Below are 121,896 nucleotides of genomic sequence, written 5' to 3'. Positions count from 1 at the left end.
GCTACGCTTTTCTGCACCAAAGGCTACGCTTTTCAAGTGATGCTGTCCAGGACCAAAGGCTACGCTTTTCAGCTTTCATTTTTCCAGAATAGGCTACGCTTTTCAACGCTACTGCATCACTTGTAAAGCGTAGCCACATTGTATACCATAGCTACTTTTTATAAGCGTAGCCTTAGGTCCCTCTTTTTTTTTGTATACCATGGCTACTGTATATAAGTGTAGCCTTAGTCCCTTATTGTTTTTTTTTTTTATTTTCTGTATATATATAATATTCTAATAATTATTAATACAACATAATTATACTAAATAATTTCTTTAAATAATAAAAATTATCCGTAACCAAAATATATTTATAATAATGATCCAAAAATACTAGATTGAAGTTAATTTTGAATATTCATACATCTCATACAAGTAAGCATAGTCATACCAAAATAATCATGATACACTTAGAATTTACTACTAATACTCTACGAAAAACTTAAATATTATATCCTACATAAGTATCTTCTAATAAAAGTCATTAGTCAACCATACATGTATCCATTCCTAACACTACTCTATCTTGGCCAATAAACCACAATAATAATCAGCTTAATCTTCATTATCATCCTCAATATTGTCCTGCATAATTATATAAAAAAATAATTAGAAAAATATTTATAATGACATTCGCAATTATAAAAATTAAAAAATCAAACTCAAAACTATAATGACTGATATCATTAATTCTTTCTGTACTGTGTGCAAGTTTCACCAATGCATAGTAGTGTTTCACAAATCCAAATTTAGAATTCAAAGATTAAAAAAAAAGCATAAGCTAGATAAAATGCTATAAATGATTGGGGGAACAAGCAGATTCACAAGAAATATTCAAGTTGCAGTTTATATCCAATCAATTATTAAGGAGATTAAATTGTGTAATATACAATGATTTGCCTGTTGGTGCTGTCCAATGTGACATTTGGTAATTGGTAATGGTAGTGTGATTACTCATTAGTCATTAACCACTTCTGGGGGATCGCTTGGGGGAACTCTAACTAAGCAAAAGGGGGGTGTGTGAGGAAGGTGTGGAAAAAAAAGAAACAGGGCAAGTAATATCTAAATTACAAATTGGTGCAAGTTATTGCTAAATTATGTGCCGCAATAAATAACTAACCTGAAATGAAGTTATACTTCTCTCTAACTTTGATATGTATTGCAGCTTCCTATGTGCAGAATGTCTATTTGCCAAGATTCTAATACAAAACAAATAAGAATTTTCAGTCAAAATCACAAAAGTGTAATGTAAAGCAATTTCATATAATAATTGTCAATAAAATTCATTGGTCAGCATTCATAATGAACTCAAATGCAAATTACAGAAAATGCATATAATAATTCTCAATAAAATGCTAAGCCAATATCCCTAAATAACTGCACAGAGCATGCACCAAAGTAAAATTATACTGAAGCACTTAGCCAAGCATAATTACAGAAAATAAGAGATCAAGTTTCAATTCCTATGTGACAATCATTGAATGTCTCCACTAATACGTTTAGCCAAGCATCCAGACTGATCATTTTCAAAATTTTAATGAGTCAGTGGTCCATTTCTTTGTTTCAAGTTTCAACATCCTTATAAAATCCCTGTTCTTCAATCATATGTAATTCAAATGCAAATACAGCATACTTCTAAATTAACCACACAGAAAAAGAAATACCAAAATTACATGCCTAGCAGCCTCGTGGCTGAAATTTTGGGGAAAAGTGGAGTTTGTCCCTGAAAGGCCAAAGCATAAAAAGAAATGACAAAATGCAGAACTTAATTCCAAATTCTTCAACAATAATTTGTATCTTTCACCTATTAATAAACACAATTGTATAAGTTCACTCAACTAACGAACTCCGTCGACTAGTAACATGGTACCAAAATCAACATTTTGTAGACACAGTCATGAATGCAACATAAACATTGTTGCTACTATAACCACTGAAACTGCATCAATGCAGGAATTGCAGCCATGTGAACCAATTTTTCCATGAAATTAATTTTTAATTTGATTCACATGCTAATGAGATAGAAATTACAACTTACAATATGAAACATGGTAGAGGAAAAGCATTAATTAAACATGTATTGAACATTCAGGATATGCAAATTATTTCAACAATAATAGCTATGCACATAGACAAATTGTGCGGTGTTTCTATTGAATATTGAAACCAAAAATTCAAGGAAACCCAATTGAATAATTCGAGCGAATCGTAAATACAGTAGAAGTTAGTATACTATTCAATGATCAAATTTTATGGATTGGAGAAAAAGAAATTAACAAAAACACAAAAAATGCTTGACAGTTAGTACTATGGTAGTAGTAGTGGGCAGGGAATCAAATTTCTGGAAGCTTTGGTGAAAGTTATGCATGTCTTCCATAAAGGACTAATTAACTAATTAATTATATATCAACTTAAAAAAATAAAAACAGAATCAATATGGAGACAAAACTAAAGTGATGCAGCAGAGAGCAGACACCACTTACCACTCTTGGAGGAAAACAAAAATCAGTTCGAATGCATCCTTTGGAAGTGTCACACCTAACTCTTCGAGCTCCCTTCTGAAAAAGAACTCAACACACTATTATCGCTGAAATTACCACAACAATGGCGTATCTGGCTCATGCATCAACTTGGTTTACTCTCAAATTTCAACATTGTAATTGAAATACAAGAAATAAATAAGAGCATAGTAGCTGTGTTTGTGATTACCGACCGGAAACCCCTTTAAAAATCGGAACCCCTCAAATTTCAGAACCAAATGGAAATTAATACATACCTAATCGACGACTGAGCACAGAGATAACGATGAGAAGCGCAGAGATCGACCCCAGGAGCACGGCAAGCCCTAGCTGCGGCGGCGGCTTCAATCGACCTCAGGAGCGACGACAGTGCACGGCGGAACAGCCTCCTCTCTTGCGTCGCATCTTCGTCCTCTCTCTCCATCTCGTCTGCAAATCGTCTCTCTCTCCCCTCCGGGCTCCCTGCTCCGCGACGGCAATGGCGGCGGCTGCAGCGACGTTGCGGCGGTGACCCCCTCTCACTCTCTATTCTCTCGATCGCGCTCTCTCATCTCCGTCTCCTCCTCTCCTCCCTCTGGTTCACTCTTTCTCTCGGATCTGGGTGTGTGTGTGTGAAAGGGGGCGTGGTGGGGGTGGTGAGTGATGGTGAGAATGAGTGTGAGTGTGTGGGTGTGTTAGGGTTAGGGTTTTGAACAATTAATTCGAAGGTGATTTGCGAAGGTGAGGGGCGAAACTTTTTTCTGATCAGATGGCGAAAGTGAGGGTATTCAAAGGCGAGTGTGATTTGGTGATAAGGAAAAGAAAAATTACTAAGTGTTTGGGTGCATTTGGCCTAGATACATTAGGCTACGCTTTTAAAGTGCACTCAAAATATAATAAATATGTTATTCTTTAAAAGCGTTTCTTTTGGTATGAAAAGTGTACCCATAGATATTAACATAAGGCTACGCTTTATAAGTGATTTTTATTGTATCTAAGGCTACACTTTTTAAATGATGCTACAATTGTGTTTCCTATTCTCTTATAAAAGGGGAACACGGAGAAAAGCGTAGCCTATTCATAGAATAGGCTACGCTTTTCAAATGTAGCTTAAAAAAAGTGTGGTTGAATGGGTGTTTTTCTTGTAGTGAATTGGACACCAAATTTTAGTAATTTTTTGTATTTTTTTATTAAGAAGTGCTCTGTTATATGTAATTTTTTTAAGTTAAATAATAAGTATCAGAAATTTATAAATGGTGTATATTAATTTAATTAATTTTGTTACAGAAGACCAACCAATTATGTTACTACTAGGGGTGGCAAACGGGCCTAAACCCGCCGGGCCGCCCCGCGTAACCCGCCAAAAAAGGCGGGCCGGGCTGGAAAATTGGGACCGCCAAATAGCAAAAACCCGCCTAATCCGCACCGCTTAAACCGCAGGCTTTGGTGGGGCGGGGCGGGCTTCCCCACCGGGCTTAGTGTTTTTTTAGTGAGGGGGTATTTTTACAATTTTTTGGCCAAAACCTAACTTCTCCCAAACTAACTTACAAGAGTATGAAGATAAAAATTGAGTGGTTTGGATTATGTTTATGTTACTTTGGAGACAATATTTATAATTATGTTTTAAATTATGTTTATTTTGCTTTGGAGAGAATATTTATACTTATGTTTTGGATGAAAACTTGGTTTATAATTATGTTTATTAGATATTTATAATTACAAAGATTTTATTGTTTATGAATATAAAAAATATAATTTTTTATGCCTTTAGAAATTATAATAGTTAAAAGTAAAAAATAGAAGAGATTTTTTATATTTTTATATATATTATTTAATAGTTAAAAAAAAAAGGGTATTTGGCGGGCTTAGCCCGCCGGCCCGCCAACCCGCCGTTAGGCGGGGCGGGCTGGGATTTTGGGACCGCCTCACTAGGCGGGGCGGGGCGAGCCAGCCCGCCAAAGGGCGGGCTTCTGGCGGGGCGGGGCGGGGCGGGGCGGGCTTCCCCGCTTGCCACCCCTAGTTACTACGACGTCTGTTATTTGAACTAATTTCATTATCATGCGCTTTCAATCTAGATTTTTCAAAGAGTAGAATACCAAATATTAAGCAAAAATTAAATTTATAGCCCAAAAAAATTAAATTATCATAATACATGTTAAGTTTTATGTTACCTGAAATAAAATGATGACGATGATGATGGTAGCTCTGGCCATTTGTATAATTGTAGTTAATCCTGTACCTTGCAATGGATTTGGAATAGGAATTATATTAGTTGATATAATGTGATTGCTGATTCGTTAAATTTTCCAATTATATTTGTCAGAACATAAGGTAGCAAGACGCAAAGAAGAAAAACCATTGCAAGAGCACGATTGAAAGTGAAACAGATATTTAACTCTCTTGGGTAAAGTACGATTAAAGGCGCAGAAGTTTTTTTTATTGAAAGTGAATCGGTATTTAAATTGAGTAGCGGATTCGATGGTCGCAAAACGTGTGGACCATAGAAATTTTAATTTATTTAAATACAAGTGCTTTTATAAAATGTTTTTAAAATTTTAGTTTTAACAATTGAAATTTTTTTACAATATTTTATTAAAAAAATTATATGAGATATTGATATTGATTTAGTAAAGAATATAATAATATTTCTTAATACAAACTTTTTAATATTTAACTTCTTAATAAATATTTTAAGAATACTTGATAAAGTACTTGTTAACTAACATAAATTCATTATTCTCATCTGTTTTAAAAACTTCTGATTTTTCATATAATTGACTTCTCATTAAATTAATAAGATCAATTTATACTATTGATTATAATAATTCATTTTATTTATAACTATGGTTTTGCTATTGCCCTTGCTGTGTATGAGAGAGGCAATAGTGGAGGTAGAGGATGACTGGGACTTGACCGCAAAAGAACTCGATTCTCTTGAACTCGATGCTTTCCAAAACATTGCTCAACTTGGCGACTCTTCTACCCCTCCTTCTTCTCAACAATTCAATCTACAACAACACCAACACCACCATTTTCCAAAACCACCTTCTGCCAACCATTCTCAACCCTTCCCACCAAACCCCATTTCGGATTTCCGTCTTCAAAGGGTAAAGTTATAATCTTTTCTTCATTTCATGTTGTTTCCAATTTCTTGTTGGGTTAAATTTGTCTTTTGGTGTGTGGGTAATTTTGTTAAAGTGCTGTTCAACAATGCAGAAGAATCAAAACATGTTTGCTACCATAGTCTTTAGTATGCTTCCCTGTACTCCGTGGTTCAGTTTTTGGAAGGAGAACTGCTCATAGTGTGTTTGTATTGCAATCCAGGTGGACGCTTTGCCTCAAGGAGCTAGAGCATTACCCCCCTCATTGAAACCAGGGACAAAAAAGGTATGCTTCTTTCCTTCAAAACCTTAACATTTGTTTCGGTGTCATTGTTTATGGCTGTATTACTTGTCTCTAATTCTATTTATCTTCCATCACAAAAAAAAAGTTATAAACTTAGATGTAATTTCTTCTGGTTTTTGAAATATCACTAGTTGATCTATTAACACTTGCTTTGATTTTGGCTTTATATGTAACCAGACGAGCCTTCTAAAGAACTGCCGAAGTTTTCTGTCAAACTTTTTCTTCATTCCAGCGGGCATGTTGCAGCGAAATTCCAATATGACCAGGATTCACATGCTAACTTCATCAAGAGTATTATATTTCTATTGAAAAATTTGAATTTTCCACAATTAGGGGCTATGTCTTTGGACTTGAACAAGTTCCTGCATACTCATGCTTTATAGGCTATGTTTCATGGCAGGTAATAATTTCTGCTTTTCGGAGAATCCCTAGATCTTCTTGGAATGCAAAAGAAAGGTATCTCTGTCTCTCCTCCAGCAATAAGTGTGCGTGTTCATCCTAGCACGCTTGTCTGGATTGGCTGTTTTGAGGGCTTAGTTATTTGAAAATTTTTGAGTCTGTAGGTTATGGATGTTCCTGCTTTCTTCCTTGTCAGAAGCAGAGAAGGTTCTAGGAAAAATATCTAATTATAAAGTTTAGGTAATAATTCTTGTATTTTCATTTTCTTTTTAATTGGGAAACTGATGTTATTATTTTATATCTTAATGAGAATTGAGCTTGGCTTATATAATTTCTTTGGGGGGAAGCTGGTCAAGAGTTTGGGATTCCATCCATATAGTAGCTGTTATAGCAAAGTAAATTTTTGTTTCGCAGTACATATTTTTCCATGTTGATGGTCCTTGTGCTTTGTCACTTTGGCATTATTCCATCCATATTTTTGTTTTGTATCTATATCTCGAGACTAGTATAGCATCATGCAATTCTGGTTATTTATGTTTGAGCTAGTTATGGAACAGAATTCTTGTATGTCTTGACAACATGCTTATTTTGGGCATATAAAATTATTTTCTATTTACATTTTAACGGCTATTGATATTCAAGAAAGTGAATTGTGGATTTCATTTATTTGAACTATGTGATTGTTGTTTAGATTATGAGTATTTTACGAAAACTTTCACTTTGAAAATGGTTCGAAAATTTGCTCACCAATTTTTATTGGTAAGATTGTGGTAAGTTTTCCTTCTAAAATTAGGTTATTTGACTTGGAAATGGTAATATGTGCTCTCCATCTTTGGTTGCGTTGAGGTGATAAAATCTAATCAATATTGGTTTCTTTTTTTTATACTGCAGTTGGAAGTGGTAAAAGCCAAAAGTAAGTCTTCCAAATCAAAAGATGAGTCTGAATCTCTTAAATTTACTCAAAAGAATCTGATTAGCAAGGTTTGCATGGAAGAAGCCCTGAACATAATCTTGACTTGTACAATTTGTTTGGAAGATTTTCTTATTACCTAGAACTATGATAGGTCTATAGTTTTTACTGCAACATTTTCTCAGGCCTTGGCCAATATTGGGGTAGTTTAAATCATTTTGACTGGTATATGATCAAAACTAAATCATGATATATTCGATTCTAGATATATACTAATTCCGCAGATGACAAGATTCCTGCTGTTCTTGAATATCTCAGAACTGTCATTGAGGTATTGCTCCCCTCCACTGCTTCAAAGCAATAAAATGTCAATAGAGAATTAGTGACTGCAGCTGTATGTACTATAAGAAAGTCAAGTTAGGGTCTCAACTTCTCTAGTTTCTCACCCATCTCCTTTGATTGGTGTGCTTGCATGATGCATGGTTTTCTGTCATCCAATAGTTTAAAATATGTTCAATGTTGGTTAAATTGGTCTTTTCTTATTGCTTTTATTGCAATCGGTGCCCCTTAATGTAGGGCCATAAGTTGAATGAATTAAATTGGCCGAATAGTGTAGTGAAAATGTCAGCATATGACATTTAATACGTATGCCACAATTATTATTGTTGTCAATGTTGGCTGGTCTGAGTGGTGACCAAAACAAACACGAACTGTAAACTAGACTATATGTTAATTCTTATATTTCATCCATCTTCCTGTCGCCCCAAATCATTGTGTATGCTTAATTTGAAAGTTTGATTGCTTTTTTTTTTTTTTCTCTTGCTTCCATCTTTCTATTTCATATGGGCTAGTGGTGGTTATCACGTGTAATATGTTGTGATCACTGCAGACAGGTTGCAAGTTTCTTATATTTGCGCACCATCAGCCAATGATAGATGCGATACATGAGTGCCTTCTTGTAAGACCATTTCAATTTTACTCATTTTTTTTATATTGGAAATTATAGACACTTAAAAAACTGTTGTAATTTTCCAGAAGAAAAAAGTGGGTTGCATCCGGATTGATGGAGGTACACCCGGTGCATGAAGGCAACAATTGGTTAGATTTTTAGGAAAAGGATTATATCAAAGCGGCTGTGGTATGGTGGTATTTTTCGTTGTGCATTTCTTCCATGTGTTTCCGTTATAAGCATCTTTTCTATTGTATGGGTTAGTATTTGTGCTTGAGATAATGATTTCATGTGACACGTTATCATGCAGCTATCCATTAAAGCTGGGGGAGTTGGATTAACTTTAACTGCTGCAAGCTTTGCAGAACAATCCTGGACTCCAGGTGACCTGATTCAGGTCAAAGATCGTGCTCATAGAATTGGCCTGGTATTCTCACACTCATTAAGTAGAAAGGAGAGAGTTGTTACTAGTTGCATGACAACATTAAAAAAACAGATAATCTCAAATGAAAAGAACTCTCACATCTAAATTTTTGAGTAGCAAAGACAACATGTGCTCTTCTGTTTTTTTACTAGTTAGTTCTTGTTTGCAGGTCTCATCAGTAAATATATACTAGTTGTTGGCAAATGATACGGTTCACGACATCATATGGTAGGTTTTGGTATAGCATTGACTTAACATTTATTATGCATTGATGATATAAATTTTTACATCATAGGGATGTGGTGCAATTCAAACTGGATAATTTGGGGCAGGTACATTTCTACATCTTCTTGAACTATCACATGTAATGCAAAATGTACATAATGCTTAGCTTCAAGGTTTCCATTCTGGTTTATATTCATATTTTGTCAAAGATTTATACTCAAGTAGTATTCGAGAGTTACTTTTCGATGTTTTTGAGAAACCATTCTGAATTTTAGTTACTGAAAAATCAGATGTTGGATGGCCATGAGAACACCTTAGTTGTGCCAAATAATCAGCCATTGAGTAGCCCTGCAAAGCATACTACTATTGAGCATAGCCCTTGAAGGCAGAGAACTCTTGACCAGTTTGCCAGAAGATGTGATAACGTGGATAGGTCAGAAGTCGGAACATCAGCCTGAACCGAAACGGCCCTGTCAGTCATGACTTGCAAGATATGCAAAATGGATTTCCATTTCGCAGATACGTGGCCAGGGGCAAGTGAATCGGAACTTAAATGTTTGTCTACATGCAGAACCAGATGTGCTTACATGGGGAATTCACCTTTGACGACTCAAATGCCTTTTGAAGCTGAAGTCCATTGTACAACAAATAATAGATTTTGAATAGAACTGACTACACTAAACTATGTTGCTTGTGCTGGAGATAATGGTTTGGTTATGTGAAATATGTATTGGAAGAAAATGTTGATAAAGTCACCCATCAGATTTTAGGTTTCCACTTATTGTTCTTAACTTTTTGCTTCCCTATCTTTTGTTTTAGTTTGGGGCTCTGTACAGAGTAGTACATTATCATATATGAATGAGACTTGTAAATTTCTTTACTCCATATGTATGTATCATTATATTTTGTAGCAATGATCATCTTTGAAAGAATAGACTCATAGAACCCCTCTATAGCACTTTGTTTAAAACTGACCACTACATTTCTCGCCCTCGCACATTCTTGCAGTCGCTCTCTGCTGCTCACAGTCTCACTCTTGCAGAGTCGCAATCCCACCAGCCGCCAGCACGGAAGCCTTCTTCCCAGTTCCCAGCGAGCATCGACCCAGCAGGCAGCAGCGTTCTTCTAGCAGCGCCCAGCGTCGCCAGCGAGCACCGACCCAGGAACGTTCTTCCCAGCAGTGCCAAGCCACCGACCCCAGTTCCCACCGAGCCTCCATCGTCTTCTGTAATGGAGGCTAAGCCTCATGTTTGTTTTTTCTGTTCTGATTCTATTTTTATTTTTAAATTCTGGTTTAGTCTTCTTATTGATTCTAATTTATAATTAATACTTGGCTAAGCCTCCATCGTCTTCTGATTTTGTTTTTTAATTTTAAACTTTTTGTTCTGTTTTGATTTAGGGGTTTAGGGTTAATTCTGATTCATGATTTTCAATTCTATTTGTATATTTTGGTTCACAGATTTAGGGTTGTTGGTTCTGATTTTTTGGTTGAGGGTTGTTAGATTTTTATTCTCTGTTCTGATTTTATTTGTTGTTGATTTACTAAAATTGCTTCTGATTGTTGTTCATTGTTCATTGTTCATTGTTCATTGTTCAATGTATTAGTTACGGCATAGCCTGAATAGCTGTTTTTTCAGTTCCCATTGTATGGAATGGATGTTAGCAAGCAAAGTTGTATTTACTGATCATGATATCTGGAAAGCTGTTTTTGGTTTGAAGACCATATATTTAGAACTCTCCATGGATGAATCATAGGCCACAGTATGAAAATCAATTATTTTCAATGGTCTTTTTCATCCTTCCTTCTAGTCTATTTTAGAGTATACTAGGTGTTTTGTTTTGTTTGCATGCTTTAGAACTCTATGAGCTAGTGACCCTTTTTCTCTATTGATTTTAAGACTTTAAAACATGAAACCAAACATGTTATTACACATTTTTCAGTACCACGTTATTGATTCATTGATTTCATTGTTGCTGGTTGTTTTATTGCTGGGTTCAGTGTTCATTGTTTTATTTGTTGTTCATTCTTTAGGAAAATTGCTTTTGATTGCTGGTTCACTAGTTCAGTGGGTTTCTCTCCATGCATCAATCCTAGACCACATGTTTTTTGTGTGATGGCATGCACATTAAGAAGACCTTCAACCAAAAAATTGACCTAAAGCTCTTTATATAAGGAAGATAGCTTTTGTTCATTTAATCATGCAGAAAGCACTATGGGAACGTCCTGTATATTGAGGCTGCAGAAAATGGCTGCCATCTTTACCAACTATTCCTGAAGTGTAGAACTATTGAATAGTTGTAAAATTTTTGCAGTTAATATTATTTACAACTCTTACAACATTTTCTGAGAGGTTCTGGGTTGTGTGTATCTACTAAATAATATCAAGGATGTTTACTTGCTTAAATTTTTAAAAGTAATAGCAGGGAGAACCAATAGTTGTTAACTTTCATTACTTGGAGATATTACTGGTAGAATCTGCATGTGTTCAATTGTTTTCAAATAAAATATTGTAATAATCCTTATGGCTATGCAGTTTAGAATTTATATAGAATGAGTCTTGAGTCTTGAGATCACTCAAGGAACAATTTTCTTCACAACCATCATAAAACAGAAATGTAACTGAAATTATTTTCTGCATATTAATGATGCTCATATTCTATTTCTTCTGTTTCTACTAAATAATCTGAAAATTAGTATCAAATAACATAAATTGCAATAAGCAATTAACTTAATCAAGAGTATGTTTATTCACTCATATTGTAGTGATTGTTGTGACGAGTGGCATTTTTTTGTAATTTTGGTCAAGGATTAAGTTTTGAAAATTTGAATGATTCATTGACACATGTATCAAGTAAAACATGTTGAAACCCCTTTTGCAAAAGCTTCTTTGCTTTAATTTTTTTTTTTCTGGTATCTATTCGCACTCATGATAATAGTGCAAAGCTTATATCTCATACATGTAAATTGACCTTGGTCAAATTAGACCAAACCATTTACAACACAAAACAGAGTTTCTATTACATAACAAGGTAAGCCTACCCTCCGCATTAGTGTTGTTAACCTACAAAAGAAACCCAACATCAAATTCTTAGTAATTGATCTCAAATGGTAATATTATAATAAACAAATAATAAAAATTACTACACATGTTTAATTATATTGATCCTAGAGGACAAAATCTCTAATCATTGATTTCCAATTTTACACAAATATTTATTTGTACCAGATATTTCTACAATAGATTTGTCCTACGATAATTCAAGTGATCAATACATTGCATCCAAATATTAAAATTAAACATCCAAGAAGCACAAAAATTGTTCTCAATATAAGAAATATATGATTTCCTGAGGGAAAAGATGAGAAGACTGCAATGTAATGATTGAAACAGGATCAAAATGTAACAAATGCTATGTTCCAATAACGTGTACAGTAAGTTGTGATTATAACCAAATAAACTCTCACCTCTATAGTCTTTCTATTTGAAGTTGTGACAATGTCTCCAGGCCTCATACCTTTTCCACTAATCATATTCTTACAAGCTGCAACTACAAAATGAACCTGCATATGCAGGACTTTAAACTTGGGCATAGCATGAATTATTAATTATAATTAGCAATTGTACCACAAAATGCAGTAACTCACAATATTCACCAGCAACTCCAAACTAAACATTCCAAAAGAAACTAGAACGAAATTTCATATGCAATATGGAATGCAATAGAAAACTCGATAGTGTTAAATAAGAAAAGAAATGAGATAAAAAAATTTCCTTTAGTTTTGTACAAATGAAACTATGTTCAAATCAATCAATTGAATTTTATTTTTTACAAAGGGGAAAAATTCATGAACAATGACATAAATTACTGACCTCAACTCCAAGAGGTTTGATTTGACCAAGAGCTTTTGCTGCACCCAAAACGGCAGCGACCGGCGACCCAGTTCTGGCAGCGATCGGCGACACGACGGCGAGAGCAGATACGACGGCATGCAGTGACTCGATGGCAAGCTGCTCCAAGCCACGGACAGAGAAGCCAGTGAAGATGGGGACTACGTGCCGAGCTACCTGGGTTCCGGACAGAGGGAAGAGGAAGAAGCGGAAGCGCTCTGAGACAGGGGACGGCGGCGGCAAAGAACCTAGGGCTAGGGTTTTGTTGTTTTGGTTTGGGACTTTCACTGTTTTGTTTCAGAATGGAGGGAGGGGGACGAATGATATTAAGGAAATTGGAGAAGATGAAGAACGATTGATTTTTAGTTTTATAGTTTTATTGATATGTTTTGCTTTGCTTTAGAGGGAGACATGAATGATTAGGGAAATTGGAGAAGATGAAGAACGATTGATTTTTGGTTTTTTTTTATATGTTTTTGTTTTGTTGTTTAAATTATTTGAAATTATAAAATTATGATTAATTGAATTCTAAAATTTGATTAATTTAAAAGGATATTTTTGTCTAATCAAATAAAGTAAGGATGTTTAAGACTTTTTATAAAATTAAATAAAAAATATTTTTTATTTTTATTTAATTAAAAAGGGTGTATTAGTAAAAGTGGTGATATAATATATATTTAAAAAAGAAAAAATTAAATGCTGACGTGGAAAATTCCACATGGCTTATTACTACTTGTTCATATTTTTAACGTATCGGTACGTATGAATTTATCATTGTACCGTAGCAAACACCTTTTTCTTTTATTGATGACAATTTCTTCATATTCGCAATCATCTTATTTATTTCAATTTATTCCTCAAATTTATGACTTTCCCTTATTTAACTAGTTTCCTCCTTATTTTGGAAATCGGAAGGAAGGAACGTCTGTGCATGCATGCATGTTCGTTGTATATAACATTTTTATCCTAAACTGCAAAATAATAACGTAAAAAAAAGATGTAATATTCAATATATAAAGATCAGATACTAATGTTCCACTAACTTGCTGCATTGAAGTCATGATGAGTTAAGCATGCGTGTGTGGTTAGATTGTGTTTATGAAATCCAAGCTTCACGACAGATCAGATCAGAGACATACGATCATTAGCTTCCAACCTAACGGGACAAACCCTACAACTTCCTATGATCCTTCACTGAGCTGTGACAATCAAATCCCATCGATCAAGCTCTCTACAGATTGCATGATTCAACATCAAATAGCATTGACCATGTCCGTGTAGTTCCCTTAAGTTTCACGGAGAATAATGTTCTTGCTGGGGATCATGGAATCCCGCACTTCTAGAAGCCAGAAGCTCAACCACTTCTATTGACCACGAACAAAAGTTAACATGCAATGCATCATATCATATATTTAATTCATTCGAGAAGTTGTAAGATAATAACCAAATAAATCATGGTCAATCACATTAATGGCAGGTCAAACCTACCTTCTTCTTCATCATCTTCGTTTTGACTTGTAAAGAATGGGGTGAGGTAGTTCTTATCTAATGCTTTAAAAGATGCAGCACTACAACAGATAAGAAAAGCAGAGAGCAGTAGTCAGAAGTAGAAAAGTCATGAAAAAGAGCAGTTACTTGAACGCATTTTTTGTCATTAAGATTCAGAACTCATATAATACCTGTTTAATTCTCGAAGCTTCAACTTGATTTTGCTCCCTGGTGATAATTCTTCCTTCTGAGGAGAAACATAGCTGCCATTGCTTTCCTCAAACTTGTGGAAGAAACGGAAAATATTAGTTAAGATAATCGCTATTGTCCTTTACTAGGAAAACAAATTAAATCCAAAACAACCATGTATAAACGAACACATACAATTTGTAAGGATTCAACACCACATTAAAAGCTTCCTTTCCACATGCATATCAAACACTTGGGCTATATTACGCAAGGAACAACACTGATGATTAAAGACAGCAAAAGAGCCTCATCTTGAAAAACTTACCTTTGTGATCTCACCTGAAGGCAAAGGGCTCTCCTTGCTATTAATTTCACCACCTACAACTTCTAAAGCTTCCAGCATGGTACCTGTTGAACCACCAATCAGCAATACCTAAAAGAAAGTAAACAAGTTTATGTCAAGCAAGCATCTTACTCAACCTCTTTTTTAGTTTATTTATTATTTTTGTGCAATGTTTAGCTTATTGGATGACAACCATAAATATGCATACCGTCAACATGACAATTGCTGTAGTTGCAGTGAATATGGTCTGCCCATGTCCTTCAGGAAGATCATGAACTGATTGTAGAGCAAGGGCAAAGGCCATTGCTCCTCGAAGTCCTGTTTGTTTTCATGAAGTGAAAAACCTAAGTGATCTGGCAAAGAATTAAAGATCACACCAAAAGCAGCGGCCAACCAAACTTCCCCAATATAGTCAATGGTTTACACTCTTACCACTATACCATAGTGCTTTCTGGTGCTTTGGTGGTATCTTTTGCTGTTGAGGTCTGACTAAGTTGATCAGATATGCGCAACAAAAGACATTGGCCGCCCTGTATAAAGCCAAAAAAAAAAAAAAGAATAGTAAACAGTTTTAGGGAGAAATGTGAAACCAAAGCATCAAAGTGTCTGAATTCATGCAATTCATTGTGTTGTAACCAAACTAAAAAAGCAGAAATGTACAAATGTCTCTGTTATTTTATGAATTCATGCAAATCATTGTGTTGTAACCAAACTAGCTCAAAAAGCAGAAATGTACTAATGTCTCTGTTATTAGTAGCTTATGATGATAGCAACTGGAGCTCAAATACCTTGCAATTCCAATGGATATCTGAAATACCCAACAAGAAAGTTAAGGAAGAAGACCGAAAGGAACTTAAAATAAATAGGCTAATAGAAATCAATGGCAATTCAAATTAAAAGATAACATCCAAGGATCAAGTAAAAGGATACAACTGAGAAGCAAATAAATCCAACATGTGACCAGCTATGTTTCTCCATGGCAATATCAATCCCCATGTATATAAATCTGTAGATCATATGAAAAAATGGTTTATCAGTTGGAGGAAATATCAAACTCCAAGAAGTATAATTCTACTAACAAATCCTACTTACACAAATGTCTCTGCTAATGATGATATTAACTCGAAGAAAGAAGAGACAAATCTCTGAGAACTTCTAGACAAGTTTGAATACGTGTAGTGCTTCATGACCTAAAAAAAGCAGAGACATTGACAGAAATGCAATAAAACACAGATATAAACTTCAATCAAAGCATAATAAGCACTTACCATTCCCGTGAACAATATTGATACAATACCAGACAAGCCAAGACCTTCTGCAAGCATGTACCTAAGAAATGAAATAGCTTGTAAAAGAACTTTTTCTAGGCTTCTATGACAATTTAATAAAGAAATAAGCCCGGGAGATTACTTACGAGAAATATGGGAAAAGTACAAAAAGACAGCTCTCCAAGTTCTGAAGGCTAGATAAAACCGAAAACTTCCCTAATCAGTATTTTCCATAGATATGATGCGAACTATCCAATCTTGAGCCGAAGAAAAATGAGTTCATAAAATACTTACCTGTCAATACTCAATCCTGCATACTTAAATAGGTTCTGAGAGTTAAGGTTCCTCAATCTATTTTGACTTCTAAGTATCTAAAGAATCATGCTGCACATATATTGGACAAGTATAGAATTTATTTAAAAGGATATTAAAGCAGATATGAATCCAACTACACCACCTGCAAAGCGAACAAACAACTTAGGAAAGGTGAAAAGATATTAGATATCAGCTAACAATAAGTTCACCCTCTTTCTCAATCATCATCTTTCAAGAAAATTTGGCATACAATAAAAGTGATATGAAACAACACCAAACCATAATACAAGGTAATAGAACAACCTTAACTATTGCATGAAGGCTACGTTAGGTGAAATTTGTAAAACTTACCAGCAGACATCGACCCAACAAAAGTCTCCAAGAATCTAACAACCACCATGAATAAGTTCTGTCCAGATGGATGAGTTTTAACCAGTGACATTGTTCTGAAAAGTAAGTGTTCTAGTTGGAGGGAAGTCTAATGATACTTGGGTTTACTTTGAAAAGAGCATAATATACCTTAGAGGTCAAGATACTTAGATACATACCTGTACAATGAAATAGCCATCTGCCAATTGCCGAAAGGAGATGACGAAAGAAAAGAAGAAAAAGATCAGTTAGTAAGTAGCAAGACCCAAACTTAAATCCCAGATAATCAATTACTTTCTTAAAATAAAAATTATGATAATAATAAGAAAAGTTTATGAAAGGATCATACAGCATCATTCAGAACAGACTCTCCAAAAACCAGGGCATACAAATTGACATCAGTGCCAAGCTCCTACAAACAAGGCAGCATGAAAAAGCAAACTGAAATGGATGCTACATATTTAGTGTGGATAAATACAATAATAATGTTGAGTCACTGATGTGGAAGAGTGGAGAATAACCTGAAATATGGAGAGAACGGTAACTGGATCAGTTGCAGAGATAAGAGCACCAAACATTAGGCACTCAACGAAAGGTAGTCCGTACACGAGGTGTATAAATCCACCAAGGAAACTGCATGCATTGCATATTATGATCAGAAAATTAAAGCATTATTGAAGTATTGAATATTGATCATCATAACTCGTAATAATGTACCGTGTCAAAGAAAGAAAAACTTACACAAGGACACCAGTTACAACAGAAGCTAGAAAGGTACCGAATATAGCAAAGGTGATAATGGCTCCAAAATTAGAGAAGAAAGGTTGCTGTGGAGTCCATTACAATACAATGCTCGGAATTAATAGGTTAACAAAAAAAAAAAGAAGAAGAGAGAGAAATAGAATAACATAAAAAAGAACAGAAGGTGTAAGAAAGGAGGAGCTTACCGGTGCGAGGCTGAAACCAGACTGAGTAAATTGAAGGAGGGTGAAGGAAACCACACAAAAAAATTGAGAGAATGAATGAAATTAAGATAAATAAAAAAGAAAATAAAAAAAAGGATATAATATTATGGGAGGGAGCAAGAAGAGGAAGAAGAACTCCTCGTGGAAATTGAACCAGGCTCTGATGCTGGTCTGAGTGTGGGAGATGTTGGCGAGGACGCCGACAAGCAGGCCGATGAGGAGGGAGGCGCTGGCCTCCGGAACCACGTAAATCTTCTTGCGGCGGAGGACATGGCCAAGCACGAAGGCCAGCACCAGCATCATGATCTGCAGCAGAATTCCCAGCCCTGCCGCCTGCTCCGCTTTGCTCGCAACCGTCTCCGTGACCACATCCGCCGCTCTTGCCGGTGATATATCGACATCCTCAATCACCATTCGCATATCCGCTCACGCTCGCTATTCTATACCTTCAGTTAGAGTGAGAATCAGAATACGGTCATTATTTGTTCAGGAAGCCAGGAATATGGTTGGGCAGTGGGGCCCATTTGTGTTTCGGTTACTGACGTGGCACTTGAAGCAGCACCATTCTGTCCTCTTAGTTTTCTCTTTTTCAGTTTCATCCACTTTCTCAATCATCATAAAGCTGCCTAGCTCTAGCTACCTAGCTACCTTATTGTCACAAAAGTGCACTCTTGACTTTATCTATTTTTTCATCTTTATAAAAAATTTAATAAAAATAGTGTCTTGTAGTTAATAGGCTAATTTATGCAGTAATTGAGACCTAGCATGTATTATGCACAGTTATGACATTATAGCGTATTATTTATAAAAAATCTAGGATTCAATTTGTGGCGTAACAAACAAATCAAAAATTTATATTTGTTTGAGATACAGAATCTAAGATCTAATTTATATATTTAAATTTAAATCTAACTCTCAAATATTTATTTTCTTTAAAGAAAAAACACATCAAATTTTCACATGGTTTAAAAACACATTTGAAGTCTAATACCAAAATTGAAAAACATAGTTAAACTAGACCAAATATTTTTTAATGATTTTTAAATAAAGAAAAGTCTAGGGGCAGCAACTTTTGTGTTTTCTGGCCAGCACTTAACCATCAAAATAAAAGTGAGTGATCTCCCACCATTAGATGTAATCTCACACTATTAAAAACACTATTAATGACCAATTGATTATTACAAAACACCAAACTTACTAGCCCCCTAACATTCCTCTTTTAAATTTACTTATGGAACTAGTATGAAAACTGATATAAAAATTAATATTTCATCCTTCAATAATGCTGTGTTTTAAATTTATGTATGGAATTAGTATGAAAACAGATATAAATTTAAAGTTTTTAAAAATACTACTAAATAAATCAGAATTAAATCAAATCTTCTAATAAATTCTAACAATAAAACAAACTAAACATAGATTAAAAAGTCTTGAAACACGTATCATTAATACGGAACACAACTAGGATAAAATGAAAAATAAAAAAAAAATTGATGAAAAATCAAAGAAAATTAGGAACTCATCTACCTCAATTTAATTTTTTTATGCAACCATTAAGAGAATCACTCTACTTATCCTGTTCTCATCCAAGTTATAAAAAAAACTCAAAAAAATTTTCATTCGTCAAAATTTAATTCAAAAAGAGTAACAAAGAGTCTTTAAATAGGTTCCTAACAGATCAACCTAAGAATTAGTGAAATCTTTCTATATATCTAATTTGAATTTAAATATCAAAGAATAATTTAATTTAAATCAGATTTGATTTAAATTTACGGGCCTGCTACACAACTATGTAACCATGTAACTAAGTTGGCCCAAACTCAAAACAACTAAACGCGCTTCCCAATCTCATTAAATAAACATGACTTTCACGCGCCCCATTCAAACGAAAATAACTACTTCATTCACACTTCATTATGAAAAAATGTTTCTTTTTCTTCAACACACACGAAAACGCTCTGTCTCTTCGAATCTCTCTCAAAATCACTCAAACTTCAATCACATTCTCTGTGGAAACTACTACTGTAAAGGAATCGGAAGAAGATTTCGCAAGTAACAACCATAAACAAACAAAAACAGCAACAAAGACTACCAAAGGTATGAGAAAACTACTGTTCATCTGAAATCTTGCAATGTAGCGTTTCGCTTAGTTGCATTTTAGTTTTACTGGTTTGATTTAGTTTGTTTGGTACATTGAACTATTGTGAATGATTTTTACAGTATAACTAGGCCTTGGAATGAAATTTGTTGTTATTTTCATTCAATTCAGTGCAACTAGGGCTTTAAGATATACGTGCTTGTTCTTATTGGTGTGGATATTTAACTAGAGCTTTGTTACTATCTTCAGTACTTCTTTTGCATGGAAGAATACTATTCTTATTGATTGAAAGTTGATCATCATTTATTAACCACATGAACGGTTTTCGGTTCGGTATCCTTTGTGAATTTGGTTCTGTGCATGAGCGATTTTCGGTTCGGTGGGTTGTGAAATTTTAATTGACTTGATTAAGATATACATGCTTGTGCTTGTTGATGTATTCAATGAAGTATTGACTAAAATTTTCATTACAGCAAAACACAACAAGAAAATGGCAACAATGAAGGAGAAGGCACATTATAACGTAAGGAGATTAAATATATTTATTCGCTTTTATTCGAATAATATCTATTTTGTATTATAAATATATCCTCACATTCTGTTTCAAAACTTGCAGAAAACTCACTATTGCAGATGTCAAACAAAGGTATATCAACAGTGTATAGGAAAATGAGTCAAGGGGAAATGAGTCAAGAAAAGAAAGATATTGTGGAAGAAATGGAATTTGGTGCCCTGGCAAATGTCCCAGAAATGAATGTCTCTAATACACTGATGAAAGAATTGCTTGATCGATTTGATGAAGAGAAAAGATGTCTGAAAACTCTCCAGGGAAAAATATACATAACTCTTCAGAAAGTAGCAGCTGCTATCAGCATAACCAACGCAGGTAATACATTTTCCACTTACTGCTTATTTTCAGTTTATTGGTGTCTAGAAAATTAAACTGACCGTTTTTGACTGATTTTTGCTATTAAAATATTGTAGGGAATCGTTTTCCTGAAAAGGTTGATTACAACAACCTGAATCCAGCAGACAAGGAATGTGCTGGATATGAGTGTAGAAGGAGAGGAGAACTGGAAAAAATTCAAGATGACTTTTGTTGTCTTCATACAAAAGTGCTTCTTGCTCCCCACAACGGTAAGTGTGGCTTCCCCAATCCATAAGTTACCGATCTTTCATGTGGACAACATTCAGGAATGGAATTGGGCAAAGCATGTGCTCAACTTCTTGATGAAAGGAGTTGAAAACAAAAGAAAGGAAAAGAAATAGTCTGTTGATATAGCTGTATTTTTGTATTAATGTTGATATATTTCCATGAAACCAAGTTTCTCCGTCCGTTTGCACCTGATGCTCCCCCTACACCGTGAGTGGCCCATTGGACAAGGCAAATGATGCTTGAACGGATTTCATCCGAAGTAACAGAACCATTGAAAAATACTCTACTAAAATTCTCCCAAAAATTTGCTTTCAAATGCTTTTAAAATACTCTACTAACTAAATAAACTTCTGTTTTAGGTTATAATTAATTTATTTGTCCTACTTGCAATTGTTAGTTTGTTCATTTGAATGTTTCTGCATTAAGAAACATTTTTTTTTATGATTAAATAGTTGTCATGTACTATTTACCATATGAACATTTTTCGGTTCGGTGGAAATGTTTTATTTGGTTCACCGGATTGTTAATGTGTTTTCTTGGTGATTAAATAATTGAGTCCTTGTTTCTGTTTTAGGGAATTCTGTATAAAAAGAAAAAAAAGAAAGAAAAAACAAAAACAATTAACTTAGACAAGAAAGAAAAAGAAAAGAAAATAAAAAAAAATTGTCGAGACGAATTCTTCTTCAGAAGAAGAAAGACTTTCCGAATCTGAATCCGAAAGCCAGTAAATTTAATTTTCATATTGATTTTATTTAACTTGTATTTGTTTAAATATGTTCTTATACGCTTGTTCTTATGTATTGCAGAGAAGAAGAAATAAAAAAAACCGGAACAAAAAAAAAAGAATTGGTGGTTAAAAAATAAACCAAAAAAACAAAACATATGCCGATAGATTCAGAGAGCACAAGTGAATCTGAAAGCAAGTATTAGTACTTTAATTTAGTTCGGTTCGGTGGTGTCTGTCAGTTTGGTTGACTTTATTGTTAGTGTCTTATCTCCGGTATAAATTCGATGTGTTTATCTGTTTTCTAGAGAAAATGAAATCGAGAAAACACCCGTAATAAAAAGAAAACAACCGGAAATGGTGGCAAAAACACCAACCCAACCTGACAAGGAGTAAGTTTCTTGAATCATAAATTTTTTTATTGATACTTACGTTCTAGATTCCTTGATACTTATTTTGTGAACTTTCAGAACTGAACAAGCAAAAGACAATGCTGCAGAAAGAAGAAAACGAGCATTGGAAATGATAAGAGAAAAAAGATCAAAGAAAAGAAATGATGGAGCTCAGACAACAAACATTGCTCTAGATCAGTTTGACTCTCCAAAGGCACAAAATGAATTCTCTCAGACGTAAGATTCAGTTTATTATTCCGGAATTCTTTTTCTTTCTTTGCTTACTTTTGCTACAACCTTTTCTAATTCCTCTAGACTTAATTACTAATATTTATTTATCTTCCTTAGAGTGCCAACTGTAAATCTGGATAGTGAGCAAATATTACAGACTCAAGGAAGCTCTACACCTCTTGTAAATATCGCGAGCAAAATCAGGTAACTTGGTTCACTGCATATTGTACTTTTGGTTCAGTGGTTGGCAAAAATGATTTTATTGTGTTTCTAGACCTTTGCTTTTAATCTTGGTTTCTAATTTTAATTTGTTATCTTTTTTTTTAGGAAAACAACCCCGGAAAGCACGGTAAAATATTTTAGAAAAAAGAAAATCTTCCTAAGAAAGACTCTTAAAACTCCACCAGTGTAAGTTAAAAATATTTATGTTACTCTTATAGATTTAGGTAATAATTTTTGTTTAATTAATCACAAGAAAAATATGTTTAAATGTCACTAGAGCTACACCTGATTCTGAGCTACAAATTATTGAGTTTCGACAAGAAACTCCTTCTCAACCTTTGGAAGTGTGAGTTTTTGAATATGCAAATTTCTATTTTTCAAAAAAAATTCTAATTATTCAACATTAATTTTATCCTTATTTACATTCCCTAGACCTCCTCTTGCATTGTCTCTTCTAAGTTCAGTTCAGGAAGAGTTGATCAAGGATGACTTCATCTATGTCCCTCCACAAAAAGAAACACAACAAACTTCTAATAATGAGTAAGTTAATAAATATTTATTCACCACATGAATCTTGTTCAAAGTGTACTGCTTATACATGGTTTAATTATGGTTCAGTTGAAACCAGAAATGAATTCAATGTGTTCTTGTCTTTGGACTCTCTTCTATTTATTACAGCTGCCCTCCAAAACCCAAAAAGCAGGGTGTTACAGTGCCTCTTACGAGTTCTGTAATTGAAGACTTATTCAAAGATGACTATGTGTATAAAGTTTCTAATGAAGAGTAAGTTTCACATAAAAATTCTTTTTATTAATTTTAATAGTATAGGATAATAATTTTGGGTTGTTATTGAACTGTTTTCTATTTAATGCAACAGCCCTGCCAAAGAACAATAGCAACAATCCAAAGAACCAACAGCACAGCAATCCAAACAAGAAGTACCTGTTGATGTGTAAGTTTTACTGGTTATATAAATACTGATAATGTTTACTGTTTATACATGGTTTAATTATGGTTCAGTTGAAACCAGAAATTAATTCAATGTGTTGTTGTCTTTGAACTCTCTTCTGTTTCTTATAGCTGTCCTCCAGAACCCAAAAAACAGGATGTTACGGTGTCACTTACGAGTTCTATTATTGAAGAGTTCTTCAAAGATGACAATGTGTATGAAATTTCTGATGACGAAGAACAACAGCAATCCCAAGAATCTCCGGTGGCATGGAAATAAGAACAACAAACTCTAATCTTGTCATCATTTGATAGGTATGTTACTTTCTTTTCTTTAATATCATTTTTCTTTAATATCATTTCTGTTCACTATAAGTTTTGATTTAAGTTCACTATTTGTTTAAATTTCAGTTCACTGCAATGATTAAATATCATTTTTGTTTAATATCTTTGTTAAATATCTATCATCTTGCAGTGCTGCTCAACCTAGGAAAAGGGAAGATGAAAGGCCTTCCTTTAACCTTGGGATAAGTCCACTAGCATCTCAACCAAGTCAATCCTCTCAACTGAGTGCTTTACAACTTAAAATCCTGGAAGAGGCGGTGGTAGATGCTGGAGTGACAACAGCATTAAACTTTGCTGAAGCAACAACTTCAGAACCAACCTTACCAGCTTCTGAAGTTTACAAAACTCCGGAGAAAAAGAAAAAAAAATCACAAATGAGTTGATTGAAAAGTGTTATCATTGGATGACACATGTGAAACATACAAAAGATGGTAGCAATGAATATGATCCAATATTTGTCTTGAAACACGAGGTACTTTACGAGGGATTAAGAGAATATTTCATGTCTCTAATGCCCAAAGAACAAGTGCATACCACGGTAAATTCTTTGCCAATTGCATTAATGTTAATGATTTTTCTAAATAATCTTATATAGTATATCTTATAAATTTTCATCCTGTAGGTGGTTTGTATATACATCATGATTCTCAACAAAATAAAAGTTCGGCGGTATCAAGAACTAATATACATTGTGCCACTGGATATTATGGTAAGCTAAATTTCTTATTCACTGCTGATTGCTGTTCGGTAGAGTGGAAATGTTAATATTGATTCACCTGATTGTTATGTGTTTTGTTGAGTTATTTTGCATAAAGAAAACTTTTCTCATGATAATTGAATGTTTTTCAAGTATTATTCAGCACATGAATTGTTTTCAGTTCGGTGCATGAATTGTGTTGGGTTCAGTGCAAATGTGATTTAACTGATATTCTTTTTGCAGAATTTTATGTTGGAAACACATGACGAGTCCTACATTGATAAAAGTACAAACAAGGCCTACCGGTTCGATATTGAACAGTATGCCCACCACCATCAGTTTCTTGACAAAAGAAAACTTGCATCACATCCATTTGTAAGTTGTAATTTCTAAAAATTCTTCGATAATTCTCTTGTTTGGTATTGTTTTGACTGAAATACTTTATTATTTTCCCAAACTTCAGCTATTTGTGCCAATTTGCAATGGAGCGCATTGGTGGTTGTGGATTGCCGATGTGAACAAAAAGAAATTCTATATGCTTGACCCTATCAATAAGCTGCAAGAAAATATACCAGATTTGAGGAAAAAACTGAATAAATTTGTTGTAAGTTATTTTCTTGTAAATTATTCAAATTATTCAGTAAATGAAATGAGTTCAGTTGAGTGTTGTTGATTTATTTTTTTCAATTTTTGCATACCTTTCAAGGATTAATAATTTCTCAGATGAGGGTTTATGATGGGGGAGAACCATTAATGGAGGATGGATTGGGAGTAGAAGCAGAGTATATCCTACTAAATGGTCAACGTACAAAGTAAGAATTATTCTCTTCTATAGTACTATTTTTAATATGTTTTATTTTGTACACTATTAATAGTATTATACTCAATTCTTGCTTAGCTATGATTGTAGGATATATGTGATGAAATGGCTTGAAAAAATTAATCCACAAAAGATCAGAAGCAGAAAGAGATATAAATCTAGAGCTTGGACACAAGTTAGTACTTTCTAAATTTATAAACTTCTTTCTTTTCTGATTTTAGTTGGGTTCATTTCTTATGTAACTAATTCCTTTCAATTGAAATGTAGGGAGAGATTTGATAGCTTCAGGTACCAATATGGTCCGCACATTCTGTTGCATGAAATGAATAAAATTAGAAACCAAGTGATTTGGGAATCTGAAGGAATAAGACTAGCAATATACTAGGATAGTAAATATGGCATATACTAGGATTAGCTGTTTGTAATTAACAATATGGCCCTCTCCAATATGGCCCTCTCCAGCCCTTATTGTAAATTCACATTTGGGAATTTAGATAGTAAATAGCATATACTAGGATTAGTTGTTTGTAATTAACAATATTTTGTTTAACTTGTTTAAAAAGTAAAAAAATGCTTACTTCAAATGTATATATGTGAATATTAATCTAAATGTTAATGTTAATATTTATATTTAATTCAACATGGATTACCCATCTGAGATGTTAATTTATATATCTATTGGAACTGTCTGACTACTGTTTTAATCCAGGTTCTCAGTGATTGCAATCATTGTATTTACCAATACATTATGAACTCGAAAAGAACACAGTGAACCGAAATTAATACACTGGGAGAACCGAAATATTGAAACACACTGAACCCCTAAACCTTGAACCCTAAACCCTAAATACTAAAACCAGAACCCTGAACACTGAACCTTGAACCAATAAACCCTAAACCCCTAAAACCCTAAATCCTAAACTCTAAACCCTAAACCCTCAACCCTAAACACGGTGAACCGAAATTGATACACTTGGCGAACTGAAAGTTTGAAACACACTGAACCCCTAAACCCTAAACTTTAAATCCTGAACCCCGAACCACTAAACCCTAAACACTAAACACTAAACCCCAAACCACTAAACACTAAACCCAGAACCCTAAACCCTAAACCCTAAACATTATTCCCAGAACCCTGAACACTGAACCCTAAAACCATAAACCTTAAACCCCTACAATCCTAAACGCTAAACCCTAAACCCTGAACAGCTAAACCCTAAACCCTGAACCCTAAACCATGAACCTTAAACTCTAAACACTATATTCATCTAATTTTTTTTAGACTCCTTTCTGCATACCGAATCGAACACATGCACATGGTGAATCAATTTTTTCGTAATTATCGAACCGAAAAGTTACTCACATTTACTCACAGTTACTCAAACTCACAGTTACTCACAGTTACATATTATCAATTCAATTCAATTAAATTCAGATATAGATCACCTCAATCCATTCAATTCACTTCAAATAAAATTAGCAATTTCATTCCATTGAATTCAATTCAAAATTCAATGATCCAAACCTCATCAAATTGATGTGTTTCAGAAGAATTATCCAAATTGCACTCATTCAACTGATTTGAAGTTGATTTATTCATTGTTTCAATTCAGAAGTACAGATCGAAGAAAAAAACGAAGAAGAAGATGAACGACGAAGCTAATTACGTTGAAGTCGATCCAGATCCATAATGCAGAGAAAAAAAAAACGAGAATAGAGGAGAACAACGAATTTAATTAGGTTGAAGAAGAAGAAGGAGAACAGGAAGAAAAAGAAGAAGAACAAGAAGGCGAAAAAGGTTTACGTTGAGAAAGGTTGATTACGCAAAATAAGGATTATGTTATATACGTTATATGAGGCGCGTGTAAAACAAACGAGTGTGTGAGGCGTGAAGTGGAAAGTACTTGGATACTATCCATGTAATTTTTACATGGATGTAGAGCTTTTCCGTTAAATTTAAACTTTTTAAAAATACTACTAAACAAATAAGAACTAAATCAAATTTTTTACTAAATCCTTACAACAAAACAAATTAAAATTAAATATAGACTAAAAAGTCCTCTTTCTCCACATTGTTTAAAAACATATTGAAAACCCAATACCAAAATAAAAAAGAGTGGTTAATCTGGACCAAATATTTTTTAATGATTTTTTAAATTTACGTATGGAATTAGTATGAAAACTTGTATAAAAATTAATATTTCATCCTTCAATAACGCTGCGTTTTGAATGCTGTAGCCACGCTTTGCTTCTCATCTCAATGCAGGAAATCGTTTTCTCAAGTTTGGGGATCGTGCAGGTTCATCATCGTAGACATTGTGGTATCAAATTTAAATGCAAAACAAAAGCGGTGAAAGATTTCTCTGTGCATTCATTTTTTTTAGCTCATAAACCCTAAATGCAGAAAAAAAAAAAAATTTCAGGCTTAGAATTAAATTTTATTTATTATATAAGCTTGCTTATTTCATTGTTTTTTTAGTTATAATTATAAATGTTCATGCAGAGGATCCCATGCTGATGAATTTCTGAAATTCCATTCTTCAATCTTTGTACGTAATTCTGCATCTGCATGCAGTTACAAGGCATGCACAACATCTTCGTTCGGTGCACTCTTGTTTCTGTTGTAATGTAATGTGGATCTCATCTGCCAGCAACAATAAGACTACACAATTCCCGGTATTTTGTGATTCTCCTTTCAGAACGTTAAAAATGTAAACTAGACATGCAATTTGAATTTCGAAGCATAGAATTATTAGACTCTGCAATTTGCTGATGTTCTGCTTTTGTTTCCCTGTATAGCATTCTGGAATCACAATGATCACCGAAGAATCGTCAAAGATGTTGGAAAATATTGATAGCGAGTATGATAAATTGGTCTTACCTGATATACCAAGGGCTGAAGAAGCCGAGATGTTGCACCCTCAAGCAAAATCAAAAGTTAAATCTTTGTGTTGGTGGATGAAAACATTGTTATGGTGCTGCCTCGCTGTTATACTTGCTACTGTTCTTGTGAAATGGGGAGTACCATTTGCTTTTGGAAAGGTACTTCCTCTTCTTACAATGATTCTGTTCTGGTACTACAGTCGCTTGCAGTGAGTTATTGCCAACTTTGCTGTTTCAACATTTCATATTATGACTATTTCTCGGGTTTTAGAATGATATAATACCATTAGCATTTGATTTCATATGCTAATTAATATGTTGTGGCATGGATGAAATTCGAAGGAGCAGTGTAATAAGGAACTCTTTTCAACATGTCACTAGGAAACTTTTTCTGGTAATTATCTTGAAGGGCGTGAGAAAAATACTCATAACACCGTTATCTTTACTACTATTCTATCATTTGTATATGAGCAAGCAGCTTAGTATGGACCTGTGGATATTCTTGGCCCTGTGCATCATCATGCATTCAAGATGGATGATTGGAAAACTATGATAAAATTCATACTTTGAAGCGTTGAGGTTTCTCATTGCAGGTTCTTTACCCAATCATGGAGTGGGAAGCTACTTCCTTTGGCCATCCTGTTCTTGCCCTTATACTTGTTGCTTCTCTAGCTTTGCTGCCAGTATTCTTGCTTCCTTCGGGCCCCTCTATGTGGCTGGCAGGGATGATTTTTGGTTATGGCCTTGGCTTTGCTATAATAATGGGTGGAACAACCATTGGGATGGTCCTGCCTTACCAAATTGGACTACGGTTCCGTGACCGCATTCATGTAAGTCTCTCTGTTTCTTATATGATAACAAATCCTCTAAAATTTTGGGTTGTGTTTTCTCAAAGTAGGTTTTACATTTTGTTTGTGATCTTTGGTTCTGTATTGTGCAGCAATGGTTAAAAAGATGGCCTCGTAATGCAGCAATGATTAGGCTTGCTGGGGAGGGAAACTGGCTCTATCAATTTCAAGTGGTTGCTTTGTTTAGGCTCTCACCTTTTCCCTATACTATATTCAATTATGCTGTTGTGGTGACTAATGTGAAGTTTTGGCCCTATTTATGCGGATCAGTTGCTGGAATGGTGCCAGAAGCTTTCCTCTACATATACAGGTTGACCTTTGGCCCTTTAATGGCTTAGTGTGTACTGTAGTAAACTTCTACCAGTTTCACCATTTTATTGAATATAAAATGCTCTGAAGAAAAATAAAAGGAGCTATCGTGGTAAAGAACTCGTGTTATTTCTTTAGATCAAACCTGGAGTTTTTTTTTTTATTTCCATTTGTATGAAAATATGAGAACTTTGTGAGTTTTCATGGATCCCAATGTGACAGCTTCGAGCTGGTTTGTTTAATTTATTTTTTGAAATAGACTTACATATGTATGTGTGTTTGTTTCCTGCAGTGGTCGATTAATGAAGACATTGGCTGAAGTAGGGTTAGGGAAGCGTCACCTAAACACTCTGGAAATTATATACAGCCTTATTTCTTTCATCATTTCAATTGTTGCAATTGTTGCCTTCACCGTTTATGCAAAGAGGACCTTACGTGAACTCAAAATGATAGAGTTGAATGATGAAGTTTCCTTGAATGGTGAAGTTCCCTTAGTATCTGAGGGAGGTAGTTGTGAAATGAGGTCACGTCCTCTTGTGAAGTCCAATAGCTCGCCTCAATTTTCATGATTGTATATATAACAAGTTGCTATAGGATACATTCTTTTTGAACTCCAGGCTTTCTTTTTACGTCCATGATTGATCAGCTGATCACTGTAAATAGTTTGAGGAATAGAAAAGCAAATCAGCTAATGCGTTCCGCTGATTTTGATTTGTTGTAAGAGTAAGTTACTGACTCATTGCAGAAGACACGCTTGCCACTGGCCATCTTGTCGAACGTATGCTATGCAAAAATAACTAGTTATCTCTTGCCTCCTATGAGGGAAAGGGTTCCTAAAATCTGTTCTAATCTATTTGGTCATGTATAGACTCTGCATGTTTTTTGTTGGTTATTTCAGGCTAAAATCGATTCTGATTCCTTTCTATATATGACGAGGGTTTCTTGTTTCCAATACTGCTCAAAGTGAAATTATAAAAGGCCAAATTGGTTTCTAGCTGCTGGGACTGTCCCCGTGCAGAAGAGAACCACAGGCAAGAAATTTAAAACAAATAAATTACGCAAACCATGAGTTACTTATAATATAAAAAAGGTAAACAGAGTCTGAGATAGGTAACTGTAAGATTGTAAATTGTAAGTGTCAGACTTCCATGTTGTTCATTCTGCAAGTTTAAAGAATACAAGATTTGATACATATGTACTAAGTATATAACAATAATGCTTAAATGAAGAAACACTCACAAGTACCTCTATAAATTCTTAAGGCTAATCTCAAGTCAAAGATGTTCTCAAAGGCCTTATCCCACAACTTCCAATTTGTCCATGCCAACCAATGAACTGATGTCGCTACGGTACTTGGTGGAAAGTGATAATGAACGGCATAGCACCTTATGGTTTCCATGGTGCTGGAGGTGGTGGTGCTGTAGGAAACATTGGGGGTACCGCAGAGAAAATTGTATTTTTGTCAATCCCTATGTTTTTATCACCTGACAATGCTACAAGTGCAGCAACTAAACCTGCATTTCCTGCAAGAGTTGGCTCCGTGTAGTTGTAGTTTTTACGGACATCATGGAAACCATCAAACTTGTCAGGACCAGCAGCCATAGCTCCAACAATTGTATTTGGGTTTGCCTTGGATGTATCCCTCCATTTCCAGCCTCCTGTACAGCTATACTTAATGTGGTTCTTTGGTATAGAAGCACCTCTGTGATGGACATGTTTTGGATAGTGGTTACCAAAACCAACAACATAGCTCATTTTGCGAGGGTTCTTCCCAAGGATGTAATTTATCTACAAAATCACCCCAGGAAATTGGCAAAGGAAGTTAGCAGAGTTAATGTTGACAAAATTTGAAAGCAGAATATCACGTACATACCTGGGTCCTTGCAAAGTCTCGAAGAGTATCAGCCGAAAAGAAATTGGGCCCGCAATACCATCCAGGTGCATCAGCAGCTTCAAGATAATCACTGAATAGGGTAGCCAAAAAGGCTGCATTTACAACATATTGGAGAGGCTGAGGCCTACCATGGTTTAATTGAATCAAGCCCCCTGAGTGCCAAGAAAAAAATACCCAATATTCACATTAGAGTAATAATTGGAGGAACTTACAGAGAAGGAGCCCAGATACAAGTGTTGAAGTAGAATTTTATTTTTCTTTTCTTTTTACCTCTTGTTCTGTTAAAGCTTGAGAAAACTGGTAGGAAGGAGCACATAAAAATCTTGGTCTGATTGTGAAATGTACTTAAAATTTCTTCATATGGATAACCAGGACTCAAGAACAACCTCAACCGGCTCAGAAGAACCTATATGCAGGATGACAAGATTAAATTACTAACTCCTGTTCATATGACTAGAACTCATAGCTTCAGAAAGTCGAGCAAAGCAATCAAAAGTATTTGGTCAAAAATGCTTATGAACTACAGCATGATTAAAAACAAGGGAACATCCTACATATTTTGCAGCAATTCAGTCCAAAAGTAAAACGAAAACAGATTTCATTTCTGCCTAAGGTGTAATTATGGAAGCCAAATAGATAAGCCAGTGAGAACATGAATATGTCTTATGCCAAAATGAAGTTAAGATCAGAAAAACAGATGCCAGAGTAAAATCCATCACATTATTCAGCTCAGAACTTAGCTTGAAATGCAAATTTAATAAACTTCCTGCAGTAGAGATTTCTCCATTGATTTACAAACAACTTGAGTAAGCTTCGGACACCTTACAGGTTATAACTGAAGGAGCACTAAAAATTACCTGAGCACCAGGAAGCTTGTTATCCCAGCTCATTACACCATAATCAGGGCCTCCCCAGAAAGCACCAGCATGCTTGGCAATGCCAGGTTTGGTGGCCAGATTAAGGTAGGAAGAATTACCAGTGGCAAAATACATCCAAGCTCCTCCCCAGACAAACTCATCCCAGTAGCTGGTTGAATTGTAGAATGTTGAAGCCTCGGTACCACGTGGACTGTATCTTCCTCTGCGGTCCCTCGAGAACTTATAGAGTGTTGTGGCACCATGAACAAGTTTCTGCGAATAGACTTTATTGTCCTTAAACACAATGGAGGCAGAAGCTAACGCAGCAGCCATCTCTGCTGCAAGATCCGAGCAACTCGAGCATTCGGTGACAGGTCGTGTATAATCAATGTCCTCCGGACGAGTCCAGCAATAATGATCATTTGGAGTGGTGCTCCCTCCAGAAGTATCCCCAGATCCAACCTGCCAAGATTGAAAATAATCACATATGAGATGCATAGTTCAAAGTCAGTTGGTTAGTTCAAGGCGAATAAATCTACCTGTGCAGCAAGAGTGTCAATGGTGTCAGCAGTACTGTTGAAGGTCTTGAGAAGGTAATCAGTCCCCCATTTAATGATGTCCTTAACATGGGCGAGCTCGCCGGCAGCTTCGTATTTGGCACTGTATTCAATAACACTCCAGCTGAGCATGGTCAGGGCAAAGGATTTAGGGAAGTGGAACTTGATGGCGTCTCCGGCATCATAGTAGCCACCCACCAGATCCTTGATGGCGGCAGATACCCCGGGGCCCTTCCCATCTTGCAGACCAGAGTTCCCTCTCCAAGAAACATTGTTATGCTTTGGGAGTTTTCCAGCTACACGCAACAACAGCCACACAACAAATCAATATCAACATGAAAAAATGTTCAATCTTCAGTGACTGACTCTGACTGATGTTGATAATCTAACCCTAATCCTAATCCTAATTGATTTAGCGTGGTGCCATCAATCAACATCAAGGTAGGTGAAAATGAAATTACTGAATTAGGATAAAGTGAGATCTAATTAAGGAAAGAAAGAGAAAGGGTGGGGCTACATACAGCGTTGAGCGTTGAAGAACATGAGAGCCTTGTGGAGGGCGAGGGTGTAGTTGTCGGGAGGAGGGGCCTTGTGGTGGTGGCGGGGGACGGTCTTGACGATGAGAGTGATGAATCCGGCGAGGAAGGCGGCGACGGCGATGGTGCCGACGGTCCAGACGAAGATCTTGCGGCTGACGATGATGCAGCCGAGATCGACATACTTCTTCTTCTTCTTGGTCTCAGTGGGGCCCAGCAGCCAGCTCTGCTGTGTCTCGTCGAGCTGCCGTGACAGCGCCGCCCTGTCCAAGTCCTGCAGGTTGCGGCTCCGGTCGTCGTCCGTGGCGGAGTCTGTCCCATGGATCTCCAGTGGTCCCCCCCATGGATCCCTGCCGTACATACTCATCTACTCCTCCTCCTCCTCCTCTTATTATTCAGTTCAATTCCAAATCTCCAATGGAAGAAGAAGACAGCCTCCAATCTACTCGCTACTAACTTACTTGCTTACTTACAATCATAAATCATAGACATATAAATAAACAAATGGGATTCTCCGATCGCCGACTAAAGAAGACTAAATAATGAGTGGACTTGCTAACTATCGAATATTTGATGAGCTAATATTCCATTCTGTTTCTCTCCGTTTCTTACTTTCTTCTCTCTCGTTCACTTTATTTATTTTCTTTCACAGCTAATCTCTTTGTCTTATTTTATAATGTAGATAGCTCCCAACAAAAATAAATAATTTTCTATTGTTTAGTTCAATTAAAGTTTTTAACAGAAATGAAAATATGAAAAGGGATGGATATTAGGAAATCACATAGTGGCGGTGGTGCCTGGCTGGTGTTGGTGAACGCGGACAAGTGGTCTAAAGTCAATAATGTCATATTGTCATGTGAATTGAGAGAAGGACTTCATTCCAACTATGCCTTCTAAATAATATTATATTATTTGAACCGTTGGAGACACTGGGAATACAGCTCACACATGGACAATGACCCTAGCCCAACCCAACCTTCCTTAACATATCTTTTTCCCTATTATCATCATCTTTTATTTTATTCTACACGAGTTGTCATGTAAATTGAATACATTGTTACATTCAGAAAAATTATTTCAGGATACACAACCTAAGCAGCCGGTTGATGAATTATTTTTAATTCCTTTATTAATATCCACATGCAATTGATTTCACATTTAAAATCTAAAGAATACAAGAATTAATGTCCATGTATCCATATGCATATTTGAAGAAAGACGCTTATTAGGAGTGGTGACCGACTGACCGGACCGGGGTGGATATATATAGGAGCTTGTTATGGTTTCCAGGGTGCTGGAGGCGGTGGAGGAGTGGGAAACATTGGAGGAATGGCGGAGAAGATGGTATTTTTGTCAATAACGGTGGCGGACGTGGTTTTAGCATCATGATGGGCAGAAAGGGCGACAAGTGCAGCGACTAAACCTGCATTTCCAGCAAGAGTTGGCCTTGTGTAGTTGTAGTTAGTACGGACATCATGGAAGCCATCGAACTTGTCCGGACCGGCAACCATTGCTCCAACAATTGTATTTGGGTTTGGGTTAGATGTGTTCCGCCATTTCCATCCTCCTTTACAGCTGTACTTAACGTTGTTCTTTGGTATGGAAGCACCTCTGTGATGCACATGTTTTGGGTAATGGCTACCAAACCCTACAACGTAGCTCATCCTCCGAGGGTTCTTCCCCAGTATGTAATCAATCTACAATAGACGAATTCATTATCATTATTTATTTAATTATCACCTTGATTTAATAATAACGATCACCTATACCTTGGTCTTTTTTTTTTAATCAAAGGGAGCTCAACACAGCAGAGTGGAGCAGATAGCAAAGCTATAGTAAGAATAAAACAAGATAACATACAACTTCTAGACATTGTGACCTGGCCATCAACACCCAAATGGCTCAGCACCACTCCATTCTTCGTAGAACGTAAACGATCTGTTGATAATGTCCCCCACTCTTGAACTCTTATTTCGGAAGAGCCTGTCATTCCTTTCTAGCCAAATTGTCCAGATAACAGCAAAGAATCCAGTGAACCATCTCTTCCTATCTACCTTCCTTCCTAGAAAGCTCGTCCAACTCTCAAAATGTTCCTTCAAAGTACCCGGAAAGCTCCACCTTTGTTGAAAGGCCATTAGCCAAGCACACCACACCTGCCATGTAATCTCACAACTAAGAAACAGATGATACGCGGTTTCCACAGGCTTACCACAGAGAAGACACCTATTGTCCTGCTGGTCAATAACCCGTAATCTGCACAGTCGATCCTTTGTGTTGACCCTTTCGACTAACGCAAACCAAGCAAGGAGTTCAACCCTCGGGGGGACAAATCCTTTCCAAACAGCACTAGTGAAGCTATAGCTGGTAACCTCCTCCGGTAGGACTTCGTCCTGCATCACTCGCACAAAGGATTTTGTTGAGTAGTCACCTGTTTTATCAAATTTCCATACCACACTATCTTCCCTCCCATTTGTAAGCTTGAATGACTGTAAGATCTCATGAAGCTGGTGTACTAAGTCCAACTCCCACTGGAACAACTCTCTCCTCCACTGGAAACTCCAAATCCACACTAGCCCATCCCAAAAGCCACAGTCTGCTATCACAGATTCATGAAGAGTTAAGATCGAGAAAAGCCTAGGAAACATATCTTTCAATACTCCAGCCGGTAGCCATCTATCCTCCCAGAATCGGATTGTTCTGCCATTCCCTAACTCCATCGACAACCCACTGATCATCTAATCTCTCAGCCCTGGCTTACTAACTTGTAGCTGGCATATATCCTTCCAAGGACCCCCTCGCGTGGGAGTAGGCTGTCCTCCCACCGTTCTTGTAGGATGCATATTATTACAAGAGCATACCACTTTCTTCCATAAGGGACAGTCTTCTTTCGAGAACCTCCACCACCACTTAAACAGCAATGCAGTATTTCGAATCACCGCATCCCCAACTCCCAACCCACCTGCCTTCTTTGGAGCCATAACCACTTCCCACTTCACGAGCGGTACCCCGTATCTCCCATCCTCAGTACTCCACAGGAACCATCGTTGCAGGGAAATCAGCTTCTCTGCCACTGTCTTTGGCATCTTATATAAACTGAGGTAGTAAATCGGCAAGCTACTAAGAACCGCCTTAATTAGGACCAGTTTACCTGCTTTGTTAAGAGTTTTTGCTTTCCACAAACTCAGTTTGTCTTCCACCTTATCAATCACCGGTTTTCATGTCTTAACCAGTCTCGGATTTGCTCCCAGGGGAATGCCCAGATATCTGACTGGTAATGAAGCCTCTTTACAACCCAGTAACCGACACATCCTCCGGACCCACATCCTCTCACAGCTGACCGGTATAAGGCTGGACTTTTCAAAATTAATGGCCAATCCCGACATGAGCTCGAAGCATCTGAGTAGCCGATGATAATTCCTGATGGTCCCCTCATCAGGCGGACAGAAAAGAATAGTATCATCTGCAAACTGCAAGTGAGACAACTCAATATTATCTCTACCAAGCAGTAACGGAGTTATACGGCCATTCCTCACCGCCTCTCCAATCATTCGATGCAAAACATCCACAACTAACACGAACAGAAATGGGGACAACGGGTCACCTTGCCGTAGACCCCGTTCCATTTTGAAAGGCTTTGAAGGTGATCCATTAACAAGCAATGACATAGATGCAGTGGTGACACACTCCTTTATCCAACCTCCCCACCTCTGGCCAAACCCCATCTTCTGCAAGACAATATCCACAAAGCCCCACTTGACTCTATCATAAGCCTTTTGGAAGTCCAGTTTTATTATTACGGTGCTCTTTTTTCGTGTTTTTAGCTAGTGCACTATTTCACAGGCGATCAGGGCCCCATCATGGATTTTCCTGCCCTTAACGAAGGCGCTCTGAGTCTCTCCTACCAACCCCGGCATTACCTTTCGCATGCTCCTAACCAACACCTTGGATATGACCTTATAGACACACCCCACCATACTAATCGGCCTGAGGTCCTTTATTTCTCTGGCTCCAGTAAACTTTGGCACCAGCGTAACCCACGTAACATTCGAGTCTCTAGGAAGTGTAGCCGAAAGGAAGAAGCCTAGCACCGCATCAGTGAACTCCCTTCCTAAGTCATTCCAGCATTTTTTTATGAAGTTCATGTTGTACCCATCACTACCTGGCGCCTTTGTTGACTTACAATCCCACACTGCCTCCTTTATTTCTTCAACAGTTGGCAGCATCTCTAGCTCCAGTGCCTCTTCCTCGTTGATCTGCTTTACAAGCCCGTCCCTGAACCCAATCACTGGCGATGTCTCCTGGTGGTACAACCCCTTATAGAAGTCTCGAATAGCCGTCTTGATCCTCGCCTGGTTCCTTATCAACCTCCCATTAACCATTAAGGAATCAATCATATTCGACCTATACCTGGGTCTTAGCGAAGTTACGAAGAACACGAGTGGGATCTGTGGGAAAGAAATTGGGTCCACAATACCATCCAGGCGTATTGGAAGCATCCATATAATCACTGAATAAGGCTGCATTCACTGCATATTGGAGAACCTCAGGCTTCCCGTGGTTTAATTGAATCAAGCCCCCTGATTATAACATTACCAGAAGACTCCCGCTAGGTAGACAATGACATATATATACAACATGTACAATAGACTTTTTATCTAACCCACTTATATTTGAAAATAATAATAACACTCAGATAACTTAATTGTAATTTCTAAAAGAAATTTACCCCCAATTCACTCTTTTTACCGTGTTACCTTACCACCAAAATACTTCCTCCTCGCTTCTCACCTTCCCCCATACCGCCGCTTAGCTGTCCAAATCGGAACCTGCAGCAGCACCTGGAACACGTCTGCGTTGGAGACCCGTTGTTTGCGATCGATCTCCATCGGTAGCAGCGTCGGGATTGCAAGCTCGTTCCTCCTTGCCGACGAGAGTTGCTGGGACCAGGCGCCGCGCTTGATCGCCCTCGGCGGAAGCATCACCGGTGTACTTTTTGCAGCTGCGTATCTATTTCTTGTTTCGCCAATAAACGTGTTCCAGAACCTTTTCGACCATCCAAGTTGAGTGCTTTACTTTCTTCTTTTCATGATTACTCCCTGCAGTTGGTACTTGTTTTATAGAGTGTTTAAGATGTTTATTTTTCTGAAACTACATGGTGAAAAAGAAATAAATGGAATTTTATTATTTTGGAGGATGAGAAATTAGATGTTGCTTGAGATTGTTGCAATTGATTTAACAGTTTCGCCGCCTGACGTGAACTATTTACCGGGACCAACACGAACAGCAGAACTATATCGTCGTCGAGCACGTTAAGTGGGTTAGTTTCTTCCTTTCATGAAACATCATTCACCTTGCAGTTTGTAGTGTAGAGAGTGTATGTTACTTATTTGCTTGATTTTACATGGTGAAAATGTAGTATATAGAATTTTAGTATGTTCGGGCATGTGAAACTAGTTCTTGTTTGAGATCATTGCAATTGATATAACTTTTGAGCGGGAAGGTTGAAATAAGGTTGTTAAGCTAGTTTAAATAGCATTTTATTTTTCCGTCCGGTGTGGACCTTTCGATGCGATGTTACGTAAACCAGCTGATCACTGGTTTCTTATTCTTGACCATAATTGGATGGTTACTTTAGTAGGTTATTGGATGTTCGGTGATAATGATAAATTTTTTTTCCATGTAATTGGATGGTTACTTTAGTTGGGTATTGGATGTTTGGTGTTCATGATAGATTTTTTTTGCCTCTTTAATTGGATGGAAACTGTAGTAGGTAATCAGATTGTTGGTTTTCACATTCACATGTATCCATGCTTGATTATAGTTTTTATTTTATTTAGATATGCTTATTACATGGTCCACTTGAGGATTGAATCGGATGTTGTTTTTTTTTTTTTTGTTAATTCTTTTATGGTTTGTATTTTTTTTTTTGTAAAATAATGCATGTATGATACGAATATGGCTTCTGATATGAGATACCAAATACTAATTTTAAGTGATATTGGTGGCTAATTTAATATCTATTCGCGTTTCTGTCTCTGGATGTAAACATTGAGTTATGGGGCTGCCATTTTGATGAATCGAGTTAGAATATTTAACATAAATGATTGTTATCTTGGTAGCTGATTGACCCGGTCTGTTGGACCAATTAAACTGATGCTGATGGAATCCTTTTTGTTTATGGGTGTTATACATGTATTCGCTGATTGTTCTTCATGATAGATATTTTTACTTGTTTAATTGGTGGCTTAATTGAGTAAGAAGTCGGATGGTTGGTTTTCACAGTCAAATGAGTGCTTGTTTGATTATGGTTTTTCTTTCAATTATAGTTTTTGCTTAACTGATTTACCCTGGTTCTGATCTGAGTTAGAAATAACCATTTTTTTTTACTGAAATTAGTGGTTAATTTAATATATATTCGGAACAATATTGCTGGCTGTAGACATCAATTTATTGGGCTGCCATGTTGTTGTAAGGAATTTGGATTCGGTACCAAATATTGACTGGATTCTTTAAATGTTACATTGTCGTGTTATCTATCTTGTTTATTGGTTATTAATTTGAAAACATATTGCAATGTATTTCAGGTGTCAGCGGCGTGACATCAGATTGGTTTTTATTTTTTTCCCTGTGCAATTAGAGGGACATAACCGTGGATCCTATATAACTATTGTTAAGTTGTTGTGATTGTGTTTTTTTGGATTCTCTTAAGCATAATGATTGAAAGTGAAAGTTACCATCTAGATAGTTATTATTATGACATTTTTTTAATTATGAATGTATTTAAGGATATATGTTTTTCATTTTCCTATTTTGAATGAGTTGAATTGGTGAAGCATTGCCCTCATGATATTTGATCTTGGGACTAGTTAATTTGATTCATTTTGAACAGATGCAACAGTGAGCTAATGGATGAATGTGAAACCTGACAATCCCTTGTTCTACTTCTATGATATTGAACATCCGGTTATATGTGAAAAATGAACATCCAAAATCAAGCAGAAATGAACATTCAGATTGACTGAAAATACCGTAGCGTTATTTTTTTTCCCTATCACGACCAAATACCCACTAAATTAACGTGTTAATGGAAAAGCTTTTGCAAACCACGATAGTCAGTTAAGTCATAAATAGCATTCATCACATAGAAATAGAAAGCCAATAATAATCATCCGCATTCACAAGTAAATTGAACATCCGATCGCCTATAGAAATGAACATCCCACGTGTCTGTTTGAAGATAACCATGTAGCCAGGATCCATCTCTTCACTTCCAACCTCAGTAACATCCAATAGTGACATGGCCTATAATCATGAAATAAACACCCAAATCAAATCATGAAAACTATTTAGATAAACAATTAGTAAATGGGATGCAAAAAAATCCTCTCTAAACTCCATAGAGAAAGATACACAAATATAACTGACCCACATCATACTACCCATATTAACTTGGAAAAAATGTATCAACGTCACTTATTGATAGTAACTAAATTACTTATTTTATTTTACCTATTATATAAGTATTTTAACTATCCCTATTCTCTGTACTACATCACACTGTGTACCACCAATATCAAAAAGCAACACATACAACCACCATGCACTTATTTCATTACTCAGTTGCATTGTTAATGCATAGGCCATCCATCATGTATACTCATACATATATTCCTAATCTAAACATGCATGCTTCTTTTTATTCTATTTAATTTACATTTTCAGCAAAACTCTTAACAATAACAATGCAGTTAGTTCTATTTTATATTATTTAAGAATATACTACACTTATAAGATTCATGCGGGTCTTTAGGCATCAAGCACATCATGGGTGATTACTTATCAACTAGCCACTTAGAGCATATATTTCCAAGTGTGAAGTGAGTTGTGACCAAATTTGTTTGTGCATGCATGACATGGAGGCATAAAGATGGGAATTTAAAATAATCTAATGGCAACCATGTGGAATGTTTAAAACATACATGAATAGGTAGTTTCATTCAATTCACTTAACTAAACATGATATGCACTTCTTAAATTACACTAATCAAATGACCAAATTTAAAATTTTAAACTAATTTGGTGTTTAAACAAAACTAATAATCAAGTGCCATGTCAAAACTCAATATAAACATCATTAAAAATAGCATAACATTACACAATTCTGAATTATAATGCCTAAAAATAACAAAATTTAAGACAAATACCGGCCAAACATAAGAATTAAACAAAAAGTTTCACTCAAACATTTCATCGAGCATATAGTGTGCACAATATGTAAACAGGGATTTTAAACTCAATTTAAGCAGCAATCAATCCAGAAAAATCAGCCGTCAAATATTTTGGAATCCAAAAAGTATCAATCCATTAATCTAAGCTTAATCTAAACACTAAAAGCAGAATTAAAAATTAGTTAAAATAAACAAACGAAAGAACACGAACAGGAGGAAGCATGGAACCTGCGTTGGTGAAAGGGGAAGAATGAAAAGAGAGGGGTAGCAGAGGCAGTGTTGCAGCGGCACAGAGCTCAGCCGCTGCTGGGTTGCATTGGGGTTTCTCGTCGGGGTTAGGCTTTGTATAGAGACCAGTGGTAGCGTACAGGGGATTGAGGAGAAATGGAGAAAGAGGGAAGAAACAAAGAAGAGAGGGAAGAGAGAGGGAGTAGGCGACTGTGGTTGCCGGTGGTAATGGCGGTGCTGTCGGACGGAGGGCTGAAGCGGCGAGATTCTTGGATTAATCGAGAGAATGGAGGTCACGCCGTCTTGAGGGAGGGAGTTCGTTGTTCTGATTCCATAACTAACGGTAATCCTAATTTGTTTCAAATTTCAAATTAGAAAGAAATCAAAATTAATTAATTACCCATAATTTAATTTTAATTTCAATTAAACCCCATTGTATGTATTGTACAATAAAGATATTGTCTCCTCATACTTTCCCGAATAAAAAAGGACCAGAAAAGGTATCGTCGTCCAAGAATGCATTGGATCCCCAACGGTTCAATAAACCCATGCCAGCAATCAAATATAATAAAAAAAGAACTCAGAAACAGACAAAAATGGCAGCTTCTTAGCTTCCATCCCAGGTCACGTTCACAGGATTATTGGCATAGAAACCACTTAATGTTGACGAAGAAAGTATACATAGAAAACATGAAATAGTTGTAATTTAAATATGAGAAGAATGCAGAAAATCAGAATTAAGGAGATTGGATGCAATGCCGGGAGGAAGAAGTCAACATAAACTCTCTCTCTCTCTCTCTATATATATATATATATATATATATATATGCAGCCACTTAATTATTTGCTTATTATGGTTGGAGCATTATTAATTCATTTGTTTACTAGTTTATATGGTATATATGTTTGTAACTTGTAAGCATTTGAAGTGAAGCTAGGGATTAGATTAGATTACGAGTATGTTCGAACGGGATTCATGGAGTGGCCCACTAGAGATTCATGCGGCGGACGATGATAAAATCCACAACATGCTGCAGCAACGCGGACTTGACAAGGCCGCGCTGTTGCGGCCACTGGACGAGACTGAAAGGAGCTGGCTCCTCAGTCCCGAACACAAGAGTAAAATGAATAAGAAGATGAAAAACATGGATCTTGGCTGCATCATCATAAGTCGCAAAATATTTCTCTGGATGATTGCCACCATTGCCATCTCTGCCTTCACTGCCGGCTTTGCCACTCTCATAGCCAAGACCGTCCCCCGCCACCACCATAAGCAACTACACTCTCGCCCTCCACAAGGCGCTCTTGTTTTTCAATGCTCAACGCTGTAACACTCGTCAAATCCTTTTCTTTTTCCGTCTAAATCCTCGCTCTCAACTTCTTTATTCATGCTTTTCTTTTTTAAAATAACTCACGGCACCAGAAAATTAATGAACAAAATTTTACTATAATCATTTAATTATATAAAAAATTTTCATGTTGTAATGTTGTATATATGAACACATCTTTTGAAACAGAAAAAGTATTGTGAAAATTAGTAAAGCTAATTTTAGAAAATATATAAATAAATAATAACTAAATAAAATGAGAGGTAATAAAAAATTTTAGTTTATAACCTTAGAATTTTAGTGGTTGAAAAAGAGAAGAATTATATACCTCTAATTGACGGATGGTTCATATTGAAGAGACTCACCTATAAATTGAGTTTTTCTTTAATTCATTTCAATCAAGTCATCCAGATAGAATAACATAATATTTCTTTGAGTAGTTTTCTCCTATATATAGAGAGAGAAGTGTGTTCTCCTTTTGTCAAGAGAGAGTGTTATTGTAGTCTCCTTGTGATAGAGAGAAGTTGTAATTCTCAAAGAAAGTTATTCAATTGTTTCCATATTTTATACAAATTTCTAATTTTTCATCTCTATATTTTGCTGTGTCATTTGTCTGGTACCTAACAGTGGTATCAGAGCCTAAGGTTGCTGATTAATTTTCTTTTTTTTTTTCCGCTGCGAGTTACCGTATAAAAAATGACAGCAAAGTATGAAATTCTGAAATTCAGTGGGAGTAATTTTTCCATATGGAAATTGAAGATAAAAGCCATTATGAGAAAAGACAATTGCGTGACAGCAATTGAAGGTAGACCCACTGGAATTACAGATGAAAAATGGAAGGAGATGGACAACAATGCTGTTGCAAACTTACACTTGGCACTAGCTGATTCAGTTTTATCAAGTGTAGCAGAGAAAAAGACAGCAAAGAAAATTTGGGATGCTCTCACCAAATTATATGAAGTCAAGTCACTTCACAACAAGATATTCTTGAAGAGAAGACTTTATACTCTTCGAATGAGTGAATCCACATCGGCAACGGATCACATCAACAATCTAAATACGCTATTTTCCCAACTCTCATCGTTGGAATATACCATAGCGGAAAACGAACGTGCAGAGCTCTTACTTCAAAGTCTACCAGCTTCATATGATCAGCTTATCATTAACTTAACTAATAATGTTTTGACTGATTATCTTTCTTTTGATGACATGGTTGCTGCGGTTCTTGAAGAAGAATCTAGGCGCAAGAATAAGGAAGATATATTAGAAAGCTCAAAACAAGCAGAGGCTTTGTTGATGACAAGAGGGAGATCAATGGAGCGTGGTTTCAGTGGGAGTCAAAGTAGACCAAAGTCACAAAGTAAGAAGCAGGTCAAATGCTACAATTGTGGAAAGAGAGGGCACTTCAAGAAAGATTGTTGGAATAAGAAGAGTATAGAGAAGATTCCAGAAGGATCAAGTTCTCAAGGATGTGTTGCGAGCACCTCTGATGATGGAGAAATCCTGTATGGCGAAGCAACAATTGGTTCTAAAGGTAGCAAACAGCTCACTGATGTTTGGATTGTTGATTCAGGAGCAACATGGCACATGACTCCTCATCGTGATTGGTTTTGTACATATGAACCTGTCTCGGAAGGATCGGTGTTTATGGGAAACGATCATGCCTTAGAAATTGTTGGAATGGGTACTGTCAAAATAAAAATGTTTGATGGTTCTATTCGTTCACTTCAAGGGGTAAGACACGTGAAAGACTTGAAGAAGAATTTGTTGTCGATTGGGCAATTGGATGAACTTGGTTGTAAGACCCATATTGAAGGTGGGATCTTAAAAGTTGTTAAAGGAGCTCTTGTGGTAATAAAAGTAGAAAAGATTGCAGCAAATCTATACATGCTTGTGGGAGATACTTTGCAAGAGGCAGAGGTATCAGTTGCTTCAACAAGCCAAGAAGAAATGACAATGATATGGCATTGCAAACTAGGCCACATGTCAGAACGAGGCTTGAAGATTCTTGTAGAACGTAATCTCATTCCCGGGCTCAAATCGGTAAACTTACCGTTTTGTAAGCACTGCGTTACAAGCAAACAACATAGATTGACGTTTGGTAGATCAACTGCTCGGAGCAAGCACATATTGGAGTTGATTCATTCTGATGTGTGGAAATCGCCGGAGATGTCCCTAGGAGGAGCAAAATATCTTGTATCATTTATTGATGATTACTCTAGGAGGCTATGGGTGTACCCGATCAAGAAAAAGTCAGACATGTTTGCGATGTTCAAAGAGTTCAAAGCAAAGTTAGAACTTGAATCTGGAAAGAAGATCAAGTGTTTAAGGACAGATAATGGAGAAGAATATGTTGATGGTGATTTTCTAACATTTTGCAAGCAAGCAGGTATTCAACGACAATTCACAGTTGCATAAACGCCTCAGCAAAATGGTGTAGCAGAGCGAATGAATAGGACTCTCCTAGAAAGAGCACGAGCTATGTTGCAAACTGCAGGTTTAGCCAAGTCTTTTTGGGCAGAAGCTGTTAAAACCGCCTCTTATGTGATAAATCGGTCACCATCAACTGCAATTGGATTAAAGACACCAATGGAGATGTGGCAAGGTAAGCCACCTAATTATTCTTCTTTACATATATTTGGTTGTCCTGTGTACGTGATGTACAATTCCCAAGAAAGAACAAAGCTAGACCCAAAGTCTAGAAAATGTATATTCTTGGGTTATGCTGACGGAGTTAAGGGGTATCGCATGTGGGATCCCACTGCCCGCAAGGTAGTTGTCAGTAGAGATATGATATTTGTAGAAGATGAATTGCAAAAAGAACAAGAAAATGATAGCACTATTAAAGAGATAACCACTGTTCAAATAGATAAAAAATGCAAAGAAGGTATTGACTTCAATGAAATATTTTCTCCAGTGGTGAGACTAACTACTATTAGAGTAGTTTTGGCTATGTGTGCTGTATTTGATTACATCTAGAGCAATTAGATGTAAAGACTGCTTTTCTTCATGGAGAACTTGAAGAAGAGATATATATGCTCCAACCAGAAGGTTTTGAAGAACAAGGAAAAGAAAACTTGGTTTGGAGGTTAACTAAATCTCTGTACGGTCTAAAACAGGTGCCAAGGTGTTGATACAAAAGATTTGATTCTTTCATTATTAGCCTTGGATACAACAGACTTAGTTCAGATCATTGTACTTATTACAAGAGGTCTGGTGATAATGATTTTATCATTCTGATGTTGTATGTGGATGACATGTTGGTGGTAGGTCCCAACAAAGATCAAATCCAAGAATTGAAGGCACAGTTGGCTAGGGAGTTTGATATGAAAGACTTGGAACCAGCAAACAAGATTTTAAGGATGCAAATTCACCGAGACAAAAAGGATAGGAAGATTTGGCTATCGCAAAAGAATTATTTGAAGAAGATCTTGCAACGCTTCAACATGCAAGAATGTAAGCCAATTTCAACCCCACTTCCTATGAATTTTAAATTATCCTCAAGTATGTGCCCTAGTAGTGAAGCAGAGAGGATGAAAATGTCTCGAGTACCGTATGCATCAGCAGTGGGAAGCCTTATGTATGCCATGATCTGTACAAGGCCAGATATTGCTCAAGCAGTTGCGGTGGTAAGTCGATTTATGGCAGATTCGGGTAAAGAGCATTGGAATGTTGTTAAGAGGATCTTGAGATACATCAAAGGACCCTCAAATGTTGCATTATGTTTTGGAGGATTAGAATTCATTGTCAATGGATATGTCGACTCAGACTTTGCAGGTGATCTTGATAAACGAAAATCTACTACAGGCTATGTGTTTACACTTGCAGGAGGAGCTGTGAGCTGGCTATCTAAATTACAGACTGTTGTAGGTTTATCTACTACAGAAGCTGAATATATGGCAGCTACACAAGCATGCAAGGAAGCTATTTGGATCCAAAGGTTGATAGAAGAACTCAGGCACAAACAACAGAAGATTTCTGTGTATTGTGACAGTCAGAGTGCCTTGCACATTGCAAGAAATCCTGCCTTTCATTCAAGAACAAAACACATTGGAGTACAATATCACTTTGTTCGGGAAGTAGTAGAAGAAGGAAGTGTTGATATGCAGAAGATTCACACTAAAGATAACCTAGCAGATGCCATGACAAAACCAATCAACACAGAAAAGTTTGAATGGTGTAGATCCTCATACGGCCTATGGAATACATGAGCAACATGAATTTTGAAAATTTATCAAAATTAGCTTTAAGTGGGAGATTGTGAAAATTAGTAAAGCTAATTTTAGAAAATATATAAATAAATAATAACTAAATAAAATGAGAGGTAATAAACAATCTTAGTTTATAACCTTAGAATTTTAGTGGTTGAAAAAGAGAAGAATTATATACCTCTAATTGACGGATGGTTCATATTGAAGAGACTCACCTATAAATTGAATTTTTCTTTAATTCATTTCAATCAAGTCATCCAGATAGAATAACATAATATTTCTTTGAGTAGTTTTCTCCTATATATATAGAGAGAAGTGTGTTTTCCTTTTGTCAAGAAAGAGTATTATTGTAGTCTCCTTGTGATAGAGAGAAGTTGTAATTCTCAAAGAAAGTTATTCAATTGTTTCCATATTTTATACAAATTTCTAATTTTTCATCTCTATATTTTGCTGTGTCATTTATCTAGTACCTAACAAGTATGTCTTATCCACTATTCCTAACTTTCTTTTCTTGCAAATTAAACTATTTGTCTTCTGTTACTCCTATATATAGTAATAGCATATCAATTTTCTTTAATCCATTTTGATATTATAAGAAAAAAATATCATTTTTCTGTACAAAATAATAAGCAGGTAATATATATATATATATATATATATATTTTTAAATGTTTGTTATTTTTTTTTAAATATATCTCAAACATTTAATTTTATTTAATTTTATTTTTAATATTTTTTATTTGTATCATTTTTTTAATTTTTAATTTTATTCTTAATATTTTATATAGAGTTAACATCTAAAAATATTTTTGACATAAATACTAATAATAAAATTAAATGTAATTAAATATTAAAAATAATTTAAAAAAAACATAAATTTATGAAAAAAAACCATATTTTATGCTAATACGTAATATATATAACACAACTCTAAATTAATTGTTTATACCACGCATCATCAAATTAAAGTTATATAACTTCCTTATTATAGACGCTTACTCTCTCACAAAAATACGACGGCGATGGAGGGATCATTTCACCAAGTATTTTTTTTTTCAAAAATATTAGTACATTAAAATTAATTATTAAAAATTTAAAATTAATTATATTAATTATTAAAAATTTAAAATTAATTATATTAATTTAAAATTAATCATTATTATATTTATAATAAATATATATATTTTTAATTTATTATATTTTAGTATATATTTTATATTAATAATTAATTTTAATATATACATAATTTTTTTAGTGTTTTTTATTCCTTGACTTATTCCCTCTTTAGTCTTTATATCTCTTTTTCACTTTTCATTTTCATAATAAAGATAAAGTATCTACTATTTTTATCTTCTTTTAAATGCTACAATACAAATATTTTTTCTCTCTGGTTGAAGATATATATAAATATTACATATTTAATAAATATTATTACTTTTTATTAATATTTAATTATTAATAATAATTTATATTTATATTTAACAAAATTTACATATATAAATTAATAAAATTTATTTATTTAAAATAATTTAATGACTGTGTGGAACAAATATATATATATATATATATATATATATATATATATATATATATATATTAACCGTTGTCATGCATAGACTACATATATAAATAGAATTTCATTACACATTCAAGCAATTTTACATCCAAGTTTATCCAAGTTATTTAGTTTACGTGGTGGAGTTTTGTCTTCTTCTTCTTTCTCCTCCTCTTGCTTCTTCTTCTTCTTCTCCTTCTCCTTTTTCTTCATCTTTTTTTTTCATTATCGTCATTGTCATCGTTACCACCACCATACCATCACATCCATCTCCCTTCCTCCTTCTCCTCCTCCTCCTGTTTTTTTTATTTTAATTTCTTTGATCTCCTCCTTCATTTTCTTCTTCTTCCTTCATCATCATTATCGTCATCACCAACAACACCAATATTTTGCTAACATCTTTGTTGATTCTGATTCTCTGTGGTGATTGAATGAACCGAAAATATTATCAAAACAAAATTATTGTATAATACCAAATGAACCAAAAATGGTTTATTATATAAATTCAAATTTAGAAATGCACACGTCTCGAATGAATCGAAAATATTATTAAAACGAAACCATTGTATAATACCAAATGAACCGAAAATTGTCCATTATATAAATTCGAATTCAGAAACACTTGCATCTCGAATGAACCGAAAATTAGTTCAAAACGAAACTATTGTATAATACTGTTCCATTGCTCGTAATCCAAAATGGGACGGATATGGAGTGCACCAGGATAGAGGGGTTGCGGGGGCCTGGTCTTGGATGGATTCTAGTATGAGAGCTTCTCCGGGTCACCGAGTTGAGGAAGCGGTGGGGCCACCTGCAAGGACTCCAACGTTCAAGTCAGTGTCCGTATAAGAGGCGGCTATTAGGGATATGTTAGGTGACGTACCTTTGGAGAGGGGTAGGTCCCTCTCCTCTTATAGTCCGTACTCGGGTGGGCCTCTTGGGGCCAGGCCCACTTTTCTGGAAGCTTCTGCTAGCTGTCCAGGTTCCACGTGGATTGGGAAGGGACAGTAAGTCCCTTCCTAGCTTGGGTCGCGTGACCCATCGGGTCGGCCGCTCGGGCGTAGACCCGGGTCATCGTTGGGCCGGATCAGAACAGTGCCCCAATGTGCCAGGTATGGCGTAGCTCGTGGCTAGCATGTTTGAGCTGCTTGCCCCCACCGGTCTAGTTCTCTAGGGGTCAGTAATCTGTGGTAGAATTCGTGCCCCCAAAGCGCGTGGTCTTTGTCCGTTACTAGAGACGTTGTCTCGATTCTCGGGCCGAGCATTTAATGCTCATTATGGCTGATTTGAAGCTTGGATGAAAATTCCATTTTACCCTTGACCTTCGCGCTTTTTTAGTGGCAGTTAATGTTCTTCCTTCTCTCGCTTCGCTCTTTATTCCTTTATTTTGCTTCCAACCTTTGGCATTTTCTCCAGGCTTCTCTTCTTTCTCAACGCATTCACTCTAGGCTTTTCCAGATTCGCTTTCCTTTAGTGTCGCTGCACTTTCTTGGAATTCGCTCTTCTTCATCTCCTCTTTCCCTGGTAAACATTACCTATCTTTGTCTTTGATGGCTTAATCCTGGTTTCATTTCTGCCCGCATCTGTTGCATGCTTCTTTCCTTTCTTAGGTTTGCTTCTTTCATTGCTTAGGTTGTTTGTAATTCTTCTTGTTTGGGTTGCGCTACTGCTTAATAGGTTATGGGGGGGTGCCATTAAGTTGATAGCTTTTTTACTCTTGATTGACCATAGATTAGTATACTGTAGAACGTAGCGCTAGTTTTGGTTTACCCGACTTTCCGTCCTCCCGAGCTTGACTTTGAATGGTGCCCCCACTGTAGGTATGGCAGTGCGGCCCGTCCCAAGAGTTCCCGTGGTGGATTGTTATCTTTGGGTCACCTCAGACGTCAAGGATTCGGCTTCTAAAATAACTCTCGAGGAGCTCTAGTAGTTCCAAAACTTTGACCTGCTTTACGGAGGGGTCCCGAAGAGGAGAACTATGGTACATTCGTTCCCGGTGACCGGGAGCGTATCTGCCACATTTACATGGACATTCCTCGAATCGCTGATTGGCTATGGTTGTGCAAACCCATGTTCACCAACTTACGGAACGCCGCATCCCGACCTATTGGAGCTTCGGGGCTGGGGCCAACTTCTTAATAAAGAGTACTTACAAAGGGTTAAGCCAGCAAAGTCGGAATATCGCCGATGTACTGTTGGCCATATTTGGTAAAAACAACCTCAATCCCCATCTATTAATTGGTGATCGCGAAACGGGTAGAAGCTATGTAGGTAAGTTACTGGGTAGCCGTTACTTCGTAGCCACTTGTGATTCCTTCTTGCTTGATTTGTTTAAGTTGCATTCTGTAACGACTTTACTTTTCGGTTTTCAGTGTCCATGGCTGCCGAGCAAGTGGGTCGAACAGCAGCGACAGCTCGGTGACCTCTTCTGCCGAAGCTCTGACCTCCCCAGCCCCGAGGTACAATCACACCCACAGCCTTAGGAAATCATTGGCACTAGTGCTGGCGTGGCTCCTCAACCGGAAGAGATTCTCGAGGAGGACTTGGGTCCCGAGGTTACCATTGTTGAGAACCCTAGGAAGAGGAAGTCTGCCTCTAGTTTAGAGGGAGTTCTCACTGTGATGGAGAGGAACTTCAATGCTGGGGGCTTCATCGATTCCCAGCTTCTGCCGGGCACTGAGGAGTTCTTCCATGACGGGGATTCAAGACCATCAAGGATGGCAAAATCATTGATATCCCAAGAACTTGATTTGTAACCTTTGTATTTCGTACTTCTTGTGATTGGGCCAATGTGGCGCCTTGTTTTGTATGGTATTTTAGAGCCTGTGGATTAGGAGCTCAACTTTTTACCACTTTGTCATGAATCGACTATTATTAGGCCGATGTCATGCCTTTAATTTTTAACCATTTTTATTCACATGAAATTTTGGTTTTATTGGTCTTGTTCCCGTTTGGCTTTAAAGTCACTAGCCGTTATATGTTGGGTACTTAAGATTTTGTTGGCTTCCGGGGTGATCAGTCCCGAAATGCCACGGGGTCAATGATTAATCACATTAATAGCAACAAAGAGAACAACATTAAAAACGATAGAGAAATAATCGTATTAAATATACGATGGGAATGATATCTTTAAAACAAAAGGCGAGAAACCGAAAAGTAAGAAGTAAAAGCAAGGTACTAGAATAGAGGACAGCTAGTCATTGGGTCGCATGTCGCATATTACAAGTAGAACCTTTTCAGGTTTGTTGCATTCCACGTTCTCGGCACCTCTCTTTCGTCCAAATGATCTAACTTAAAAGCCCCTTTGCCGACCACTTCTTTCACCCTGTAGGGGCCTTCCCAATTAGCTGCTAGCTTGCCTTCTCCTAGGGTCGGAAACCCAATGTCGTTGCGTCGTAACACCAAATCATCTGGCTCGAAACTCCTTTTTAGTACTTTGGCATTGTACCTTAAAGCTACCCTTTGCTTCAACGTAGTTTCTGATAGGTGGGCCATTTCCCTGGTTTCATCAATTAGATCCTTCTCCACTACTTCCTTAACCCCACCGAGGAGTAATCTTGGGCTCGGTTCCCCTATCTCTATAGGAATCACCGGGTCGACTCCATAGGTAAGCTGGAAGGGCATTTTTCCGGTGGAGGACTGTGGCGTCGTCCTATAGGACCATAAGACTGAGGCGACCTTGTCAGCCCAGGAGCCCTTTTTCTGGCCGAGTCACTTTTTCAGGCCTTTGAGGATGATCTTCTTTGTAGCTTTTACCTGGCCGTTGCTCTGCGGATGCTCAACTGAAGAGAACTTCTACCTAACTCCTAAGCCCAAAAGGAACTCGCCAAATTTTTTATCCGTGAATTGCGTCCTGTTGTCTGAGATCACGACCTCTGGTATTCCGAACCTAGAAACCACTTCCATCCACATGAACTTCCGGCAATTTATCGATGATATACTTGCCAACGGTTCTGCCTCAACCCACTTGGTGTAGTAGTCGATAGCTATAATTAGATACTTAACCTGCCCGGGACCTGTTGCAAACGGACCCAAAAGGTCGACTTCCCACTAAGCAAAAGACCGGGAGGCCAACATTGAGCTTAACTCCACCATTGGGGATTTGTGGAAGTTGGCGTTCTCCTGACATTTCCTGCATCTTTTCACGAACTCCTTTGCCATTCAACATCATTGAGGGCCAATAATATCCAGCTCTGATGAGCTTCCTGGCCAGTGCCTTTTCCTCAATATGGTGGCCACAACACCCTTCATGGACTTCGCTCAAGACGTAGTCCGTTTGGTCGGGGTGCAGGCACCTCAACCGCGGTTGGCTGAACCCTTGCCTGTACAGCTGGCCTTGTATCACCACGTACTTTGTTGCCTATCATTCTTGCCTTCTTCTCGTCTTCAGGGAGTTCAACGCCCTCCAGGAAATGGAGGATTGGGTCTATCCACGAAGAAAGGTTCATTGCTTGTCTTACACACAGGGTCACCGATGGTTCCTTTACCAACCCCTGGATTAGAAATCGGTTCCCCGTGGCTGGCTTCGTGCTTGCCAGCTTCGATAATAAGTCGGCCCTGGTCTTCCTCTCCCTAGGCACATGCTGGACCATGACTTCTTCAAAACCTTCGCACAACTTTCTCACCTTTTCCAAGTACTTCTGGAGTAGGGAATCTCTGGCCTGGTTGGTTCCGTTAACCTGAGAGGTTACGATTTGTGAGTCACTGTTGACCTCCACTCGAGAGGCTCCGACCTCTTTGGCTAGAAGCAGGCTCCCTATCAAAGCTTCATACTCTGCCTGGTTGTTGGAAACCGGAAAGTCAAACTTGATTGATTGCTCATAAATCATTTCGGTTGAGCTTTCAAGGATTATCCCTACCCCTCTAAACGCCTGGTTGGAGGCTTCGTCGACATGGAGCTTCCACTGTGTGTTCGGATTCTCGGGGGCATCCCCTGTTACCTCTACCAAGAAGTCCACCATCGCCTGGGTCTTGATCGCGTGCCTCGGTTTGTACTGCAAGTCATATTGGGACAACTCGACCGCTTACGTCATCATTTGACCGGCTAGGTCTGAATTTTGTAAAACTTGGCGAATGGCTTTGTTGGTTCTTATGGTGATTGGGTGCCCTTGGAAGTATTGCCTTAGCCTTCTAGACAAGATTAGTAGAGCGTAAGCCAGCTTCTCGAGCTTGGTGTATCTTAGCTCTGCTCCTTGTAACACCTTGCTGATGAAATAGACAGGCTGTTGGATCTTGTCTTCTTCTTGGACGAGGACGGCCGCCATGGCTTGGTCCGTCACCGCCAAATACAAGAACAGCGTCTCGCTTTCCTTTGGCTTTTTGAGGACAGGTGGTGCCGAGAGGATCCTTTTGAAATGGTTGAACGCCTCTTCACAGGCTGGGGTCCATTTGAAGGGTATTCCTTTTCTCATCAAATTGAAGAAAGGGAGGGCTTTTGCCACCGATGCCCCGAGAAAACGGGACAAAGCCGTAAGCCTTCCCGCTAGCTTTTGTATGTCCTTGACGCAACCTGGACTTGTCATTTGCAAGATGGCCTCACACTTGTCCAGGTTAGCCTCCACCCCCCTTTGTGTAATCATAAAACTAAGGAACTTCCCAGCTTCCATGGCAAAAGCGCATTTGAGGGGGTTAAGTCTCATGTTGTGCTTGCGAAGAGACTTAAAGACGGCATCCAGATCGCCGACCAAGTCACTTGGCTCGACAGTTTTAACCAAAATATTGTCAATGTAACCTCGACCGTGCTTCCAATGAGGTCGCTAAAAACCTTGTTCATCAGCCTCTGATAAGTGGCTCCAGCGTTCTTCAGTCCAAACGGCATCACTTTATGAATGCCATTTTTTTCTCGTTGGGTCGGTGCATGGGTATTTGGTTATACCCAGAATATGCGTCCATAAAACATAGGAACCGATATCCTGCCGCTGCATCTACCAGGGCATCAATGTTAGGAAGGGGGAAAAAGTCATTTGGACACGCTTTGTTGGGATCCGAGTAGTCGACGCACATCCTCCATTTCCCGTTATCTTTCTTAACGAGAACGACATTCGACAACCACGTCGAGTACTCGAGTACCCTAATGAATCCTGCTTCTAGAAAGCTGGCCGTCTACTTGGACACCTCGTTAGCCCTTTCTTGTGACATTTTTGTTCGTCGTTGCGCTACAGGTCTAGCATCTGGTTTCACGGCAAGCTGGTGAGACATGAACTCAGGGTCCACCCCTGGCATATCGGCCAGGTTCCAGGTGAAGAGGTCACCGTTTACTCTGATGGCCTCCATGAGGGGCTCTTTTAGGTTGTGGGGAAGGTTCTTGTTCACGAAAGTGAACTTTTTGTCTGTATCCCGGACTCAAAATTTTTCCACATTCCCCTGGGGTTCAGGCCTCGGTTTTTCACTATCCTTGCATCCAGATTGGCTAGAAAAACCCATATGCCTTCTTCGACTTCTTCCTCGAGCAAAGACTAGCGTTATCACAGGCGACTGCCGTTTCCAGATCTCCCCTGACGAAACCGACGATTCTGTTGTCCGTGATGAACTTCATCTTCAAAAAATTTGTGCATATTACAGCCGAAAACTCATTAATGGTCTTCCTCCGCAGGATGACATTGTAGGCTGTGGAGTCCTTCAAGACAACGAACTCTGCGATAACCGACCTCTTCCCTCCTTCTGCTACACAGATCGGGAGGGTAACTATTCCGTCGGGTTTTATGTAGTTGTCGCCCAGACCTACGACCCCATGTTGATGGATCTTTAGATCGGCTTCTCTAAGTTCGAGGGCGTCGAACACATTTCGGAACATGATATTAGAATTAGCGCCGGTGTCGATAAGAATCCACTTGACTAAGCCTGTCGATAAGAATCGGCTTCTCTGAGTTCGAGAGCGTCGAACACATTTCCGGTAGGTCCTGAAACTATTGATCTTCTGGGACGAAGGATATCTTTGGGGGCTCTTTTGATTGGGTCTTAAGGCTTCCTGATGACACAGCCAAGACATTAGCGTCCTTTCTCGCTGCCGACCTTGACCTGGGGGGCACATCTCCCCCTATCACAACGTTGATGACCACATTGGGGGCATTGTCGGTATTATCGGTGGGCCCCTGCCTTGGCTTCACTGCCCTACTGCGATCTTCCTCGGAACGTTCGCGTTCCCTCCTCCTGGGTTCCCTTATGAACTGGGAGAACTCGGTCAGCTTCCCTTCGTGAATGGCTTATCTAAGGCGTCCTTCAAGTCGAAGCAATCCTGGGTTTTGTGGCTGAACCTTTGTGATAATCACAGTACAAGCGCTTGTTCCCGCTCGTCCTGTCCTTCAGCTGTCGAGGCTTCGACAGGATTCCCTTATCTGCGATCTGTTGGTAAATTTCTACAATAGGGGTCGTGAGGGGGGGTATAGTTCGTGAATTTTGCCACCCGGGGGAACGACTTGAACTGTTTTCCCGATGCCCCATCCTTGGGGGGATCTCTCGCTTTCTCTGGATACCCGGGCTGGTGGGGAGGAGGGTTGGTTGGCTGCCTTTTTTGGTTGCCACTACCTGGCTAACTTCTTCATTATTGATGTATTCTCTTGCCACGTTTTTGGATTTCCTGCATTGTCCATACAGGCTTAGTAGTAAGATGCTTCCTAAAATCTTCGTTTAATAAGCCATTGGTCAGACATAGGCTGGCCATTGAATCAGTCAGGCCATCAATTTTCAGGCATTCGTCATTGAATCTGTCAAAAAATTTTCTGGATGGCTCCTCGACTTTCTGGGTAACTCCCAAAAAGTTAATTGGATGCTTAGCCTTAGCGATGCACGTGGTGAACTGTGCTAAAAAGCTACGAGTTATATCCGAGACGGCCGTAATGGACCCTTGCAGAAGTGCGTTGAACCACCGGATCGCGGGCCTGCTAACGTTACCGGGAAGGCTCGGCACCTCACTGCGTCGCCCACGCCTTCCAGGTTCATCCTAGCTTCAAAGGTCGTCAGGTGTTCCGAGAGATCTTGGGTCCCATCATACCTCATGTCCGTTGGCTTGTCGAAGTGTTTCGGCAGCCAAACTTTAAGGATGGAGGACTGGAAAGAGGTTACTCCCATGATGATGGGTTCTCGTTGTCTTCTTGGTCTCTCTCGGTGGGTCAGCCTGTGTTCTTCTGACCCGTCTTGGTTCGTGTGAGACTGTGCGTCAGTTCGATGTCTGTCATTTCCTCGATGGCTTCTGCCCCGAGCTTCCGACCATTTCGAAGGAAATTGGGTGCGAGAGAGACTTAGGCTAGGACGGTAGCGGTCCTTCGCTGCCAGCTCTCTTTCGAGATTCTGCATCCGATGGCGCAGCTCCTGCAAGATTTTAAAGTTCTCGTCACCTGTGCCCCCCGAATAGGTGTCTCTCATGAGAGCTGGAGGGCGGGTCATCTCTGCGGGAATGGGTTCCCGTGCACTCGCGAGAGGAAGCCACAGAAGCTAACCTATTCATCAAGCGGGTTCCCTCCTCCTCACATATTAGTATTATTTATATGGGTTTTGCTAGACAATAAAAAATTTGAACAACATAAACAATGAGCTGATTTATAGGCTACAGAGGATTAAAAAAAAACCACCCCAAATTAAGATAAAAAAAATTCTTTTAACTCTACTATTGAAAATTTTAACTATGCCCTTCCCTTTTAATTCTAATTATACTTCCTTCTAGTCCCTCGACTGTTGTATGAAGAACAAATATTTCATTTGCATGAAGAACAAACATCCCATTTATATTAAAAATAAATATCTCATTTACATGAAAAATAAACATCTACGTGCGTATATAAAACTTCTGCTGCATACCTTCTCATAGCACGTTCAGCATGTTGCTGTAGACGTAGCCTTTTACATCCATATCGTGCAGCATTATGAGGTTCACGGTGAAGATGGCAGAGGAAGAAGGGAAGGAAAAAGCGAGAACCGCCATGAAATCTTGCGGTAGAAGCCGTGAGAAGCGAGAACGGAATGGACATGGCTTTGAACAATACGTTGGCATCGAGGTGGTTGTCGTTGTTGTCAACGGTGGTGGTGAGCTGCAACAATAAAGACGGGGTTGGTGTACGGTCGGCACATAGATGGGCAGCACAAAAAATAACGCACGGCACGATCGAACATTTGCGGAGATGTTTAGGCGACGTCAACGGACAAATGGGGGTGTCAGCTGGGTGGAGTCTGATCAAAGAGAGAGAAAGTGAAGCCACACTTGATGATGCCTCTGGAGACCGGTAGAACAACAAGTTTGTCCGGTAGGTGTATCAACAAACCCATGTCATCCTCATTATCTTCAATGAGATATGTTTTACAGTAAACGTATTTGTACCTTACGGAGAACAAGTCATCTCTTCTATAAGTATAAGGTCATCCAATTCTATCAAAATCAGTTTCAAAAATTAAAGATCGAAGATCAATACTGTGCATGTGAACCCACCTTGGTGAAGAATAATCTTCCTTCAACCGAAAGACACATACAGAGAACTCACCAGATTTAAATCCAACCAAATTCATGTAACCGCATGCAGGCGTAAGAACGTATCCATAATGACAAGGTTCCGGCGGCAACGGAGACAAGTCATCCTTCATGCACTCTTCCTTCAGATAAAAATGCAGTGTCGTTTTGCTTCCGATCCAATAAATTGAGTCCTTGAAATAGGTCGCCCTATGGTAATCAACAGGGAAGGTAGGTGGGAAGGAACACCTGCGCTTCCACACACCGGATTCCGAAGAGTAAATCATGGTTTGGAAGCATTCATTCTTTGAATTCACGCCATCAAAAATGCAGATAACCTTATAACCAAGAAAACGCATGGAATCAAAAGCTAGAGAGTAATGCAAATTTAATGGATCAAACGATGGAAATCATGAGGGCAAGGTTTTCTTGTCTTCGGTGGTAGGGTTATAGATAAACACGGCATCTTCCGATTCGAGCAGCATCAAGCCATTGCAAGATTGTGTTGTCAGTGAAGAACGTAGATCGGGGTTTTGGAGAAGAATGATAAAAAGGATGAGCGATAAGTTTTCTTGTCTAAGTAGAAGAATTTAACTTCCTGATACGATCCAGTGTCGAGGGCAAGATCTAACAACAAACTGGGAACTCTTTGTTTTACGGTGGCGTGGCAACGGCTGAAGAAAGGATCGGAGATGAGAGAGAGCCACCGTTTGGAGACACATTTGAAGATTATGATATCTCTGAGAGGCACATAAATAAGGATTTGAGTGAGTAAGTAATCATTTCCTTCAATTGTTTCCGCTAAAGAAGAGATTAACCCTTCGTTGTCACTCATGGTTGTTCTTCCCTTTGCTTTCAATCTTTCATGAGTGTGTTACTGTTTATATATATATATATATATCTCACTTTCAATTAGGATAAGGAGCTAAGCAAGATAACTTTTGAATTTGAGAAAATATAGGAAAGAACGGTTTTTTAACAACGTAAAGTAAAAAAGAAAAATTTATTTTAATTTTAAAAATTAAATTTTGAATTAATGAGATATTATTAGGGTATAATTAGAATCAATTTCTATCAATTAGTATTATTTATATGGGTTTAGCTAGACAATAAAAAATTTGAACAACATAAACAATGAGCTGATTTGTAGGCTACAGAGGATTAAAAAAAAAAACCACCCCAAATCAAGTTAAAAAAAAATCTTTTAACTCTACTATTGGAATTTTTACTATCCCCCTCCCTTTTTATTCTAATTATACTTCCTTCTAATCACTTGACTATTGTATGAAGAACAAACATTTCATTTACATGAAGAATAAACATCCCATTTATATTAAAAATAAATATCTCATTTACATGAAAAATAAACATCTACGTGCGTATATAAAACTTTTGCTGCATACATTCTCACAGCACGTACAGCAAGTTGCTATAGACGTAGCCTTTTACATCCATATCGTGCGGCGTTGTGAGGTTCATGGTGAAGATGGCAGAGGAAGAAGGGAAGGAAAAAGCAAGAACCGCCATGAATCTTGCAGTCGAAGCCGTGAGAGGCGAGAACGGAGTGGACATGGCTTTGAATAATGCGTTGGCATCGAGGTGGTTGTCGTTGTTGTCAACGATGGTGGTGAGCTACAACAATAAAGACGGGCTTGGTGTACGGTCGACACGCAGATGGGCAGCGCAAAAAATAACACACGACACGATCGGACATTCGCGGAGATGTTTAGACGACGCAACGGACGAATGGGGGTGTCAGCTGAGAGGAGTCAGATCAAAGAGAGAGAAAGTGAAGCCACACTTGAGGATGCCTCTGGAGACCGGTAAAACAACAACTTTGTCCATTAGGTGTATCAACAAACCCATGTCATCCTCATTATCTTCAATGAGATGTATTATACTGTAAAGGTATCCGTACCTTACAGAGAACAAGTCGTCGCTTCTATAAGTATAAGGGCATCCAATTCTATCAAAAGCAGTTTGAAAAATTAAAGATCGAAGATCAATGTTGTGCTTGTGAACCCACCTTGGTGAAGAATAATCTTCCTTCAACCGAAAGACGCATACAGAGAACTCACCAGATTCAAATCCAGCCAAATTCATGTAATCGCATGCAGGTGCAAGAACGTATCCATAATGACAAGGTTCCGGTGATAACGAAGGCATGTCATCCTTCATGCACTCTTCCTTCAGATCAAAACGCAGTGTCATTTTGCTTCCGTTCCAATAAATTGAGTCCTTGAAATAGGTCGCCCTACGGAAATCAACTGGGAAGGTAGGTAGGAAGGAACACCCGTGCTTCCACACACCGGATTCCGAAGAGTAAATGATGGTTTGGAAGCATTGATTCTTTGAATTCACGCCATAAAAAACGCAGATAACCTTGTAACCGAGAAAATGCATGGGATCAAAAGCTAGAGAGTAATGCAAATTTAATGGATCAAATAATGGAAAGCAAGAGGGAAAGGTTTTCTTGTCTTCGGTGGTAGGATTATAGATAAATACGGCGTCTTCCGATTTGAGCAGCATCAAGCCGTTATAAGATTGTGTTATCAGTGAAGAACGTAGATCGGGATTTTTGGAGAAGAATGATGAAAAGGATGAGCGGTAGGTTTTCTTGTTAAGTAAAAGAATTTCACTTCCTGATACGATCTAGTGTCGGGGGCGAGATCTAAGAACAAACCGGAAACTCTTTGTTTTACGGTGGCGAAGCAGCGGCTGAAGAAAGGATCTGTGATGAGAGAGAGCCACCGCTTGGAGACACATTTGAAGGTTATGATATCTCTGAGAGGCACACAAATAAGGATTTGAGTGAGTAAGTAATCGTTTCCTTCAATTGTTTTCGCTAAATAAGATATTAACTCTTTGTTGTCACTCATGGTTGTTCTTCACTTTGCTTTCAATCTTTCACGAGCGTGTTACTGTTCATATATATCTCACTTTCAATTAGGATAGGGAGCTAAGCAAGATTACTTTTGAATTTGAGAAAAGATAGGGAAGAACGTTTTTTTTAACAACGTAAAGTAAAAAAATAAAAATTTGTTTCAATTTTAAAAATTAAATTTTGAATTAATGAGATATTATTAGGGTATAATTAGAATCCATTTATGTCAATTAGTTTATTTATATGGGTTTCGCTAGACAATAAAAAATTTGAACAACATAAACAATGAGCTTATTTGTAGGCTACAGAGGATTAAAAAAAAACCACCCTAAATCAAGTTAAAAAAAATTCTTTTAACTCTGCTATTGGAAATTTTAACTATCCCCCTGATGAGCGGATAATTTATACGCTTTTTGGCATTGTTTTTAGTTAGTTTTTAATATGTTTTAGTCACTTTTTATTATATTTTTATTAGTTTTTAAATAAAAATCACATTTCTGGACTTTACTATGAGTTTGTGTATTTTTCTGTGATTTTAGGTATTTTCTGGCTGAAATTGAGGGAGCTGAGCAAAAATTTGATTCAGGCTGAAAAAGGACTGCAGATGCTGTTGGATTCTGACCTCCTTGCACTCGAAATAGATTTTCTGGAGCTACAGAAGTCCAAATGGTGCGCTCTCAATTGCGTTGGAAAGTAGACATCCAGGGCTTTCCAGAAATATATAATAGTTCATACTTTGCTCAAGGATAAATGACGTAAACTGGCATTCAACTCCAGTTCCATGTTGCATTCTGGCGTTAAACGCCAGAAACAGGTTACAAGTTGGAGTTAAACGCCAGAAACAGGTTACAACCTGGCGTTTAACTCTGGAAACAGTATAGGCACGTGTAAAGCTCAAGTCTCAGCCCCAGCACACACCAAGTGGGCCCCAGAAGTGGATTTCTGCACTATCTATCTCAGTTTACTCATTTTCTGTAAACCTAGGTTACTAGTTTAGTATTTAAACAACTTTTAGAGATTTATTTTGTACCTCATGACATTTTAGATCTGAACTTTGTACTCTTTGACGGCATGAGTCTCTAAACTCCGTTGTTGGGGGGTGAGGAGCTCTGCTGTGTCTCGATAAACTAATGCAATTATTTCTGTTTTCTATTCAAACACGCTTGTTTCTATCTAAGATGTTCATTCGCACTTCAATATGATGGATGTGATGATCCATGACATTCATCACCATTCTCAACCTATGAACGCATGACTGACAACCACCTCCGTTCTACCTTCGATTGAATGAGTATCTCTTGGATTCCTTAATCAGAATCTTCGTGGTATAAGCTAAAATCCATTTGCAGCATTCTTGAGAATCCGGAAAGTCTAAACCTTGTCTGTGATATTCCGAGTAGGATTCAGGGATTGAATGACTGTGACGAGCTTCAAACTCACAAGGGTTGGGCGTAGTGACAGACGCAAAAGGATCAATGGATCCTATTCCAGCATGAGTGAGAACCGACAGATGATTAGCCGTGCGGTGACAGCGCACCTGGACCATTTTCACTGAGAGGACGGATGGTAGCCATTGACAACTGTGATCCACCAACACACAGCTTGCCATAGGAGGAACCTTGCGTGCGTGAAGAAGAAGACAGGGGGAAAGCAGAGATTCAGAAGACAAAGCATCTCCAAAACTCCAACATATTCTCCATTACTACATAACAAGTATTTAATTCATGCTCTTTTATTTTTCGCAATCCAAACTGATAATTATAATTGATATCCTGACTAAGAATTACAAGATAACCATAGATTGCTTCAAGCTAACAATCTCCGTGGGATTCGACCCTTACTCACGTAAGGTATTACTTGGACGACCCAGTGCACTTGCTGGTTAGTGGTACGAGTTGTGAAAAGTGTGATTTACAATTCGTGCACCAAGTTTTTGGCGCCGTTGCCGGGGATTGTTCGAGTTTGGACAACTGACGCTTTATTTTGTTTCTTAGATTAGGAAATTTTTTTCTTTTTTTAGAGTCTTCTATTATTGTTTTTGGTTGAAATTTTTTTTAAAATCCTTATTTTCTCTTTTTAAATTTTTCAAAAATTTTATAAACTGATAATTGAGTTTTTTTGTTTGAGTTTAGTTTCATATTTTAAGTTTGGTGTCAATTGCATGTTTTTATTTCCTTTTAAATTTTCGAATTTGTGTTCATTGTTCTTTCTTAATCTTCAAGTTGTTCTTGTTTATTTTCCTTGTTTGATCTTTAGTTTTTCTTGTTTTGTGATTTTTCTTGTTTTTCTTGTGCATTTTCGAATTATTAGTATCCAAAAAAAAATTATAAATAAGATATTTTATACATTAAATACCTTTATTAAAACACTTTAAATTTATAACTCAATTGGCTAGAGCGTTGTGTCTATGTTCTTGTGAATAGTTGCTCCTTTGAGTCTTTCTTTCTAAAATCTTTTCAAAAATAAATTTTCTTTGATTAAATCTTGCGTCAAGTTTTAAGTTTGGTGTTTTCTTGTTAGTTCTTATTTAACTTTCGAAAATTAGTTTTTGGTTTTCTAAAAATTTTAAGTTTGGTATTTTTTTTTTTGTGTTCTTGAGTCCTTTGAGTCTTTGACTTTTTGTTCTTCGTGTTCTTGTGAATCTTCAAGGTGTTCTTGAGTCTTTCTTGTGTTTTGATCTTAAAATTTTTAAGTTTGGTGTTCCTTGGTGTTTTTCCTCCAAATTTTCGAAAATAAGGAGCATTAGATCTAAAAATTTTAAGTTTTGTGTCTTTTTATTGTTTTTCTCTTTCCTCATTGAATTCAAAAATAAATTTTTCCTTTATTTTAATTGATTTTTCGAATTTTCCTTTTAAAAATTCATATTTTATTTTAAAATTTTTTATTTTATCTTATCTTAGTTTTAAAATTTCAAAATTCAAATCTTTTTCAAAAAAAATCATATCTTTTTCAAAATCTTATCTTATCTTATTTCAAATTTCAAATTTCAACTTCCAAAATTCAAAATTCAAATTTCAAAATTCAAATTTCAAAACTTTTTAATTTAAAATTCCTTATCTTCTCTTACCTAGCTTATCTTATCTTTTCTAATCTCAAATCTTAAAATCAAATCTTTTTCATATCTTTTATTTTATTTTATTTTATTTTATTTTATTTTCTTACAAGTATCTTTAATTTTAAGACATATCTTTTTCAAAACTTCCTAACCAATTTCTCTCTCTTCAATTTTTTTTTCGAAAATCCTCACCCACATCTTTTTCAAATCTTTTTAATTAATTAATTTAGTTTTTAATTTTTTTTATTTATTTTTCTTCAAATTTTCGAAATCATAATCAATTTTTCATTTATTTTATTTTATTTTAATTTCGGTTTTCAAAAATAAAAAATAAAAAATATTTTATTTGCAATTCACAACATCTCCCTTTCTCCATCATGGACCTAAGTGGAAATGAACAGTCTAGAAGGACTCTGGGGTCATATGCTAACCCCACTACTGCTTCATATGGGAGTAGTATCTGTATACCCTCCATCAGAGTCAGTAGTTTTGAGCTGAATCTTCAGCTCATCATCATGGTGCAGCAAAGTTGCTAGTATTTCGGTCTTCCACAGGAAGAACCTACAGAGTTTCTGGTACAGTTTTTACAAATTGCTGACACAGTATATGATAAGGAAGTAGATCAGGATGTCTACAGATTATTACTGTTTCCATTTGCTGTAAAAGATCAAGCTAAAAGGTGGTTAAATAACCAACCTACAGCAAGCATAAGGACATGGAAACAGTTATTAGACAAATTCCTGAATCAATATTTCCCTCCAAAAAGGATGACACAGCTAAGGCTGGACATCCAAGGCTGTAAACAAGAGGATGACGAATCCCTTTATAATGCCTGGGAGAGGTACAGAGGGATGCTAAGGAAATGCCCCTCTGAAATGTTTTCAGAGTGGGTGCAATTAGACATCTTCTACTATGGGCTTACAGAAGGAGCTCAGATGTCCTTAGACTACTCAGCTGGTGGATCTATACACATGAGGAAAACTATTGAAGAGGCTCAAGAGCTTATTGATATAGTTGCCAGAAACCAGCATCTGTACATAAGTAATTGATCCTCCATAAAAGAAGAAGCCAAAGTAGTATCTACTGAACTCGGTCTTCCAGAACAAGTTGCTGAACTCAATCAACAATTGTGCTTTCTAACAAAACAGCTAGCAGAATTCAAGGAGATGCTACAAGACACAAAAAATGCTAATAAAAATATGGAAGCACAATTGAATCAGACAAAAAAGCAGTTATCAAAGCAGATAACAGAAGAGTGCCAGGCAGTTCAATTAAGAAGTGGAAAAACATTAAATACCTCACTTCAGAGCAGTAGAAAGCCAAGAAAAGAATAACTGACAGAGGATGAGCAAAATATCATCCAAAATCCCTCTGAGAACAATAAGAGCCCAGAGAGGAATGATTCTGGCGCTCAAACGCCAGAAAAGAATGGAGAGCTGGTGTTAAACGCCCAACCCATACTCAGTTCTGGCGTTCAAACGCCACAAACAAGCAAGGAGTTGGCGTTAAACGCCCAAAGGAAGCTCAGTTCTGGCATTCAAACACCAGGAACAGGTAAGGAGTTGGCGTCCAACGCCAATCCAGCTTCCACCCCTGGCATTCAAACGCCAGTGAGGGATCAGACACACACAAGTACTGATAACAACCCCTCTAAAAAGGATTCTCCAACCACCTCTGTAGGAAATAAACCTGCAGCAACCAAGGTTGAAGAATACAAAGCCAAAATGCCTTATTCTCAAAAACTCCGCCAAGAGGAGCAGGATAAGCAATTTGCTCGCTTTGCAGACTATCTCAGGACTCTTGAAATAAAGATTCCGTTTGCAGAGGCACTTGAGCAAATACCTTCTTATGCCAAGTTCATGAAAGAGATCTTGAATCATAAGAAGGATTGGAGAGAAACTGAAAGAGTTCTCCTCACTGAAGAATGCAGTGCAGTCATTCTGAAAAGCTTCCCAAAAAAGCTTAAAGATCCCGGGAGCTTCATGATACCATGCACATTAGAGGGTAATTGCACCAAGACAGCTTTATGTGATCTTGGGGCAAGTATTAATCTAATACCTGCATCCACTATCAGAAAGCTTGGTTTAACTGAAGAAGTCAAACCAACCCGGATATGTCTCCAACTTGCTGATGGCTCCATTAAATACCCATCAGGCGTGATTGAAGACATGATTGTCAGGGTTGGGCCATTCGCCTTCCCCACTAACTTTGTAGTGCTGGAAATGGAGGAGCACAAGAGTGTTACTCTCATTCTAGGAAGACCTTTCCTAGCAACTGGACAAACTCTCATTGATGTCCAAAAGGGGGAAGTAACCCTGAGAGTCAACGAGGACGAGTTTAAGTTGAATGCTGTCAAAGCCATGCAGCATCCAGACACACCAAAAGACTGCATGAAAGTTGATCTTATTGACTCTTTAGTAGAGGAGATCAACATGGCTGCGAGTCTCGAATCAGAGCTGGAAGACATCTTTAAGGATGTTCAGCCTGACCTGGAGGATTCAGAGGAGTTGAAAGAGCCTCCGGAAATTCCACAAGAAGAGGAAAAACCTCCTAAACCCGAGCTCAAACCATTACCATCATCCCTGAAATATGCATTTCTGGGAGAAGGTGACACTTTTCCAGTGATCATAAGCTCTGCTTTGAATTCACAGGAAGAGGAAGCACTACTTCAAGTGCTAAGGACACACAAGACAGCTCTTGGGTGGTCCATAAGTGACCTTAAGGGCATAAGCCCAGCTAGATGCATGCACAAGATCCTATTGGAGGATGATGCTAAGCCAGTGGTTCAACCACAGAGGCGGTTAAATCCAGCCATGAAGGAAGTGGTGCAGAAATTGGTCACCAAGTTACTGGAGGCTGGGATTATTTATCCTATTTCTGATAGCCCCTGGGTGAGCCCTGTCCAAGTTGTCCCCAAAAAGGGTGACATGACAGTGGTTCATAATGAAAAAAATGAATTGGTTCCTACAAGAACAGTTACAGGGTGGCGCATGTGTATTGACTACAGAAGGCTCAATACAGCCACCAGAAAGGATCATTTTCCTTTACCATTCATAGACCAGATGCTAGAGAGACTAGCAGGTCATGATTTTTACCGCTTTTTGGATGGCTATTCAGGTTACAACCAAATTGCAGTAGATCTCCATGATCAAGAGAAAACTGCATTTACATGTCCATCTGGAGTATTTGCCTACAGAAGGATGCCATTTGGGCTGTGTAATGCACCTGCAACCTTTCAGAGATGCATGCTCTCTATTTTCTCTGATATGGTAGAAAATTTTCTAGAAGTCTTCATGGATGACTTCTCAGTATATGGAGACTCATTCAGCTCCTGTCTTGATCATCTAACACTAGTTCTGAAAAGATGCCAAGAGACTAACCTGATTTTAAACTGAGAAAAATGTCACTTTATGGTGACTGAAGGGATTGTCCTTGGGCATAAAATTTCAAACAAGGGAATAGAGGTGGATCAAGCTAAAGTGGAGGTAATTGAAAAATTACCACCACCTGCTAATGTTAAGGCAATCAGAAGCTTTCTGGGGCATGCAGGATTCTATAGGAGGTTTATAAAAGATTTTTCAAAAATTGCAAAACCTCTAAGCAACTTGCTAGCTGCTGACACGCCATTTGTGTTTGACACAGAGTGTCTGCAGGCGTTTGAAACTCTGAAAGCTAAGCTGGTCACAGCACCAGTTATTTCTGCACCAGACTGGACATTACCATTCAAATTAATGTGTGATGCCAGTGATCATGCCATTGGTGCAGTATTGGGGCAGAGGCATGACAAGCTTCTGCATGTCATTTATTATGCTAGCCGTATTTTAAATGATGCCCAGAAAAATTACACAACCACAGAAAAAGAATTGCTTGCAGTGATTTATGCCATTGATAAGTTTAGATCATACTTAGTAGGATCCAAAGTGATTGTGTACACTGACCATGCTGCTCTTAAATATCTACTTACAAAGCAGGATTCAAAACCCAGGCTCATAAGATGGGTGTTGCTTCTGCAAGAGTTTGATATAGAAATAAGAGACAGAAAAGGGACAGAAAACCAAGTGGCTGATCATCTGTCCCGGATAGAGCTAGTAGAAGGGGCATCCTTTCCCTCTATTGAGATCTCTGAAACCTTTCCGGATGAGCATTTGTTCGCCATTCAGGAAATACCATGGTTTGCAGACATTGCAAACTATAAAGCTGCAAGGTTCATACCCAATGAGTACAGTAGGCAACAAAAGAAAAAATTAATTACTGATGCAAAGTACTACTTGTGGGATGAACCCTATCTCTTTAAGAGATGTGCAGACGGAATAATTCGTAGGTGTGTGCCTAGAGAAGAAGCACAGAGGATCTTATGGCATTGCCATGGGTCACAATATGGAGGTCATTTCGGAGGTGAGCGAACAGCCACCAAGGTCCTCCAATGTGGGTTCTACTGGCCTACACTCTACAGAGATTCCCGAGAGTTTGTACGTAACTATGACAGTTGCCAGAGAGCTGGTAATCTGCCTCATGGTTATGCCATGCCTCAACAAAGAATTTTGGAGATTGAGTTGTTTGATGTATGGGGTATTGACTTCATGGGGCCTTTCCCACCATCATACTCAAACACTTATATTCTGGTGGCAGTCGACTATGTATCCAAATGGGTAGAGGCCATTGCCACACCCACTAATGATACTAAGACAGTGCTGAAGTTCCTCCAGAAACATATCTTCAGCAGGTTCGGTGTCCCTAGAGCACTAATTAGTGATGGGGGCACTCACTTCTGCAACAAACAGCTTTACTCTGCTATGGTCCGGTATGGAATTAGCCACAAGGTGGCAACTCCATATCATCCACAGACAAATGGGCAAGCTGAAGTCTCTAATAGAGAACTAAAAAGAATCCTAGAACGGACAGTAAGTACCCGTAGAACGGATTGGACGAGAAGCTTGGATGATGCTCTGTAGGCTTACAGAATAGCATTCAAGACTCTTATAGGGACCTCTCCATACCAGCTTGTGTATGGTAAGGCCTGTCATCTGCTCGTGGAACTGGAGCATAAGGCCTACTGCGCAACCATATTCCTAAACTTTGATGCCAGATTAGTTGGAGAAAAAAGATTACTCCAGCTAAATGAGCTAGAGGAATTCAGACTCACTGCTTTCGAAAATGCTAAGCTTTACAAGGAGAAAGCAAAAAGGTGGCATGACAGAAAGTTGTCACCTAGAGTCTTTGAACCAGGACAGAAGGTTCTGCTATTTAACTCTAGGCTCAAATTATTCTGCGGGAAACTGAAATCCCGGTGGAGGGGATCATATGTGATTACAAGTGTGTTACCATATGGCCATGTAGAGCTTCAAGACATTGATTCTAATAAGAAGTTCATTGTTAATGGACAGAGAGTCAAGCATTATCTTGAAGGCAATGTTGAGCAAGAATGCTCAAGGCTGAGACTAGATTAAAAGCCCAGTAAGGTCAAGCTATTGACATTAAAGAAGCGCTTGTTGGGAGGCAACCCAATGTTATTTAACTATATCTCTTTATTTTCTATTGCTATTTTATGTTTTTTTTAGTTTGATGATCATGTGAAGTCACAAAAACTACTGAAAGATCAAAAACAGAATGAAAAACAGCATTAAAAATAGCACACCTTGGAGAAAGAGCATTCTGGCGTTTAAATGCCAGAAACAAGCATCTGTCTGGCGTTTAATGCCAGAAACAAGCACCAAGCTGGCGTTTAACGCCAGAAACAAGCATCAACCTGGCGTTAAACGCCAAAAACAGGCTACATTTGGGCGTTTAACGCCAAAAACAGGCAGCAGTCTGGCGTTAAACGCCAGGATTGCACTGCAGGGGCGTTTACACGCCTAATAAGAGCAGGGATGATACATCCTTGACCCCTCTGGATCTGTGGACCCCACAGGATCTCCACAGGATCTGTGGACCCCACAGGATCTCTACCTACCTCTCCATTCAAATTCAAACCATTCCCCTCCCAAACCCACCCATTCACACACCTCCATTTTCTCTACTTCTTTCTTCTTTTGCTCGAGGACGAGCAAACCTTTTAAGTTTGGTGTGGTAAAAGCATTGCTTTTTACTTTTCCATAATTCAGTGGTAGAGCAATTGACTGCAGATCAAAGAGCTATGAGGGAGGAGCAACAAAGGCAAGGAAGAGACATAGAGGAGCTCAAGAGCACCATTGGTTCTTCAAGAAGAGGAAGACGCCACCCTCATTAAGGTGGACCCATTCCTTAATCTCCTTGTTCTTATTTTCCTGTTTTTCGTTTACTATGCTTCATGTTTAGTTATGTTTGTGTCTTTACTATATGATCACTAGTATCTAAGTGTCTATGTCTTAAAGATATGAATATCCTATGAATCCATCACCTTTCTTAAATGAAAATTATTTTCTGAAAAAGAAAAAGAAGTACATGAATTTTGAATTTTAAAATAGTTTAATTATTTTGATGTGGTGGCAATATTTTTTGTTTTCTGAATGAATGCTTGAACAATGCATATGTCTTTTGAATTTGTTGTTTATGAATGTTAAAATTGTTGGCTCTTGAAAGAATGATGAAAAAGGAAAAATGTTATTTGATAATCTGAAAAATCATAAAAATGATTCTTGAAGCAAGAAAAAGCAGTGAAGAACAAAGCTTGCAGAAAAAAAAATGCGAAAAAAAGAGAGCAAGAAAAAGAAAAAGCAAGCAGAAAAAGCCAATAGCCCTTAAAACCAAAAGGCAAGGGTAATAAAAAGGATCCAAGGCTTTGAGCATCAGTGGATAGGAGGGCCTAAAGGAATAAAATCCTAGCCTAAGCGTTTAAACCAAGCTGTCCCTAACCATGTGCTTGTGGAGTGAAGGTGTCAAGTGAAAACTTGAGACTGAGCGGTTAAAGTCGAGGTCCAAAGCAAAAACAGAGTGTGCTTAAGAACCATGGACACCTCTAATTGGGGACTTTAGCAAAGCTGAGTCACAATCTGAAAAAGGTTCACCCAGTTATGTGTCTGTGGCATGTATGTATCCGGCGGTAATATTGGAAAATAGAGTGCTTAGGGCCACGGCCAAGACTCATAAAGTAGCTGTGTTCAAGAATCAATATACTGAACTAGGAGAATCAATAACACTATCTGAATTCTGAGTTCCTATAGATACTGTTCATACCTCGGGTCGCGCTACCCGACCTGGGATGATTGGCGACAAAGCGACCGACCACTTCAGGTCAGGCTATCCGACCTCTTCTCAAAGAGGTCGGCCAAATCGACAAGAAAGACCAACAAAGGGCCCAAATAGAGGAACACGACCCACATCCAAAGGCAATCCAAGCCTATAAAGATAAAGGCGGTTCCCTTGAAGATAAGCTGACTTCACCCCAAATAAGATAAGATAAGATAAGATAACTAACTTATCTTATCAGAAAGGTCAGCCCACACTACTATAAATACGCTGGAGCACCCAGGTATAACTCATACTCTGATTCTACAATAAACCTGCTTAATACCCGTGCTAACTTAAGCATCGGAGTCTCTTGCAGGTACCCCCACCCTCCGGTGGCCAAGGATCAGCAGTGCAGCAAGTCCAACAAGTTGGACACAACCGCTCCGGCCGTCACCAGCCAGCCGGACACGCCATCTCCGACCAGTACAGAAGATCTCATCCGAGATCGACCTCCAATTTCAGGTAACCCTCGGAACATTGGCGCCGTTGCCGGGGAACCTGAAAGTCATCTCAACACCATGGCAGACGGCCATGACAACGACCACGACTCAGATCTAGAAAATAAAACACCGCACAAGAACGTACACACTACATTGAAGGATGCTCCGAAATCCAACAGAGACAAAAGCTCACCAAATCCAGGTGCAATAGAAGTGCTTCAAGATCGCTTAAAGCAACTTGAGAAAGAAACCCAACAACAACGGGAGATCGGAAAGGACCTGCAAAGAGAGGTACGGTGACGTCGAGAATCGGAAGAAAAACTATAGCAATTAGAAGCCGATCTCAAATCAAAAGCTCCTCGGACCACTCATGAGGAAAATTCACGCAAAGAACAAGATCCATTCACCAGGGAAATCATGAAAACCAAAATTCCAAAAGACTTCAAGCTCCCGGATATGATTTTGTATGATGGCACCACAGATCCCAACCATCATCTCAGCAATTTCAGAAGCAGAATGTACCTTACCGACGCCTCAGATGCCATTCGCTGCAAAGCTTTTCCAACAACTCTCACGAAGACAGCAATCAGATGGTTCGACAACTTACCTCCAAAGTCCATCTCAAACTTTGACGACCTGGCCAAAAAGTTCCTGTCCAGATTCTCCATCCAGAAAGATAAGGCCAAGCACGCCCCCAGTTTACTAGGGATCAAGCAAGGAGAACGGGAGAGCCTCCGCAACGACATGGAGAGATTCAACAAAACATGCATGGACATTCAAAGCTTACCAACAGAGGCCGCCATCATGGGACTCATCAACGGCCTACGAGAGGGACCTTTTAGCCAATCTATATCAAATAAGTACCCTACCTCCTTAGACGAAGTACAGGAGCGAGCAGAAAAATACATCAACATAGAAGAAAACGCTCGGTTGGGAGAAACCTCCAAATCTGGGGTCCCCTACCGAGATAAAGACAAGGAATCCAAAAGGAAAGAAGATCGGCAAGGGGAGAAAACCAAAAAATACCACAATTACACTCCTCTCAAGGTATCCCTAGTTGACATATACAAAGAAGTCTGCCACACGGAGAAAATACCCCCAGCTCGGCCAATCAAAGGCAAAAGAGGGAGAGAAAATCGGAATGAGTATTGTGAATACCATCGAGTGCGAGGTCACTCCACCAATGAGTGCTTCGATTTAAAGAACATCATAGAAAAGTTGGTGAGGGAAGGAAAATTAGATCGGTTTCTAGCAACCCGAGATGATGATCAAAGAAAGAGACGAAGGGACGAAGATATCGGACGAACCGCGCGATCACCTCGTACACCAGAAAGACACGTCCACATGATACATGGCGGATTCGCAGGGGGAGAAATCTCCAAATCATCTCGTAAAAGATATCTCAAAGAAGTATATCATGTCGAAGGAAAGGAGGAAGCACCCGACATCCCTGCAATCACGTTCACTAAAGAGGACGCATCTGGAATCATCTCGGGACATGACGATCCCATGGTCATTACCATCATACTGACAAATGCCAATCTCCATCGCACACTAATAGATCAAGGAAGCTCCACCGATATCTTATTCAAAACAGCTTTCGACAAACTCGGTTTAGAAGACAAGGAGCTTAAGACATACCCGAACAGTCTGTTCGGACTGGGAGATACCCCGGTACAACCAGTAGGATACATATCACTACATACAACCTTAGGGAACCAATCCAGGACCCTCAAAATAGACTACATTGTGGTCGATGTAAGTTCAGCCTACAATGCTCTAATAGGTCGGACAACACTCAATCAACTCGGCGCAATAGTCTCGACCCCACATCTATGCATGAAATTCCCAACTATAGAAAGGATAGCTACAATAAAAGCAGATCAAAAGATGGCGCGCCACTGTTATAACGAAAGTATAAACCTCAGAGGCAGAGGAGAAGAGTTTCATACAATTGAGCTTGGCGGAGTGCAGCGACGAGAGGAACTCCGTCCGCAGCCAGAAGGCGAGATAGAGAAGGTTCAGATCGGAGACACCTCGGACAAAACAACTAATATCGGAACAATCCTAAGAGGAGACTCAAAAGAATTACTGATACAATTCTTACGCGATAATGTCGATCTATTCGCATGGAAAGCCGCAGACATGCCAGGCATAGACCCCAAGCTAATGTGCCACAAGTTGGCGGTCTATCCAGGATCTCGGCCGGTGCAGCAGAGACGAAGAAAACTTGGAACGGAGCGATCCCAAGCTATGGAAGAGCAGGTACAGGCACTACTGGAGGCAGGATTCATAAGAGAAGTCAAGTATCCACTATGGTTAGCCAACGTCGTCTTGGTGAAAAAATCAAATGGGAAGTGGCGAATGCGTACTGACTACACCGATCTCAACAAAGCCTGCCCAAAAGATCCTTACCCACTCCCAAGTATCGACGCTCTGGTAGATGCTTCCTCCGGATATAGATACCTCTCGTTTATGGACGCATACTCGGGATACAACCAAATCCCCATGTATCCACCAGATCAAGAAAAGACCTCGTTTTTAATGCCAAAGCAAATTATTGCTACATCGTGATGCCCTTCGGTCTCAAGAACGCGGGTGCTACTTATCAAAGGCTGATGAACAAAGTCTTCTCGGACCACATCGGAAAAATCATGGAAGTCTATGTGGACGACATGTTGATAAAGACACAAAGAAAAGACACATTACTGTCCGACCTGACCCAAGTGTTCGACACTATAAGGAAGCACGACATGCGACTCAATCCTTCAAAATGCATCTTTGCGATAGAAGCAGGCAAATTCCTAGGTTTCATGCTCACACAAAGAGGAATTGAAGCAAACCCGGATAAATGCCAAGCCATACTCAACATGAAGATCCCCACCTGTGTCAAAGAAGTGCAGCAACTCAACGGGAGATTAGCCGCCCTATCCAGATTCTTAGCAGGGGCAGCGATAAGATCTCTCCCCTTCTATGATACTTTAAGGAAGGGAAAGCAGTTCGAATGGATGACAGAATGTGAACAAGCCTTCCAAGACTTTAAGGAGTTCTTAGGACGGCCGCCTATCTTATCTCGACCACGAGAAGGAGAACCGCTCATATTATATCTCGCAGTAGGAAGCCGGGCAATAGCCTCAGCACTAGTCAGAGAAGACGAAAGTGGGCAACAACCCGTCTACTTCATTAGCAAAGCGCTACAGGGATCCGAGCTGAACTACCAGAAGATAGAAAAGTTTGCCTATGCTCTCATTCTAACATCTCGACGACTTCGCCCGTACTTCCAGGCTCACACCATTAAGGTTCGAACCAACCAGCCCATAAAAGGAATAATGCAAAAAACGGACTTAGCAGGCAGAATTTTATAATGGGCAGTCGATTTATCAGAATTTGACCTCCAATATGAAGCTTGGACGGCCATTAAATCACAGCATCTGGCCGATTTTATCGCAGAATTCACAGACGCCTTGGAAACCCCCACATAATGGAATCTCTATGTGGACGGCTCTTCAAATAAGACTGGAAGCGACGCAGGCGTGATAATAGAAAGCAATCAAGGAACCCAAGTTGAGCTCTCCCTCAAGTTCGGGTTCCCGGCCTCAAATAATCGGGCGGAATATGAAGCATTATTAGCCAGTTTGAAGCTGGCTACAGAGGTTGGAGCTCAAAAACTCAACATTTACAGCGATTCACAAGTAGTCACCTCGCAGATAATAGGGAGCTATCAAGCCAAAGATCCCACCATGAAAAAGTATTTGGATAAAACCAAGGAACAGCTCGGACAACTCGGGGAATATAAGATCTGCCACATACCCCGCGAACAAAACGCCCGAGCTGACGCACTCTCAAAACTAGCCAGCACCAAACCAGGGGCAACAATAAAAGCCTCATCCAGGAAATGCTACAGAACCCATCAATTTCGGAAGAGAAAATCCTAGCCATAACAAGTCAGGACCAAGGATGGATGACCCCCATAATTAACTACCTCAAAGCAGAGACGCTCCCCACAGAGGAAAAGGAGGCAAAGAGATTAAAAAGGGAGACACAGTACTACACTATTATAAACAACATCTTGTACAAAAGAGGGATCTCAATACCGCTACTAAAATGTGTGCCGACCAACAACACAAAGGAAGTGCTAGAAGAAGTACACGGCGGCATGTGCGGCAACCATCTCGGAGCACGAGCTCTTGCCAAAAAAGTACTCTGAGCGGGATTTTATTGGCCAACCCTACAGAAAGAAGCTATAGAATTTGTAAAGACATGTCCACCATGCCAGAAACATGCCAACTTCCACATCGCCCCGCCAGAAGAGCTCATCAGTGTAACCTCGCCCTGGCCATTTGCAAAATGGGGACTTGATCTTCTCGGACCATTTCCCCAGGGATCAGGACAAGTAAAATTCCTCATAGTCGGAGTAGACTATTTTACAAAATGGATTGAGGCAGAGCCCCTAGCCAATGCCACCGCTCAAAGAAGCCAGGAATTCCTATACAAGAACATTGTCACGAGGTTCGGGGTTCCATACTCCATCACCACAGACAATGGCACTCAATTCACAAATGCAGGCTTCAGGAGACTAGTAGCCGACTTGAATATAAAGCACCAGCTCACCTCCGTCGAACACCCTCAAGCCAATGGACAGGCCGAAGCTGCCAACAGAGTCATATTGGCTGGGTTAAAACGGAGACTACAAGATGCAAAGGGAGCTTGGGCCGAAGAACTTCCGCAAGTCCTATGGGCATATCGAACAACGCCACACTCCACGACAAATGAATCACCCTTTCGACTAGCATACGGAGTGGAGGCAATGATCCCAGTAGATATCGAGGAAGGGTCACCCAGAGTAGTCCACTACAATGAAGAAGCCAACTCTCAACTTCAAAAGGAAGAACTCGACCTACTACCTGAAATCCAGGAAAGAGCTCGGATCAGGGAAGAAACACTAAAACGTCGAATGGCTTCCAGATATAATCAAAAGGTAGTGCCAAGAAGTTTCACGGAGAATGATCGCATCCTAATCCGAAATGATATTGGAACAACTCGACCAGGAGAAGGAAAGTTGGCAGCAAACTGGAAAGGACGCTACCGAGTTGTAAAAGTACTTGGGAAGGGCTATTACAGACTGTCCGAACTCGATGGATGAGAGCTTCCCAGATCATGGCACGCCTGCAACCTAAGAAGGTACTATAGCTAGAAAAGTAAAAGATCTCACTATTGGAAGCACTCTTTTTCCTGAAAAGGTTTTTTAATGAGGCACCAAGTTGAGACTCAAACACTATTCGACGTAAAGGGATGAAAAATTCCCACATGTATATATTTGCACTTTCCTTTGAATAAATATTTTAGATATTCTACAAGATTTCAAGACGCATTAATCTGAAGCATTCATCGTCCGATTATAAAGCAACAGATCGGCAGAAAGTGAAATACAATTTCACTGCACGATCACGATAAAGATAACCGTCTGATAAAGGTGAAAACACGATTCACCCAAAAGACGATCTAGAGATGACAACCACTTTCTACAAATCGGAAAAGATGAACACAGAATAATGTAAGAAGTTATCGAAAGTGATCTAAAAAAGAACCTGACGAGGTCTTACGGATTGCTAAAATAATAACTTAAAGACTGGCCGACGTTAAGAAGTTGGACCAAGTCAACCCAAGTTATAAGTAAACCCTGGAAAGAGGTCTGGCCAACCCTATTAAAGAGGATTACTTTAACTTAGAAGGGCCCGACATAACAAAGTCGGCCCAAAATGAAAAAGTTATACAAGTAGTCCCTGAAAGAGACCTGACAAAGGTCCAAAAAAGAGGACTACAAAAATAACTTAAAGGAGACCGACAAAACGAAGTCGGACTCCTACTACTAAGAAGTTATAAAAGTAATCCCTGAAAGAGACCTGACAAAGGTCCAAAAAAGAGGACTACAAAAATAACTTAAAGGAGACTGACATAACGAAGTCGGACTCCTACTACTAAGAAGTTATAAAAGTAATCCCTGAAAGAGACCTGACAAAGGTCCAAAAAAGAGGACTACAAAAATAACTTAAAGGAGACCGACATAACGAAGTCGGACTCCTACTACTAAGAAGTTATAAAAGTAATCCCTGAAAGAGATCTGACAAAGATCCAAGAAAGAGGATTACAAAAATAACTTAAAGGAGACCGACATAACGAAGTCGGACTCCTACTACTAAAAAGTTATAAAAGCAATCCCTGAAAGAGATCCGACAAAGATCCAAGAAAGAGGATAACAAAAATAACTTAGAAAAGGACGACGTAAAGAAGTCGCCCTACTACAAAGCAAGTTACAAAGGTAACCCCTGAGAAAGACGGGACAAAGGACTACCAAAACAACTTGGAGGACCAACTTGAAGAAATTGGTTATAAATCGTCAGAAATACGAGCAAAAACGAGAAAACCAAAAAACAAGTCGGACCCACATAGCCATAACCTCAAAAGATCCAAGTTACAAACAATAAAGCAAATCCGAAGAGGACGAGCGGCAGGGTTCCAACATCCTCAGAAAACAAAAAGATACCAAGTTAAGTGCAAAAGCATGATATAATCTACAAAGTTATAAAGCTTCAAAGGCCACCAAAATCTACCTCAAAAGCTGGAAAGTTACGTTTGTTTGTCAAGACAAAAAGTTGCTAGGCAAGCAACGAGAAAGTACCAGCAGTTAACAAAACATAAAGAGTTTAAAAAGCCCACAAGCCGGGCCAACTACGTAAATATCCAGAATAAATGGGCTAAGGGTCAGAAGACTTTCTAGCAGCATCAGTCTGAGGAGATGGAGGGCGAGTCTGGAGAGGAACAGCATCTACAGTACCATCATCCCAGTTTAAGATCTGACAGTCAGGATCAGAAGCGGGAGGGTCGACCTCGGCAGGAACAACAGGAGTTGACACCTTGGTAGAGGACACAGGGGGAGGTTCAACATCATCATCATCCTCGTCATCAGGGACAATCTTGCCATCCCTGACAACGTTATCTAGGCTAAAGAGGGTTAGGTCGGCCTCGGGAGCAATAACCCGAACTTGTTCCTTCATGTTCTCATAGGCAGTAGTTACACTACCAACAAGATGACCTTGGAGTTCGGAGTAATTAGCTCGGGCATTCTCCAATTCCTCCCTCAGGCGCAACACCTCCCGGTAAGATGTCACATAACTATCCTTATGTCTCATAGCCGTGTCCTCGGCCAGCCTCACAGAAGCCGCCAGAGAGATGAAACTCGCCTTCTCATTCTCCAAATCTTTTTCCAACTTGGCCACCTTCACTTCAAGCTCCTTCTTCAAGCCTTTCATCCGATCAACCTCCTGTTTGGCCTCCTACATAAAAGCTTTAGTGGCATGGAGAGGAAGACTTTGAGCAGTTCGATATAGGGCCGCTCCCATGTGTGCCATCTTGATACTACTCCGAGTTATATAATCAAAATGATGAAGAAGCAACACGTCGTCCATGGGGAGGACACCATAAGGGCCGATTTGTTGATCTACAAACTCGACCGCATCAAAGTTAGGAGCATCAAGGTTGAAAGGCTCAATTGTTTTTTGCTTCTTACTAGGAGGGGCACCAGAAGCTGCAGCAGAAGATTGTGGAGGATCGACCAGACGAACCCGAGGAATAGGAATTGCTTTCCTCGGTCTAGGAGAACTCGGCACAGGAGGCATCACTGGAACCTGAGAAGATCCCTCTCCGGCCGCCTTGGCCGAGATGTTTAGAGTAGCAGTTGCCTTCTTCGCCTTCTTGTAGGCCTTTATAGAATCATTATTTTTTGACATCTCTGAAAATACAGAATCAACCACAAAAGACAAGTTACAACATAGGAGAAGAAAAGCTCAGAAGCAAGTATAAAAACAAGTCAGACAGTACCCAAAGCAGTTCGAACCAAAGATAGATCACTCAAGAATCTCTTCGTATCCAGATGGGGAGGTTTCCCCCACAAATCTTCAAGAACAAAGGCCCGCTCAACCTCATTAAGCATCTCCCATGTATAACGTGGCACTCTCACATTCTTTTGCCACTCTAGAGGAAAAGTGGGCTCATCATTTTCATCAAGAAAAAAGGGGCGGACCCCCTCAACAGCACGAACTCAGAAGAAATAGTTCTTAAAATCTTTAAATGACTCATCATACATGGCAAAAACTTTATGCCCCTGGGCCGATCTGAAAGAGACCCAGGAAGCTTTCTTTTTGGAGGAATCTCCGGGCTTGGCCGAGACAAAAAGATAAAGGAAAAGAGTTTCAGAAGGTGTTATGCCTAACTCTTGGCAAAGCAGTTGAAATATTTTGATAAAACCCCAGGAATTTGGGTGAAGCTGGGATGGAGCAATGCTACATGACCACAACAAGTCAGTTTCAAAAGTAGTAAAAGAAAAAGTAACGTTTAATTGGCTAAAGAAGTATTCATAAGCATAGAAGAAGGGACGCTCCCCCTCGATGGAAGTCGGAAAACAAACTCTCTCATTAGAATCAGGCGCAACAAGCTCATAATCCCCCTCACGGGCACTGTTACCACAAATTCTATGGCGCTTCCTCAGCTCTGTGCAAAATTCAGCATCCACAACAGAAACACACAACAAGACAAGGGAGTCCAGCCAATCGGACATCCCCTCGGGAACTCTGGAAGACATCTCTACAATGTTATTGCGAGAAGACATGAGGCCAACTAATCCTACAAGTAAGAAAAGAAGATGGGATTACTAAAAACATCTCGGACAAGGGAGAAAACAACTCAATACGATACAGGCGAACACACAGAAAAGGAAAACCCCAAGACTCAAACCAAAGTCCTGGGGCTTCCTTTGGAGGCAATAATAAAGCAAGGTTTCTGGTAAAAATCTGCTTCTCGCACCCCAGCACCTCTCAAAACAAGAAAAGAAGGCTTCAAACAGCAAGCATTTTCCATCAGATTAAAACACAAAAGTCTTCAAAAAACATTGCCTTTCAGTCTAAGCCAGCAAAAACCATCCCCAAACATCAAGCACGCCAAACAGAAACCATTAAAGATACAACCTTTTTCAGAATCAGACAAAAGCAACCGTCAAATAAAGCAAGGAACAGATGCGGATAGCGGTACCAGAACAGAAACAACAAGGAACATGCAAAGCCTTAAAAGCATCAAGCAAAAACAAAAAGGATCATGCAGAAGGTGCCCCCCAGAACGCACATTTCAACAACAATAAGGCACGATGGAAATAGAAAGATCCAAACTTTCTCTAAAAGAAAACCAAAATCAAAACCTCATCACAAAAACAAAGAGAACGTACGAAATGGGACTAACCTGGAGACGAAAGAAGCTTCGAGGAAGGAAAATGGAGGCGCAGAAATAAAAGCTGCCCAGAAAATCACTAAACAAACGCCACAACACAAGAAAGCAGAAAGTACAAACGAAAAACAGAGAGCGAAGAGAGCGGAGAAAAGAAGTTATGAAAAGGGCAAAGGAGAGAAATCATTTCTGGGTTTTCAAAATCAAAATAAAGAGCCAAAGGGAAACGGGGCAATTAATGTTAAAATTAATGAAAACATTAAACCCTCGCACGTTCCCGAAGCGCCGATATAAAAGCGCGCGCATTTAAAGGAAAAACGTTCTACATTCAAAAGCTTCTACAAAGAAAGCGACAAAATGCTTGAGTTCGACTTCAAAGGAACAAAGACAAAGACTCGACCTCGACAAAAGACCGAGCTCAAGCAGGGGCACTGTTCATACCCCGGGTCGCGCTACCCGACCTGGGATGATTGGCGACAAAGCGACCGACCTCTTCAGGTTAGGCTATCCGACCTCTTCTCAAAGAGGTCGGCCAAATCGACAAGAAAGCCCAACAAAGGGCCCAAATAGAGGAACACGACCCACATCCAAAGGCAATCCAAGCCTATAAAGATAAAGGCGGTTCCCTTGAAGATAAGCTGACTTCACCCCAAATAAGATAAGATAAGATAAGATAAGATAACTAACTTATCTTATCAGAAAGGTCAGCCCACACTACTATAAATACGCTGGAGCACCCAGGTATAACTCATACTCTGATTCTACAATAAACCTGCTTAATACCCGTGCTAACTTAAGCATCGGAGTCTCTTGCAGGTACCCCCCACCCTCCGGTGGCCAAGGATCATCAGTACAGCAAGTCCAACAAATCGGACACAACCGCTCCGGCCGTCACCAGCCAGCCGGACACGCCATCTCCGACCAGTACAGAAGATCTCATCCGAGATCGACCTCCAGTTTCAGGTAACCCTCGGAACAGATACCAATCATTCTGAACTTCAAAGGATAAAATGAGATGCCAAAACTGTTCAGAAGCAAAAAGCTAATAGCTCCGCTCATCTAATTAAGACTGATCTTCATTTTTGGAAGCATTGATTCTTTGAATTCACGCCATAAAAAACGCAGATAACCTTGTAACCGAGAAAATGCATGGGATCAAAAGCTAGAGAGTAATGCAAATTTAATGGATCAAAAAATGGAAAGCAAGAGGGCAAGGTTTTCTTGTCTTCGGTGGTAGGGTTATAGATAAATACGGCATCTTCCGATTTGAGCAGCATCAAGCCATTATAAGATTATGTTATCAGTGAAGAACGTAGATCGGGGTTTTTGGAGAAGAATGATGAAAAGGATGAGCGGTAGGTTTTCTTGTTAAGTAAAAGAATTTCACTTCCTGATACGATCTAGTGTCGGGGGCGAGATCTAAGAACAAATTGGAAACTCTTTGTTTTACGGTGGCGAGGCAGCGGCTGAAGAAAGGATCGGTGATGAGAGAGAGCCACCACTTGGAGACACATTTGAAGGTTATGATATCTTTGAGAGGCACACGAATAAGGATTTGAGTGAGTACGTAATCGTTGTCTTCAATTGTTTTCGCTAAATAAGATATTAACTCTTGCTTTCAATCTTTCACGAGTGTGTTACTGTTCATATATATCTCACTTTCAATTAGGATAGGGAGCTAAGCAAGATTACTTTTGAATTTGAGAAAAGATAGGGAAGAACGTTTTTTTTAACAACGTAAAGTAAAAAAAGAAAAATTTGTTTTAATTTTAAAAATTAAATTTTAAATTAATGAGATATTATTAGGGTATAATTAGAATCAATTTATGTCAATTAGTATTATTTATATGGGTTTCGCTAGACAATAAAAAATTTGAACAACATAAACAATGAGCTTATTTGTAGGCTACAGAGGATTAAAAAAAACCACCCTAAATCAAGTTAAAAAAAATTCTTTTAACTCTGCTATTAGAAATTTTAACTATCCCCTGATGAGCGGATAATTTATACGCTTTTTGGCATTGTTTTTAGGTAGTTTTTAATATGTTTTAGTCACTTTTATTATATTTTTATTAGTTTTTAAATAAAAATCACATTTCTGAACTTTACTATGAGTTTGTGTATTTTTCTGTGATTTCAGGTATTTTTTGGCTGAAATTAAGGGAGCTGAGCAAAAATTTGATTCAGGCTGAAAAAAGACTGCAGATGTTGTTGGATTCTGACCTCCTTGCACTCAAAATGGATTTTCTGGAGCTACAGAAGTCCAAATGGCGCGCTCTCAATTGCGTTGGAAAGTAGACATCCAGGGCTTTCCAGAAATATATACTAGTCCATACTTTGCTTAAGGATAAATGACGTAAACTGGTGTTCAATGCCAGTTCCATGTTGCATTCTAGCGTTAAACGCCAGAAACAGGTTACAAGTTGAAGTTAAACGCCAGAAACAGGTTACAACCTGGCGTTTAACTCTGGAAATAGTCTAGGCACGTGTAAAGCTCAAGTCTCAGCCCCAGCACACACCAAATGGACCCCAGAAGTGGATTTCTGCACTATCTATCTCAGTTTACTCATTTTCTGTAAACCTAGGTTACTAGTTTAGTATTTAAACAACTTTTAGAGATTTATTTTGTACCTCATGACATTTTAGATCTAAACTTTGTACTCTTTGACGGCATGAGTCTCTAAACTCCATTGTTGGGGGTGAGGAGCTCTGCTGTGTCTCGATGAACTAATGCAATTATTTTTGTTTTCTATTCAAACACGCTTGTTTCTATCTAAGATATTCATTCGCACTTCAATATGATGGATGTGATGATCTGTGACATTCATCACCATTCTCAACCTATGAACGCGTGACTGACAACCACCTCCATTCTACCTTCGATTGAATGAGTATCTCTTGGATTCCTTAATCAGAATCTTCGTGGTATAAGCTAGAATCCATTGGCAGCATTCTTGAGAATCTGGAAAGTCTAAACCTTGTCTGTGGTATTCCGAGTAGGATTCAGGGATTGAATGACTGTGACGAACTTCAAACTCACAAGGGTTGGGCGTAGTGACAGACGCAAAAGGATCAATGGATCCTATTCCAGCATGAGTGAGAACCGACAGATGATTAGCCGTGCGGTGACAGCGCACCTGGACCATTTTCACTGAGAGGACGGATGGTAGCCATTGACAACGGTGATCCACCAACACACAGCTTGCCATAGGAGGAACCTTGCATGCGTGAAGAAGAAGACAGGGGGGAAGCAGAGATTCAGAAGACAAAGCATCTCCAAAACTCCAACACATTCTCCATTACTGCATAACAAGTATTTCATTCATGCTCTTTTATTTTTCGCAATCCAAACTGATAATTATAATTGATATCCTGACTAAGAATTACAAGATAACCATAGATTGCTTCAAGCCAACAATCTCCGTGGGATTCGACCCTTACTCACGTAAGGTATTACTTGGACGACCCAGTGCACTAGCTGGTTAGTGGTACGAGTTGTGAAAAGTGTGATTTACAATTCGTGCACCACCCCCTCCCTTTTAATTTTAAGTATACTTCTTTCTAATCCCTCGACTGTTGTATGAAGAATAAACATTTCATTTACATGAAGAATAAACATCCCATTTATATTAAAAATAAATATCTCATTTACATGAAAAATAAACATCCACATGCATATATAAAACTTCTACTGCATACCTTCTCGCAGCACGTCCAGCATGTTGCTGTTGACATAGCCTTTTACATCCATATCGTGCAGCGTTGTGAGGTTCATGGTGAAGATGGCAGAGGAAGAAGGGAAGGAAAAAGCGAGAACCGCCATGAAATCTTGCGGTCGAAGCTGTGAGAGGCGAGAACGGAGTGGTCATGGCTTTGAACAATGCGTTGGCATCGAGGTGGTTGTCGTTGTTGTCAATGGTGGTGGTGAGCTGCAACACTAAAGACGGACTTGATGTATGGTTGGCACGCAGATGGGCAGCAGAAAAAATAATGCACGGCACGATCGGACATATGCGTAGATGTTTTGGCAACGTCAACGGATGAATGGGGGGTGTCAGCTGGGTGGAGTCAGATCGAAGAGAGAGAAAGTGAGATGTATTATACTGTAATCGTATCCATACCTTACATAGAACAAGTTGTCACTTTGATAAGTATAAGGGCATCCAATTCTATCAAAAGCAGTTTGAAAAATTAAAGATCGAAGATCAATGCTGTGCATGTGAACCCATATTGGTGAAGAATAGTCTTCCTTCAACTGAAAGACGCATACAGAGAACTCACCAGATTCAAATCTAGCCAAATTCATGTAACTGCATGTAGGCACAAGAACGTATCCATAATGACAAGGTTCCGGCGGAAACGGAAGCGTGTCATTCTTCATGCACTCTTCCTTCAGATCAAAACGCAGGGTCGTTTTGCTTACTATCCAATAAATTGAGTCTTTGAAATAGGTAGACCTAAGGAAATCAACGGGGAAGGTAGGTAGGAAGGAACACCCACACTTCCACACACTGGATTCCGAAGAGTAAGTCATGGTTTGGAAGCATTTATTCTTTGAATTCATGCCATCAAAAATGCAGATAACCTTGTAACCGAGAAAACTCATGGGATCAAAAGCTAGAGAGTAATGCAAATTTAATGGATCAAATGATGGAAAGCAAGAGGGTAAGGTTTTTTTCTCTTCGGTGGTAGGGTTATAGATAAACACGGCGTCTTCCAATTCAAGTAGCGTCAAGCCATTGCAAGATTGTGTTATCAGTGAAGAACGTAGATCGGGGTTTTTAGGAAAGAATGATGAAAAGGATGAGCAGTTGGTTTTCTTGTCTAAGTAGATGAATTTTACTTCCTGATACGATCCAGTGTCGGGGGCGAGATCGAAGAACAAATCAGAAACTCTTTGTTTTACGGTGGCATGGCAGCGGCTGAAGAAATGATCGGAGATGAGAGAGAGCCACCGCTTGGAGACACATTTGAAGGTTATGATATCTCTCAGAGACACACGAATAAGGATTTGAGTGAGTAAGTAATTGTTTCCGCTAAAGAAGATATTAACTCTTTGTTGTCCCTCATGGTTGTTCTTCACTTTGCTCTCAATCTTTCATGAGTGTGTTTCTGTTTATATATATATATATATATATCTCACTTTCAATTAGGATAGGGAGCTAAGCAAGATAACTTTTGAATTTGAGAAAAGATAGGGAAGAACGTTTTTTTTTAACAACGTAAGGTAAAAAAAGAAAAATTCATTTTAATTTTAAAAATTAAATTTTGAATTAATAAGATATTATTAGGGTATAATTAGAATTAATTTATGTCAATTAGTATTATTTATATGGGTTTCGCTAGACAATAAAAAATTTGAACAACATAAACAATGAGCTGATCTGTAGGCCACAGAAGATTAAAAAAAATACCCAACCCAAATCAAGTTAAAAAAAATTCTTTTAACGCTACTATTGGAAATTTTAACTATCCCCTCCCTTTTAATTCTAATTATACTTTCTTCTAATCCCTCGACTGTTGTATGAAGAACAAACATTTCATTTACATGAAGAATAAACATCCCATTTATATTAAGAAATAAATATCTCATTTACATGAAAAATAAACATCTACGTGCGTATATAAAACTTCTGCTGCATACCTTCTCGTAGCACGTCCAACATGTTGCTGTAGACGTAGCCTTTTACATCCATATTGTGCAGCGTTGTGAGGTTCATGGTGAAGATGACAGAGGAAGAAGGGAAGGAAAAAGCGAGAACTGCCATGAAATCTTGCGGTCGAAGCCGCGAGAGGCAAGAACGGAGTGGACAAGGCTTTGAGCAATGCGTTGGGGTCGAGGTAGTTGTCGTTGTTGTCAACGGTGGTGGTGAGCTGCAACAATAAAGACGGGCTTGGTGTACGGTCGGCACGCAGATGGTCAGCGCAAAAAATAACGCACGTCACAATTGGACATACACGTAGATGTTTAGATGACGTCAACTGAAGAATGAGGGTGTCAGCTGGGTGGAGTCAGATCGAAGAGAGAGCAAGTGAAGCCACACTTGAGGATGCCTCTGGAGACCAGTAGAATTACAACTTTGTCTGGTAGGTGTATCAACAAACCCATGTCATCCTCATTATCTTCAATGGGATGTATTATACTGTAAACGTATTCGTACCTTACAGAGAACAAGTCTTCGCTTCTATAAGTATAAGGGTATCCAATTCTATCAAAAGCAGTTTGAAAAATTAAAGATCGAAGATCAATGCTGTGCATGTGAACCCACCTTGGTGAAGAATAATCTTCCTTCAACCGAAAGACGCATATAGAGAACTCACCAGATTCAAATCCAGCCAAATTAATGTAACCGCGTGCAGGCACAAGAACGTATCCATAATGACAAGGTTCCGGCTGCAACGGAGGCATGTCACCTTCATGCACTCTTCCTTCAGATCAAAACGCAGTGTCGTTTTGCTTCCGATACAATAAATTGAGTCCTTGAAATAAGTCACCCTATGGAAATCAACGGGGAAGGTAGGCGGGTAGGAACACCCGCGCTTCCACACACCGGATTCTGAAGAGTACATCATGGTTTGGAAGCATTCATTCTTTGAATTCACCCCATCAAAAATGTAGATAACCTTATAACCGAAAAAACGCATGGGATCAAAAGCTAGAGAGTAATGCAAATTTAATGGATCAAACGATGGAAAGCAAGAGGGTAAGGTTTTCTTGTCTTCGGTGGTAGGGTTATAGATAAACACGGCATCTTCCAATTCGAGCAGCATCAAGCCGTTGCAAGATTATGTTATCAGTGAAGAATGTTGATCGGATTTTTGGGGACGAATGATGAAAAGGATGAGCAGTAGGTTTTCTTGTCTAAGTAGAAGAATTTCACTTCCTGATATGATCCAGTGTTGGGGTGAGATCTAAGAACAAACTGGAAACTCTTTGTTTTACGGTGGCGTGGCAGTGGCTGAAGTAAGGATCGGAGTTGAGAGAGAGCCACCGCTTGGAGACACATTTGAAGGTTATGATATCTCTGAGAGGCACACGAATAAGGGTTTGAGAGAGTAAGTATTCGTTTCCTTCAATTGTTTCTGCTAAAGAAGTGATTAACTCTTTGTTGTCACTCATGGTTGTTCTTCACTTTGCTTTCAATCTTTCACGAGTGTGTTACTGTTTATATATATTTCACTTTCAATTAGGATAGAGAGCTAAGCAAGATAACTTTTGAATTTGAGAAAAGATCGGGAAGAACGTTTTCCTTTTAATAACGTAAACAAAACAAAAATTCATTTTAATTTTAAAAATTAAATTTTGAATTAATGAGATATTATTAGGGTATAATTAGAATCAATTTATGTCAATTAGTATTATTTATATGGATTTTGGTAGACAATAAAAAATTTGAACAACATAAACAATGAGCTAATTTGTAGGCTAAAGAGGATTAAAAAAAACACCCCAAATCAAGTTTAAAAAAATTCTTTTAACTCTACAATTGGAAATTTTAACTATCCCCTCCCTTTTAATTCTAATTATACTTCCTTCTAATCTGTCGACTGTTGTATAAAGAACAAACATTTCATTTTCATGAAGAATAAATATCCCATTTATATTAAAAATAAATATCTTATTTACATGAAAAATAAACATCCATGTGCGTATATAAAACTTCTGCTGTATATCTTCTCGCAGCACGTCCAGCATGTTGCTATAGACGTAGCCTTTTACATCCATATCGTGCGGTGTTGTGAGGTTTATGGCGAAGATGGCAGAGGAAAAAGAGAAGGAAAAAGCAAGAACCGCCATCAAATCTTGCGGTCGAAGCCGTGAGAGGCGAGAATGGAGTGGACATGGCTTTGAACAATGCGTTGGCATCAAGGTGGTTGTCATTGTTGTCAACAATGGTGGTGAGCTGCAATAATAAAGACGGGCTTGGTGTACGGTCGGCACGCAGACGGGCAGCGCAAAAAATAACGCACGACATGATCGGACATTCGCGGAGATGTTTAGGCGACGTCAACGGATGAATGGGGGTGTCAACTGGGTGGAGTCAGACCAAAGAGAGAAAAAGTGAAGCCACACTTGAGGATGCCTCTGGAGACCGGTAAAACAACTACTTTGTCCATTAGGTGTATCAACAAACCCATGTCATCCTCATTATCCTCAATGAGATGTATTATACTGTAATGGTATTCGTACCTTACAGAGAACAAGTCGTCACTTCTATAAGTATAAGGGCATCCAATTCTACAAAATCAGTTTGAAAAATTAAAGATCGAAGATCAATGTTATGCTTGTGAACCCACTTTGGTGAAGAAAAATCTTCCTTCAACCAAAAGACGCATACAGAGAACTCACCAGATTCAAATCCAGCCAAATTCATGTAATCGCATGCAGGCGCAAGAATGTATCCATAATGACAAGGTTCCGGTGACAACGAAGGCATGTCATCCTTCATGCACTCTTCCTTCAGATCAAAACGTAGTGTCGTTTTACTTCCGATCCAATAAATTGAGTCCTTGAAATAGGTCGCCCTACGGAAATCAACAAGGAATGTAGGCAAGAAGGAACATCCGCGCTTCCACACACCGGATTCCGAAGAGTAAATGATGGTTTGGAAGGATTGATTCTTTGAATTCACGCCATCAAAAATGCAGATAACCTTGTAACCGAGAAAACGCATGGGATCAAAAGCTAGAGAGTAATGCAAATTTAATGGATCAAACAATGGAAAGCAAGAGGGCAAGGTTTTCTTGTCTTCGATGGTAGGGTTATAGATAAACACGGCGTCTTCCGATTCGAGCAGCATCAAGCCGTTACAAGATTGTGTTATCAGTGAAGAACGTAGATCGGGGTTTTTGGAAAAGAATGATGAAAGGATGAGCGGTAGGTTTTCTTGTTAAGTAAAAGAATTTCATTTCCTGATACGATCTAGTGACTGGGGTGAGATCTAAGAACAAACCGGAAACTCTTTGTTTTACGGTGGCGAGGCAGCGGCTGAAGAAATGATTGGTGATGAGAGAGAACCACCGCTTAGAGACACATTTGAAGGTTATAATATCTTTGAGAGGCACACGAATAAGGATTTGAGTGAGTAAGTAATCATTTCCTTCAATTGTTTTCACTAAATAAGATATTAACTCTTTGTTGTCACTCATGGTTGTTCTTCACTTTGCTTTCAATCTTTCACGAGTGTGTTACTGTTAATATATATCTCACTTTCAATTAGGATAGGGAGCTAAGCAAGATTACTTTTGAATTTGTGAAAAGAATGGGAAGAACGTTTTTTTTAACAACGTAAAATAAAAAAAGAAAAATTTGTTTTAATTTTAAAAATTAAATTTTGAATTAATGAGATATTATTAGGGTATAATTAGAATCAATTTATGTCAATTAGTATTATTTATATGGGTTTCGCTAGACAATAAAAAATTTGAACAATATAAACAATGAGCTGATCTGTAGGCTACAGAGGATTAAAAAAAAATCACCCCAAATTAAGTTAAAAAAAATACTTTTAACTCTGCTATTGGAAATTTTAACTATCCCCCTCCCTCTTAATTCTAAGTATACTTCCTTCTAATTCCTCGACTGTTGTATGAAGAACAAACATTTCATTTACACGAAGAATAAACATCCCATTTATATTAAAAATAAATATCTCATTTACATGAAAAATAAACATCCACGTGCGGATATAAAACTTCTGCTGCATACCTTCTCGCAACACGTCCTGCATGTTGTTGTAGATGTAGCCTTTTGCATCCATATCGTGCGGCGTTGTGAGGTTCAAGGCGAAGATGGCAGAGGAAGAAGGGAAGGAAAAAGCGAGAACCGCCATGAAATCTTGTGGTCGAAGCCGTGAGAGGCGAGAACGGAGTAGACATGGCTTTGAACAATGCATTGGCGTCGAGGTGGTTGTCGTTGTTGTCAACGGTGGTGGTGAGCTGCAACACTAAAGATGGGCTTGGTGTACGGTTGGCACGCAGATGGACAGCAGAAAAAAAAACGCACGGCACGATTGGACATATGCGTAGATGTTTAGGCAACGTCAACGAATGAATGGGGGTGTCAGCTAGGTGGAGTCAGATCGAAGAGAGAGAAAGTGAAGCCACACTTGAGGATGCCTCTGAAGACCGGTAGAACAACAACTTTGTCCGATAGGTGTATCAACAAACCCATGTCATCCTCATTATCTTCAATGAGATTTATTATACTGTAAACGTATCCATACCTTACACAGAACAAATCGTCGCTTCTATAAGTATAAGGGCATCCAATTCTATCAAAAGCAGTTTGAAAAATTAAAGGTCGAAGATCAATGCTGTGCATGTGAACCCATCTTGGTGAAGAATAATCTTCCTTTAACCGAAAGTTGCATACAGAGAACTCACCAGATTCAAATCCAACCAAATTCATGTAACCGCATGCAGGCACAAGAACGTATCCATAATGACAAGGTTCCGGCGGAAATGGAAGCGTGTCATCCTTCATGTACTCTTCCTTCAGATCAAAACGCAGGATAGTTTTGCTTACGATCCAATAAATTAAGTCCTTGAAATAGGTCGACCTATGGAAATCAACGGGGAAGGTAGGTCGGAAGGAACACCCACACTTCCACACACCGGATTCCGAAGAGTAAGTCATGGTTTGGAAGCATTTATTCTTTGAATTCATGCCATCAAAAATGCAGATAACCTTGTAACCGAGAAAACTCATGGGATCAAAAGCTAGAGAGTAATGCAAATTTAATGAGTAAGTAATGGTTACCTTCAATTGTTTCCACTAAAGAAGAGATTAACTCTTTGTTGTCACTCATGGTTGTTCTTCACTTTGCTCTCAATCTTTCACGAGTGTGTTACTGTTTATATATAACTCACTTTCAATTAGGATAGGGAGCTAATCAAGATAACTTTTGAATTTGAGAAAGATAACTTTTGAATTTGAGAAAAGATAGGGAAGAACGTTTTTTTTTAACAACATAAAGTAAAAAAAGAAAAATTCATTTTAATTTTAAAAATTAAATTTTGAATTAATGAGATATTATTAGGGTATAATTAGAATCAATTTATGTTAATTAGTATTATTTATATGGGTTTCGCTAGAGAATAAAAAATTTGAACAACATAAACAATGAGCTGATCTGTAGGCCACAGAGGATTAAAAAAAATCCAACCCAAATCAAGTTAAAAAAAATCTTTTAACGCTACTATTGGAAATTTTAACAATCCCTCCCTTTTAATTCTAATTATACTTCCTTCTAATACCTCAACTGTTGTATGAAGAACAAACATTTCATTTACATGAAGAACAAACATGCTACTTATATTAAAAATAAATATCTCATTTACATGAAAAATAAACATCCACATGCGTATATAAAACTTCTGCTGCATACCTTCTCGTAGCACGTCCAGCATGTTGCTGTAGACGTAGCCTTTTACATCCATATCGTGCGGCGTTGTGAGGTTCATGGCGAAGATGGCAGAGGAAGAAGGGAAGGAAAAAATGAGAACTGCCATGAAATCTTGCGGTCGAAGCCGTGAGAGGCGAGAACGGAGTGGACATGGCTTTGAACAATGCGTTGGCTTCGAGGTGGTTGTCGTTGTTGTCAATGCTAGTGGTGAGCTGCAACATTAAAGACGGGCTTGGTGTACGGTCAGCACGCAGATGGGCAGCGAAAAAAATAACGCACGGCACAATTGGACATACACGTAGATGTTTAGACGACGTCAACGGATGAATAGAGGTGTCAGCTGGGTGGAGTCAGATTGAAGAGAGAGAAAGTGAAGCCACACTTGAGGATGCCTCTAGAGACCAGTGGAATTACAACTTTGTCCGGTAGGTGTATCAACAAACCCATGTCATCCTCATTATCTTCAATGAGATGTATTATACTGTAAATGTATTCGTACCTTGCAGAGAACAAGTCTTCGATTTTATAAGTATAAGGGCATCCAATTTTATCAAAAGCAGTTTGAAAAGTTAAAGATCGAAGATCAATGCTGTGCATGTGAACCCACCTTGGTGAAGAATAATCTTCCTTCAACCGAAAGACGCATACAGAGAACTCACCAGATTCAAATCCAGCCAAATTCATGTAACCGCGTGCAAGCACAAGAACGTATCCATAATGACAAGGTTCCGGTGGCAACGAAGGCATGTCATCCTTCATGCACTCTTCCTTCAGATCAAAATACAGTGTCATTTTTCTTCCAATCCAATAAATTTAGTCCTTGAAATAGGTCACCTTATGGAAATCAATGGGGAAGGTAGGTGGGAAGGAACACCCGCGCTTCCACACATTGGATTCTGAAGAGTAAATCTTGGTTTGGAAGCATTCATTCTTTGAATTCATGCCATAAAAAATGCAGATAACCTTATAACCGAGAAAACGCATGGGATCAAAAGCTAGAGAGTAATGCAAATTTAATGGATCAAACGATGGAAAGCAAGAGGGCAAGGTTTTATTGTCTTCGGTAGTAGGGTTATAGATAAACACGGCGTCTTCCGATTCTAGCAGCATCAAGCCGTTGCAAGATTGTGTTATCAGTGAAGAACGTAGATCGGGATTTTTGGGGAAGAATGATGAAAAGGATGAGCGGTAGGTTTTCTGGTCTAAGTAGAAGAATTTCACTTCCTGATATGATCCAGTGTTGGGGGCAAGATCTAAGAACAAACCGGAAACTCTTTGTTTTACGGTGGCATGGCAGCGGCAGAAAAAGGATCGGAGATGAGAGAGAGCCACCGCTTGGAGACACATTTGAAGGTCATGATATCTCTGAGAGGCACACGAATAAGGATTTGAGTGAGTAGGTAATTGTTTCCTTCAATTGTTTCCGCTAGAGAAGAGATTAACTCTTTGTTGTCACTCATGGTTGTTTTTCACTTTTGCTTTCAATCTTTCACGAGTGTGTTACTGTTTATATATATCTCACTTTCAATTAGGATAGGGAGCTAAGCAAGATAACTTTTGAATTTGAGAAACGATAGGGAAGAACGTTTTTTTTTAACAACGTAAAATAAAAAAAGAAAAATTCATTTTATTTTTAAAAATTAAATTTTGAATTAATGAGATATTATTAGGGTATAATTAGAATCAATTTATGTCAATTAGTATTATTTATATGGGTTTCACTTGACAATAAAAAATTTGAGCAACATAAACAATGAGCTTATTTGTAGGCTACAGAGGATTAAAAAAAAACCACCCCAAATCAAGTTAAAAAAATTCTTTTAACTCTACTATTGGAAATTTTAACTATCCCCCTCCCTTTTAATTCTAATTATACTTCCTTCTAATTCGTCGAATGTTGTACGAAGAACAAACATTTCATTTACATGAAGAATAAACATCCCATTTATATTAAAAATAAATATCTCATTTACATGAAAAATAAACATCCACGTGCGTATATAAAACTTCTGCTGCATACCTTCTCGCAGCACGTCCAGCATGTTGCTGTAGACGTAGCCTTTTACATCCATATCGTGCAGCGTTGTGAAGTTCATGGCGAAGATGACAGAGGAAGAAGAGAAGGAAAAAGCGAGAACCGCCATGAAATCTTGCGGTCGAAGCCGTGAGAGGCGAGAACGAAGTGGACATGGCTTTGAACACTGCATTGGCGTCAAGGTGGTTGCCATTGTTGTCAACGGTGGTGGTGAGCTACAACAATAAAGACGGGCTTGGTGTACGGTCGGCACGTAGACGGGCAGCGCAAAAAACAACGCACGGCATGATCGGACATTCACTGAGATGTTTAGGCGACGTAAACGGACGAATGTTGGTGTCAGCTGGGTAGAGTCAGATCGAAGAGAGAGAAAGTAAAGCCACACTTGAGGATTCCTCTGGAGACTGGTAGAACAACAACTTTGTTTGGTTGGTGTATCAACAAACCCATGTCATCCTCATTATCTTCAATGAGATGTATTATACTGTAAACGTATCCGTACCTTTCAGAGAACAAGTCGTCGCTTCTATAAGTATAAGGGCATCCAATTCTATCAAAAGCAGATTGAAAAATTTAAGATCGAAGATCAATGCTGTGCATGTGAACCCACCTTGGTGAAGAATAATCTTCCTTCAACCGAAAGACGCATACAGAAGACTCAATAGATTCAAATCCAGCCAAATTCATGTAACCGCATGCAAGCGCAAGAACGTATCCATAATGGCAAGGTTCTGGCGGCAACGGAGGCATGTCATCCTTCATGCACTCTTCCTTCAGATCAAAACGCAGTGTCGTTTTGCTTCCGATCCAATAAATTGAGTCCTTGAAATAGGTCGCCCTTTGGAAATCAACGGGGAAGGTAGGCGGGAAGGAACACCCGCGCTTCTACACACCAGATTCCGAAGAGTAAATCATGGTTTGGAAGCATTCATTCTTTGAATTCACGCCATCAAAAAATGCAGATAACCTTATAACCGAGAAAACGCATGGGATCAAAAGCTAGAGAGCAATGCAAATTTAATGGATCAAACGATGGAAAGCAAGAGGGCAAGCCGGCAAGGTTTTCTTGTCTTCGGTGGTAGGGTTATAGATAAACACGGGGTCTTTCGATTCGAGCAGCATCAAGCCGTTGCAAGATTGTGTTATCAGTGAAGAACGTAGATCGGGGTTTTTGGGGAAGAATGATGAAAAGGATGAGCGGTAGATTTTCTTGTCTAAGTAGAAGAATTTCACTTCCTGATACGATCCAGTGTTTGGGGCGAGATCTAAGAACAAACTGGAAACTCTTTGTTTTACGGTGGCGTGGCTGCGGCTGAGGAAAGGATCGGAGATGAGAGAGAGCCACCGCTTGGAGACACATTTAAAGGTTATGATATCTCTGAGAGGCACACGAATAAGGATTTGAGTGAGTAAGTAATCATTTCCTTCAATTGATTCAGCTAAAGAAGAGATTAACTCTTTGTTGTCACTCATGGTTGTTCTTCACTTTGCTTTCAATCTTTCACGAGTGTGTTACTGTTTATATATATCTCACTTTCAATTAGGATAGGGAGCTAAGCAAGATAACTTTTGAATTTGAGAAAAGATAGGAAAGAACATTTTTTTTACAACGTAAAGTAAAAAAAGAAAAATTCATTTTAATTTTAAGAATTAAATTTTGAATTAATGAGATATTATTAGGGTATAATTAGAATCAAATTATGTCAATTAGTATTATTTATATAGGTTTCGCTAGACAATAAAAAATATGAATAACATAAACAATGAGCTGATTTGTAGGCTACAGAGGATTAAAAAAACCACCCTAAATCAAGTTAAAAAAATTCTTTTAACTCTATTATTGGAAATTTTAACTATCCCCCTCCCTTTTAATTCTAATTATACTTCCTTCTAATCCCTCGACTTTTGTATGAAGAACAAACATTTCATTTACATGAAGAATAAACATCCCATTTATATTAAAAAAATATATTTCATTTACATGAAAAATAAATATCCACGTGCGTATATAAAACTTCTGCTGCATACCTTCTCACAGCACGTCTAGCATGTACATCCATATCGTGCGGCGTTGTGAGGCTCATGGCAAAGATGCCAGAGGAAGAAGGGAAGGAAAAAGCGAGAACCGCCATGAAATCTTGCAGTCAAAGCCGTGAGAGGCGAGAACGGAGTGGACATGGCTTCGAACAATGCGTTGGCGTCGAGGTGGTTGTCGTTGTTGTCAATGGTGGTGGTGAGCTACAACAATAAAGACGAACTTGGTGTATGGTTGGCACACAGATGAGCAACGCAAAAAATAACGCACGACACGATCGGACATTCGCAGAGATGTTTAGGCGATGACAATGGACGAATGGGGGTGTCGGTTGAGTGAGTCGGATCGAAGAGAGAGAAAGTGAAGCGACGCTTGAAGATGCCTCTGGAGACCAGAAATGGCAGATGCTGTTTTTATTTTTTAATTTGAAGTGAATTAATAATATTCTGTTCTATTCTGTTGCTAGTTGAATTGCACGGACATGTTAAAGTGCACACATTACACGTAATAAAGTTATAAAAAATTGATTATAATTTATAAAAATGTTGTTAAAACAAATAAAAGCAATATTATAGTTTCTTTAATAGAAAACATATTTTACAAATCATAAAGAATAAAAGCTATTTACAAATTAAATTTACACTCTAAAACTTAAAGTATTAGCTCTGCCTCTTAATTATATATCCTAATTTATTAATAAAAGAATAACTTTATAATAATTAGAAAATAGTTTTCAAAGTAAATAAAAGAAATATTTCAATGAAAAAATAAATTTACAAACTAAATCTATAATCTAAAAACTAATGCTTCAATTTTACGTGCAAATCATACCATCTAAATCCTTTTCATGTATATATATTCTAAAAAAGTATTAATATTTAATATAAAGTCTATTAACTATAATCTCTAAATATAATTTAGTTTTTTATTGGAAAAAAAATCAATATTAAGATTTAAGACCCTTGTTGTTATCAAGAAACTTCTAAAAATATTTAGCTAGAACCAACGAACCAATTTCAAAAGAGAATACCAATACTTACATGAAAGCTAAGGTTAATAACTATATCCTTTGCTGAAACAACAACCACCATCAAACATTATCTATTATCTCACTGGGTGTGTTGGTTTTATATATATATCAAATGATTTTATTGTAATTTATTATGTATCATCGTAACAAGATTGTTCACATATAGATTTAAAAAAATATTATTTATACACTAAAATTAGTTATTATTTTATATTCATAATTAATTTTAATGTATATATATTGTTGATATCCTATATAAAATGATTGGAGAGGTTATTAGAAATGGTCGCATATTTTTGTTGTTGGTTGGGAGAGATCATATTGAATTGTCGCATCTTCAGTTTGCATGATACTATTTTGTTCTGCCCACTCGAAGAAGAGACAATGAAAAACTACAGGAGGCTGATTTGCTGCTTTGAGCTGATGTCGGGTTTAAGCACTAATTTTGATAAATCTAGCTTGATTTTTATTAACTGTGACGAGCAATGGGTACTGGTGCGGAATTTATAACCACAAACTAACCGGCAAGTACACCAGGTCGTACCAAGTAGTACCTCAAGTGAATGAGGGTCGATCCCACGAGGATTGATAGACTAAGCAACAATGGTTAAGTGATTTACTTAGTTAGGCAAGCAGAAAATGATGTTTGAGAGTTCAAAAGTATTAAACAGTAAATTCAGAATATCAGAAGACAGGCAGTAAATAAGTTGAGAATAATATATGGAGAAACAGTTAAGGTTTCAGAGTTATCTATTTTTCAGATTGACTTTTTGTACTAACTATTTTAATCATGCAACATTTAATTCATGGCAAACTATATGTGACTAACCCTAATTCCTTGGACCTTTTTTAGACTCTTCTAATTCTCATCAACTGCCAATTCCTTGGTCAATTAATTCCAATTAGAGGGTGAAGTTTAATTCTAGTTATTATGCCACAAAAATCCTAATTATCCAAATATAAGAGGATTATATGTCACGTATCCCGTTAAATCCAGATAATTAGAATTTAAGAGAAATTGTTTTCAAGCTGTTGTTCAAGTAAAGAGCTTTTCCAAGTTATACAAAAACTCAATTAAAAAGAGGGTCATACTTCCGTTCTACCCAAATTCATAAGATAACGAACGAAAACAACTCTTGAATTATAAATCAGTACATGAATTAAACTAGAAAAATAATAGAATAAATCTATATAATAGACATAGCTCCTAACCTTAACGGTGGAGGTTTAGTTGCTCATAGTTCAGAGTGGAAATTAGGATTCTCTTAAACTGTAAATTGGAATGAGGTGGAATAATCCAAGAGAAGAGAAGTTTCTTTTCCCTTTTATATCTAATCCTAATTAATTTAAAAATCTATTTTCTAAAACTAAAATAATATCTTTTCCTATTTTAAAATAAAATACAAATTTAATCAAAATTAATTAAATTATGCGTGCAGCCTTTGGAATAAGATTGGGACCACTGGTATTATCAGGATCCACGCTTAACTTAGAGATTGGGGACCACTGGTATTATCAGGATCCACGCTGAACTTGAAAATTTCCAAGTTTAGCGTGGAGGAGGCAGTGGCGTCTTTAGCGTGTTCCTTTGAATCCACACTGAACTTGGCTTTTCCCAAGTTCAGTGTGGAGAAGGCAGCGTATGCTTCCTTGGGAGTTCTCAAATTCACGCTCAACATGGAGGATGCAGAGGTTGCTGGAGGCGAAATATGCACTATTATATATCGTTGGAAAGCCCTGAAAGTTAGCTTTCTAATGCCTTGAAATCATGTTAATTGGACCTCTATAGCTCAAGATAATCCCGTTTGAGTGCAAGGAGGTCAGGATTGACAACATCATTCGCTTTCTTCCTTTTCTGCTACAGAACTCCGTCAAATCCCTCCGAATGCTACCTGAAATAAATAGAATTATGCACAACTTAAAGTAGCATCCATGGTGGCCAAAAGATATTTAAATTTTGATTAAACTTAGCAATTCAAGTACAAATTCACAAGGAAAAGATAGATAAGATGCTCACGCATCAGGTACAACATATGTGTAGTGTGCTGGGTTGTAAGGAATCCACTCTTCCAGTCAAATATTTGGTTATCTCGCTAGGAGCAAATCTGAGGTTGGTTAAGACTTGGAAGGAAATAATAGACAAAGTGGAGGAAAATCTTAGTCTCTTAAAAGCCAACGCTCTCAATAAAGTCGGTAAGTTGGTGCTTCTCAAATCTGTGTTGAATAGCCTTCCAATTTATTATTTTAGCTTATATAAGATGCCAAAAGGTGTAGCAGAGAAACTGATTTCTTTGCAGAGAAGATTTCTGTGGAGTACGTAGGATGGGAGGGATGATATGGCTTTGGTTAAGTGAAAAGTGGTGCAGCCTCCTAAAAGGTTAGGCGGGTTGGGAGTTGGGGATGATATGATTGACAACACAACTCTTCTGTTTAAGTGGTGATGGCGCTTTTCTAAGAAGGAATGTCCACTGTGGAAGAAGGTGTGTAATAACCTGAATCCAAATGAGCTTGTGTTCACCCAGGAACTACCTGGTAGGGGGTCTGTGGAATGATATTTGTCAATTACAATTCACAAATCAACAAGTTGGACAGAAATTGATTACTGGATTGTCTATGGAGGTCAGCGATGGGAGAAGAACTAGATTCTGGGAGGATGTCTGGTTTATTGGAAGCTCTTTAAAATATCGTTTTCCAAGACTTTTCTCGGTTTCAAATAAAAAAGGATAAGTGATATGGGATTGTGGGTTTTGGGATGAGTTTGAGTGGATTTGAAACTTCCAATGGAGGTGAGATCTGTTCCAGCGGGAGTTGGATCTAGTGAACCAGATGCACGATACCTTAAGACTGGTCAAACTTGCATATGGTAGAGAGGATAGAGTGGTGTGAAAATATAATAAACAAGGTATTTTTTAACTAACTCATTTGCGCAGGTGTTGCAAGCGAAATTGGTTCCGGAGGATGTAAAAAGCTACAGCTTCACTAGGACTATATGGAAAGGGTTAGTGCCTCCAAGAGTAGAGTTGTGCATCTAGTTTGTTTTGACTGGCAGGATCAATACAAAGGAGCGACTGAGTCGGTTTAGGATTATTAACCAACAAGATAAATTTTGTGTTTTATGTAACGAAGGTGTTGAAAATAGTGACCACTTATTTTTTTGCTATAATTTTTCTTGGTAGGTATAGTGTGCTTGGATATCATATGTTAGTAGACAATGGTCTTGTTCAGGTACATTAAAGGAGCATTTCCTAAGTTGGACTGAGTTATCAAACAGGAAGGAGGAACGCAAGAGATGGATAGTGTGCTTTAGTGTGATTATTTAGAACATATGGTTGGAAAGAAACAAAAAAAAAATTTAGAATAAAGGCAGAAGGGCTGAGAGATAATTAACATGTGTTTTCTAAATTTCAAGGAGTGGCTAGGTGCAGATTCCTTTTGTTATTGATGGCTATGCCGGGGATGACTAGGGGCTATTCTTTTTCTTCGCTTGTTTTGTTTGTCTCTCCTTTATTAGATTTGTTTGTTTTACTTGTGTTTTTGTCCTCTGTGCTCCACTTTTTGTGTTGAGTTTTTCTTTCAAACAAAAAATTTTAGTGTACATGTAGTATAATTGGTAAATTTATATTAACTATCTCATATAAAATCTTTTTTATTTATCTGTCGTTACTTATTCATTTTTTTAAGTTAGTTATTCTTCATTTTATTAGACAAATAAATACACTATATTAGTAAAAAATAAATACATTGTGACTTCTTGTTCTTCAACATCTGTCCATTTAAAAAAAGTCACACCATCTCTTATCGGCAGTCTACAACACCAAAAACTCAGATAAATATTGAGAGGAAGAACAACTACAAAATCAAGAAGAATTTGAGAAATAAGACACAAAATCAAGTTACAACAATTCAACCAACTCACATTATAGTTAGGGCATCCATAAAATAGTCTCTATGGATTAGAATCCGTCCTAGACCATCAAAGAACAGGTCGTAACCCACAACCACACCAATGCAGAACCTTCCCACCTGTATCTGTGTGTTCTTCACCCAACCACCATGCGAACGAACTCTACTAGAACTACTTGAGCCTTGGTTGCAGCTCCCCAACGTCCTTTACAACTCTTGAAGAAACTACTACGATTTGGGAGGATTGGAGCGGCTAGGTTTTATATTCAAATTGTGAGGGGTTAAATTGATGTTCTAAAGAATTTGACCACATCATCTAATCGTTAAAGTGTCAGGTATCAGCTAAATGTGTCAGGTCAGCTTTTCGGTGACGGAAAACAACGGAAGGGCCATATTGAGGCACGAGTCAAAATTTCAGGATACAATTAGAGTCAATTGAAAATTTAAGAGCTAAATCGAGTCAGGAGTCAAATTTTAGAGATCATTTTAAGTATTAACTCTACTTTATTATGTATCATCGTAACAAGATTGATCACATATAGATTTAAAAAAATACTATTTATACACTAATTTTTTTTGAAAGACAAACACGCTCAACACACTCGCTAGAGCATACAACAATAAAAGATACGAAGCAACTCCTATGTCATCTCCGACATATCCATCAACAACATGAATTATTTTCACACCATTCCTTCGAACTACAAAACGATCTAGCAATGTATTCCACCACGACCGTTGTCTTATCTAGAAAATGAATTCATTTCTACACAGCCAGATATTCCATATAACTGAGAAGAACCCCATTAACCATGTTTTACACTCGTCTTTTCAAATAGGCATCATCCTCCAGTTCTCAAAATGTTCTCTTATGGACTCCGGGATGTACCATGCCCGACCCACATGAGCGATCCACACACACCAAACCTGCCAAGCAAACTCACACGTAACAAACAAGTGTTGAACAGATTCAACTTCCTTGTTGCACATCACACAACCATTATCATTCTGAATAATTATGCCGAAGTTACTCAAGCGAATTGTATTATCATTGAATTCGAATTTATATAATGGACAATTATGTGACATATAATCTCATTAGTTATGGGTAATGAGGTTTCTGTGGCGTTAAGGCTAGAATATTGAGCTTCATTCTTCTATCCGAAAGATTTGACTTTGTTTGTGGCGTTTTGAATAGGATCAAAAGGAGAATGAATTGCATGAGCTTCATCTTCGTTCATATTGAATGACCACTGACAACGGCATTTGATGTGAATTAGAGGAGATTAACTTACTGAGTGGACATATAAACTTACTATTGGATAACATATTTAGCTCATAGCAATTAAATTAAACTCTTAAAATTATTTTATACCATCTGTCCATTGGTACGTCCCACACACAGTAATAAGTTCTATCCTTTAACCGCAAAACAACAACTTTATCCGATAGGTGTATCAACAAACCCATGTCATCCTCATTATCTTCATTGAGATGTATTATACTGTAAATATATCCGTACCTTACAGAGAATAAGTCGTCGCTTCTATAAGTATAAGGGCATCTAATTCTATCAAAAGCAGTTTGTTAAAGATCGAAGATTAATGCTGTGCATGTGAACCTACCTTGGTGAAGAATAATCTTCCTTCAACCGAAAGACGCATACAGAGAACTCACCAGATTCAAATCCAGCCAAATTCATGTAACCGCATGTAGGCGCAAGATTGTATCCATAATGACAAGGTTCCGGCGGCAATGGAGGCATGTCATCCTTCATGCATTCTTCCTTCAGATCAAAAAACAGTGTTGTTTTGCTTCCGATCCAATAAATTGTGTCCTTGAAATAGGTCGCCCTATGGAAATCAACGGAGAAGGTAGGCAGGAAGGAACACCCGCGCTTTCACACACCGGATTCCGAAGAGTAAATTATGGTTTGGAAGAAGAAGGAGGAGAAGAAGACGTAGCATTCAAAGTGAAAAAGATGAAAAAGAAGTGAATTTGAAACAAGAAGAAGAAAAAGAAGAAGCTCAAGGGGAGAAAATGAAAAAAAGACGCGTAACTCAAATCACTTAATGAACTTGGATGTTAAATTGCTTTGAACGTGGAGAATTACTCATATACATAACTTAGGAATTATATATCCAAACTACTTAAATTGATACGATTAGGACGTAGAAGATTCTTAAAATTGAGATTTTTTGTGTGGTGATTTATTGATTCAGCTGAAAAACTCCCAAAGCATAACAATGTATCGTGGAGGGGTGACTCGTGTGTTGAAGACGGAAAGGGACCCGGTGTATCTGGCACCATAAAGAATCTGGTGGGTGGGTACTATAAGGCGGAGATGCCACAAAGTTGCACTTCCCTCAATCATTTGCCATGACCATGCTCTCATGGAGCGTCATTGAATACAGCGCCAAATACGAAGCTGCTGAGGAGCTTTCCCATGTCAAGGACATCATCAAATGGGGCACTGACTACCTTCTCAAGACCTTCAACAATACAGCTGACACCATCGACACTCTTGTTTCACAAGTAATTCTGAAAAAGTTAAAACTCAGTTAACTTAATATAAAATTGATAATTGAGAGTCGTTAGATATGAAAATTTAGTTAAATCATTTAACGTTTTTGAACTATTCACTCCACGTGGATTGACTGCACTTGAATTTTTAGCTTCTGATAATATCTCTGTTATTTTTAATTTAATACATGGTTACTTAATTAATTATTTATATAGTTAGGTTGGATCTGCGGGGAAAATAGTAATAATACTCCGAATGAGCAACACTGTTGGATGGGTCCGAAGGACATCGATTATCCGCGAGCTGTGACGGAATGCCATCAAGGGTGCTCGGATCTTGCAGCAGAGATGGCTGCGGCCTTAGCGGCGGCCTCCATTGTGTTCAAGGACGACAAAAGCTATGCGGAGAAACTCGTTCATGGGGCCATAACATTGTTCAAGTTTTCGAGGGATGGGAGAGGGAGATACAGTGCAGCTGGTTCGAAGGCTGAGAGGCTGTACAACTAGACAAGTTATTGGGATGAGTTTATTTGGGGAGGGGCATGGATGTACTATGCAACCGGCAACTCGTCGTACCTGAAGTTTGCCACTACACCAGGCATTGCCAAACATGCCGGTGCATTTCGTGGAAGCCCCAACTATGGTGTTCTCAGCTGGGATAACAAGTTTCCTACTGCCCAGATACATAATTAAATTTATAAATCAGACTGTGTTTTCAGTTTAGTAATGTAATATATTATTTAATTCATTAGGTTCTTTTGAGTCATTTGAGATTGTTCCTGAGTCCTGGATATCCATATGCGGAAGTGTTACGTTCATTTCACAATCAGACCAACATAATTATGTGCTCCTAGCCTCCTACCTACCAATTTTTACAAGCTTTAACAGAACAAGAGGTAAATAATAAAATGCATACATCCATGATCCATCCACTACATAATCTTCCAATTAATTAGTATTAGAGAAAATTCCACTCTCCTCTCCTGCTAGCTAAAATAACACTCTTCTCTCCTCTATTTTATAAATGTATATTCCTTTCTCTTCTAACTTTTAAAAAACCTCCTCTTGAATCCATTTTAAAGTTTTTATGTTAACTAATATTAACTTTATCCATTTTTTAAGAAAAAATAAATTATTTTTTAAAAAAATATCTATTAACAAAAATTTTATATTTTATCATTAAATTTTGCTTACCAAAATATTCTTTAATAAAATATTTTTTTATTGATTAAATTGTATTTTTAAAAATTTTAATAATTATATTATTTTTTTCTAAAATATTCTTCAATAATTTTTTAATTATTAAATTATAATTTTACCAAAATTTTCGTTAACAATTTTTTATATTTTACTATTGATTTTTTGATATCTATATATATTATTTTAACATTAAATAAAAAATTTTGGTAAGATTATTTTTCAATATCAATATATATTAATTATTATATATATTAACGGTAGTAAGATTTTTTTATTTAATGTTAAAATAATATATATTAATATAAAAAATTAACAGTAAAATATAAAAATAATTGTTAACAAAAATTTTGGTAAAATCACAATTTAATAATTAAAAAATTATTAAAGGGTATTAGGTGTCTTAGAAAAAAATAATTTAATTATTAATTTTTTTAAAAGAATTTTAATAAAAATATAATTTAATTAATAAAAAAATAATTTATTAAAGGATATTTTGATAAGTAAAATTTAATAATAAAAAATAAAATTTTTGTTAATGAGTATTTTTTCAAAAGATAATTTATTTTTTCTTAAAAAATGAATAAAGTTAATATTAGTTAACACAAAAAATTTTAAATAAATTAAAAAAAATTTTAAAAATTAAAAGGGAGAATAATGTATATTTATAAAATAGAGAAAAATAAAGTGTTATTTTATCATCTTCGAGAAGAGAGTGAATTTTCTCTTAATGGGAGTATTAGGTAAACAATGACTATTTTAAATAACATGAACAACCACCAATCAAATAAAAATACACTACATTCTAATTTAATGCTACTAATTAAATTTAAGATTAATTTACTCTTTTAACCCTATTAATTCACATTGTTCAAACATTGTTTAAAAATGTTGTTGGTTACCTATACTTTTTCATAATATAATGAATATGTCAAAATTTAATAGGTAGGCATATGATTATATTCATTATTTTTAATTGGATGGTTATTTCTTTTGATTCGATTTACTTATACATAATAAACAATAATTAGATGTTCAATTCATTAGGTGTGCATATAATTATTCTAGTATAAAGATTTATGAGGTAATTTGAGGAATGGAGTATTTTTTTACTCTATTAAATCAATCGTAAAATCTATTATTTATATTGTTTACAAAAATCGTTATCTATCTAATAAAACGCTTTCCTTTGTTACACCATCGTACATGATAATTTAACTTTTGTTTCTTAAATTAAAATATATTAATGAAATGACTATATATATATATATATATATATACAAAAATAACATATAAAATATTAGATAAAAATATTATATAATTCACAAAATTTATTATTTTTGTTTAATATTTAGTTAATATTCTAAATTTAAATAATTAATAAATTTTAAATTTAAACTTTAAATATTAAATTCTAATAATATAAAATAAAATATTATTCAAATATTAATTAATATTGATTAAAAAAGATATTGTTGGCACCTTAACATTTTTCTAGTGTTGGTATAATACACATATTGATCAAGTATTTAAAATAAAATTGATGACTAAAAAATATAATTCACCGACGTTTTTTATTTTATTTTTTTACCGTACCAAATTACTAATACGTATAAATTAGTCACCGTATTAAAATAAGTAATTATACAAAATTAAAAGTTTACACCATAACTATATGTTGTGATTTTTTTCATTCACTAAAATTGACCAAATATTAGGGTCGTAAAAATTGATAGATTTGTCTAAATATTTTTTAGACTGGTTCATTTATTCATTTAAACTGATAGATTTGTTGTTTCTAAAATTAAGTTCATTTAAATTTTAAATTAAACGGATTGAATTCATCAATAAAAAAAAATAATGAGTTAAACAGATCAATCTACAAATTAAATAAGCGACTCATTTGAATTTTTGTATACTTTTCTTAAAATAAATTAGTACTTTTGGCTAATTTTTTTTATGGAATCCAAAAACTCAATCCATCAACTTTAAAAAAAAATATTGCTTGTTTAAGATTTTTATTTAAAAAAATATTTTTGTCAAAATATTTTTTAAAAACTAAAATAAAATAATAAATAGACCAATTTATTTAACATATCAAATTGGTCATGAACGATTCTTATTAAAAAATTATAGTTCATAAACAAATAAACTTAAATAAACCTATCTATTTAATCTATAAAACAGATTTAAACAAGAGAAAGTTTAGGAATCAATACTTTTATTAAAATTTGATAAGTATTTAACTAATAAAAAAAATAAATAATTTTTTACCATTAAATAATAAAATCTCACATCATTAAAAATACTATTAATAATTAATTAATAATTACAAATCACAAAATCTACTAATCTCCTATTACTCCTCTTTAAACGAATCCGATTGACCTATTTGATAACCCTACCGAATATTAATTTTTGTCCAACTAACAAAAAGTGACAGTGAAAAATGACACCACAAGTAGCTAGCAGGAATATCTAATAATAAGCTCAGGTTTTGTCAGTTTTGAAAATGGTAATGAGAAGATAAGAAAACGATATTCTAACAGCCACGGAAGGGTTAGTTGTGGTTAAATTAAACGAGAGACACAAGTGTTGTTTAAAATCCCAGAGTCGAAAGTCATATGTTTTAGGTGGTAGTTTATAAATATAATAACAGGCTGATATGACCAGTAAAGTCGGTTATGAGTTATAGCTCGGTAACGTATCCACGATTATAACCGAGTATTTACAATAATCAGCATTTATTTTCATCTAATAACGTCGGACATGGAGTTAATTTTCTTCCCAGACGTTACAACTCAGGCATAACGATCAACTTCATCCAAACAGATATAAGGAGAGAAGCAGGAACGAAAAAAGGTAAGCAATCTTTCCAAGAAAAACTTATACACATATATTCCTCTACTGACTTGAGCGTCGGAGTGCCTTTGCAGGTACCCACCTCCTCGGTTCTTCCATCGTCGACGTAGTCCTTGTTATACCTCGGAAGTCTGCCAACCTTCTCAGAAAAACGATCTATATCTCGGCAAAAGTAGGCAAGAACATTGGCGCCCACCGTGGGCCCGCAATTTAAGATACCATTTGTTGTAAGCCCCAAATTCCTTATACTTTCTCATGGCTGATGTTCCTCCCCCTATCCCATCCGAGCTTTTACGGATGGTGACCGAGCTTCAACAAGCAAACCAGCGGATGGCGGAGAAAAATCAGAGAATGCAAAACCAAATCACGCAGCTAGTTCAAGCTCACCTGGAACACAATAATGATGATCACGAGCAACATGGGAACGACGAGCGTCAATCACTACCAACTCATGTCTCTGAGACACCACGGAGCAACAATGACGGGAACCATCAGAGTGAAGGAGTCCAACCTGATGATGAGGAAGAAAAGCTCGATAATTCTGCAGGGCCATTCACAGCTGACATAATGAACTTTCAACTCCCCAGACAATTCACCCTTCCGACGACTCTAACCCCATATGACGGATTGGGCGACCCGAAGCAACATGTTAAAAAATTTCGATCTATTATGATTGTCAACGGTGCATCTGATCCCATTCTATGTCGATGTTTCCCGTCTTTTTTAGATGGTCCTGCACTTGACTGGTTTTGCTCTTTGCCTGCAGATTCTATATCACGTTTCTAGGAGTTGGCTAAGCAATTTGAAGACCATTTTGCAGCATCCGCAATATACCTCCACGATTCTGACTACCTAACAACCATTAAGCAAGGACCACAAGAAAGTCTGAAAGATTATATTACTCGCTTCACGAAGGTGGCCATGAAAATTCCCGATCTCCATCCCGAGGTCCATCTTCATGCCATTAAAAGTGGCCTCCGCCCAGGTAAATTCCAGGAGACCATTGCCGTCACTAAACCAAAAACCTTGGCCGAGTTCCGCAAGAAAGCCAAGGGACAGATAGACATTGAAGAGCTCTGCCAAGCGCGAAAGGCAGATAAGTTGGCCACTAAAGATGATGAAAAACCTCGCGATAACACGAAGAGTTTCAAACCAGTTCCTCGCTATGAATCCTATAACCAGTTCAACACTAAAAGGGACGGCATAATTAAGGAAATATTGAATTCCAAGCTGATCAAACCCCCCCCCCCGAAAAGGCAGGAAGTTATCCCAAACCAAAAAACATTGACAAATCCAAATACTGCACCTTTCATCAGAAACACGGCTACATAACCGACGAATGTGTCATTGCTAAGGATCTACTGGAGCGGTTGGCACGACAAGGCCACCTTGACAAATTCATCACAGCACATATGCAGAAGAGAACAACCTCCAGCTCCGAACAACCTACAGCAGGTCCATCGTCAAAGGAAAAAGATAAAGCTCCAACTCATCCTAGGGGGGTAATCAATTGCTTTTCGGGAGGTTATGCTGGCGGTGGACATACAAGCTCAGCTAGAAAGCGGACATACAAAGCTATGTTAGCAGTCGAGGATACTGCCCATAATTCTCAACCAATTCAGGATATCCCCGAGATGACCTTCCGACCAGCCGACTTTAATTGCAGCCACACCAACTACGATGATCCTGTGGTTATTTCCATCCAATTGGGAGACCTAATAGTCTGAAAAGTCCTACTTGATCCAGGGAGTAGCGCTGATGTCCTTTTCTTTACCACATTTCAAAAAATGAAACTAAGCACTAACATTTTACAGCCATACTCAGGAGATTTGGTCGGCTTTTCAGGGGAGCGAGTTCCTGTGCTGGGATCTGTGTGGTCACAAACCACACTCGGTGAACAACCATTGTCTAAAACACAAGACATCCAATATCTCGACAATATCGTCACAACCATTCACAGTGATCTACACGAAGCTCGGCATTGCTACAACATAAGTCTGAAGCCCATCAAAAGGAACCCCGAAGCTCGTGTCAACTCAATACAATCAGAGCAACCAATCCTAGCAGAGCTAGACCCAAGGGCCGACTTTCAAGAACACCCCATGCCAAATGAGGATCTGACAAAGATCACCTTTATCGGAACATCAATTGATAACGAAGTCCAGGAGAGGCTGATTAATTTCTTGTGTCAGAATGCCGACTTATTTGCTTGGACTTCGGGGGATATGCCAGGGATCAGTCCGTCAGTAATTACACACAAATTAGCTGTCAGTCCAACAGCCCGACCAGTTTCTCAGAAAAAACGAAACCTCGGAGCTAAGAAGCGATTGGCCTCCATGATAGAGGTCAACAAACTCATCGAAGCGCAGTTCATCCGAGAGATCAGGTTCACAACGTGGTTGGCCAATGTTGTTATGGTAAAAAAGAATAATGGTAAATGGCGCATGTGCGTCGACTTTACTGATTTAAATAAAGCATGTCCTAAAGATGCTTATCCTCTACCCTGCATAGACACTTTAGTAGATAATTCCTGTGCTTATGGTACTTTGAGTTTCATGGATGCATATTCTGGCTATAACCAGATCCTTATGCATCCATCAGACCAAGAAAAAACAGCTTTTATAACTGAATATGGTAATTACTGCTATAATTTTATGCCTTTTGGTTTAAAGAATGCAGGTGCAACATACCAAAGACTAATGAATAAGGTCTTTGAGCGGCAAATAGGCAGAAATATTGAGGTATATGTTGACGACATGGTCATCAAAACAAAGATCGGCCATCCCCACATAGAGGACCTTGATGAAATTTTTACACAAATCAGAAAATATAACATGAGGCTAAACCCCGAAAAGTGTGCCTTTGGTGTTTGGGGAGGGAAATTCCTCGGGTTTATCTTGACAAGCCGAGGTATAGAAGCTAATCCAGAAAAGTGTCAAGCGATTCTTGACATGCACAGTCCGAAGACGATAAAAGAAGTTCAGCGATTGACAGGCCGATTAGCTGCATTGTCAAGATTCTTGCCGTGCTTAGTAGCCAAATCCTTTAACTTTTTTCAATGTTTAAAGAAAAATGCAAAACACTTTTCTTGGAATGAAGAGTGTGAAGAAGCGTTTCTGAGCTTGAAACTGTTTTTTTCCAAACCACCTGTTTTGCAAAAACCAAAGCTCGGCGACCCATTATATTTATATTTATCTGTAACTGATATGACCATTAGTTCTGTTATTATTACAGAAAACAACAAGGATCAGCAGCCGATCTATTTCGTGAGCAAGTCACTACAAAATGCCGAACTACGTTACCCAATGCTTGAGAAGCTCGTCCTAGCATTAGTTTTCTCCGTAAGACGACTCCGACCTTATTTTTAGTCACACAATCATTGTCTGAACAGCACACCCACTCCGGCAAATACTTTCTAAGCCTGAGTTAGCAGGGCGGCTAATCAAGTGGTCCATTGAGCTATCAAAATTCGACATTCAATACCAACCTAGAGGATCTGTTAGGTCACAATGTTTGGCGAACTTTGTGGCCGAGCTTACAGACTCAAATTCTGATGATGGGGGTCAATCCTGGACCTTATTTGTAGACAGTGCTTCAAACCCTCAGGGCGCTGGTGCAGGAATATTACTCGAAAGCTCGGATGGCATAGTTCTCGAGCATTCTCTCAGATTCTCATTCAAGGCCAGCAATAACCAAGCTGAGTATGAAACCCTCATAGCTAGGCTCAGGTTAGCTACCGATTTACACGTTGATGATTTAAAAGTTTACTGCGATTCATTGTTAGTCGTTCAACAAGTGAATCACAGTTTTCAAACAAAAGACCAGATTTTATTGAAATACCTAGACATTTTCCAGCAATTACTAAATGACTTTTTCAAAATTGAGGTTATTCATATACCTAGAGAGCAAAACCACAGGGCCGATGTTTTATCAAAACTGGCGACAACACAAGCACACACTGCCACACTTTTACAGTCAACTTTAGATAAGCCAAGCATTGATGTATTTAACATTTTAAACATAGTTAATAAAGACAGTTGGCAGCAGTCTTATATTCAATACCTCCATTATGGTTCCATTCCGGAGGAAATTGAAGATAAGAACAAGTTCAGGCGACAAGCCTCCTTTTTCACCTTGTTAAATAATACTCTGTATAGGCGAGGTTATTCTCGACCTTTGTTAAAATGTTTGGACAAGTCAGAAGCCGACCTTGTTTTATCCGAGGCCGATGAGGGCATTTGTGGAATACACTCTGGAGCTCGGAGCCTAGCACAGAAAGTACTCCGAGCAGGTTTTTATTGGCCGACAATATGGGAGGATAGCAAGCACAAAGTCAGAAGCTGCGACAATTGTCAGAAGCACTCGCCGATCATTAATATGCCTGCTGAGCATCTTCATCATTCAGTGGTAAGCTGGCCATTCAATAGATGGGAAACCGATATTCTTGGGTCATTCCCTACTGCCCCAAGACAGGTGAAATATTTGGTAGTTGCAATAGATTATTTTTTCAAATGGATTGAAGCACAACCTTTGGCAAAAATCACATCATCCCAGATGATAAGCTTTGTTTGGAAAAGCATAATTTGTAGATTTGGTATACCAGGTCACATCATAACTGACAATGGTCGGCAGTTCACTGACCATAATTTCAAGGAATTTTTGCAGAATTTAAAGATAAATCAACACTTTTCCTCTGTGGAGCATCCACAGTCCAATGGGCTAGCAGAAGCCGCTAATAAAGTCATCCTCCAAGCGTTGCAGAAAAAGCTTGACAGTGCGAAGGGGTTATGGGCCGAACTCGTTCCAGAAGTATTATGGGCGTATAACACTACAGCACATTCAACGACCAAGGAAACCCCATTTTGCTTGGTCTATGGATCTGAAGCAATGATTCCTATGGAAGTGTCCCAAAGCTCAATACGGACGTTATCCGAGCATCATGATCAAGCTCGGCAGGCAAAGCTCGACCTAATTGAAGAAATTCGGGAGACAGCAGCTGTCTGGCACCGAGCACTACAACAGCAACTCAGCCGACGATATGCGTGGAAAGTAATCCCAAGATCATTCAACACTGGTGATCTAGTACTAAGAAAAACTGAGCAGGCTCGCCAACCTCCCTCTCACGGGAAACTCGCAGCAACTTGGGATGGTCCATACCGAGTATATGAAGTGCTAGGTCGATGAGCTTATAAATTGGAGGAGCTAGATGGCACCAAAATTCCTAGCACATGGAACGTCAACTCCTTGAAACAATATTACAGTTAACAAAGTAGCATGCCAGTACTCTTTTTCCTACCTTGAGAATTTTTTTCCAAGAGGTCTTTTGCTCATGGAGGTTTTAATGAGGCTGGTTTACCTAAATAAGGTTGTACAAGTACTGCTATTAATAAAATTTAATCTTTTCATATACTTTTACTAAGTCAATTATTTTTTCACAAAGAATGGAGCTATTCTATATTATAAAACACCATACTCCTTTAAAGGAACTACTGATCGCACTAAAAGTCGCATTACCATAATACGAATGCGCAAAAAAGTCAAACAAACACAACAGTCATTAAGCCAACTCAGGACTACAAAATAAATGATTAGGAAACAGCAAACCCTAATCACACAGATTCTTAGCAAGAGTATCTAAGTACGCATACGCAGTTCCAACAACAGATTATAAGTAAAAAACACATAAAAGTCTCTCTTAACTAAAACAAAACAAACTAATGTAATACATATGTAAAGCATTAGTCGGCCAAGTTGTCATCCCCCTCCTCGACAGTCTCTTCGTCATCTACAAGCTTACCATCCCGAATTATCTTACCGGGATCTATAGCTGAAAAGTCTCCATCACGAGCAAGGTACTTTGCCTGATTAACAGCTCGTTAAAACCCTTCTGCAAAAGCATCCAGAATATCCCCTTCTTTGTTACTCTCAAGCTCTTTCATTTTCGACGACAACTCAATAACTCGGTCGTTTACACTCGACAAGTCATTTTCTTTCTTTTTCAATAAGCCAGAAATATTTTCACGACATTCTTGTTCCACTTTCAACTCATTTTCAACCTCAGATAACTTTTTCTTCAAATCAGTCACACTTGTTTCCTGCAGCACTAGCTGTTCCTTTAGCTCAGCAATCTTGGAAGTTTCACAGATTGCCCTTCTATGTTTTTTCTCCTGACTATGCCCAATGCTAGCCAATCAAAATCCTAGTACCTGAAGTTTTCATATCAATATTCAGATGTATAAAATGATAAAAAAAAAAGAGAGAAAACAGCAAGTAATAAATAAGAGCAAACTTCTTGACATAAACCTGCAAAAATTGATCAACCCCTATATCCCCAACCTCGTCCACCCGATTTATGTCTGTCATAGTCTGCACGACCTCGTCTGCCACGACATTGAAAGGAAACTTCCTATTCCACACTGAAGAACCCTCCCCTTCTTCTTCAAATACGTGCAATTTCTCTTGTCTTATAGTAAAGTTTGATAAGTCTTCCAGTTGCACCCTGTCATCCTTACCCTGTACCTCATCTGGAATAACTAACTCCGACTTTCTCTTTTTGAATACGATCCCCTTTTTTCCTTGGCGGGGGCTGGTTGACCTCGGCCCCACCATCCACCTTATCCGGATTAGATGAGGATCCCTCAAAATTTTTAGCCTTAAACCGGGATCTTAAGCTCGAGGCAGTTACTCCAGGAAAGCTACCAGCTGCAACATAAAAAGAAAACTGCTCAGTCCCTTAAATAATCAAACATTAGAACAAAATACAATTTTTCCAGTTTCTCACCAAAGTATTTTAACACGGCTGATTTATCTTCCTCCCAGGAAAGCAAGTCAGACACAGATATCAAACCGCCTTTATCCACCATCTCAATCAGAAACGAAATTATACACTCATTTCGACTGTTGATAAGTTCAGGACCCAATATGTGTTGCGGTTGGCAACACCAGTACATTGGAAATTTTTCCCTCAAATGCTCATCAAGGTAAAATGGAAACTCTTCATCTACTGATTTTACTTTCAGAAATATTTCTTTAAAGTCCTTAAAGGACGATTTATAAAGTTTGAAAATAGAAAAACCTAGAGTACTATTTAAATTAATCCACAAACCCTTCCATACCCTTTTGGCTTGGAATAAGGAAAAAAACAATTCCAACTATGCTTCAATTTCAAGAAAATCCATCAGAGCTTGGAAACATCTGATAAAAGCCCAGCCATTCGGGTGTATTTGGGAGGGAGCGCAGTTCATTTATTTCATCACATCACACTCGAAACTCGAAAAGGGAAGCTTAACCCGCAGTTTTCTATCACACAGCTGTACATATAAAAATTTTTGAAATCCTTTTTTCTATGAAAAACGCGGTGAGATCGATTGCATGGCAGCAATTCTACACGAAAATCAATTCTTACTACCCTACCCAAATTCACCCTGTTCACACTCTCCCTATCAGAAAACAACGAGGCCCGTATGTGGACATCTTGATCAACCCAGTTATAAGTCTCATCATCTTCAACTTGAGGTAACAATTTCTTCTTTTTATCACTCATTCTCAATGAATATACCAGAGAAAAAATTAGAAACAGTAGAAGTGAAGGAAGTTCACTAACCTCTCGTACTCATGCTTCTATAAGAGCTTCTGCCTCCCACTTAAGCACAATAAGCATGAAGCAAGCTTTGAACCTAGCCACTAATTTAATTAACTTTTCAGTTCCATGATTAAATCTTGACCATTAAACTAAAGCCACTTTAAACGGTTAGGAAACCGCTTTGGAAGTTGAACCAAGCCATAATAATTACTAAACACAACAACTAATGAAACGTAATATTTCAAATTTACTTCACACCTTTCCATATGCCAAGGGTAGACTTGAGTAAGCCACGTTGATCTGGGGGCTCCGTATACCGAGCTATAACTCGTCAATTAAAAGCTCAACCTGTCTCCTCCAAGTCAGGCCAAGCTTGGGGGCTGTGATATGACCAGTAAAGTCGGTTACGAGTTATAGCTCGATAACGTACCCACGATTGTAACCGAGCATTTACAATAATCAGCATTTATTTTCATCTAATAACGTCGGACATGCAGTTAATTCTCTCCCCAGACGTTACAACTCAGGCATAACGATCAACTTCATCCAAACAGATATAAGGAGAGAAGCAGGAATGAAAAAAGGTAAGCAATCTTTCCAAGAAAAACTTATACACATATATTCCTCTACTGACTTGAGCGTCAGAGTGCCTTTGCAGGTACCCACTTCCTCAGTTTTTCCATCGCCAATGTAGTCCTTGTTATACCTCGGAAGTCTACCCACCTTCTCAGGAAAACGATATATATCTCGGCAAAAGCAAGCAAGAACACAGGCTAATAGTGATATAGCCAGTAACGCGCCAATAATCTTATGATTAATATCCAGACGTAGGTTAGCATGCATATTATTATTGCATAGCCTAAAGCAGATATATATTATTTAGAAGACAAAGTTTAGAAATCAGTATTTTTATTAAAATTTGACTAATATTTAATTAATAAGAAAAGAGAGAATAATCTCATACCATTAGATATAATTTTACACTATTAAAAATATTAATAATTAATTAATGATTACAAATCACAAAATCTATTAGTCCTTAACACTCCTCTATTTAAAATTTTCTCTTGCCGACCAACTTTCACAATGCAACAATTAATAATCTCTAGAAGTTTAACATCAGGCTATTCTGACCGCTTCATCCAAATTATGATATTAATTAATTAGGGTGAAGTATTATTTGAATTTCTAATACTTAAATCAAATTTTAATTTAGTATTTAATGTTTTAATTGTATTATTGTAATTTTAAAAAATTTTAAATTTTTTATTTCGTCTCAAAAAATTTTAAATATATTAAATATTATTCTACAATTAAATTTGTCACGAACAATTAGCATATTGAAAAACTAATAATATTTTATTTTGGAGCATAAATAAAATTGATTTACTAATAATCATCAACATAAATATTTTTCTTTTGATTTTGGAACATTAATGATTGATTAATAGGATTTAGATTTTTTTGTACAAAAAAGAAATCGACAAAAAAATTATAAAAAAATTTTAATTATATTTTTTTAACACACAAAAAAATATGATTTAATAATAACATTATTAATGACTATATTAATTATTAATTATTTATGTCAAATTTAATAACATGATAATATTAAATTTATTTAAAAATTTTTAGAATAAAAATAAAATATTTAAAATATTAAAGATCAAATCAAAATTTATTTTAAATGTTAAAAATTAAAATAATATTTTATTTAATTAATTAATAAAAAAAGAAAAAAGAAAAACTCAGAATGCATTCGCTTGTCTTCATGAAAGCAATGTAATCAAACAAGAAGTGTGAGAATATATTGGTGATTTGTATGCATGGCGTTACCTTCAAACCAAGGTCATGAAAAATTGGATAGGTCATTAAATTATTTTGATCATTAATTTATTAGACTAATTAATTTAATTGTGGTCGTTGAAAAAAATTATTTTATAATAAAATAATAAATAAATTATAAATAAATATTTTAATACATATATGTAATTTAATATAAACTTAGTCATTTCATAAAAAAAAAACATTATTACTTAAAGCAAAATATAATTTCAATCATCGAATACTATTTGATAAGTTAATAGTGTTCAAATAAAATATAATTCTAATAATTTAATAATAAGTTAAGTATATCTTTATAACTGAGTAGTAAGATTTTTTTTTACAATTAAACTCAACCTAATCATTGAACCAAATTTTTTTAAAATATAATAATTATTAAAATTTATCACAATCTAAATTTATATCTAACAAATAGCTCAAAACTTCACACCATTAACAAACACCAGTATAAATAAAACAAAAATTAAAGTTATTATCAAATTGAAAAATAAAATAAAACAAAATAACCTGACCATGCCCAACTGCACACACTTTTCTGTGTGGTGCAAATTGAACCCGGCTTCATACCAACCCTCAATAAGTATTGATATTGTGGCTTTTTCATTCACTACTTATAAAACAACATATTTTTAAGTTGGGTCTATTTTTTCTAATATACTAAAGGAAAAACTACTAAAAGTACCCATGAAGTTTATAAACGCTGACAAAAGTACCCATAAACTAAGGAAATTAATGATGTACCCATAAAAGATGGGTTCTGTATGACAAAAGTATCCAAATCCTAATTTTTCGTTGATTTTTTAATAAAATTCCTAAACTACCCCATCCTAACCCCATTTTACTGTCACTCTCTCTCTTCTCTTCTTCCTCTCTCCTCACTTATCTCTCAAAAACCCTCACAGAGTCACAGAAACTCTCCTCCTACCTCCTCATTGCCGTCCGCCACCCACCTACTCCATTACCGCCAATCTCTTTTCCTCTGCTTCTCCCTCTCACTATTAAGGTGACTATAACACCTTCATCGCACACCTGTGACCCAACCTGAGGAGAATGCTGCCGTGGCGCGCCTGTTGCAGCCGAGGAGAACGTCGTCATGGCGCGTCTGACCCAGCCGAGGAGAACACTGTCGTCGCACACCTGAGAAGAGAGAGGGGTCGTGGTACTCTTGCGTGCAGAAAGCGGGTTCGGTAAAGAAAAATCAGAGAAGAAAGGGAGGCGGCACTGTGGGTGGAGGTTCTACCATTGACGATGTTACAGTCGGCCGGCGAAGAAAAAGGTATTTCTTTTTTTTAAAACATTTTTATTTTATTTTTCTTCTTTTTAGAAATTGATTTAGTTACTACTAAAATGATACTGTTCTATTTTTTTTAAATCTGCTTCTATTTTTTATGAAAGCTGAGATTGATTTACAGAAGATCCAGTTGATGGCTACTTCTACTTCTGATTTTTGCTGAAATAAATTTCAAATTGGATGAATGGATTTGTTGATTTTTTATGGTTGATGGCTTTTTCTATTTCTAATTTTGCTAAAGTGAATTGAAATTGGATGAATGGATTTGAAAATTTTTATATTTTTAGTATTTTTTGGTGTTTGATTAATTTGGTTTGGGTATGGATTATAAACTTATGAGTGAATCGGTTGAGGTCCGATCCTCTACCACCACCACCACTACCATTGATTTCGGTCTAGTTTGTTGTAGGAGTAGTTTTGGACTCCATGGCAAGAGTTGGTGCAAATTGAGTTATGAAAGATTGAAAAAGTGAGTTGAGGTTGAGTGTAGGATAGTTTAGAAATTTTATTAAAAAATCAACAAAAAATTAAGATTTGGATACTTTTGTCATACGGAACCCATCTTTCATGGGTACAGCGTTAATTTCCTTAGTTTATGGGTACTTTTTTCAGTGTTCGTAAACTTCATGAGTACTTTTGGTAATTTTTTCAATATTGAAAGAAGCTTATGACTGACTATCATTAGAATCAAAAGCACTAAGATTAGTTGCATCGTTCGAATCAATAAAAAAGTAGAACTAATCATTAATTAGTAAAGAACTAATCACCAATTAGTAAAAAATCAGAGCTCATCACTAATCAGTAAATAACTACTAACTAGTAAAAAACCAGAGCTAATCATAAGACATTTACTAATCAATAAAATTACAACACACAAAATCAGAGCTAATCATAGACCAAACCTAATCAGTAATCACAAAAATAGAGCATAAAAAAAACGAAGAACAACTGAACAAGTAAAGAACAAGCGAGCATTGAGACACTGATTTTCAAAGACAATGCCGACAGATTGTTGATTAACAGAAGATGCCGACCAGACGACAACGAGAAGATGACGAGTTGACGATGATGCCAAGAAGATGAAGACGAGGCTTGGACCGAGCTCGCGGAAGAAAAGAGCAATGGTTACACGGACGGATAGTGACCGAGCTTGACGGGCGGGCAGTAGCAGTGGCTCGACGGACGGGCGACGGCAGTAATTCAAATAGAGGCTAGAGTTGGAGAAGGGGATTCACTGACTTAGAATTCTGCTCGAGACTGAGAGGAATGAGAATGAGAATGAAAGCATCAAGCATGGTTCAGTAAGCCGAGTAAGCCAAAAACAACGATGTTTTTTTCTAAAACCGGCCAATTCCGAGTTGGTTTGGCGATTTTCTATCAGTTTTTGAAGCAACGATTTTAAGAAGCTAACCGAACCATAATTATTATTGATTCACAATTAGACCAGTCAATCCGGTCTGTTTTCATAACCATGCTTCAAACACATACAACACGTGTAGGTTTCTTCAAGATTTACATATATACATCGGGATAGTTAAATGTGAATTGCTATAGATACTTTTCAGCATGCCTAATACTATATACATGTTAGAAGATCTTTTTCCATATATAATGGATCGCCTTATTCTCTCACAAAAATCGAAAAATAACAATTTATACTCATAAATTTTGCGAATGTTAATAAAAATACCCTTTAAATAAAGAAACTAACGATATAACAATGAAAGATGAATTTTATATAATAAAAATATCTAAATTTTAATTTTTATTAAATTTTTAATAAAATTTTTAATTTATCCCTACCCTTTATATCTTTAAACTCAATTCCATCACTACTTTTTTTCTTTAAATTTTAAACTTTCACAACGATCACCACCCAAATATTCCTACCACCTCTGAAACTCTACCTTCTGCATCTGACACTCGCAATCCTCCGTTGTCCATCCTTTTCACTTCCAATCCTCTGCTGCTGCCCTTAAAAACGGCTCCTCACTGCTACACGAACCTCCCACATCATCAAATCAAACGCCATTGTCGAAGGCCCCGCCTCACCAACGCCGCTCATGCTTCCGCAGTTGTCGTCCCCTTCTGAGAACTTCATTGCATTCTCATAAACTCTCGAAGTTGACACAGAAGGCATATCGCACAACTCCACCACCGTGATTTGTTCTCCCAGCGTGATCCTCTTCTTCAATTTCGACAACGGTCTCAATGCGGCCGTTGCTTCTCCTCTCGCATGATTGCACTAGCTTGGCTTGACGAAACATGCAAAGTTTGGCATATTCGTGGCTACGGTCGGTTGCTTATCCGGCCTCTTCAGCGGCAAAATCGTGCTTCTGTTCGTGTTCATACAGGTGCAGATGAATGATGAGTTCAGGTTGATAGGGAGAATAAACAGTATGAATTTGATGGTAGACATTTACATGCGAGCATGAACAGTTAATATAGGGCGCCGGAGGGAGAAGGATCAGTGGCAGGGGTGGGGATGGCAAAGAAAGGGGATTCGAACAGAGAAGGGCTGCGGGAGAGTGAGGGAGAATAGGAGATCTTGTAATAGTAAACAACGAGAAAAAGGGTGTTTGGGCTGCAAGATTTGATGAAGGCATCAACGGAGGTGTTGGAGATCAGAACAAGAGATTTGGGAAAGAAGAGAGAGAATGGAGGTGAGGTTACGTTGAAGATAAAGAGTGAGAGTAATCTGAAAATTTTATTAAAAAGTCAACCAAAAATTAAGGTTTTGGTACTTTTTGTCATACGAAATCTATCTTTCATGGTTATATCATTAATTTTCTTGTTTAATGAGTACTTTTGTCAGTATTCACAAAATTTATGAGTACAAATAGTTATTTTTTTCACAAAAATCCATCCCTTAACCAATTTTTGCATTAATTAAAAGGTTCAAATAAAAAAGTATTCATTTATTTTGTCAAAATAATACTTAATAGTTAAATTATTGGAGTAAATAGTCAAATTGGTCCCTGAAAGATTATCCAATTTTCAAATTGATCCTCGAAAGATTTAAAATTAATCACGTTAGTCCCTCTTCCATTCTGTCACTAACGACGTTAAGTTTTGCTGACATGGCAAGTTAGTTTGACAATCCAACTCGAACTCGAATCCTACCCGCATCAAACCAAACCCAAACCCA

At 37.7% G+C, this 121,896-nt stretch overlaps 7 protein-coding genes and 1 long non-coding RNA gene across 17 annotated transcripts; 3 read left to right on the top strand and 5 right to left on the bottom strand.

The window, feature by feature from the left end:
• Positions 1-322: 322 nt before the first annotated feature.
• LOC110262751 (uncharacterized) lies at positions 323-3,382 on the bottom strand. Of its 4 annotated transcripts, none has more exons than XR_015899804.1 (5): positions 2,816-3,382; positions 2,523-2,597; positions 1,717-1,762; positions 1,160-1,238; positions 323-624 (listed from the first exon to the last, which is right to left on the bottom strand). It is a non-coding gene; the product is annotated as an uncharacterized LOC110262751 (long non-coding RNA). The 4 variants fall into 4 exon arrangements; XR_015899805.1 differs by having other exon boundaries at positions 2,523-2,594; positions 2,816-3,372; XR_002347737.2 differs by lacking the exon at positions 1,717-1,762.
• Positions 3,383-5,380: 1,998 nt separating this feature from the next.
• Positions 5,381-9,778, top strand: LOC107613465 (uncharacterized). Of its 7 annotated transcripts, none has more exons than XM_021103429.2 (12): positions 5,381-5,644; positions 5,862-5,924; positions 6,120-6,233; positions 6,343-6,398; positions 6,506-6,581; positions 7,233-7,582; positions 8,141-8,209; positions 8,287-8,389; positions 8,511-8,627; positions 8,794-8,852; positions 8,920-8,956; positions 9,140-9,778. In XM_021103429.2, exons 1-5 carry the CDS (start codon positions 5,381-5,383, stop codon positions 6,579-6,581), a joined length of 573 nt encoding a protein of 190 aa, XP_020959088.2. In that variant the 3' UTR covers positions 7,233-7,582; positions 8,141-8,209; positions 8,287-8,389; positions 8,511-8,627; positions 8,794-8,852; positions 8,920-8,956; positions 9,140-9,778. The 7 variants fall into 7 exon arrangements, with proteins under 7 accessions (XP_020959088.2, XP_088358020.1, XP_088358018.1 ...); XM_088501894.1 differs by having other exon boundaries at positions 8,287-8,397; XM_088501892.1 differs by having other exon boundaries at positions 7,233-8,209.
• Positions 9,779-11,704: 1,926 nt separating this feature from the next.
• LOC107619842 (uncharacterized) lies at positions 11,705-13,562 on the bottom strand. Its single transcript, XM_088503101.1, has 4 exons — positions 13,532-13,562; positions 12,722-13,026; positions 12,316-12,411; positions 11,705-11,911 (listed from the first exon to the last, which is right to left on the bottom strand). The coding sequence occupies exons 1-4, from the start codon at positions 13,560-13,562 to the stop codon at positions 11,825-11,827; spliced, it is 519 nt and encodes a 172-aa protein (XP_088359227.1). The 3' UTR covers positions 11,705-11,824.
• Positions 13,563-13,764: 202 nt separating this feature from the next.
• On the bottom strand, positions 13,765-18,110 carry LOC107613473 (sodium/hydrogen exchanger 6-like). The gene is made up of 20 exons (XM_088499574.1): positions 17,777-18,110; positions 17,659-17,683; positions 17,453-17,538; positions 17,233-17,344; positions 17,061-17,123; positions 16,891-16,910; positions 16,694-16,788; positions 16,456-16,484; positions 16,322-16,353; positions 16,174-16,221; positions 16,028-16,088; positions 15,852-15,949; positions 15,690-15,765; positions 15,548-15,567; positions 15,192-15,289; positions 14,968-15,077; positions 14,742-14,849; positions 14,419-14,510; positions 14,228-14,307; positions 13,765-14,103 (listed from the first exon to the last, which is right to left on the bottom strand). The coding sequence occupies exons 1-20, from the start codon at positions 18,094-18,096 to the stop codon at positions 14,033-14,035; spliced, it is 1,644 nt and encodes a 547-aa protein (XP_088355700.1). The 5' UTR covers positions 18,097-18,110; the 3' UTR covers positions 13,765-14,032.
• Positions 18,111-30,456: 12,346 nt separating this feature from the next.
• Positions 30,457-34,057, bottom strand: LOC107637222 (endoglucanase 25). The gene is made up of 6 exons (XM_016340659.3): positions 33,179-34,057; positions 32,640-32,953; positions 32,101-32,562; positions 31,514-31,649; positions 31,223-31,395; positions 30,457-31,137 (listed from the first exon to the last, which is right to left on the bottom strand). Exons 1-6 carry the CDS (start codon positions 33,558-33,560, stop codon positions 30,736-30,738), a joined length of 1,869 nt encoding a protein of 622 aa, XP_016196145.1. The 5' UTR covers positions 33,561-34,057; the 3' UTR covers positions 30,457-30,735.
• A 123-nt stretch (positions 34,058-34,180) lies between these two features.
• LOC107619853 (endoglucanase 25-like) lies at positions 34,181-40,636 on the bottom strand. Its single transcript, XM_088503099.1, has 5 exons — positions 40,619-40,636; positions 40,436-40,495; positions 38,020-38,200; positions 37,601-37,770; positions 34,181-34,890 (listed from the first exon to the last, which is right to left on the bottom strand). Exons 1-5 carry the CDS (start codon positions 40,634-40,636, stop codon positions 34,471-34,473), a joined length of 849 nt encoding a protein of 282 aa, XP_088359225.1. The 3' UTR covers positions 34,181-34,470.
• Positions 40,637-42,608: 1,972 nt separating this feature from the next.
• LOC107619611 (endoglucanase 25) lies at positions 42,609-108,244 on the top strand. Its single transcript, XM_016321914.3, is given in 8 exon segments — positions 42,609-42,922; positions 42,924-42,976; positions 103,671-103,781; positions 103,784-103,983; positions 104,188-104,650; positions 104,722-104,825; positions 104,828-104,867; positions 108,105-108,244. Coding segments are annotated over 8 exon segments (1,425 nt in total).
• A 41-nt stretch (positions 108,245-108,285) lies between these two features.
• Positions 108,286-109,757, top strand: LOC148578570 (uncharacterized). The gene is made up of 3 exons (XM_088503098.1): positions 108,286-108,678; positions 108,817-109,293; positions 109,347-109,757. Exons 1-3 carry the CDS (start codon positions 108,286-108,288, stop codon positions 109,755-109,757), a joined length of 1,281 nt encoding a protein of 426 aa, XP_088359224.1.
• Positions 109,758-121,896: the final 12,139 nt, after the last annotated feature.

The sequence above is a fragment of the Arachis ipaensis genome, chromosome B1 (genome assembly GCF_059453495.1).
Source record: "Arachis ipaensis isolate K30076 ecotype BB chromosome B1, ASM5945349v1, whole genome shotgun sequence".
Classification (NCBI taxonomy): Eukaryota; Viridiplantae; Streptophyta; class Magnoliopsida; order Fabales; family Fabaceae; genus Arachis; species Arachis ipaensis.
This window is presented reverse-complemented; position numbering and strand designations above follow the sequence as displayed.

Excerpts from the sequence above, each read along its gene's own strand:
- LOC107637222 (XM_016340659.3), bottom strand. The coding sequence starts at position 33,560 with ATGAGTATGTACGGCAGGGATCCATGGGGGGGACCACTGGAGATCCAT. Across the intron at positions 31,650-32,100 it reads ACAAGCTTCCTGGTGCTCAG|GTTCTTCTGAGCCGGTTGAG; the intron begins GTAATTTTTAGT and ends TCCTGCATATAG. Across the intron at positions 31,396-31,513 it reads AAGCTTTAACAGAACAAGAG|GGGGCTTGATTCAATTAAAC; the intron begins GTAAAAAGAAAA and ends CTTGGCACTCAG.
- LOC107619853 (XM_088503099.1), bottom strand. Across the intron at positions 37,771-38,019 it reads TGTTCCAGGTGCTGCTGCAG|GGGGCTTGATTCAATTAAAC; the intron begins GTTCCGATTTGG and ends TGTTATAATCAG. Across the intron at positions 34,891-37,600 it reads GTAACTTCGCTAAGACCCAG|ATTGATTACATACTGGGGAA; the intron begins GTATAGGTCGAA and ends CGTCTATTGTAG.
- LOC107613473 (XM_088499574.1), bottom strand. The coding sequence starts at position 18,096 with ATGCGAATGGTGATTGAGGATGTCGATATATCACCGGCAAGAGCGGCG. Across the intron at positions 15,290-15,547 it reads ATATCCATTGGAATTGCAAG|GGCGGCCAATGTCTTTTGTT; the intron begins GTATTTGAGCTC and ends GGCTTTATACAG. Across the intron at positions 15,078-15,191 it reads GAAAGCACTATGGTATAGTG|GACTTCGAGGAGCAATGGCC; the intron begins GTAAGAGTGTAA and ends GAAAACAAACAG.
- LOC148578570 (XM_088503098.1), top strand. The coding sequence starts at position 108,286 with ATGGCTGATGTTCCTCCCCCTATCCCATCCGAGCTTTTACGGATGGTG. Across the intron at positions 108,679-108,816 it reads TGGGCGACCCGAAGCAACAT|GAGTTGGCTAAGCAATTTGA; the intron begins GTTAAAAAATTT and ends TCACGTTTCTAG. Across the intron at positions 109,294-109,346 it reads CCCCCCCGAAAAGGCAGGAA|AAACACGGCTACATAACCGA; the intron begins GTTATCCCAAAC and ends ACCTTTCATCAG.
- LOC107619842 (XM_088503101.1), bottom strand. The coding sequence starts at position 13,562 with ATGAAGAAATTGTCATCAATAAAAGAAAAAG. Across the intron at positions 12,412-12,721 it reads TCAAACCTCTTGGAGTTGAG|GTTCATTTTGTAGTTGCAGC; the intron begins GTCAGTAATTTA and ends CTGCATATGCAG. Across the intron at positions 11,912-12,315 it reads CAAATAGAAAGACTATAGAG|GTTAACAACACTAATGCGGA; the intron begins GTGAGAGTTTAT and ends TTTCTTTTGTAG.
- LOC107613465 (XM_021103429.2), top strand. The coding sequence starts at position 5,381 with ATGGTTTTGCTATTGCCCTTGCTGTGTATGAGAGAGGCAATAGTGGAG. Across the intron at positions 5,645-5,861 it reads CGGATTTCCGTCTTCAAAGG|GTGGACGCTTTGCCTCAAGG; the intron begins GTAAAGTTATAA and ends ATTGCAATCCAG. Across the intron at positions 6,234-6,342 it reads ACATGCTAACTTCATCAAGA|GTAATAATTTCTGCTTTTCG; the intron begins GTATTATATTTC and ends GTTTCATGGCAG.